The sequence below is a fragment of the Phyllostomus hastatus genome, unplaced genomic scaffold (assembly GCF_019186645.2).
Source record: "Phyllostomus hastatus isolate PE091 unplaced genomic scaffold, TTU_PhHast_1.1 phas_scaffold_39, whole genome shotgun sequence".
In the NCBI taxonomy this organism is placed as follows: Eukaryota; Metazoa; Chordata; class Mammalia; order Chiroptera; family Phyllostomidae; genus Phyllostomus; species Phyllostomus hastatus.
In genome coordinates, this window is record NW_025334028.1 from 12,327,148 (window position 1) to 12,450,200 (window position 123,053).

A 123,053-nucleotide genomic window follows, 5' to 3' on the forward strand; every position below is an offset into this window, starting at 1 on the left:
CAGACAGTTTCACTTTAGTAGAACCCTTACTATATTCCCAGGTGAAAGTGTACCCATCCCCACCCCACTCTTGAGAATCCAGGAGCTCTAACACAGCAGAGCCTAAAGCTGTGGAGACAGGAAACACAAATTCAACAAATGGATTAGTAGGAGTAATTCTGAGGGGCCACTATCACTTGGTACATGAACCTGTGCATTCTAACTTTTGGGAAGAGATACTCTTGGTTTAATGCAGGGGCCTGCAAACTTTCTGAAGGATCAGATAGTAAATAATTTAGGCTTTATGAACCATAATGATCTCTGTCACAGTTACTTTACCATAATAGTGCAAAAGCAGCTATAGACAATACAAATATGAATGACTGTGACCATATTCCAATAAAGTTTTACTTATAAAAATAGGCAGTGGAGCTGTATCTTCAGGCCATAGTTTACCACTTTTGGTTTAGTGCACAGAAGACATCCTGGAAGATGGCACTCCAGTCTCTGCTGAGTGTGTCATTCATGAACTGACACTAGCATGATGCTAATAACCAGTGGGGTGTCCTGAGTGCATCCTATGAGCCAGGTATGTCTGGACACTTTACATGATTACCTTAGTTAATCTTTGGAACTCCACAGAGGAAGAGACTGCTAATATCCCTATTTTATGGATAAGAAAGATACAGACCAAGCTAAGCAAGTTAATCAAGTCCACAGACCTGGTAAATGGAGGATGATGAAGTGGGTGGAGTAGGAAAAAGCCTGAGTGACTAGAGATGAACAACTCTTTCAACACTTCTTTTAAGTTAGGTCCCTAACTTCCAGTGAAGCCCACTGTCCCCATCCTGTACGTTTGCAGAACTGACCCACCAGAGGTAATTTGTCAAGTTATCCTAGTAATGCTGCAGTACATCCCAAATCTTAGCAAGGAAATAATCTGTGACCTCAAGCTGGTCACAGTCTCTGAAACTCAGCTTTCCTCATTTGTAAAATAAAAAATATAGAACAGCTTGAGGATTTCCAAATAGTATACTGCCAAGCTGTTGATTATATTTTTATATTTTTTATTTTTAAATTACAGTTAACAAACAATATTAGTTTCAGGTATACACACCAATAAATCTAGTACCCATCTGACACCATATATAGTTATTACAGTACTATTGACTATATTCCCTACAGTGTACTTTACATACCTGTAACTATCCTGTAACTACCAATCTGTACTTCTAAATCTCTTCACCATTCTCACCCATCCCCTCAACCCCCATTCCATCTGGCAACCATCAAAATATTCTCTGTATATATAAGTCTGTTTCTGTTCTGCTTGTTCCTTTATTTTGTTTTTTAAAGTTTCCACATATAAGTGAACTCATCTGGCATTTGTCTTTCTGTGGTTTATTTCACTTGGCACAATACCCTTTACATCCACTGATGATGATGTAGATGGCAAGATTTCATTCAATTTTATGGCTGAGTCATATTGCACTGTATATATGCACTTTTTATCTATTCATTTATTGGTGGACATGGGTGGCTCCCATACCTGGCTATTGTAAATAATGCTGCAGTAAACATAGGTATGGTTATAGCTTTTCATTTAGTGTTTGGGGTTTCTTCAGATAAATACCCAGAAGTATAACCTATGGGTCCTTCTTTGTCTTTTGTCACAATAACCTTTGTTTTAGAATCTATTTTGTCTGGTGTATTACTACCCTAGTTTTTTGTTTGCTTGTTTCCATTTTCCTGAAATATCTCTTTCCATCCCTTTACTTTCAGTCTGAGTGTGTCTTTCTATCTGGAGTCTCTTGTAGTCAGTGTGTGTAAAGGTCTTGTTTTGTTATCCATTCAGACACTATTATGTCATTCAATTGGAGTATTTAACCATTTTGCATTTAAAATAATTGTTGATAGACATTACTGGTGTAGCTCAGTTGGTTGGGTATCATTCCACTAAGTGAAATGTTGCCAGTTTGATTCCCCATCAGGGCACAAGCTTGGGTTGCAGGTTTGGACCCCTCTCTCTCACATGTGATGTTTCTCTCTCACATCAATGTTTCTTTCCCTTCTCTCTCCAAAAATAAAGAAATAAATTTTTTAAAAAATAAAGTAATTGTTGATAGATATGTATTTGTTGCCTTTTCATTATTCATATTTCATCTTTCTTCTTCTTCTTTAAGAAGACCCTTTAACATTTTTAACAGTACTGGTATGGTGATGATGAGGTCCTTTAGCTTTTTCTTGTCTGGAAAGCTCTTTATCTGCCTTTCAGTTCTAAATGATAGCTTAGCTGGGTAGAGTACTCTTGTTTGTAGGTCCTCACTTTTCATCAATGAGCATTTCTTGACAATTCTTCTGGCCTGCAATGTTCCCATTGAGAAATCAGCTGACAGTCTTATGGGAACTCCTTTGTAGGTAGCTAACTGCTTTTCTCTGGCTACCTTTAAGAATCTCTCTTTGTTTTAACCTTTTGCATTTTAATTATAATGTGCCTTGGTGTGGGTATGTTTGAGTTCATCTTGTTTGAGACTCTTTATGCTTCCTGGACATGTATGTCTATTTCCTTCACCAGGTTAAAGAAGTTTTCCATCATTATTTTTTCAAATAGGTTTTCAGTTTCTTGCTCTCTCTGTTCTCCTTCTAGTACCCCCATGATGCAAATGTTGGCACACTTAAAGCTGTCCCAAAGGCTCATTATTTGGATTATTTTTTTTCTTTTTGCTGTTCTGATTGGATGTTTTCTGCCTCAATATCTTACAAATTGCTTATTTGATCCTTTGTTTCATCTATTCTACTAATGATTCCCTGTAATGTATTTTTCATTTCAGTTAATGTGTTCATCATCTCAGACTGGTCCTCTTTTGTGTTCTCTATCCTCATTTTTGTTTCCCATCTCTTTGTTGAAGTTCTCAATAAGTTCCTCCACTTCTCCTAAGTTCATTGAGTATCCGTATGTCCAGTGTTTTGAACTCTAAATCTGGTAGATTGCCTAGCTCCATTTTGTTTAGTTCTTTTTCTGGAGTTTTGTTCTGTTCTTTCATTCGGGATATATTTCTTTGTTTCCTCATTTTGGCTGCCTCTCTGTTTGTTTCTTCCATGTATTTGATAGAGCTATTGTATCTCCCAGGACTGGTAGAGTGGATGATTATGTAGTAGGTGTCCTGTAGGGTCCAGTGGCACAGCCTTCAAAGTCACCTGATCTGGGCACTTTAGGTGCAACTCTGTGTGAGCTGTGTGCACCTTCCTATTGTACTTAAGCCTTGATTGATATTGGCATTTCAATGGGAGGAATTTACCCCCAGGCTGATCAACTTCAAGGACTGCAACCACCCTGGAGAATCTGCTATGCAGGGGCCCACCCTATAGAGTAGAACTTACTTATGCAGGGTTCACAAACTTCTCAAGTCCACCTCTTGAGTATGTTACTTGTGTAGGTGATTAGGTGGTACTTCAGCCTGCTCTAAAGCTGTCCTCTGGGTGTACTGGCTTTGGGGCCTCATGGGAAGTGTAGGCCAAGATCAGTCGTCACCTCTACCCTGCCTAGGACCATGCAGCATGAGCTACAAATCAATTTTCAGATGGCTGTTACTTGTGCTGGGCTTAGAGGTGCCCAGGAGAAACAAAGCTGCAAACCAAGGCTGGGGTCACTTAGCAAGTGGAAGGGAACACATTGAGGCCAGATGCTGCTTGCTTGAGAGATTTTAGGAAAGTCTGAAGCATGTGCCCAGACAGGCTGGTATTAAGAAAAAGTCACTGGAAAGGGCTTGGGTGCCCCACAGATTGGGTGGGACAGGGCCCCTAGGGAATCACTAAGGCAGGGAAAACAGTGTTAGCCAGGTAAATGGAGTCTCAGATATGTCACCTGCCTGTTGACTCTGTGAGAGAAGGGCTCAGAAAAGGAACAATGGATTCTGCCAGTACTTTTTTCCAGAAGAAACCTGCCCCTCCAGCTCTCCTCTTGATGCCAGACAATTACTGTTCCTCCCCATGTGTCCCTGGTGCATTTTAAGATGCTATCCCAGCACTGGAGCTCAGAAGCAGTGAGTCCAAGTCTGTGGAGGCCCTTTAAAAGAAACGGCCTGGGATTGCAAAAGCCCTTTGTCTCACTCAGCCACAGTCTCCACTGATTTTTACACCTAGAAGTTATAGGAATAGCTCCTTTTAGCACTGGTACCCTGGACTGCGGGTCTGGTATGGGGCTGGGAACCCTGGTTCCCCAGGGAGACACCCACAGCCAAGAAATCCCTCCCATTTTTTTTATTTGCCACATGTACGGTGGGACCAGCCCATTTCATGTCTCTGACCCTCCTACCAGTTTCCATGTGGTTTCTTCTTTATTTGCTTAGTTGTAGGACTTCTGATCAGCAAGACTTAAGATGGTTCTGAGTATTAGTTTCCTGTAGTTTAGTTGTAATTTTGATGTAGTCATGGAAGGTTCTGAGTACAGCATTTAGCTATGTGGCCATCTTGACTGGAAGTCCCCAAGCCCTTGATTATTGAAATGGGGACTCAGGTTTTGCTGCTTTGCAAACAAAGGAGGCCAAAATGAGAGGCCACATCCTCCCTTGGAGACATACAGTTTGGTAGAGCTTTGCCACCTGCTTTACACCCCAGATATGCTGTTCAATGGGGTTGCCAGGTGAAAGAATGATTCTACAGGAGTACTGCTGCTTCACAAATATAAGTAGATGGTACTGAGGGTTTAAATTCAAATCTAAAGACCATGAAGGGTGTCTTCAAAGATGGGAAAACAGATGAGCACGTCCACTCGCTCTTCAACCTCCAGAGTTGTCCTTCCCTGTCTTACTGCCTCATTCAACATTCTAAGAAACCTCAATGGCTCAACTTCCTGCACCCTTCTTTGAAAGTCCTCCAAGAGCAGCAGAAGGAGTACAAAATAGCGGCAAATGTTCATTTATTCCTGAGGTGTTTTTTAATCATTATAAACCAAAGTAATTTATCCTCTCCATTAGAGATTAGTTCTTCTGACATCCAAGAGAAACAAAATTCAAAAGAAAATAAACATATCATAAAGTAAATGTCTATAAACTAATATTTTCCTGTCTACATTATAGAACTTATGCTTTTACTTATACGTTTTGAAATGTTCCTTAACCTACAAATGGTTAAAATAGAAAATTTTGTGTAGGTGTTTCTTAACATAATAATTAAAAACCGAATATTAAAAGATAATTGTAATACAAAGGAAGAATAGATAGGATATATTTAAGTTCTCACTAATATTAAAAGTAGGGTACTATTAATATTTTTGGCAGTTTTGCTTCTTAAGGATATATTTCTTCCTGTGTTAGGAGCAGTGCATACAGAGAACCAGGGATAAGCCTGGGTTATGTAAAAAGAAAGAACTACCAAGAACTGAAAAAATGATTAATCCTGATGTTAATAATCAGATAAAAAGAGAGTGTGATAATGTTATAACATGATGCTTAAGATAAAGATCATAAAAAATGACAAAAATGCTCCTTAAAGCCGAAAGATAAAAATATAATGCCATGTCCCTAGCAGTGTTGCTCAGGTGGTTGGAGCTTCGTGTCAGTAAGCCATGGTTGGCAGGTTTGATCCCTGGTCAGGGTGCATACAAGAAGCAACCAGTGAATGAATAAACAAGTGGAGCAACAAATCAGTCTCCCCTTCCTGACTCTCTCAAATCAATAAATAAATTGTTTTATTTTATACACACACACACACACACACACACATATATATATATAAAGGTACAGGGAATTTTATATATATATATATACACATATATATACACATTTATGTATATATACATATATATAAAGGCAGGAAATATGGATTTATATGTATAAAATAGATATATATAAAATATATATGTTGCTGTGACACTTGACTGATGAGGGCACATGCTGATGCTAAATGATTCTCCAAAATGACCAGTCACTGGGGTCTTCACTCTGGTGAACCTCAGCACACTTCATTCCTATAATTCTTAAAAGTATTTACTTTTAAAGCAGGGACTAAATACAGTGTAATCTCCTGAACTGGATCCTAAAACAATAAAAGAGTATTAATAGAAAAGTGGTGAAATCTGATTAAAGTTCATGATTTAATTTACAGTAATGCACCAGTGTTAATTTCTTAGTTTTGACATGTAACATGGTATATAAAATGCTAACATCAGGAGAAACTTGGCAAAGTGTATATGGGAACTTCCCACACTGCCTGTGTGACTCTTCTGAGTTTACTCAGAGTTTATTACAAGGAGGAGGGGGAACTTCACTAAAGATATACCTATGCACACAGGACACAAAGCTGAGCTGCAATAATGGCCTGACGATAACAACAGAGGGGAGTATCTGAGACACAACATCCCAGAGAGAAGTGGGGAAGGAGTGACTGGGAGAGAGGCTCGAGGGGCTTCCCTGTGCTGTAATGTCTACTTGGGTGGGTGCACACGGTGTTACTTTTATTACAACCCTCTGAACTATACTTTTCCCTACATAGCCCTTCAATAAGAAAGAAGTTAAAAAGCACTTCCCTATTACTGGTAAAGGTTAGAATGAAGAGAAAATGTGAATAAATGAGATATGTATGAGGGAAGAAGAAAACCTGGATAGTATCAGTTATAACAGTTATTACATCAAAGTCTATTTTCGGAGCTGGGAAGCATATTGGGAATTACCAAATCCTGGCATGGACCGTTCTTTATGGAGTGCCCTGGAGATACCGATGCATGAGGGCTGGCAGGGCGCAAAGGCACCAGGTGATCTCATGCACGTAAACACTGAACAGCCCCAGGGAGGGTCAGTCACCAGGTCCTGGCTCCCTGCAGCTACAGACCAAAGGCCCAGCCTAGACCCCTGAGACATTCTGATTCCACTACAGAGAAACCTCAGTAAGTTCTACTGACCCTACAAGGCTTATCAGAGCTTTGTCTGTCATAATGGCTTTTTTACACATGACACTGGATTTTTCCAACATAGTCCAGATTTCATACTTCCAATATAGAATCAATAAATTTGTAATCTTATTATTAAATAATGCCAAATCATAGATTAATATCACATTGAAGCTGGAGGGCACTGGCACACCTATGCAGTTTACAGATGAAGAAACTGCTAACAGGTATTAGTGGCTTGTCACGAGATTCTAGAATTCAATTTTTTTAGGTCAGTTAATTAACTAGATTTCTTCTTCGTGGTTACTGTCTGACTACTTGAACTAATAAGTGTTATACAATATCACTAGATAATAACTTGGGTTCTTTCATGTATAATTCAATTCCTTTTGAATTCTATGATGGTTTCTCTTGGAAATAATTTTAGCTGAACAATAATATGATCATAAATGAAAAGACAACAAAAAATTTCATGAATACATAAATCAAGATACTCCTTTTTAATGAATAGAGATCACATAAATTAGAAAGAAATTTATGTAAATTTTTTAAGAAATAGTAACTTTAGGTAAGCAATTGTAAGGAAGATGACAATCATACATGCCAAGGCTACATGATTCTGCCACAGGCCCCAAGATGAGAGGTCGATGCCCTGATTTATCAAGAATTCTTCTCCAGTACATCTGAAATGAAACAAAAAAAGAATATAACTGCATTTTCCACATCTGTCCAGTTTTACTCATTGTTTTTGCTGTTCCTCAGCAAAGTCTTAAATAACTATCCCTTCATACATAATAGGTAACAGTGAAAGAGTGTGTACAATTCTACTAGATACTGTGCTAAGCAACCTGCTTATAACAGTTTAGTTAATCCTCAAAGCAACTCAATAGGGTGGATATTATACACATTTAAGAGATAAAGAGACTAAGGTTTAAGGAACTTGGCCAAGTTCACAGACTCACACTTTGAACCAAGGTGCTGTCCTCTCCAGATTCATTTGTTTACAAATCTATGATGCTGCTCCCTTCAAAAGGCAGAGACATTTAGCAGTAATTTTTCACTTACTCCCAAAGAGAAAAACCTCAGCTTTGACAGGTGACACCTAAGGCCCTTACCAACTCCATCAAAGCTCTTAACAGAACTCATTACCCACGAATTAGCCATACAAAAGAAATGCAAGCTAAGAAATCTAAACCTAGAAAATCAGGTGAGGAAGGGCTTCCTGATAGCTGCTCTCTGTCAGCTCTTCAGCCAAGACTGGGAGGAGCAGGCCCATTGTGAGGGGGAGGCCTTGGTGGAAGCTGGAGTAGAGCAGGGTGGAGGAGCCCGGCCTCGGGTTAGGTCGGCACCTGGTACTGAAAATAACTGGCACAGCCAAAATGAGTGTCTGGTACCATTTTCATACGACTCATGGAATTTAGCAGCTCCAGAAAAATGTCATACTCAAATCAAAATTAAAGGGAGTGGGCAGAATTAAAAACCTTCTCCTCCTACCCTAGAGGTTTCCTGGCAAAATAATTGACCCTTGAAAAATGTGGGGTTGGGGTGCTAAGTTGCATGCACAGTCAAAAATCCATGTGTAACTTCTGACTCATCCAAAATTTAATTACCAATAGCCTACTGTTCATGGAAGCCTACTAATAACATAGTCAATTAACACATATTTTATATGTTATATGTATTATATGCTGTATTCTTACAATAAGGTAAGCTAAAAAAGAATATGGTAAGACTATAAAAAAGAGAAAATAGATTTACAGTATTTACTGAAAAAAAAATCCCCGTATAAGCAGATCCACGCCGTTCTAACCTGTGTTGTTCAAAATCCATCCACACTTCAGAACAGCAATTTGTGCCATTATTCAGAATTATTTCTGTTCTATTTGAATGATCATGTGATTTAGAATACCAGCCTCTTTTCTCTCATTAATTAATGTATCAAAATCAAACCATTAATAATCATCAGAAAAAAATTTTCATTTAGATTCTGAAGATGGCAGCCAGGTAGGTGGGAGATAAGTCCACTTGCTCTTGCACCCAACTTGGACACTTAGCTGATCTTCCAAAAAATAAAGTGGACAGTCAGTGGAACCTTAGCCTATATGAAGTCTGGAAGCCAAAGAGTACAGAAGATGCTTCAAAACGAGTAGTAAAGAGGTTTTATAGATGGATAGAGAAAGCCCTTGGGCATGGCGCCAACAGCCATAGTGCCAGCATCCATGGCACTTGCATCTGCAGCGCTTGCATCCATAGAGAGCCTGCCCAGAGATAGCATCCTAGCAGCTCTCTCCCCTCCCAGGGTAGAGAATCCCCAGACCCAGGCTAAGAGCTACTTGGATACTCAAAGTCATCAGGGAGAACAATGCTATACACACACACGGCTAGAGGCATACATGTAGCTGTAGTGGCGGATGACAACCAGGAGAGTTCCAGAGTGAGATATACTGTCTGCACCTGGATCTGGTGTGGGAGGAGGGCCACAGTTGTCTGTGATTGCAATAGACTCTTGACTTTCTGGAGATGTGGAGTAGTGGGAGCACACAGAGAGACTTTATTAAAAGAGGAGCTGAGGCATGCTGGGCAGGGACCCCATGCTTGTAGCTGCCCTGCCAACAAGGAGGGAGGACAGTGGGCACAATTTGCTCCCACTCAACAGAGCTGGGTGGATTGATCAAAGAGGTACAAAGCAAGATGGTTTCTCAGCGCCAGCCTGGCACAGCTGTACAGAGTGGAGAGAGTGAGCCCCTGTGTGCTGTGAGGGCGTTGGGCTGGGAACTGCACCTGAGATTATCTGAAGCCAGACTGGAACCCCTTCCTTGGCAGAACCTCTGGTAATGGAAGGTTGAACCCAGCCTCCACCTCTTGCAGGGGGCATTTCCACAGGAGAAAGACAACAAGATGAATGCCTAAAATGGCCCATTTTGAACTCCTCCCAGAGAGACAAAATACAATGGGTCCTAGGGCCCTATTTCACTGAGGCCAACAATTCAGTAAGTTCAGAAAGTGGTACGGCAAGGGAGATTCAGGGATCTGCCCAGCCATGGCTCACACACAGAGCTACTGTCTACACCAAGCAGGGGAGAGCTGGCACTTAGACAGGTTGTTCCCACCCCCACCCCCCACTGATGAGACAGACAGTTATTTAATCAGAAACTATACATTACTGGAAATAAACTGGGAGGTGTAGGGGCATGGGGAATGCACCCACAATATTTCCAGATGAATGAACAGTGCTTCCCAGGGGAGACACAGATGCCCCACCCTCTCAATTGAGACAGAAGCTCCCTCTAAGGGCAGGTGAAGAAGACACAGGTGATGTCAGAAGTTGGACGGCCCATTCTGGGGGCCTGAGCTGATAAAAAAACAGAGACAAATCCAGAAAGAAATCCGAAGGTGAACACCAACAGCTGAGAACTTGCATGTTCTTCCTCAGAACTTGCATGTTTTTTTCTTCCCTTCCTTTTTTAATTTCACATAGTCGTTTAATATTTCTTCTTTTGCTTCAATTGTATTCCAACTGACTCACTACTCTTGGTCTTTCAGTTTTTATTCTTTTTTATTCAGATTATATGTTTTTTCATATTATTATGTCAAATCCCACATAGCACCCTTCCCTGGTCTTATTCCATTTTGCCTTCTGTAGGGGACTAGTTTGTGTTAGTCTGGCAAATGTGACTCAGCTCTGTATGGAAAACCGACAGAAGCGAAGTGGTGGGCAGGAGCCAGACTTTCAAACCGAGTTTTCCCATGGGAATCAGGCCTAGAAAATGCATACTGACTGTTATGGCTTGCTCTTGCTAAGACTCCATCACCCTGGTCTAAAATAACAAATGCTATCGTCTATCTTCAGGGTAGTTTCCAAAGCCTGTGTGAATTCACCCAAGGACAGAGCTAATCAGCTTGCCACCATTCCCCTCTGTATGTTATTTTCATTTCCTTGACTGTACCTAAAACGTAGACAACAATATTCTATGTAATAGATAATAAATCTTTCTCTGAGGTAAGCCCCAAGAAAAACAATAAAAGCTTGTCTAGGCAAGGGTAGAGGCACTCTCCTCTTGAGGGAGTGGCCGAGGCATTCATTAACACTCTCTCCTTGAGAGAGTAGCCCTGTCATTCCCTTTTTCTCCCCAGGATTGCTGTCGTTTGTGCATTTATTCTCGTGCATTTATTCTCATCTCCAGCCACAACAAGGCAGAACTCTGCTGGCTGGAGTCCGCCACATCTGGTGCCCGAACAGGGACATAGAGGCTATCAGCCATCATGGTGGCCAACACACCAACGTGGTTGGAATGCACACAACAGCCCAGGAAAGGGCCAATGACCCCAAGTGCTTTTCAGCAAGGTCGTAGGGTGTGTTGTACTTTAGGGAAAAAGGGGTATTTTTCCAAGGTCGCCCTCTCTTGCAACCGCACTCTCTTTAGTAAGCAGAAGCCTTTCTCTCTCTCTCTGGTAATTGCTGCACCCAGCAGGCTTGGGTCAAGCATTTAAAAGCCACAAGGGTGCTCACCACAACAAAGCCACCTGTGACAGGATGAGTTGGATGTGGGTCAGGGAAAAACACTAGGTTTCCTGCCAACTGCAAGCAGAAGTCCACACAATGAGAGGCACACTGCAGAAAAACACTCACAAGCCCATCCCCTCAGCACAATCCCCAATCAGGTTTTAGGCTTGGGAGAGAGAGCAATGAATTTTCAATTAGCTTTTTTTTCTTAACAAGCGCCTCTGCTCATTCTTTCTTTAAAAGCTGTCTTTTGCAGCCCTGGATTCTGCCTTTTCCCTTCACCTGCCTGTAAACAGAAAAGGAGATAGTAAATGAGTGTTTCGGTTTCAACCAGACTCCGAAGATTGCTTTGAGAACTCAGTGTTAGTTATAGGATTGTTTATGAGTGTCTCAGCTTCTTACTGAAGCACCGAAGATAAGTGGCATTCCTCCCTCCGGCTTGAGATCTCAAGCGTTCTTACGTGAGTAGGGGCCTCGCAGAGATGTCTGGAGTCAATCCCCGAGACATGCAGGGGCCTCACAGGGAATTTCAATCACAGTAATTTAACTTTTGGCTCGGTCAGGGAGTGCGATATAAAGGTTGGTCACCTGGCACTTCGAACCCCACCTTACAGTCTTAGATGTGTGGGAAAAACCTGAAACCCATAAGCAGGGTTAGGGTACCCTGGATACTAGGCAGCCCTCCTTGACTGTCTCCCACCAACAGTACATTTTTGACCCACCACACTATACTCCCCAATACCTGATTAGCTGGGGTTTAGTACTGCCTGCAGAGTCTGAAAGGGCAGAAATCGAAAGTAAAAACAGAACTTTTTAACAAGAATGGGCTCTCTAAAGAACAAGAGCAATGTTTTATGCTAATTTAGCAGTTTTTTAAAGCTGCTAAATATCTCCCTGATAAGGGATCTTTAGACTTAGTCTTTTGGACAGAAGTTGAAACAGCATCAGGTGGTGAGATAACGGATAGTGTCTCACTCCCTCCTTTAGAGGATTTAATTTGAAAGTACTGGTTTGCTTGAGTTTTATTTTTATTTCTGTTTTAAAAGTAACATCTCAGTCTCAAAAGGTTTGGGTAAATAGAATGAGATCTCTAATGTTGTTACATTATAAGGATTCTACTCAGAATTTAAATTGATTATTTTAAAAAAAGAAAAAGATGTCACTTCCCTCAGACAGTAAAAAACGCAGGAAAAAAAAACAATAAAAAATGTGTCTTTTAACCATTCTGAATCCTCTTTCTGAAGACCCAGGGACTGCTTCAGTCCTGGGAACAAGCTGTGTCGAGCTTAGCATCCTCCCTCCGTCTTCTCCAGTCTCTCTAAAATTTTCAAGGGCAGTAGATAATGAAACAGCTCACTTTTGAGCACATTCCAGAATACAGTAATCACCATATTTTTTTTTCAAAAAGTAAATGTATTTGCCAGTAGAGAAAAAAACTGTTTCTAAAAGTTATGAATGTGTTCATAAATTTGTCAATCTAAAGATGCTATAAGTGGGATGGGAGGTATGACGTGTTAAAGAAATATTAAGAATCTTCCTTTTTTATGCCGGAGCCATGACCTTTTATTGTAAAAATAAAATATAAGTGTACCATCTCTTGGGGAGAACTAGCCCTTCTCCGTGGAAGACTAAGTATTATTTCTTAACTCAGTACCTGTAAACACTGATCGTTTCCTTGGGGAAGAACTGGCTATTCTCCCTGAGGGAATGGTTAGTCAGTTGAGTCACCAAAGGCCCTTGGCATGTAACCACTTTTGTCTAAAACATATTTGAGTAGAATATCCCCTCTTCATTACTCATATTCGATCTCACTCAGGCCTGCCTGGCCCCTTAGTAGGTGGTAACAATAAGGCAGATGCCTTAGTTAGCATCTTTACTGCTTTCCAGCAAGGAGTAGCTTCTCACCAGTTTTTTCATCAAAACAGCCAGGCACTTCAAAGACAATTTGATATTCCCTGGTCTCAAGCTAAGTAAATTAATAAAGAATGCCCTGATTGTCAAGCCCTTACTAAGGCACCTCCATCCATGGGAGTTAACCCTCGAGGACTAAGTTCTCAGATGATTTGGCGAACAGATCTCACTCATTACTCTCCCTTTAGGAAATTCAAATACATTCATATTTCTATTAATATTTATTCTGATGCCCTACATGCATCCACTTTAACAGGAGAATCTGCTAAAAATATGCAAGCCCATTGGCTTGAGGCCTTTAGTCATTTAGGATGGCCTCAGCAAATTAAAACTGATAATGGCCCGGGATATCTTGCCCATTCTACTCAAGCCTTCCTTCAGCATTGGAATATTCAACATAAAACAGGAATATCTTACAATCCAACCAGCCAGGCAGTTGTTGAATGGATGCGTCATACCTTTAAAAATCTTTTTAAAAAACAAAAAAGGGGAGTCAAGAGTCTACCCCCCAAATTTTTATTATTTTAGGAAAATTTGATTATGTTAGCTATGTTTACCTATAATTTTCTAAACTGTGATGAATCACTCCATACTCCAATTGGGAGACATTTTCAGAAGAAAGAACTAAAGTCATCTTATCCTCAGGTTCTATACAGAGATCCTCTGGGAGATGGTACTTGGCAGGGCCTTATAGACCTCTTAACTTGGGGAAGAGGGTATGTGTGTGTTTCCATCCCTACAGGTCCTGTCTGGCTTCCAGTTAAAAGGGTTAGCCTTATCAGGAACAAAACAGACATCAAGCTCCACTACCTGGAGATGAAAGCCGATCAGCTGACAGACCAGATAGCCCAGCTGACACTAAACAACCAGCAGGAACACATCGCACCCACAGCATCGCACATGGGTTTGTATTCACCAACAAAGGGGGATACAGACCACCTCAATAATGGGGGCCAAGGTTCAGATGCCTCCAGCAGAGAGTAATAATCTCCCAATGCCTCATAATGTCCCCTTTTTCTCCACAGAATTGCTGCATCCTGTGCATTTATTTTCTCTTTCAGCCAAAATAGTCAGACTCTGCTGCCCAGAGTCTGCCACAGCTTTCTCCTGACCTTTCCTATTGTTGTTGTAAACTATATTTTCTCCCACATTATGCCATGTTCCTATTCCTTACTATTTCTCCTCCATCTATCCTCACAAAAGCATTCTTCCTTCCTTAAGTCAGCTCACATTCTTCCCCCCTCCACCCCTATAAATAGTCTTATTTCCTTTTCACCTTTATAAATTGTGGCTAGGTGGGTGAGGACATCACGATTATTGCTGTTCTTCTCCAATGGTATTCCTACTTTTTCACTATCTGTTTGTACTTCAAATCCCATAGGATGCTATCCCCCTGCATTTGATCAGATGAATTAGGAATTTTATTTTATTTTCGCCCTATCTTAGATCCCTGGTTCTATTCCTTACTTTTATTAGTTTTCCTCTCCTATCCTCTCAAAATAATTTTTCTTTATTATAGACATCTCATATTCAACTGTTTTCTTTTGTATAATATTCTTATTCCCTTTCCACCTTTATTAATCTTCACTCAGCTGTTGTTGTTATTGAGCCTGTTGTGGTTTTTCTACAATTTTGTCCCCATTGCTTCAATACCTTTTTAATTTTACTTCAAACCTCATAGTATACTCTTCCCTTTTATTACTCCATTTTTGCCATTGCCCTTCCCTAAATTACTTATGTTTAAAATTTTATTCTCTTCCTTTCTTTGCCTGGTTTCTATTACTTATTCTTATTATTTCTTCTCCCTATTCATACTCAAAATCACTTTTCCTTCCTTCTGTCATCTTATATTCCCTTATTCCTATGCTATAATATTCTTAATCTCTCTCCAACTTTATTAATTTTTGCTCAATTGTTGTTGATATTGCTGACATGGTAGGATATTTTTTTTCTGGACTGGGTTTGGTTTTCTGATAATATTGCTTTGTTAACTAACACCTGTACAATAGCATACAAGATGCAGTGGGAGTTGTGACTACCAGTCAGCCAGCAGGAGGGAAGAACCCACCAACAAATGAGCCACCAATAAGCAAAGCCCAAGTAAATAAAAGAAGCCACACAAATTGAATAAAGGGAAACACTAGAGCATCCACTTTAGGAGATCAAAGAGATTTCACTACTGAGTCCCATAGAACTCCTACCACAGAAGCCTACCCTACAAAGACAAGCAGGCAAAGCAGAGCATCCTGAGATGCAGATGCAAACAAAAGGAGTTACCTAAAATGGAGAGACAAAGAAAGAAGCCCCAGTCAAAAGGAATGGAAGAATCCCCAGGAAAAGAGCAAATGAAATTGGGGCAAGAAGCCTGTCAGACTTAGAATTCAAAAAAAACAATGTTATAAGGGTGCTCAAGGAACTCAGACACAACTACAAGGAACTGAGTGGGAACTACACCAGCATGAAAAAGAAAATAGAAATTATGAAGAAGAACCAGGAGAAATGAAGAATACAATACCTGATTAAAAGTACACTAAAGGAATTAAAAGAAGGCTGGGTGAAGCATGATGATACTGAATCTGCAAGCTGGAAGACAAGTTAGAAAGAAATACCCAGGTAGGGCAACAAATCGGAAAAGATTAAAAAAGAATGAGGACAGTTTAAGGAAACTCAGGACAACATGAAATGTAACAACATTTGAATCACAGGAAGATCAGAAGAAGAAGAAATGGAACAAAGGATAGAAAACCCGTTTGAAAAAATAATGACAAAAAATTGCCTAACTTGGTGAAGAGAAAAGTCACGCCAAGTTCAGGAAGCACAAAGGGTCTCAACAAATTGAAGAAACTTCAAGGAAATTGAAATTGTATCAAGCATTTCTCTGACCACAAGGGACTCAAACTAGAAACCGACCTCAAGGAAAAAGCCCAAAAACAGTCAAACTCATGAAAATTGAATAGCATGCTATTAAACAATGAATAGGTCAATAGTGAGATTCAGGAAGAAATCAAAAAGTTTCTGGAAACAAATGAAAGTGAACTCACAACAATCCAAAACTTATAGGACACAGCAAAGGCAGTCCAGAGAGGGAAGTTCATGATAATAGAGGCCTACCTAAAAAAGAAACATTTCAAATAGATGACCTAACCCGACACCTACAAGAACTAGAAGAACAACAATAAAGACATCCCAGAGCAAGTAGAAGGAAGGAAATAACCAAGATCAGAACAAAATTAAATGACATAGAGACTAAAAGCACAATTCTAAGGATCAATAAATCCAAGAGCTGGTTCTTTGAAAAGATAAACAAAATTGACAAGCCTTGAAGCAGGCTCATCAAGAAAAAAAGAGAAAGGACCCAAATAAACACAATCAGAAATGAAAGAGGAGAGATTGCAACTGATACCACAGAAATACAAAGGATTGTAAGAAAGCACTACAAAGAATTATATGCCAAGAAATTTGAAAACCTAGGTGAAATGGACAAATTTCTAGAAAAATATAATCTTCCAAAATTGAATGAAGAAGAAGCAGAAAGCCTGAATAGACCAATAACAGCTGATGAAATTGATGCAGTTATCAAAAAACTCCCAATACACAAAAGCCCTGGACCAGATGGTTTCACAGAACTTTACAAAGCATTTAAGGAAGAGCTAAGCTCTATCCTTCACAGATTATTCCAAAAAATACAAGAAGATGGAAGACTCCCAAACTCTTTTTATGAAGCCAGCATCATCCTAATCCCAAAACCAGATAAAGACATAACAAAGGAAGAGAACTTCAGGCCAATATCACTGATGATCATAGATGCTAAAATCCTCAACAAAATATTGGCAGACTACATTCAGCAATATATTAAAAAGATCATACACCATGATCAAGTGGGATTCATCCCAGGGATGCAAGGATGGAACAATATTCACAAAACAATAAATGCAATACATCACATAAAATGAAAAACAAAAATCACATGATCATATCAATAGATGCAGAAAAACATTTGATAAGGTACAATACACATTTATGATTTATGATTTACAGTACACATTCAGCAAAGTGAGAATAGAGGGAGCATTCCTCAACATAATAAAGGCTATATATGAGAGACCTACAGCCAACATCATACTTAATGGGCAAAAACTTAGAGCTTTCCCACAAAGATCAGGAACAAGACAAGGATGCCCACTTTTGCCACTCCTATTCAAAATAGTATTGGAAGTCCTAGCCACAGCAATCAGACAATAAAAAGAAATAAAAGGCATCCAAATTGGAAAGGAGGAAGAAAAACTGTCATTGTTTGCAGATGACATGATAGTGTACATAGAAAATCCTATAGACACCACCAAAAAACTACTCGACCTAATAAGTGAATTTGGCAAAACAGCAGGATACAAAGTCAATATTCAAAATTCAAAGGCACTTTTGTACACCAACAATTAAATATCAGAAACAGAAATCAGGAAAAGAATCCCATTTGATATAGCAACAAGAAAAATAAAATACCTAGGAATAAACCTAACTAAGGAGGTAAAATACTTATACTCAGAAAACTACACAAAAACGAAGAAAGAAATTAAGGAAGACACAAATAATTGGAAGTATATACCATGTTCAGGGACAGGAAGAATTAATATCATTAAAATGTCCATACTACCCAAGCAATCTATAGATTCAATACAATTCCTATTAAAATACCAATGACATATTTCACAGATATAGAACATTACAAAAATTTATATGGAACCATAAATGACCCTGAATAGCCTCAGCAATTTTGAGAAGGAAGAAGAAAGTAGGAGGGATCACAGTACCTGATATCAAATTATATTACAAGGCCACTGTAATCAAAATAGTCTGGTACTGACATAAGGACAGATACTTATAGATCAGTGGAACAGAATAGAGAAGCCCAGACATAAGCCATGTCTCTATGGTCAATCAATATTTGACAAAGTGGGCAGGAGCATAAAATGGAGTAAAAATAGCCTCTTCAACAAATGGTGCTGTGAGAGTTGGACATGAAAAAAAATTAAACTACTTCCGGCAAGATGGAGGCATAGGTGGATGCACCGTACCTCCACGCACAACCAAGATTAGAACAATAACAATTTAGAGCCAGAATAACACCCAGAAATGATAGAAAATTTATCTGAATGGAAGTCGGACAGCCAAGAAGTTGAAGTAGACCTGTTCATCCAGACCGGTAGGAGGGGCCTCAAGGAGAGCAGAGAGAGTTGGGTGCATAAGGCAACTGGGGGCACGTAAGGCATCTGGGGTGTGCAAGATCACAGCAGGTGGACCCTGAGTACGCAAGCAGTAGCTGGCAGACCCAGTGAGGCAGCGATTGTGGATCAGGGCAGAGCGCGCAACCCAGGATCCCAGAGAAGGGACTGAGGTCCCAGGAGAACAGAGCTACTGCCATTGTTCCCCCCTGCCCCCGCCCCCACATACAGCATCACAATCTAGCAACTGGGTGCCCAGCCCTGGTGAACACCTAAGGCTCCACCCCTCACCATAACAGGAGTGACCAGACCCCAAAAAAAAAAAAGAGAGAGAGAGAGAGAGAGACATGTCTCAAACAGAAGAACAGATCAATGCCCCAGGACTCATCATTTTAAGCAACCAAGAGAGCCAATCTATCAGATGCACAGTTCAAAACACTGGCGATCAGGAAGCTCACAGAATTGGTTGATTTGGGGCACCAATTACATGAAAAAATGCAGGTTACCATAAAAGAAATGAAGGAAAATGCACAGAGAACCAATAGTGATGGGAAGGAAACTGGGACTCAAAACAATAGAGTGGACCAGAAGGAAGAAAAAAACAACCAAACAGGAAAGAATGGAGAAATAAGAATTCAAAAAAACGAGGAGAAGCTTAGGAACCTCCAGGACATCTTTAAACGTTCCAACATCCAAATTGCAGGGGTACCAGAAGGGAAAAAGGAACAGCAACAGATTAAACACATATTTGAACAAATAATAAAGGAGAACTTCCCCATTCTGGCAAAGGAAATAGACTTCCAGGAAGTCCAGGAAGCTCAGAGTCCCAAAGAAGTTGGACCCAAGAAGAAACACACCAAGGCACATCATAATTACATTAGCCAAGGTAAAAACAAAGGAGAGAATCCTAGAAGCAGCAAAAGATAAGGGGACAGTAACCTACAAAGGAGTTCCCATCAGACTGTCAGCTGATTTCTCAAAAGAGACCTTACAGGCAAGAAGGGACTGGAAAGAAATATTACAAGTCATGAAAGACAAGGACCTATATCCCAGATTACTCTATCCAGCAAAGCTTTCATTTAGAATGGAAGGGGCCGATAAAGTGCTTCTCAGATAAGGTCAAGTTAAAGGAGTTCATCATCACCAAGCCTTTATTATATGAAATGTTAAAGGGACTTATCTAAGAAAAGAAGATTAAAAAAAAACTTGTATAGTAAAAGGACAGCAAACTCACAATTATTAACAACTACACCTAAAGCAAAACCAAAAGAAAGTAAGCAAACAACTAGAACAGGAACAGAACCACAGAAATGGAGATCACATGGAGGGTTAGCAACAGGGGAGTTAACTGAGGAGAGAGGGGAAAAGGTTCAGAGAATAAGTAGCATAGATGGTAGGTAGAAAATAGACGGGGAAGGCAAGAATAGTATGGGAAATGTAGAAGCTAAAGAACTTATAAGTATGACACATGGACATAACTAAAGGGTGGGATTTGGGTGAGAGGGGGTGTACAGGGTGGAGGGGAGTGAAGGGGGAAATGGGACAACTGTAATAGCATAATCAATAAAATATATTTTTTTAAAAAAACACAAAAAAACACCAGAAACAACATCCAACTAACTAGAAAATTAAGCCCCCACCATATACCTTTTTGTCTGCAATTCAGCATCAGTTAAAAAGAGAGAACTAAAAGCAGTTAATTACATCTATTTTGAGGTCAATTTTCAACAGCTTAAACCTCCATGGTAAACAAAACACAATATTGAAAGCTTTTTTGAAAACTCAATAAATAGCCTTTATACTAAAAAATAAATAAATAAATAAACTAGACCATCAACTTACGCCATGTGCCAAAATAAATTCAAAAGGGATAAAAGACTTAATATCTACATTGTGGCACCATAAAAGTCCTAGAGGAAAACATAGGCAGTAAAATGTCAGATATCCCATGCAGCAATGTTTTTGCCGATATATCCCCTGGGGCATGGGATATAAAGGAAGGAACAAACAAATGGGACTACTACAAAGTAAAAGCTTCTGCATGACTAAAGAAAATATCAACGAAATGGAAAGGAAACCAACCGTATGCAAAAATGTATTTGCCAATGATACCTCAGACAAGGGTTTGATCTCCAAAATATGTAAAGAACTCACATGACTCCACACCAGGAAGACAAACAGTCCAATTAAAAATGGGCAAAGGGCCTGAGCAGACACTTCTCCAAGGAGGACATACAGAGGGCCCAGAGACATATAAAAGTATGCTCAGCATCACTAGCCAACAAAGACAAGGAAATTGAAACCAGAATGAGATAACACTTCACACTAGTCAGAATGGCCATCATTAACAAATCAACAAACTACAGGTACTGGCAAGGATGTGAAGAAAAGGGAACCCTACTGCACTGTTGGTGGGAATGCAGACTGGTGAGCCACTGTGGAAAACAGTATGAAATTTCCTTAAAAAACTAAAAATGGAACTGCCTTTTGATCCAGTGATCCCACAGCTGGGATTATACCCTAAGAATCCTGAAACACCAATTTAGAAGAGCCTAAGTACATCAATGTTCATAGCAACATTATTTACAATAGCCAAGGGCTGGGAACAGCATAAGTGCCTATCAGTAATTGAGTGTATCAAAAAGCTGTGGTGCATTTACACAATGGAATACTATGCAACAGAAAGAAAGAAGGAGAAACTCCTATCCTTTGTGACAACATGGGTAGAACTTGAGAGTATTATGCTAAGTGAAATAAGCCAGGAGGTGAAATACAAATACCATATGATCTCACCTATAAGTGGAACTTAATCAGCAGAACAAACAAGTGAGTAAAATGAACCAGAGACATGGAAATAATGAACAATCTGACAGTGACCAGAGGGGCAGGGGCATAGTAGGGGAAAGAAGGGGAAGGGGCAAGTCAAGGAACATGTATAAAGGACTCATGGACATGGACAACAGGGTGGACATTGACTGTGGGAATTGGACAGGGGTGGGCAAAGCAGGGGAGAGCAACAGGGAAAATATTGGGACCACTATAACTGAACAACAATTTAAAAAGGGAAAAAAGGAGAAAGTGTCATTTAATATTTAAAAAGGATTATCTAATTTTATTAAAATCTGCATTTCTGTTTTATTGACATAATGCCAAAAAGGGGATTTCTTTTAAGCTTACTAAAACATGTGTTAATTTCTGTGGAGGATACTTCTTCCATTGGTGGCAGTAGTTCAAGTCATTTTAAGAAACAAAACCAAAACCTATGCATACTTTGATTTCATGATGTCTCTTAAGTGCAGGAGCAAGAAACAAGTGCCATGATGGTGGCAGGAAAATATTCACTGTCTTCCCAATTCTGCTGCCCTCTGGCCCTTACTCCTGGCCATGGGTTGGGCTCACAGGAAGCCATAAATTGATGGACCCATACACTTCACATAATCCCCCAATGTAGATACTGTATGCCTTGATAAAATATCAAGGCAACTAATCACAAAAGCAAATGTTCTGAAAATGAAATCTCATACTCACAAGCAAAACAGCAAAAAGATCTTTTAAAAGTCCCTAAACAAACAGCATATAAGAAATATTTTTCCCACTTAAATACAATTTTGACCATAGTAGACTAGGTGTTGTACTTTCACATGCCTCAGTGCACAACTCACTTTACAGATAAGACCCTTTAGGCTCAGAGAAGTCAGTGTCCCTGAAAGGACTCATTAGGTTAAGCCCAGTGGCATTTCTCTGTCTGGCCACACATTAAGCAAATCCATACTGACGCTGAAAGCAAACTTACATTGCAAAGCTGCAGGTATTGTTTGCTGTTACATTGAGTCCCGGGCAGAAGTTTTGTCCCAAAAATTCATTATGCTGCAAAGCCTATAACACAAGGGGGAAAAGGCAAGGTAAACAGTTTAAATTTGAAAAACTTTCTAAAGAATTATCACAATTGTATTCTCATAGTTTAATCTTTATAGTTATTTCTGAAAACAATACAATTTTGACATTCACAGTCTTCGTCACACCAGAGCAATTAAAATGATTGTTCCTGGCACTCAAGAGGCTTTGGTTGGAATTTTGTTTCTAATACACAGGAAATAACGTATTTCTCAAGGAGGGAAGACCTCTGGCTACCTTACCCCATAGCACCTTCATCCTCTCTTCCCAATGTTACAACCCCAAACACTATAATTAAAATGATACAATGGCAATCAATGACTATTGTTAATTTATGGTAACATCTTTTGTATTGTTCTTCATTGTTTTAATCAAAACCAATTATAATTCTTGGGAGTTGAAACTCACTTATACTACACTAAGATACAGTTTGCACTGGAGTTGACTGGATTCTAAAGCCAATAATGGCTGTGAACATGAAGTGGTCTTGGTTTATCTAATTCCCTTCGCAATATAAAATATGTAGTGTAGAAAAAATACGTAATTTAGATGCCCATCTTCTCATGTATTTTCTTACTGCACTGAAACCAACTACATTTTTTACATCAATTCATCAATCTTCCTTAACTGTGTCTCCCCACCCTTCACCTCCCTCACAAAACAGTGTGACTGGAAAGCCAAGTTCACCCAAGGCTTAACAGGAAACTGTCCTTTTTCACTGCTCCTGAAAGGAAATTCCTGGGAGACCTCCACAGCTCATGTCTGGGGACATGAGACAGTCAGGCTTTACTCTGATTGCTCCTAGTGTGGGAACAGTAGCCTAGTCACAGGGACAGGAGAGGAGAACTTACTGCATAGCCGTATCGAGGAATGCTCAGGTACTGAAGCCACGAGAGCCAAGGCACAATGGTCCGGAGGTTGACCAACAGCCCTGAAAAAATCTACAGAGAGCAAATGCAACATCAGAACTGGTGGAGTGATTTCATGAAGAATTCTCGAGGTTCCCCTCTTTAAGTCCCTACAACCTTATAAACATTTCTGCTAAGGCCAACTCTTTCTTGAAATTCCTCCCACTACTCCGAAGACTTACCACATCCTCTCTGCATATGTATTCCTCTCTATAGCTGACACTATTTGTGGTTTAAAAGGAATGACAATATATCCATATTTCATTTAATCAAAAGATCCTTAATTGTCGAGGCTTTTCCTTTGTCTGTAACAGCACCCAGTGGAAGGTCCATAGTCCTGACTGTTCTAACGCTGCAAGCACTACACGTTCCCACCAACAGACACGCAGAATGCATCCTGAGCACCCCACACCCCTCTATACTTCCATAACACGGTAGGTGGTATTACTGACAAGGGTTTGTGTTCTATCTCCGCATGACTGTAGGAATAACTTGGGGTTCATGCTTAAAATGACCCAAAGCCTAGACATAATGTGGCAAACTGCAGCATAACATGTGGACGATACCTCAATTTAAAGTGACTAAAAGCAGCATTGCCATGGAGAGCCCAGGAAGGACCGCTCCAGCAAGAGGAGGCTATGTGAGAGGAGGTTCCTACAAAATGCCCCCTATCTGGCCCTCAGGATACTAGGGTGGGCATAGCAATGACAATGATGCTGGTGTGACTACATATTTTTTAACTTGATCAGACCAAGTGTTAACCATATAACATCTTTCAGGAAAATATGGTTTTATGTCTGGTTTTAAAACCAAGTAATAATAACAAATCAGTGCATCTAAAATACCAAACAAAACATTTTATGTATTGAAGGACATTTAATTTATAGGATGACATTATATGAAATTCATATAAGATTTATCAGTTTTTCAATAACGTTTACAGATTGTTAGTTTCCAATAGCGAAAGTATGCTATTCACAGCCCTGCTGAGTAGCTCAGTTGGTTAAAATGTCATCCTGATACACCAAGATTAAGTTCAGTCTCTGGTCAGGACACATACAACAAGGAACCAATGAATACATATACAAGTGAAACAAGTCAGTGTTTCTCTCTCTTCCTTCCTCTCCCTCTAGAGTCAATAAATTTAAAAAGAATAAAAATAAAATAGTGTGCTATTTAAAACCTTTAAGACATCTATGGAAACAACATGTATATTAAGTAAATAGGCTGAGTTCCAGTATACTTGATGCAGAATGAGAAATGTGCTAACTCAGTGACTTTTAACCTTTTTCAGTTCATGGCACACATAAACTAATTACTAAAATTCTGTAGCATATCACAATATATATTTTTTGTCAGTCTGACAAAAATAGGTATAATTTTGATACATTCACAACACACAATAATTGTTATATTAGCAGTTGTCATTTTCTTATTTGACAATTTAAGGGAAAAGAGGTCAGTCCCTTAACTAAATAGTCCAGTACTACACGCTTTAAAATTTCTTGCAGCACCCCAGTTGAAAATCACAGTGCTAACTGCTTTCCTTCACCTGTTAATCTACGTGTGTGCAAAAGTTAGGGACATGTAAGATTAGTACTAAGTAACTGTAAAAAAAAAAGGTAATTGGAAATACATTGATATAAGCAAATGTCAAGAACCCAGAAAGGAGGGGACCTAGTGCTGTGTGGACTTTGGAATATTTCACTATTTTTAAAACAGTTCATTTCATAATATAGGAGGAACCAAGATAGTCACCCAAGCCACATACTGTTCTGCCTCCTGTGGAGCTCAGCCTTTCCCTCGGAAAGTATTTGATCAAAACAAACCATCTCACCTGCTGGGTAAATGAGCCAGCGGTTCTCCAACCCCAGCATGGAAGTCAGGCAACTAACCTGTCATTTCCATGAGGGAATCTTTCAGTTGAAATATTTCTGATTTTGAAGTTCCCAGTCACCAAGGTTTCACTGTAGGCTACCAAGAAGCATCTTTGAAACACTCACATGTAACAAGATGTTAACTAAAGTTATAGTAATCAATCATATTAGAACAGTAGCAAAAAAAGGCTGGGTAAGGTAGAGAAGAAGCTGGTACACTCTCTAATATAAGCCATCTTTTAATAGATGGCTTCCTTAAAGCTAAGAGTCCCATTGAAAGGATCCTCAAAGCAAGTTTTACCTCACAGGTGAACTTGCTGGGATGAAAGAGGGGAAATAACTTTTCAGAGAAGCACAGTTCCCACTCACCATCATAAACACAAAGGAGATGGTCATGAGAAGTGATGCTACAGACACCACACTGTGACCTGCTGCTATGGCCAGAGCCATAGAACTGGCCGCATAAGCCACCATCATAAGGGTAAACATCATGATGAAGAAGGACTCCACCACTGGCTTCAATCCTTAGGAAGAAAAGAGGGGGTTAATCCAACCACCTAGGTCACTGTGTATCTGGGATTCATTGTTTATTGTGCAAATATTTTAAGAAACAATCACCAGAATGAAAAATCCACCCTTTATCCAACCACCCCAAGTCACGGATTCCATTGTCCCCTCGTATGACTGCATAGAGTTATCATTCAGTTTTCTTTTTTACACTACTGCATGAGCACTTTTTCACGTAACACCTGTGCTCCTTATTGTGCGATTACTAACAATTGCTGAGTGCCTGGGATGAGGGCTGGAGGCAACACATTGGCCAGACTTCTGCTGCCTTCTCCCTGAGAAGGGAACTTGTCAAGAGCACATTCTTTTCACCCAGACAGCCCCACATTACTCACTGTTTGCTCTAACTGTGGGAGAGAGGAAATTGGGAATATCAGGATGATGCAACCTCCCAGCAGTTCCACTGTCTGAGGGAGGGTTGCAGAACGCAGGTCTCTCAGACAAAGTACCACAGACCTGGGGATTCAGGAAACACCTTCTAAACTATAGTGGGCACCATTCCGGGTCACACACTCTGAAGAGTTTGGGACAGACATAGGGACACTAGTCAGGAGCCTGAGGATCCGAGCTGTGTGCCTAATTCTTTAAGACACATCCGTCATTTGTAAAATGGAAGTTGAAACTCAATCAGTGTGCCTTCTCCTATGGTGCTTTCTCAAAAATATGTATATTACTAGTGTCCATGTATGTGTACACAGTGAAATATATGTAAATTCCAAGGCAGAGAGCCTGGGGAGAATCCTTAACACAATGCACCCATGAATCTGTCTTCATGCTCTAAAAAAGTATTCTTACTAAAACAATAAACCCCCAAAGTTGCTATCTTTCAGTTTATATATGTGTGTGTATACATACACACATAAGAACATAAATACATAGGTAATAAATATCACAGCTCCAGCTCCTCCAGCAAAGTCTCAATTACTTATGAATTCTTTGCATGTCTGTATATGACACAAACCATCACTGAGTAACATATCATTTTATAAAAGGTATAAACATTAGTGTGGGAAAAGTCTTGCTATAAATGTACTCAGAGAATAGTTATTTCAGAGTATACACAATAGACAGACACTTCCTTATCTCATGGTTTGTTTTATAGTTTCGAGAACCAAAACCATTCTTGCTAAAAGAAATCCACTTCCCCTCACATCCAACATTACAGACAGGTACTTACTTTCTTATTGCTTACCTAACAAGAAGTAGGTTATACAAGTAAATATAATACTTGGTAACATCCTCATGGGTAGTAAATCAGATAACAGTTTCCCAAAGAAATAAGATGACACTCTGTAGTATCCACTGATATATTCATGCCTAAAAGACAAAAATTCACACCACAAATCCCACATGAGTTTAGGAAGGCACAGACCCAGTGATTAAGCCACTTGCTCCATAGATCTGCTGCCACCAGGGGTCTAACAACTACAGCTTCCACATCCCCCAGGTTAACTCACCACCCTCACCCAGTCAGCATCAGGCACCATCTCAGGGCCTCGCCTCCCCTGGCACATCATTCCCAACCTGCTCTGTGCGATGACCCCTCTTCTCATTGTAGAATTCCCTCCTAAGGCCGCCCACTTTGCCCTCAGAACCTCCACTCCAGGTGAACACATTCTAAATCTCCTCCCTCCCCTCCAACACTGGATTTCCCTGAAAGAGAGCACCTCTGTAGCTGATCTCAGTGGTCACCAGGGACTTTGCTTTCTCCCACTTCTGATTATGAAGGTGGTGCTATTCCCAACATCCCCCAGTGCAGCCCCGGAACACTAAGCCCCTTTCACTTCTTCCATTCTCGTGATGGAAAAACAACGTGGCACGTCTTCCCTCAGTGGTCCTGCCTCCCAACTGTAGACCCTGTCAGCTATCACATCCTGTTTGCTCCCCATTGAGGACCTAGATCCCTCCTCTTCCTGATATCCTCCTCCTGCGACTCCAAACTCCTGCACCAATGTCTTCGTCCTCTCCCTCTGTAATGATGCCTTCCCTCAAGCATGTACATATGGGAAAATCCCTTCCAACTTTGAAAAACACAGAAACCAAACCAGCCTGCACTTTATTTCACGCTTCCTTCTGGCTCCTTCCATTCTCCCTTCCATTGAGGGATAAGCTTGCTCTATATTCTCTGTCACCTGTACGTCTTCACTTTCAGTTTAGTGTTTAACCTGGTACTTTTTCTCTACCAAGTCCCAAAACCTTTTCATGTGAAGACCATCACGATTTCTTAGTTGCTACAACAAAAGGTGCTCTTCAGCCTCTATTGCTTCCATTCTCTGTACCATTAGTATTTGAGGCTATGCCTTAATCTTGAAACTCCTTTTGCCTGGGTCACAGACCCCTTATGCTCATGATTCCCCTCCCAGACCCTAGCTGCTTTTACTCGATGATCCCTAGTAATCCCCAGGAACCAATCTGTGGGCCATTTCAGTATGTGACTGGTCTGACCAATAACCCTGACACTGGACAGCCCCATTCCCGGAACAGAGACACGCTCACATAAAGAGCTTCTTCTCAACCACAAAGAGCTCCACAGATGACACACTGGTGAAGCACTGGTTGGTTGTCAGGAAGAAGAGCACCCCAGCTCTGCAATGAGAGAAGAGAACAAAAGCACTACAATCAATCAAGCATTCTTAGATCAGTCTTCTACCTGCAAAACTCTTTCCTCAAGTGATATCTCATGACATTGAACAAGGGTTCATGTTAAAACAGTGAGGGGAGGGAAGTACAAGTCCTCTCAGGTCTCTCCCCAGAGTCTCCCCAATGGGGTCCCAGACTCCATATGACACAGGTTGAAATTAACAGCCCTGCATTGCCATGGATTGAACTGTCTCCTATAGGGATGTTGAAGCCCTACCACCACTCAATGTGAAGATATTTACTGGTAGCATCTTTGGAAGGAAGTTAAGTTTAGATAAGGTCATGGGAGTGGGGCCCTCATGATGGAAGAGATGTCAGGGCTCTCTCTGGGCCATGTGAGGACTCAGCAGGGAGCAGAAAGCCAGAGGAGGGCCTCTTCAGAACCCAGCATGGTGGCGCCCACATCTTCTGAATTGTAAGAAATCGATATCTGTTGTTTAAGCCATCCTGTCTGGGGTGGTTATGGCAGCCAAAGTGATGATTACAAAGGTCATAAAAATGCCACCACCTTTCATTTTAACTAATGAAAACACAAGTACCATCCTAATGCATGAACAGAGAAATAGTCAAAACCTGCAAAGGTTAGAAACCTCTCTTAGCCAGTTTGTCACAGTTGAGTGAAGAAGGAACTAAGACACGAGGAGACCAAGTGAAAGACAGTGGAGGGAAAGCTCTGTTGACACATCATACACATTCATCTCACAGTCATGAGAAGGACCTGTGTTGTCCTTGACAACCCACTGCCAACATGGCTGCCTGTATGCTCAAAAAGAAAGCAAATCACACTCGTAAAGGAAAATTATCTTGTGCATACATACAAAGAGGAAGACTATTAATGCTTCCCTGTCAGTAAAATAAGGTCTAAAAAGAAAGTACTCAGTTCATCTACACTTTGATGGAACTATAAATTTTATGAAAGAATGCCCAGATCCCAAAACAGTGTTGCACTTCCCTGCACAACTATACAATTTAATTGACATTAAGGATGCAAACTGAAACTAAGAGAGTAAGTGGCACATTATGTAAATCTGAGTGTACAACCCCCAAAACAAAGAGTTCATAGATACTTAATAATTATTTTTACCACAAATAATAATGATATAATAAAGAACAGAACTTGGGTAACAGCCTGATTTAAAAGTAGATATTTACACAATAATAAGTGGAATGTAGCCAGGCCCAGTACAGAAGCAGCTATGCAATGTTTTATAATTTTTTTTAAAAAGCCTAATATCAAAGGAATTGCCTATATCAGAAATAGGGGACATGGCAACATTCAGCCCAATTTGTTAAGTCTTTCTTCTAACAGTACAATAATGTTCATAATGATTTGAACTAGTAGATCCGGAAATTCCTTATAAATCATAGGATCATTTATTTTATGGTAAAACAGCTTTTATTGTTAAAGAATTTAATGTGTTGTAATTCCTTTTAAGGTGGTAATCCACGTCATTAACATCAACTTATGGATCCAGATACACTTTTAAAGACCTTTTCTCTTCATACACGTTATTTGTTTAGCTATCACCACAACCCTGCACAGTAACCACTAGGTAAAAGAGGCTCATACTCTGCACATGATTAGAACCCAGCTTGTCCCCCATTTGAGGAACACATCTTGGGAGTGGTTTGCAAAATGGCACTTGTTTTAAGGTGTGCAATAACCACCTGCAGATTTCCCAGCCCACTGTTCTACCTGAGCTCCTGAACAGTAACTGCAGCCATCAATGATGACTGAGTTTTACTTCAGTCCCTAGTTTAGCTCTGCCACAGAATGTGTAGACAAGTCATAATTGCTTTCTACTTCACAATTACAAAAATTTATTTTATAGTAAATGCTTTTTGTTAAATAATTTAATATATTCTAAATCTTTTCTGGTAATATCCCATGTTATGGTTATGAAAAACTGAGTGCCGTTCACATCACCACATCAAACACATAAAAAAATAAAATGGAAATTAGCTCACAGGCAAAAAAACAAAAAAAAATTAGATAAACTGGATTGTGAAAAAATTTAAAACTCTATTTATTAAAGGATACTATCAATAGACTGAAAGACAACCCATAGAATAGCAGAATATATTCACAAGTTTATGTGCAATAAGGGGTTAGTAACCAGAATAGATAAAGAGCTTTTATAGTTCAACAATAAAAATGTCCACTTAAAGAAAAGAGCAAATGACTTGAATAAACATTTCTCCAAAGAAGATATACAAAAGGCCTGTGATCACATGAGAAAACGCTTAGCACCACTAATCAGTAGGGAAATGCAAATCAAAACCATAATGAGATACCAATTTATACCAATTAGGGTGGCTGTTATAAAGAAAAACAGTAAGTGTTACCCAGGCTGGGGAGAAACTGAACCTTTGTGCCTTACTGGTAGAAACACAAAATGAAGCAACTGCTGTATGAAAACAGGATGGAACTTCCTCAAAAAAAAAATAATAGAATTACTAAATGATCCAATAACTCCACTTCTGGGTATATATCCAAAAAAATTTAAAGTGAGACTCAAACACATATTCATTTGTACAGTCATGTTCACAGCAGCAGTATTCACAACAGCCAAAGGTGGAAATAATCCATGGGCACATAAATGAATAAACAAAATGTGGTAAATAAAATAAACAAAATATCACAAAGGAATGTTACTCAGCCTTTAAAAGGAAGAAATTATGACACATTACAACACAGATTAACCTTGAAGATACTATGCTGAGATAAATAAGCCAGTCACCTAAGGACAAATACTATATGATTCCATTTATATGAGGTACCTACAGTGGTCAAATTCAGAGACAGAAAGTATAATGGTGTTTCCAGGGGCTGGGGAAAGAGGGAATGGGGACTTAGTGTTCAGTGGGTACAGAGATTCACTTTGGAAATGTGAAAAAATGTTCTAGAGCTGGATGGTTGTGACAGTTGCGTTGGCAGCAATGTTGACTATTCGGTTCTTGAGTTCGCTGGCAAAAAAAGAATTCAGAGCCAAGAACTCTTGTGCAAGAGGAAATTTATTTAGTGGGCAAAGCAAAAGTACACTGGAAGAAAAGATTCCAGTTTGCTGCTCAGAGAACTGCCTTGGCCTTTTAGAAATAAAGTTAGATAGGCAGAATAAGTGAGCCAGCTGGATTGCGTGGACTCAGGAAACAAGTTACAGAAGCAAAAGAAAGGCCCCAAAGACAGGTTCAAGGGGTTAGCCCGAGACAAGCTGCCCTTGCCCACTACACTTCTGGTTACAAGTCTTGTGGGGACCTTCAATGCTTAGGACAAGGAAAGCAGAATTACACACCTGAAAAAAGAGGCCGCGGGCTTGCTCTAGGGAGACAGTGCCTGCTGTATCCTTTGTCATCAGGGTTTTTATAGGTTTTCTAAAAGGAGGAATTTTAAGGGATGTCTCAGGGGAGAATCTTATCAGCTTTCCAGGTCTGTCTTTTAATAACTGATGCATCAAAATGAGCATATAGGGTCAGGATCATGGTCTGTACTAGAGTAGGGGTCATTGATCATTGCAGCTGGCCCTGATGCCAGCTATGGTGTTGCTTCATCTCATTTTTCTGCCTTTCTGGGTCCAACACTGAAACACACTGAGGCCTAGATGTTATCTCCAGCTTGACCAAAACTCTTTCTCTGTGATCAACAACAGACTGGAGGTTTTTCTCCTAAGATTATCTGATGCTGACAAGAAGCTTGCTGTCCTGAGGGCTTAGTTTTTAAGGGAGTGGTCATTCAAGGGAGATGGAAGCAGGTGAATTAGGGTGCTTGATGAGCCCAGTATGAATCGCTGTCTCAGTTTCCCCATTGCACTTGCTAAGGAATTTTCTTAGCTTCTAACTATCCTACTTCGGTTGCAAAACAATGTGAATGTAATTGATGCCACTGAATTGCCCAGCTAATTGCCACTGGATTGGAGGGTAAACTTTATGTTCTATATATTTTACCACTATATGAGGCCTGTCCAGAAAGTATCCATCCATGCACTATGAAAAATAGAGACATTGAAGAAATACAAGATACAAGAAATATTGTACATAGGACAATGACACTCAGTCCCCTTCAGAGTAGGCACCTTGGGACCTCACATAGTTCTCCCAGCATCTCTTCCCCTGTTCAAAACACTCTGCAAAATCCTTTGTTGGAATCACTATCAGCTGCCTGAATCTCATCAATGATCTGAAATCTCTTCCCTTTCAAAGGGGATTTTTGTTTGGGCAAAAGCCAGAAGTTGTAAGGGTAACAAATCTGGGCTGTAGGGGGTTTGGGTCACCTGAGCGATTTGATGTTTCACCAAAAAACTCTGCACCAGACACGATGCATGAGCAGGCGCACTGTCGTGATGAAGCTGCCATAGCTGGGACCATTTTCATTGTATTGCATTTCTGATCCAAGAAAGAACATTGAGGTGGTACTCCTTATTAATTGTTTGGCCTGAAAGAGCTTATACTTGTGATGGACAACACCTTCCCAATCAAAAAACACAGTTAACATGGTCTTGATCTTACTGTGACTTTGTTGTGCCTTCTTCAGCCATGGAAAATCAGGAGACTTCCATTGGGATGACTGGGACTTTGTTTCTGGATCAGAGCCATAGGCCCATGATTAATCTCCAGTTATAACCTTCTTGAGGAAATCTGGTTCATTGGTTGTGGTTTGAATCAAGTCATTAGCGATTGTAGCACAATATTCCTTCTGCTCTAATAGCAGGAGATGCGGGACAAATTTTGCCACAACACATTTCATGCCAAAACCCTGCATCAAAATCTCAGACACAGTAGTTTTTGGAATCCCCAGATCAGCTTCTAGTCCTCACACTGTCAGTCACAGATCTTTGTTGATTGCAGCCCATACACATTCAATATTCTCAGGTGCTCTGTTTTCTGCAGGCCTTCCAGAACATGGATCACTTTCAACAGCTTCTCAACCAGCTTTGAAGTGTTTGCATCACATTTTCATTTGTGCTGCACTAATTGCATCATCCCTGAAAGCCTTCTGAATCATCCAAATAGTTTCCACAGAGAAATGTTCAAACTTAATGCAAAATTTTATGGAGATTCATTGCTCTACTTGCTCAGTCATTTTGAATGCAATGGCCACACAGCATACATTCTCACTCAACAGCGTCTACCACCCCCACTGACTAGTACAGTGAAATCATCATTGTTCATGCATGCACATCCCCATCCACTCTCCCTGGCTGCCAGATTACATCAATGTAGTGTAAACCTTTTTTGTTATGTTAACAATGGCTGGACTTTTTCTGACCATATAAGAAGATTACCCCCTCTATGCATCTTTCAATTTACTAACTTATTCTACTTTTCAATCTATCCTGTACTTCTCTGAAATTGAAATTCTTAACGGACTTTTAAAACCTTAGAAAAATTAACAGCTCTTTTTCAAACTCAAGATCCAAATGCACTTACCTATTCTGCATTCCTGTATAGTCACTTTTCAGATCATAGAAAATGGCACCTATAACCAGTCCCAGGATGACTGTTACAATTATCTTTTCAAATAGAAGAAAAAAAGGAGTTTCAATTAAAGGTAAAAACTTTATACACCATTTATTGTTACAATAAGCAAATCACTCCATTGAGATAGATACTTTAAATGACTTGGCCAAAGTCCTTGGGAAAATATAAAACAGTGCATGTTATTAGACTGCCCTCTAAATTAAAATAAAAATTAATTTATCTGTGTGTTGGGGAGACTGAAGGAGAATCATGTAGACTACTAGTGAACATGCATAGTTATATAGTATTTCAAGAGGTTCAAGCAATAACAGAATATTAAAAATTAACATTAAAAACAAATACAGTTTTTAAAGCACACAAAAATTAATACAATTTATAAAGCACACATAACAAAATTTCTAACAATAGAATTTTGCACTATAAGGAAGTAGCAGTAACCAGGGGCCCATCTATGAGGTGGGGGTGTGGGGAGTCTCCATGCCTGCATGGAAAAGTGCATTGTCACTGTCACCAAAGCACTTAGTCAGCTTTATCTGAGGGCACCCAAGTGCTTCTGTTACCCATTCCCCTGTCACTGCTTGTCCAGCAACCTCAGCCTGTAGGGCCTACAGCCCACATCAGAAGTAAGCTGCTGATTCTTTCCCACTCTTACAACCTTCACTTAGTCTGTTTGATGAGTCCAAGGAAGACTAAATAAACATCACTTTTGTTCTGAAGATTGATAAACTATCTCTTAAGAACACTTTCATAAGCAAAGGGTTCAGTTATATTATCATATAATTTATTTAAGGAAATTCTATTTATTGTACTTGTATGTGATATTAAATGTAAAATATAAAAAACAGTAATCAAAAGGATATATACCACTATGTATCTTGGAACCTTCAAAATTAAAAACAAATCTCAGTATTACAATAGTGCAATGGTATCCAGACTTTAAGTAACTTTTTAAGCACACATTAGACATGAAGCAAACCAAACTGAAAAACAGAACCATGATTTGTGAAGGCTAATTTGTGAGGACCACTGTCTGGAAAAAAAATGATTAGAGATGGCCTTTAAAAATTCCATTGTTAATAAGACATAAGAAATTTGAAAAAAAAAACTCTTACCCTTATATATTTTAATTACCCTCAGAAAACATTGTAGTTCATGTCAACAGATCAAGTTTCCAAAACAAGTGACAATGACTCACTCCATCAACATGTGTGCATGAGCATGTACACAAATCCGTAATTTCACAAAGTATAACTGTAGGAATATTATGACTTTTTACATTGGACACTCCACATGCTCTGTTTCTTTTGCATTCAGACTTGGTATTTTAGACCACCCGATTATTAGTGTTAACATTAGGAGGTCACCTAAAAGTTTCAAAGCTCTAAAAGTATTTCCAAAGTCAGCTTTCAAATATATTGACAAAATGACTGATCCAGCAATACTGTCATACTTTTACCAGGTGTGTCTATGTTATTCATTCTTGTATTAAAAAGAAAATAGACAAAGTAAATCTTGCACAACAAAACACACCAAGAAACCCTGTCTGTGTATCTGTGTATCAGGCCTCCATTTTGTACAGAAAAAAATCCCCTAGATATGTGATTTTATCTTTGTTCTAATGTATTTACCAACATTTCTCAAGGTGAGCTCTAAGGAATGTTTATAACCAAAACTACAAAATTTAACCCATACTTAAATGTTTAACATGCTTATAGAAATGATAAATCTCCAAGAGATATGATCATTTTTCCAAATGGATTTGATCAGAAGACACATTAAATGAACATTTAATCTTCGTATATAGACAACCTAATTGATCCAAGATCTTCCAAATACAACCTCAGGATAAATGCATTATCAGAAGCAAAGTGTGAATTGTGTATAGGACAAGTTCAAACTGAAGTATAGCTGTAAGACTACAGGTATATGATTTATCAGCAAGAAGCCATAAAATGTTTTTACAGTTAAACATGCAAATGTTTAGAGAAGCAAATGACACACATGCCAGTTTAAAAACCTAAAACCAGGGGTCAGAGAACTATGACTTGCTCCACTGATTTCTGTCCAGTCCATGAGATAACAGTTTTTACCAATTTTTAATCACTGAAAAAAAAAGACAGAAATATTTCTTGCCACATGAAATAGTTATAAAATTCAAATTTTAGCATCTATGAATAGTTTAATTGGAGCACAGCCATACTCATTTGTTTCTGTGTTATTCTAGCTGCTTTCGCATTGAAATGGCAGAGTTGACAACCTGACACAAAGACCTCATAGCACACAAAGCCTAAAACACTTACTATTTGGTCCTTATATAAAAGGTCTGCCTACTCTTGCTGAAAACTAATATTTCAGTATTTAAACATCTAAACAAGAGCCATACCACCTCTACATTCAGATGCTCAGAGATGCAAGCTTCTATCCTTATTCTATGAGATTTCCAGGGCTCTGAGAATTGCTGGAATTCCTTCAATGGAATTGAGTTCACTGAAGAGGCAAGTCAGCTGAACATGCAACCTGGAGGTACTAGGCCTGGGGTTCACAGCTGAAGGAAGCCTAGCACCAAAAGGTGCAGAACTGTGGTGTATTAGAAAGAGTTCCATATTCTAATCGCACCTTGACCAGAACTACAATATATGTGACTTTGACATGACACTTATAAGCCACTTTTAGAGACAAGAGAAATTGGAGTTCTTCTCCAAGTCAAAAGCATGATGCATAAATCATACTACAGAATGAAGTCCACTACACCATCTCACTGGTGACCAGTGGGCAATCAGATTGACCTGATTCACTAGACTTGTTTCCAAATGACATCAAATCCACTCTAAAAGTATAAAAATTTACCCTGGATAGATGGTACACAAAACTACTCATGCTCTGACAGAAGTTCCAAACTACAATTACCAAAAATATCTAAAGCAATTAGCAGTAAATCTTATAGAAGGATCCAGGCTCTCAGTATTAACACTTAGAAGGCAACACTACTTAAGTATGAAAACTATGGGACACATAGTAAGATATCAGTAATGGTTCATTAGAGCCAACTATGGGGCACCTTTTAGTAGTCAACAGAAATTCAATGACTGGTAATAAAATTAACAAAAATAACTGTCTAAATTTGTTTTCTTAGAAATGATGGACTAATGAACTGAAAATACCAAAGTTCTGTATGACAGGGGACTTGAGGAAAACAAAACCCGTGAAGGAGTAATAGTCAACAACTCAACAGCTCCAGCCCAAAAAAGAAAAGCACATGATTTCATCTTAATGAAGAGAAATTTAACCTGAAAGTGAACAGCAGCCTTACTGAACACAAGTCAAGCTTGCTCACCACCTTTGTGTTCCTTGCAAACTGACCGAGGTGCCTGGTGTCTCCCAGATCAGAACCCCTAAATGCAGAAGGTCAGAGATAAGGAACAGCCTTTGCACACAGGCTCTTCCCTCAGACAGCGGCGGCCCCTCCCATGCTCAGGTGCACTCACTGACATCCAGGTGAAGGCTTCCCTGACCACCTGACTTAGAATGCAAACCAACCCCTTTCCCTCTCTCGCGCTTTCCCCTCTCATTTCCTTCCTTCTCTCTCTCTTCCTTTCTCCACCTTCCTACTGAAAGTTTCCCCATAGTCCAGTTTCCCTGCTGCCACACTATACATTTTATTTCTGGAGGAATTTATCAGCTGTCTCTCCTCATAAGAAAGTTTGTTCCAGGAGAGCGGGGAATTTTGTTTTTACTCATTTTGTTCACTGCTGTGTACAAGCTCCCCAATGTGCTAACAGCGCATGCTCAACAGGGACTTGTTGACTGAGTCAGGAAATGAACACGTGCAGCTACCAGAAAACCACAAATGGGGCTAAATAATTCATTCCTTTACTTTGTTCCTGAAAAAAAATCTGTACAATCATGATCTATTACAGCTTGTCTAAATCAATAAAAATTCTGAATTAGGTAGTCCAAAACACCCACTAAAAACATTATGCATAGTTAAAAGATTGTGTTTTATTTGTTCTATTGACTATTTCTGTGTCCCAAATGAAGTGAGATAGAAGTGTTGGCAGAGGATATGTATAATGATATAATAGTTTATATTGGAATCTAATGTTCACGTGAACATTTCACAGCACGATCAGAAGAATCTGTCAGGTTACCTGAGCTATGGAGGCCTGGGGATTACCCAGCAAGTTTTTGAATGAACGCTTGGAGATCCATCTGACTTGATGACAGAAGGAGGTGGCATAGGTGATCTCCTTGATGGCCACACTCTTCTTCTTTTTCTGAACTTCTGAGAGTTGATCTAATTCAAGTTTTGTTTCCCTGAAGAAGGCAGAGTTGACATAAAACTCAGCTAATTTTTCTATGAGTGGCTTATCTCTCTTGGAAGGTTCTTCAGTCCCCTTGGCTTTGGAATAAAAGTAGACAGAGGAAAATATTAATAAAATAACAGATTTAGCTATTTTTCTGGAACCCCTTTATTAAATTCTTCCCTAAAACTTAATTCTAACTTGAATATAAAAATTATTAGATCTGTCATTACTTTACACATTAGAAAAATGTAGTTAATTGTCCTGACTACTTCCATATGCTGAAGATGCAGCAAACACACTCACCATTTCCTAGCTATTATATTTGTACCCTGAGCCTTTTAAAATAAAAATCTTCCCATAGAGAGTTATATTTCTTAATATAAAATCTAGTCCTTGCTTTCTACTATGTACAAATGCATAAATGGCTCAGTTTCTTATATCAAAACACTGTATAAATATGAGCATATTTTTAATGAAAACTCCCCTTAGAACTGACTCTATCATATAAATTCTCAATTATAAATTGAATCAAAAACACAGCACTCATGGACAACAAAACCTATGTTGACTGATGCTAAAGACAAAATGTTTTGAGTCCGCCCAAAATTCATATGCTGAAATCCAATCCCCAAATGTGATGGTATTTGAAGGTGGTGAATTTGAGGAGTGATTAGGTCATGAGGGTGGAACCCTTATGAATGAGATTAGTGCCCTTATGAAAGTAACCCCACAGAGCTCCCACCCCGTGGCCACCATGTGAGGCCACAAGGAGAATATGGTAGTCCATCTATGAACCAGGTGTTGGGGCCCCAAAAGACAACAAATCTCCTGGCAATTGATGATGGACTGCTCAGGCTCAAGAACACTGAGAAATAAGGGATTGTTGTTGAAGCCACTTAGCCTATGGTATTCTTGTTACCTCAAATGGACTAAGACAACTGGTATCAGAGAGCACCATTAGTAATACAAACTCACAAAGCCACATTTCCATGAGCTACCAGGAAACTCAATGAGGCAATAATTTGTGACTGTTGACAGATGTGCATACCTTTCTCATCAATGTTCTCTCTGTTTAACACCACAGCAGAGGAGTCTCCATTAATGACATCGAGGAAGAAGTCTGCAGGGTTATTATAGGGTTCACAGTGGTGACCTTCAAAAGAAGGTAAATCAGATACATAAGAAAAACAACATACATGTGGAAAAAGAAAAAAAAAGCCACAATTTGGACTAATGCTCTTAAAAGCAAGGTATCATGCCAAAGGCAGCTAAGGCACAACAGGATGGTGTTTGGGAGAAGCCCAGAGTGTTCCATTCTCTGGGTTCCACCAGCAACTACCACAATGCCAATATCCACTTTAGCGATGGTTGCTTCTATACCTACTAAATTCAGGTCCAAACTATCACCTCCCATGCTACTATAATTCCAATAGAAAACCAATCACCAGAGCAGCATCCTCAAGAGGATGTGATCTGCATGGCATACCTGAACACTTTACCTTCACTTCTTGTGCCTGATTATCTGAACTAAATGTGGCCAGTACTCTGACTTTTAGATTCCTCTCCCCTATATTCCCTGTACCCAAGTGTCCTGGATTATTTTTAAGTGGCAGAGATTATACAAAAACAAATTTTAAAAAATAGCTAGGGAACATTTAAAACTATAGTTAGAGTCATGGAGCATCATCTATAGTAATGTCCAAATACCTATAAAATGAAGCAGACTACATGAACCATAAAATAAATTACAGCATTCCACCTCAAATAAACCAGGTTGCCCAGAACTGTCAGAAATGTTGCTGTGCCAAAGTCAGACTCAGCAGTAGCCATTCTAATGCCTGGTAAGTCATTTATGTCCCTCAAGAACTAAATCTGCAATCTAATGCTACTACAACATTAAGCAGCATCTCCATGAACCTTCATCAAGGCAGACTGACATTCCACGCAGGGGATAAAAATGATATAACCTGATCAGTTATTTGGTCAAGAAGACAAATATTTGGGGGGGATGGGTAGTATGAGGCCTTTCCAAAAATGTTCAACTGACAGGTAACTGCCTATGAGGCCAATTATTGAACTGTTAGGAAAAGGGCACCAGAACTGGGAAGCAGAACTGATATGGGCCCAACAGAAATAGTCCTAAGCATACACAGAGAATGTGTGCATCCTGAAATAGTACAAGAAACAGTCTTAAACAACAAGCCAGGGGTGCAAAATGAAGACAAATTCCAGCACCAAACTGATCAAGGGTGTTCTGGAGTGATGGAACCCAAACACGTCTATGCGAAGCTCAAACTACACTCCCATCCACTTCCTCAGCTCTCTTTCAGGACCCTGCTAAATGAAGGATCTCACTGCACAAAAAGGCAGCCTCACCAGCTGACGCAAAGTACTCCAAGGCCTCCTGAGCAGGCCCATGGAACATTAGTCTTCCTGAGGCCAACAATGTGAGACTATCAAACAATTTGAAGATGGAAAAACGAGGCTGATGAATGGAGAAGATGATGGTTCGTCCTCCTTTAGACATCCTAAGGTAAAGGTGAGAAAGTAACAAGTAGTTAGACATCTGATACTTGCACTTCTTAGTAAAACACCATATTCCTGCTTTTACCTCACTTGTTCATGGTTCCATTTGATTTTCTCTTACTAACATCATACCTTACATCATCTCTCTGATAGTTAAGCATTGTCCTTCAATGTTGTTATGAAAGACAAGTTTCTTTTCCTTTTACTTTTTTTTTCAATTTAAGCCACCATGTATTTGAGTTACTTTTAAAATTGGTCTTTTATTAGTGCATTTTGGCCATTTACTTTTTTTAAGTATATTTTATTGATTGTGCTATTACAGTTGTCCCTAATTTTCTCCTGCCCTTTCTCCCCCTTCTCCCTACACCCCCCTCCCTCCAGCAGTACCTGCCCCCCTTTAGTTCATGTCCATGGGTCATACATATAAGCTCTTTGGCTTCTCCATTTCCTATACAATTCTTAACCTTCTCCTGTCTATTTTGTGCCTGCCAATTTTGCTTCTTATTCCCTGTACCTTTTCCTCTATTATCCCCCTTTTCCCTTCCCACCAGTATTGCTCCAAGTGATCTCCATTTCTGTGATTTTGTCCCTGTTCTAGTTGTTTGCTTAGTTTGCTTTTGTTTTTGTTTTTTGTTTTAGGTTCGGGTGTTGATAATTCTGAGTTTGTTGTCATTTTACTGCTCATAATTTTGATCTTCTTTTTCTTAGATAAATCCCTTTGACATTTATTATTATTATTATTATAAGGACTTAGTGATGATGAACTTCATGAATTTGACCTTATCTGGGAAGCACTTTATCTGCCCTTCCATTCTAAAGGATAGCTTTGCTGGGTAGAAAAATGCAGGTTGTAGGTCCTTGCTTTTCATGACTTTGAATACTTCTTTCCAGCCCTTTCTTGCCAGCAAGATTTATTTTGAGAAATCAGCTGATAGCCTAATGGGAACTCCTTCATAGGTAACTGACTCCTTTTCTCTTGCTACTTTTAAAATTCTCTCCTTATCTTTACTCTTAGGTAATTTATTTTTTAAATATATTTTATTGATTATGCTATTATAGTTGTCCCATCCTCCCTTAACCCCCCACCCCACACCCCACTTCCCACCAGTTTTCCCTCCCCTTATTTCATGCCCATGGATCATACATATAACTTCTTTGGCTTCTACATTTCCTATACTATTCTTAACCCCCCCTTTCTATTTTGTACCTGCCATTTATGCTTCTTATTCCCTGTGCCTTTTCCCCCATTCTCCCCTTCTCCCAGCCGACTGACCCCTCCATGTGATCTCCATTTCTGTGATTCTGTCCCTCTTCTAGTTGTTTGCTTAGTGTATTAGTGTGTTTTTGTTTTTGTTTCTGTTTTTTGGTTTCGTTGTTGATAGCTATGAATTTGTTGTCATTTTACTGTTCTTTTGATCTTCTTTTTCTTAGATCAGTCCCTTTAATATTTCATATAATAAGGGCTGGGTAATGATGAACTCCTTTAACTTGACCTTATGTGGGAAGTACTTTATCTGCTCTTCCATTCTAAATGAAAGCTTTGCTGGATAAGAGTAATCTTAAATGAAGGTCCTTGCCTTTCATGACTTTAAACACTTCTTTCCAGCCCCTTCTTGCCTGTAAGGTTTCTTTTTGAAAAATCAGCTGATTGCCTTATAGGAATATCTTCATAGGTAACTCTCTCCTTTTCTCTTGCTGCTTTTAAGATTCTCTCCTTATCTTTAATCTTGGCTAATGTAACTGTGATGTGCCTTGGTGTGTGCTTCCTTGGGTCCAACTTCTTTGGGACTCTCTGAGCTTTCTGGACTTCCTGAAAGTCTATTTCCTTTGCCAGGTTGGGGAAGGTCTCCTTCATTATGTTTCCAAATAAGTTTTCAATTTATTGCTCTTCCTCTTCTCCTTCTGGCACCCTTATGATTTGCATGTTAAAATGTTTAAACTTGTCCAAGTGGTTCCTAAGCCTCTCCTCATTTTTTTGAATTCTTGTTTCTTCATTCTGTTCTGGTTGAATGTTTATTTCTTCCTTTTGTTCCAAATTGTTGATTTGAGTCCTGGTTTCCTTCCCTTCACTGTTGGTTCCCTATACATTTTCCTCTATTTCACTTTGCATAGCTTTCACTTTTTCCTCTATTTTGTGACCATACCAACCATCTCTGTGAGCATCCTGATTACCAGTGTTTTAAACTTTGCATCTGATAGGTTGGCTATCTCTTCATTGCTTAGTTGTACTTTTTCTGGAGCTTTGACTTGTTCTTTCGTTTAGGCCATTTTTTTCCCCTTGGTGTGCCTGTTAGATAGTAAGGGGTGGAGTCTTAGGTATTAGCCAGGGTGGGGCAACCCTTGTTGCTGCATTGTGACACTGTATGTGGAGGAGGGTTCTGAGAGGGAACAATTATGCTTGCTTGGCTCTTGGCCAGCTTTCAGTCACTTCCTCAGTTACCCACAAGCAAATTGGGCCCTTCTGGTGCTGATTCCCAGGTCGGTGGGTTTGTGCATGTTCTAGGACACTGTGGGTCTCTCCATTGAACTATCCTGTGAAGCTAGGAGTTTCTCCTGCCACCTCAACCCCCACAAGATTTTTCAGTCAGAGGTTTTGATGCTTTATTTCCCCGCACTGGAAACCTGGGTTATGTGGTCTGTCTCACTCCCCAGTTGTTCCTCCCAGTTTATACCCACACAAATGTGGGACCTCCCAGTCCACCAGCCACCACCTGGCCAGCCCTGGTCCTCCAGCCACCACTGTGCCATGAGTCCTCTCCACCCTGGCTGCCTGTCTCTGCCCCTCCTACCAGTCTGGATGAATGTTTCTTCTTTAATTCCTTGGTTGTTAGACTTCCATAGAGTTAGATTTTATGGGAGTTTTGGTTGATTTTTGCTTTTAAATTTGTTATCCTTCTTTTCATTGTGCAAGGAGGCACAGTATATCTACCTAAGTCTTCATCTTGCCCAGAAGTCTCTAATCTTGGGTAATTTAATTATGATGTATTTTGGTATGTTTCTCCTTGGATCCAACTTCTTTGGGACTCTCTGAGCTTCCTGGATTTGCGTGTCTAGTTCCTTTGCCATTGGGGAAGTTTTCCTTCATTATTTTTTCAAATATTTCTTGCTATCCTCATCTCCTTCTGGCACTCCTATGATTCCTATGTTGGAAAATTGAAAGCTGCCCCAGAGGTTCCTAAGCCTCTCCTCATTTTTTTTTTGAATTTTTATTTCTTCATTCTGTTCTCATTGAATGTTTGTTTCTTCCTTTTGTTCCAAATTGATTGATTTGAGTCCCGGTTTCCTTCCCTTCACTCTTGGTGCCCTGTATATTTTTCTTTATTTCACTTTTCATAGCCTTCACTTCTTCATTTATTTTGTATCTGTACTCAGTCATTTCTGTGAGCATCCTGATTACCAGTGTGTTGATTCTGCATCTGATAGGTTGGCTATCTGCTTGTTGCTTAATTTTTTCTGCAGTTTTGATCTGTTCTTTCATTTGGGCCATATTTCATTTTCTCAGTGCACCTGTTATTTTGTAAGGGGCAGAGCCTTAGGTATTCACAAGGGCTGGGCAACCCATTTTGCTGACTTGTGGTGCTGTATGTGGGGGAGGGGTCAGAAAGGGAGCAATGCCGCTTGCTTGGCTCTAGCCCCACTTTCAGTCACTTTCCTCTCTTCCCACAAGCAGATTATACCTTTCAGGTGCTGATTCCCAAGTCAGTGGGCTTGTATACATTCTAGGATCCTGTGGGTCCCTTCAGTGGACTCTCCTGTGAGACTGGGAGTTTCTCTCGCCACTATAACCCCCACAGGTTTTTACAGCCAGAGATTTTGAGGCTTTAGGTTCCCATGTTGGAACCCTGGGTTGTGATACACGTCACTCCCAGTTGTTCCTCCCACTTACCCACATGCAAACTTGGGATACTGTGGTCCACCAGCTGCCTCCTCACCCACCCCAGTCCACCAGCCACCGCCTTGTCACACATCCTTGCCACCCCCATTTCCTATCTCCACCCCTCCTACCAGGCTGGATGAATGTTTCTTTAACTCCTTGTTTGTAAGACCCCCATACAGTTCAATTTTCTGGCAGTTCTGGTTGTTTTTTGTTTTTAAATTGATTGTTATCCTTCTTTTGGTTGTGTGAGGAAGAAAAGCATATCTACCTACACCTCCATCTTCCCAGAAACAGACAAAGGTTTCTTAAAATGTGTCCCATGAATGGTCCTGAACCCACTAGAACATTAATTAAAAACTGCAGATCCTTGGACAGTCTTCTCACACCTACTGTGTTTATGGAATTCATGTTTTTCCTCTTTTTTTGCAATGCCCACCTGAGTATATGTTTATTGCTTTTAGAGAGAGAGGAAGTGAGAGAGAGAGAAGGACAGAAAGGGAGAAAGAAAGAGAGAGAAATATCAATGTGAGAATCATCAATTGGTTGCCTCTCATATCTGCCCTGACCAAGAATCAAACCCACTGCCTTTTGGAGTATGGGACGATGCTCCAACTAAGCCACCCAATCAGGACTAGGGAATCCATATCTTTAACAGGCACCTAGGTAACTTGAAAGTACACTCAAGAATTTATTATGGACTAAATATTAACACAACAGTTGTACGTCCCATTCTCATTGATCACTGAAGTCTCCTGGTTCTATAGAAATTGGTGTTCATTCTTCTGTCCTTAAGGTAAAATTAACATTACTAAATACTTACCATGACTTTGTTAAATACTTTCCAGATAATCGCATCTGAATTTTCACAATATTGTTATCGGACAATATTGGCAATACTGACAGTAGCAACAGTACTAAACTTTCATTTTAAAGAAAAGGCTTATAAGGGTAAACAGCTGGCCAAAGATGTCACAGAAGGGGCAGGGCTGCGACAGCAGGACCCATGGCCAAAACATTCCTAAACTACCTTTACACAGGATTTGTTCCTTATAGGTCAAAGAAACAAAGACCAAAAGCACTATCGACAAACTGTTTGATTTAACCTATTTTATTAATAGAATCACTTCAATTGAAGCATTTTTCAAAGCACTGAATATATGCTAGCAGTGTGTACAAGTTTGTTCTGCCTCAAAGAGGAATCAGGCCAGTAAATCAATCATTCCAATACAATGTGGAATAGAATGAGGATGTTTTGTAAGCAAAAATGGGAGACTATATTCCCAGTCTAAAGAAGATATGAAATAGTATGGCAAGGGGGCCAACAGGAATAAGCCACGAAGAAAGAGAAAGAGTAGTCAAGGTGAGGGAACATGGAGAACAAAGTGTGTGATGACAAGATGTGTTCAGGAAGCTGCAGTAGCTCAGTTTCATCACAGAGTTGGGTTGAGGGATGAAAAGAAGAGAAGTTAACAAAAGAGACTGCCTCAGAAAATCAGCTTGTGGGAGGGCTTGTCTTGGAGTGCACATGTGCCCTTCTCTCCAGCAGGTACTAATTTTTTTAAACTTTGAGGGCTCCCATAAGACATGCAACCAGGGGAAGAGAGGGTAACAAAACCCCTGAACCTGTCTCTAAGGCCCTTTTTCTCTGATTTTTCGGTGAGCCAATAGCAGCCTCACCTTGGCTCATTTCTTTCCTATAACATTTCCAGAGAGCCAAAGGGGCCCTGTCTAGGCCTCTCTCCTATTGCTTCTTTTATCTTAAGCCCTTCCTTATTTTGCTGTCCCCAGCTTTTATAAATATAACCTCAGAAAAATTTTTTTTAAATAAGCCCATGATGAATCCCTTTATTGAGAAGCTGGAACTTCAGTCAGTGGGCAATAGTAGAGGACTAGAAGAAGGGAAGGGGACTGTTGTGAGAGTCGTGCTGCTCTAAGCCTGGACCGAGCACCAATGGCATCAGCATCAGTATCTCCCATCGAAATGGAGAAACGTGGCCTCCTATGCAGAGCTGCAGAAGAAGAATATGCATTTTCAACAAGACCTCAGGTGATTAGTATGCATGGTGGAATGTGAAAAAGATTGGGTCAGAGCTTTCCAGCATGAAGAATGGTGCTTGTGTCCTATAAAATGTACTCTCAATGACAGGTCAGGACATGAGACACAAGGAAGACTGAGAAACCAATTAGACTTTGAAAAGATGATTTCTGCAGAGGAATCTAAGACAGAAAGGAAGATGAGACACTTCTCAGGAAGATGCTGAAGTCTGGTTGTAGTCTATGGATTGAGTGGCAGCAATGGTATAAATGACTTCCTGGCTGGGAAGGGTACAAGGTGGTAATGGATGACTGTCCTTGTTTTATGGAGTATACTCCAGAGTATTTAGGGGTGACAGGTGTTAAAAAAAAGACGGAGGTATGGAGGAGGACGAGTACAGAGGAAGAGCAAAAGCAGTTGAATGCTAAGAGCTGGGGAATCTACATAAGAACACACAAGTTTTTTTTGTATAATTTTGATAACTTTTCTCTAAGATAGAAACATAAAAAAATTAATGTAAAAATGTTAACAACTTAAATATGGAAATTTCTCCTATTAATATGATCCACAGTCTTCTTTCTTGATAAAAGGAAATGCCCTTCCTTTTACTCCATTCTTCCATTGTTGGGGCCCTAAATCTTTAAAGTCATTCTCAATAATCACACCCTACGTTCACTTCATAAGCTAATCCTATTGGTCCTATCTACAAAATAAATCGATAATCTACCCACTTCTTACCACTAACCCCTACCATCCTACTCAAAGCCATAATAATATCTCAACTGAGCTACTACAGCCTCCTAACTGGTTTCCTTATACTCACCCTTGCGCAATGTATAGTCTTTTCTCCACACGGCTGCCATAACCCCCTTCTAAAACTCTCTAAAAGCTTCCCATGTCACCTAGGGACAGTAAAAGCCAGAGTTCTTACAGTGGCCTACAAAAGCCCATATAATATGATGCCCACTCAATTCCACTGCATGTCTTATTCTTTTTTTTTAAAGATTTTATTTATTTATGACAGAGAAAGAGGAAGATGGGGAGGAAAAGAGTGAGAGAGAAACATTGATGTATGAGAGAAACACTGACTGGTGGCTTATTGCAAGCCCCAAAGGGAGACTTGGCCTGCAACCCAGGCATGTACCCTGACCAGGAATTGAACCTGTGACCTTTCAGCTTGTGGGACAACACCCAACCCATGAGCCACTCTAGCCAGGGCTCATGTCCTATTCTAACTGTTAAGAACTGAATTGTGCCACACACACACACCCCCCAAAAAATTCATATGTTGACTTCCTAAGCCCCATTATCTCTCTGATAATGTAAATGTGAATGTATTTGCAGGTAGAATTTTTAAAGAAGTAATTAAGGCTAAAGAAGGTCATATGGGTGAGCCTTAGTCCAATAATAACTAGTGTTTTTACAAGAAGAGGTAATTAAGACACACATACTGAGAGAATATGAAGTGAAGACATAGGGAGAAGACAACTACAAGCCTAAGAGAAAGGCCTAAAAAAAATAATCCTTGATCTTCAACTTTCAAGATCTAGTCTCCAAGATGGTGAATAAACTAATTTCTGTTGTTTCAGTCACCCGCTTTGTGCTACACCATTATGGCACCAAGAGCAAACTAATTCACTAACCAACATGCCACTCACCTTAGGTCACTGGGTTCTAGTCTCTCTGGCCTCCTCAGTTCCAAACACACTAGGCGCGGTCAGCTTTAGGGCCACTGGCTGTTCCCTCCAACTGGAACTCTCTTCCCCCAGGAACCCAGGTCTCACTCAAAGCTCAAATGGTACATCACTGAGGTCTTCCCTGACCATCCTACAATGCAATACAGGACCTTCCACCCCACCACATCAGTCTTCCCTATACTCGTATCCTGCTTCATTCTTCTTCAAACACTTATACTTGTCAATTGATGTTCTTCTCCAAAATGAGAAGGAAGAAATGTGTAAGTGTTGTGATCACTGAGGAATGCACTGAGCCAAGATTAATACCTGGCAATATAGCAAGCCACAAGACATTGCATGAATGCAAGAATAAGTTCCCATAGCATTTACCTCTTCAGGAGTGACAGGACAGCATTTGCTGTGCTTGAGTCTAAGCCAGTTGTGGGCTCATCCAGGAACAAGATGGATGGATTGGTAATAAGCTCCATTCCAATACTCGTCCTTTTTCTTTCTCCTCCAGACACACCACGGGTAAACTGAGTTCCAACCTAACACACAAATGGTCTCATTATTAACAATAACAAACACAGCCACTGTTGTTTGTTGAGCTCCTGACATGTGCTAACCCTGTAAGAGGCATTTTATCTCACCTCCTCATTTATTCTGAACAACAAAGAAGTGAGTATCTGGGAGAAGAGGTGGGTCTCTTAAATTAAACTGAGGCTCAGTTTAGAGCTGGTATGTGGCTAAGCCTGATATGACACCCACACTTTAAACAGTTCTGTATGTTCCTCATCATGTCAAATACTTAGTTTTAAGTCAGAAGTTACAACTTAAAGACATGGCTCTGAAATCATGGTCCAAAAAGGGAGATAAAGACAGGAGAGGAATAGGTGAAAGCATCTATAATGTGTTCACCTTCTACACCCTCATCTTCCTCCCCCACCAAAATAAGCCCTGAAGGAAACTCAAGAACTGGGCCTTGGCACCAAAGAAAGCCCACGTTCTCCCATCTAAAAAGAAGTGGTAAATGATAGCAGTTCAGACTTCTTCTTCCAAATAAAATACAGCAAAACACACTTTACATAAAAGACTGTCAGAAAGCATCATATGAAGCAGCCCCCAAGAACACCCCCATTTTCATTACCCCTAAGTAAGGGATGTTGCAGGGGGGTTAAACTAGAGCCGTGGCCATCTGAAAAGCTCATCTTTACCCAAAGCTTCAAATGTCTTCCCAGCCAATCTTTCATGTCTGTTCACAACTCTAAATCATTCACTCACTCATCTCATTTCTTCTTCCTGATCCTACACGACCCACTTGGTGAGCTACTTTGCCTCTCTTGCCCACAGTTGTTATCTATACAACCTAAGGGAGCCCAGCACAAGCCAGTCTGTAAGTAGCATTGGCAGAAGGAAGGGAGGAAACAAAAGAGGGAGGGAGGATGGGAGGGAGGGGTGGGAGACAAAGTGCCATTAGGAAAGCTACAGGAAAACAATGTGGATGCTACACAAATTTAAAAAACAAACACTAATTTCACTGAGGATAATTTTGGAAGCCAAAGTACAGCAAAATGAGCATATAGAGCAAAAGCCCTGGGATTTTCATTGTTTATGAATTCCAGAAATATACCTCCAAAGCAACAGAGTGAAGTCCCCTGGAAAGACAGGAAGAAAAGCTAAAAAGGAAAGAAGAAAAACAGAAAGCAAGAAAGTTAGTGAACAGATTTGAATGAGACACCTAGTGTGGGGGAGGGGCACGAGCTGCAACCACATGGAAGGAGCACCTGGCCTTTGCAGAGAACACGTGTTTATGGGAGCCCACACTGTCATTCTTCACTTCCAGGATTCCATTGTTTTTCATTTCCTTTTCCTGGTTGACGTTCACCTTTCTATTATGTAACTAGTTACTGTTTTCATCATTACAGAAAGCAGCCACTTTTGACCACACACATTATGGAAAACTTCTGAATAAGAGTAACGCTGGCCTCACAGGGGAGGTCCTATCAGCTGGTGATGGTACCACCTGTTCTTTCCGCATTACCTTGGAATCCGCCACTTTGGCCAGACCCAACTCCTGAATGACCACGTTTATCCGTTCATTTTTTTCATGATTGGACATAGTTGATGGAAGGCGAAGAGCTGCTGAGAACTGTAGATTTTCTCTCACTGTCAGAGTTCCCATCACAACATCATCCTTAAGGCAAATGGATTTTAACAAGACATATCAGGTCTTTTCTAGTAATATCACTCTTTAGAATATATAACTTAATCCAAAAAAATAACATAGCCAAGGAAACAGTCTGGCTAATGTATAATTATATGAATTATACAAAAAACTCCAATTTGGATAGCTACAAAGCCTGATAAAAGAATTTTCATTCCCTATCTATACACCTGGTGAAACACTGATAGTTATACTTCTATTAGCAGACATCACCGAACTCATGTACACAAAGATTTGCCAAATACTTGGTTAAGCTAAATGAAGGGAATGTTAAGGTAGAAAACAGTATCTTTCAGAACTATGATAAGTAGATTTGATATCATTGTCTTTACAAGGGTCATATTCTAGTATCTTCCTTCCTTTTCATTTAACACTATTTTATATCTTATGTGAGATTAGAAAAAGCTAGAGAAAATTAAGTTGGTTCAAAGCTCATATTGCATAATCAGTGGAGAGCACACTGAACAGTAGGGTTTGAAAAATGGCCAAGGCACGTTCCCAGACAGAAGAGGAAAAATCTAAAACGGAAATCAGGAACACTTACCTGCACCACATAACCAGAGTTACACTTGAAGTTGGCAGGTCGAGGCTCTCCATTTATCAAAACATCTCCAGATAATCCCTGTGGATCTTTCCTTGCAGCTAAGATATCTAACAACCTATAACAAAACAAATATGTTTGTTTTTTTTTCTCCAACTGAGACTATACCTCTAAGCTACTCTGAATCCAAACTCTGCTCAAGTAAAAAATTAACTGATCAAGAAATTCCATGCCTCAACTACAATGACATACTTTAATTCTCAACTTCCTTTTGTTAACTCTACACTATAATAAAGGTCCAAAGAGTGAAAACAAAGCTCTGTCGGCAGAGCCAGCACTGGCCTCCCAACCAGCTTCTGAAGCTCTCTGGCCTCTGGGCTCCCAACAGCTAATGTGCTGCTTTAGGTGAGACTCAAGACTTCCCTTATTCCTTTGGCTCCTTCTCCCCACTTTCAATGTCATCCCTGTCCTTTTCCACCATTAGCTGAAATCAATGCTGACAGGTATATGGCAATCACCTATCATGGCCACTGTCAGTAAAGCTGACCTGATAAGACTTCCTAGTCCTGAGGACAGAACCACAGCTGGCCTAAGTACACATGGCCATGGCACCTAGAACAAGACTAGACGTGCAGCAAACATTCAACTAACACCTGCCCTCATGAAAGCAATCTTTTAAAGCACATGAAAACTGCAAGGGAAAGCTCCCTGATCCTCTCTGTGATACTCACGAAGATTTGCCTCCACCTGTGGGTCCCAGGATGGCGTTCAGGCCCGGTCTCATGATCCCACTGTCAATGCAGAAAATAGCCAGTTTACCAGTTCAGCTGAAAACTGCTTCTAAAAATGTAGGGTCTGCATTTAAGACACTCAATGAAAGTTGATGAAGTGAGAGAGAAAACCAGCACAAACTAACTTCTAAAGGAAAAAAGGAACCAACTTGACAATAAATGTCTAGTGTACAAATGTCATCACTCTTTAGACCCCATTTGAAAAATGGCTCAGGTCCCTCTATATTCCTTTCAGCTATTCTCTAAGCCACTTACACTTGTTGGGAAAGGACACACAAACTTGCGAGTTTATGGGAAGTAAAAGATTCTGGTAAAACATCTGTTACAGTAATTTCTCCTTTCACGATGTAGAGTGCACAACATGTCTTGAGTAGTGCTTCTTGATAACTAGTCACCTCTTTTGATACCTACTCAGGTCCTACATAATTTAGTAGTCAAAGGAGTTCTAGAATCATCAGCATTAATGCTCTCACTGCTCAAACCCAGTCAGACCAAGAAACAATGTAACTGAAGTGAAATTTAGTGGCTGGAAAAAAGCACCTCAGATACTAAAATGAAACCCTCACTAGTTCTTAAACCCTGACAAAATTCTTAATTCACCTGTAAAAGTAAAACACATTCCCTAAAATACATCACATTCTTTCTTCTAAAGGTTTGGATAGACTGGAAAATTGTTGGTTTAGAAGTGGGAGACGCCATGTTCCATTGGGCAAGACATTTAAGGACGTACAGATGTGATGTAGACACTGCATGTTCCAAAGAAATTATGTGGATGTTTGAGGGTAGAGGGTATTCAGACACAGAGCAAGAAGGTATAAAAAATAAGTCACAGTTGACTGTGCTGAGACTGAAGAAGAACACAAAAAAAGTAGTGTGAGTTTTACCATGAAGACAACCAGAAGAATGGTAAGGAGAGCACACTGGACTAAGGGGAATGAATGTCAGGTCCACCGCAGTTGCACAGGCTTGATGACGGAATGGAGGGCTGACGAAGCCCTCTTGGGACCCTGGTGCCTAAGCCACTCTCTGGGGAATTGGTAGGTAAATCCAATTTATTCTCCAGGGAACACAGTATTATTCCAGTGGAAGGTGCAAAGCAGAAGGCTATTTCATTCCCAGATAATGACTATCACTGAGGCAAATTCTATGATACACAACAGTCATGAGTGATCAACCTCACGGTGCAGCTGTGTACAGTGCTTCCATCTAGGAGGACACAGCATTTACTGCCTATTGTGCTGCAGCTGGCACAGTGTAAAATGCCACTCAGTGGCCATGGGGAAAGGCAACTTCTACTTTGCTCACTAACTGAGGCGTCTCTCACTGAAACACTCGACAAATACAATGAGTTATGTGAATCAGGCACAAGCTATAAAAGAGAGAAGTATCTTATTCTTTCACTGGCCTTTTCCCCTGATGCAATAAGACATGCTAATGGTTGGGTGAACTTTCAAGGTGCATTTATCTATAGTTCTTAATGTACCTTCTGCAGTAATAGCTACCTAGTAACTGTTTCTAAAATAACCAGAGATAAGCTTGTTGTTCACTGAGACTTCATTGCCAGAAAACCTTTCCAGGTTTTTTAAATACCTACTCAGAAAAAGAGTTACCACCCCTAAAAGATTAATCCAAAAGTGAATGTGAAAAGCTGGTGCAAGGAAAAGAATTCTAAGACAAAGAATTTTACAGGTCCCTGAGCTGGGCTTCCTTTGGCACTGAACTCTAGCATTACAGAAAACAGTAATGGATAATCATAACTGCAAGAGTTCCAGTGTGGAGCCGTGGCTAATTCCCCCTCCACTCACTCAACACAGTTATTCAGTGTCTACTGTGTGTGTACATGGGTCAGAGCTGAGAATTAAAGTGGTAGCCCTTGTGGACTTTGCATTCAAGTCCAGGGATCAGCAAACCACAGGGGTCAAGTTTTCTGTTTTGAAAAACAAAGTACTTTCACGCTACATGACAGAGATAAGTAGTTAATACACAAATGAAAATATTTATTATCAGGGCCTTTGCTGACCTCTGTCATAATCCAAAGTCTACAATCCCCTTGTTGTCCCACCCACCCCTCGCTCAAAACACAGTCCACACCTCTATTTATTGCTTTATAGCATTTACATGCATGAAAGTCTCCCTCACTCTATTGTCAAACCTTACCAACAAGAACAATGCCATCTTCTTCAACCCCCACCCCCTGGAGCATGCAGCACATGCTCTATAATGAAAACTAAATACATGAAATGAAAACTAGCTACAGGATTCTTCTCTTGTCTATTACATTCTCATGAACAATGGTAAACCTCATTTAATACTGAGAAGGCAATGTCACCCCCAGAGCCTGGAGCATTGTCTTTCCCCACCCTGTCCTGAGCACACACACCGGCTTTCCTTTCTCCCTCCCCCACTCCTGGTGCTCCAGTTTAGGGTTAGGGTGGTCCATGTCTTCCAGCCCCTCAGTCACAGTAGAACAACACAGTGGAGTCTTCGAGTTGTCTGAATCTTCCATTGGACTAGGAGATCGCTAAGAACCTCTGTCACTAGAATCAGGCGCAATGTCAGGCTCCTAGTAGACATTCAAATTTGGTGAATAAATGAATCCCTACATCTTAATAAATGACAACTACTTATAGGAAAGTTAAATGTTTTCAATAAAAACAAGTATCAAGAAGTACAGAAACCTTATGGAAAATAGGCATAGCCTGACTGGAAAGAACACTTAGTTACACTCCTACATAAATCATGTTCAGATAATATATCAGTCATCTCTTTTAGACTTTCCTTTCTTTCCTTCTTTGTGTGAAGGTGGTGGATGTGCTGGGTGGAGGAGCGGTGATGGCCAGCACACAAGGTCACAGGCTGCAAAGGGAGGTGGGGGAAGAGAGGACACAGCTGGAGGGTGGGCAGGCTGCCTATATTAAAGAATAAGAAAATTGATTGGGCAAACCAGTAATAATGTTAGAATAATGAGAGCCAGGATTTTCACTTTTTGAGGTATTTTACAAACATGGAAACATAGAAATAATCCTGGAATATCAGATCAAAATTGGAACTCATGGGTTTTAATCTCCGTACACAAACATAAAAAGGTTTAGAGATGAAAAGGTGTATATGTGTATGCGTATGTATGTTCCCTGTGTCTGTCCCCTGAGCAGGCCTAGGAGCTCTGACATCCCAACAGCCGGAACATTCCAAACACCCAGATCTTGCTTTGTAACACAACACCCCACAAAAAGGAACATCAGCTCATTCCAGGTCTGAGGCAGGGTAAGCACACAGTGAGTCTGGATCCTCTGCTATGCCAACAAAATACCCAAGAAATGAAAGAATGAGTTGAATAAAATAACAAACCTCCCTTGAAAGGTCTCCCAGTGACCAAATCAGGAACAATAGGAGTATCAAAATAAATAATGATAATAATGCATTAGTATTGAGTGCTACTAGATAAAATGTGAATCGATGAGTCTATGCTGATATAAATAAATGAATGAAAGTGACAAATGAAGCTTTTTCCTCTTAGTAGAAAAATGCAAACCAGTCCATATGAAAAAGAGCAATGAAAACAGAAATCACATTTTGGCAACAATCACAATGACATTTATTCCTGATTAAGGTAGGAGACCCCAATGGGGGCTGAAGTAGGTGGGTTCCTGTGTTATGAAGAATAAGGTTTGGAGTGATTTCAGGGTAACTCCCCTCATAATACTTATTAATTACAAAGGGGAAAATGGTGACACTGTGGTGAAGGCTGGCAGACACCAGCATGACAGGGTAATGAAGATGAACATCACCTAGGGTGAGACGGGAAAGGACCTGGTTGGATGAGACAGGAGACATGATGTGATGGTCAGTCTACTACGTGAAGAGTATGGTGACCAACGGCCCCTTAGCACCCACCACTGCACCTGTTATGAGGCTTTGCATCCCCTGGGCTGCTTCCAGACAATGACTGAGTGGTTATAGAGGAGAAGGGCCTTGTTTCTGAAAAATACACACTGAAAAACTTAGGAATGTTAGAGTACCATATGAATAGCTTACTCTCAAGTGGTGCAGAAAAATACTAATGATAATGGATTCACTAAAGAGATAAAATGACTGGCAGTTACAGTGAAATGTAAACAGTTGGGGAATTTGGGTAAAATGGTTATGTTCCCACAAGAGGTAAGTTTGAAATTATTTCAAATAAATTATTAACTTAAAAAATCTCTGAATAGTACAATCAATTTCCCTGAGGATTATATGATATACATACCTACTGGAATGGACCATTTTGTCCATAGATCTTTAGGGTTAATGAGGAAATACTGATATGCTAGGTTTGGGCACAAACTAAGCATAATAGCATAATTTTCCATAAGATAGTATAATCTCACCTTTTTCAGTTCTCATTGTCAGATTTTATCTTCTTGCCACCACAGAGCACATCACGTTCTAGCTACTTAGTTATAAAAATGAAATTACAAAATGTCCACAGGAAAAACAAAATCGAGCTGCTCATCTGCTTTCTTTAAATACGGTGACTATTGTGAACGGTGGCAGTGCTATCAAAAGCAAGTCTAAAGAGAGATGAATGAAAACAACCTTTCTCTCATCTCAGTACCTTCCTTTAGTTGAAGCTAGCAAATAGAAGAAAAATTAGAAATGCTACATTGAATAAAAGGGGTGACCTTTGTCACAGATGCCTAAACCAGAAATGTGAGTAATAAGACAGCACTGGAAAGTCTCCTCCAAGACTTACTGGGCGATGACTTCTTAAGGTATATAAATGTCTAATTGCTATGTTTTAAACCTTGACCTAACAGAATACTGTGTATCAACAGTAATTAAAAAATAAAGAGATTATATAAATACGTTGACTGAGTTTTTATGGATGCAGGAATGCACATAAAGCTAACTCATCTATTGCTGCAATGGATACCATTGAACCCTAAAAACAGTATGAAGCCTTGAGCATATGACAATGTTAGTGTACTGAATTACTAATCCACTAGCTTTAAAATGTAGGCAAAATACACTTGCCCACTATGCATTTTAAATCTATACCTGCCCATATTCAAATCATTATTACTTCCACTTAGCACAAGATCTGACGTAACCAACATTTTCCTGACTATTACTTTCCACAAAAAACCTTGTCAGCTTTCAAAATGGATGCCTAAACCAGAAATGGATAACTTCTATCTAGGGATTTAGCAAGACATAAAAGCTGTGTATCTACCAACTCTCTTCTTCTTTTCCCTGTCAGAGTATCTTAACCAGTACAAGACAGCAAGAAGAAAGTAGGTATGACAAAAGGTGTGGTTACAGAAAGCAAATTCTATCTAATTCCACACAGTCTCTGACCTCACCACCACTCAAACAATCTCAAAGCCCCGTTTTTCCTTCCCCACCCACATGCAAAAAATTTCTCCACTATTTGTCAGTTCCTAGCCTTCTGGGAGCAGTTGGCTGCTAGTAACATAAAAGATCACAGTCCCACAGAACGTACCAAGAAAACATGAGAAACATCTGATTGAATATAGGTTAGAGGCAATACCTGGTGAAAACTTTTATAACTACCCCTCCAGTCTCAGAGAGTTAGAAAAAGTGCTTGTTTTATCTAGGAATAGTTACTTCTCCTATCAAACAAACTAACCGGACAAAACAGATAGACCATGGTGCCTGAGCAAACCTAAATGCACTCCCCCCCTCCACAGTGAGGGAGAATCACGCTCAGTTTTCTAGATACCAGGAAAACATGAACAGTCCTAATGACCAGCATCTGTGAAAGAATAGAGAGACATGGCTCCCAAGTAGGTTCTGTTCTCATTTCCTTCCTCACTCTACGGCCCACTCCACCACCACGTGATGAATTTGTTGTTCAAGAAAGAAAATGATATTCATAGTTTTGCATTCATTTGGGTCCTAAATTCTATCATTGGGTTTTCAGTGCATAAACTTAAGCTTACACTAAAGTTTTCTTGTATTTAATTTGTTTCTGTCTGCCTGTATGTGAGGAAAAGCATTAGATAAATTGTTATAGGTGATAAACGAGTATATAAACTCACCACTCATTTGAAACAAGTCTATTTGAAAACCAAAGTACTCTCACAGTATATTACCATTTCAACCTCCTGACTCTTGCTTCTAGAACATAAAGTGCAGAAGTACCTAAAGTGTCTGGCTCATAACACACAGGACAGATTTTTTATTTCACAGATTAGACAACTGAAGCTCAGAGATTACAACTGTATTCCCACAATCAGGAAGTTGTAAATCACACAGCCAGGCCTCTCCACTAAACCACAGGGCTTACCCAGCAAAAGCTAAATAACACATCAGTGATTCGGATTCTCAAATAAAAGGTGATGCACTTGGTACAACCACTTTAAAAACAGTCTGGCCATCCTTTTACAAATTAAGCTTATACCTAACATGTGATCCAACCATTTCACTCCCAGCTGAGACAAAAGAAATGAAAGTATGTGTCTGAACAGACACGTACACAAATGTTCTCAGTGCCTTCACTTGTAAAATAGGCAAAACCTGTTAAGTTCACTGTATATCATTAGAGCTATTTAAACAAAATTCATGCACATACTTGACATTCGTCAGTATTTCTTTCTCAGTTGTTTTCCTTCCAAGCAGAAAGCCACTCTTCACTTTTACTCGATAGCAGATGTTATGAAAACTTAGCACAGCCCCATCAGTGAACGTCTTCAGGTCATTGGGGGTCATCCTGGGGTGGCCGCTGTTGTTTGCTTGTGACATCGGGATAAAAACTTGGTCATTCCTGGAAGACATCTGGAGAGCTTCTGCCCTTCTGTAGAGGGAAAAGCAACAGTAAGTTGATCATCCAGAAAATGAGATTGTATACACGAGCTAGCAGAACACTTAAAACAAGAATGTTTTGTTGCAGACCTCCAGTCATACAATAAGCAAGTCCTGAAATGTAATGTGCAGCATGGTAATTGTAGTTAGCAATACTGTATCATATATTTTAAAGTCGTTAAGAGTAGATGTTTTAAAGTTCTCAGCATGAGAAAAGAAAAACCTGTAACTGTGTGGTGGGGGATGTTAACTAGGTTTATGGTGGTGATCATTCCAGTGTATACAATTATTGATTCATTATGTTGTACACCTGAAACTACTGTTACATGACAATCATGCCCCAATTTAAAAATAATACAAAGAATAGCAATCCAAATCTTTTTTAAAAAATGCAAAGTACCTCATTACTCATTTTTATAGTGATTACATGTATAAGTAAAATTATTTTGAATGCATTGAGTTCAATAAGATATATTATTAACATAAAAATGTCCATTTTAAACTTCACTGCAATAAATAGATCAATTTCCAAGGAACAGCCTATGTCATTGTAATAAGAACAATCTTGGAGCCCATTTAGGGAGGCAAACACAACTATGAATGCATAAACTGCAGTTAGATTCAATTAAATATCTAACAAGTAAATAGGAAGAGCATGAAAATTACTCAAAACTCATGAAGCAGGAGTTAAACTTGTCTGTTTGAAAAGCATAACATGAAATGACTCAAAATCAGGGATAGACTATGTGATCGCTTTCCCCCCATTTTCTTGTTTTTGCTTTTTTTTTAATTTTGGAGTTCATATCCTAGTTATTACAGGCAGTCAGGGACTAGAGAAATGTCCCAAGTTTACAGCTCTAGGCTTTATGTCCCTGGTCCTTATGCTCCTTCAATCAGCTAAGAAGAAGAACTCCAAACCTGTTTGGGATAACAAAGTAATTTCCTTAATAGGTGAACATATTTAAATTCCAGAAAGATGCAGAATTAGTTATAAAAATAACTAATTGAGAAATGAAACAAATAGTTAAGCAGTTAAAGAGTTTAAAACAAAAACTGAGTAAAGTTTAAAATGTTTCATTGAAGGGGTTACAAAAAGCTCTTTATTTTATTTATTTATTTATTTATTTTTAGAGAGAAGGGAAGGGACAGAGAAAGAGAAACATCAATATGTGGTGGCCTCTCTTGTGTCCCCTGCTGGGGACATAGCCTACAACCCAGGCATGTGCCCCGACTGGGAATCAAACTAGCAACTCTTTGATTCACAGACCGGCACTCAGTCCACTGAGCCACACCAGCCGGGTCCGAAAAGCCCCTTTAAAACATTAATTAGGGTAAAAAGTAAGGTGAGTTTAACAGCTTTTGAATAAGTTTGAAATGTAAAAGTTCAATCAACATAGTTTTATTTTTAAGTATATATTCTTGATTTTGCTATTGTAGTTGTCCCATATCTTTTCTCCTTTATTCCCCTCCACCCTGAACCCCCTCCTACCAACATCCCCCCTCCTTAGTTCATGTCCATGGGTCATACATATAAGTTCTTTAGCTTCTCCATTTTCTATACTATTCTTAACTTCCTCCTGTCTATTTTTTAACCTACCATTTATGCTTCTTATACCCTGTACCTTTTTTCCCATTCTACCCCCACCCCCTCCCCAATGACAACCCTCCATGTGATCTCCATTTCTCTGATTCTGTTCCTCTTCTGCTTGTTTGCCTTGTTTGTTTTTGGTTTTGTTTTAGGTTCAGTTGCTGATAGTTGTGAGTTTGTTGTCATTTTACTGTTCATAGTTTTGATTATCTTCTTTTTCTTAGATAAGTCCCTTTAACATTTCATACAATAAGGGCTTGGTGATGATGAACTCCTTTAATTTGACCTTACCTGGGAAGCACTTTAACTGCCCTTCCATTCTAAATGATAGCTTTTTGGGATAGAGTAATCTTGGATGCAGGTCCTTGCCTTTCATAACTTGGAATACTTCTTTCCAGCCCCTTCTTGCCTTCAAGATTTCTTTTGAGAAATCAGCTGATAGTCTTATGGGAACTCCTTTGTAGGTAACTTTCTCCTTTTCTCTTGCTGCTTTTAAGATTCTCTCCTTGTTGTTAACTTTGGGTAATGTAACTGTGATGTGCCTTGGTGTGTGCTTCCTTGGGTCCAACTTCTTTGGGACTTTCTGAGCTTCCTGGACTTCCTGGAACTCTATTTTCTTTGCCAGGCTGGGGAAGGTCTCCATTATGTTTTCAAATAAGTTTTCAATTCATTGCTCTTCCTTTTCTCCTCAGGGCACCCCTATGATTCTCACGTTGAAACATTTAAAGTTGTCCCACAGGTACCTAAGCCTCTCCTCATTTTTTTTGAATTCTTGTTTCTTCATTCTGTTCTGGTTGAATGTTTATTTCTTCCTTTTGTTCCAAATTGTTGATTTGAGTCCTGGTTTCCTTCCCTTCACTGTTGGTTCCCAGTATATTTTTCTTTATTTCACTATGTATAGCCTTCACTTTTTCCTCTATTTTATGACCACACCAACCATCTCTATAAGCATTTTGAACTTTGAACTTTGAACTGTATTTTGAACTTTGCATCTGATAGGTTGGCTATCTGCTCATTGCTTAGTTCTTTTTCTGGAGTTTTGACCTGTTGTTTCACTTGGGCCATGTTTCTTTGTCTCTGTGCACCTGTTACATTGTAAGGGGAGGAACCTTAGGTATTCACCAGGGCAGGGCAACCCAGGTCACTACACTGTGGTGCTGTCTGTGGGGAATGGGTATGAGAGGAACAATGCCAATTGCTTGGCTCTGGGCCAGCTTTCAGTCACCTCCCCCACTGCCTACAAGCAAATTGGGCCCTTCTGGTGCTGATTCTGGGGTTGGTGGGTTTGTGTACATTCTAGGACTGTGCGGGTCTCTCCAATAAACTCTCCTGTGAGGCTGGGAGTTTCTCCCACCACCACAACCACCATGGGTTTTTACAGCCAGAGTTTTTAAGGCTTTGTTTTCCAGGGTTAGAACCCTGGGTTGTGCAGTCTGTCTTGCCCCCTAGTTGGTCCTCCTGGTTTATCCACACGCAAATGTGGGGCTGCCTGGTCCGCCAACTACCACCTTTGCCACACAACCTCTCCATCCAGCTGCCAGTCTCCGCCCCTCCTACCAGTCTGAAAGAATATTTCTTCTTTGACTCCTTGGTTGTCTGACTTTCATACTGTTCAATTTTCTGGCAGTTCTGGTTATTTTTTACTTTTAAATTTGTTGACCTTCTTTTGGTTGTGTGAGGAGGCAAAGTGTATCTACCTATGCCTCCATCTTGGCCAGAAGTCAAACATAGTTTAATTTAATTTTTAAAAATCAAAGAAATCATATTACTCAATGGACTATACAGATTTACTGTAATCCCCATCAAAGCCCCAATGATATTTTTTAAAGAAATAGAAAAAAATCATTAGATTTGTATGAAACCACAAAGACCCTGAATAACCAAAGCAATCTTTAGAAAAAAGAACAAATCCAGAGGTATCACACTACGTAAATTCAAATTTTACTACAGAGCAAAGATAATCAAAACAGCATGGTATTGGTAGGAAAACACACAGATCAATTCAACAGAATTGGGAGACCAGAAGAAAATCATGTATATTGGAAAATAATTTTTGACAAAGGATCCAAGAAAATACAATGGAAAAAAGAAAGCCTCTTCAATAAATGGTTCTGGAATCATTGGAAAGCCATATGCAAAAGAATAAAACTAGACTACATTTTGTCCCCATGTACAAAAATTAATTCAAAATGTATCAAAGACCTAAACATAAGACCTGAAACAATAAATTACACAGAAGAAAACAGGTTCTAAACCAATGGATCTTGGTCTTAGAGAAGATTTTATGAATTTGACCCCAAAGGCATGGGAAGTAAAGGCAAAAATAAATAAATTGGAGTATATGGAACTAAAAGGCTTCTGCAGAGCAAAACAAACTGACAACAAAACAAAAAGGCAATCAACAAAATGGGAGAACATATTCACTGATACATCTGATAAGGGGTTAATATACAAAATATATAAAGAACTCATACAACCCAACACCAAACAAACAGGCGGTAAAAGACAAACACCATGTGATTTCACCTGTAACAGGAATCTAATCAACAAAACAAACAAGCAGGCAAAATATAACCAAAGACAATGAAATTGAGAACAGGCTGACAGTGACAAGAGGGGTGAGGGGAGGGGATTATAGGGGAAAAAGGTAAAGGGTTTACAGGAACAATTATAAAGGACACATGGACAATAACAAGGTGGGGGTAGAAACAGGGGAGGGAGGTGGGGAGGGCTGGGGAGGGATGGAGTGAAAAGGCAGAAAACTGTACTTGAAAAACAATAAAAAAGTGTTTTAAAAAATGTACAAAGAACCTAAACAGACATTTCTCCCAAGACATACAAATGGCCAAAAGACATATGAAAAGATGTTCAGTTTCACTGACTGTTAGGGAAATCCAAACCAAAGCTATGAGATACCACCTCACACCTGTTAGAAGGGCTATTATCCACAAGATAAGTAATAACAAGTGTCGGAGAGGTTGTTGAGAAAAAGGAACTTGCATGTACTGCTGGTGGGCATGTAAACTGGATAGCCACTATGGAAAACAGTATGGTAGTTCCCCAAAAATTAAGAATAGAGTTACCATATGACCTAGCAATCCCTCTTCTGGGTAACTACCTGAAGAGATTGAAAACATTTATTTGAAAAGATATATGCACCCCTGTGTAGACTGCAGCATTGTTCACAGTGGCCAGGACATGGAAACAACTGAAATGTCCTTCAATAGATTGGATAAAGAATATGCAGTGCAATAGAATACTACTCAGCCATAACAAAAGATGAAATACTGCCATGTGTGACAACATGGATAAACCTTGAGATTATCATGCTAAGCAAAGGAAGTCAGATAGAAAAAGTTAAGAACCATATGATTTCACTCATATGTGGAATATAAAACAAACTCATAGACACAGACAATAGTATGTTGGTGGTCCAGAGAGAAGAGGAAGTGGAGAGTAGTAAAAGGTAAAGGGGGACATATATATAGTGATGGAAGATGACTTGACGTTGGGCGGTGGGCACAGGATGCAACATACAGATCATGATTCATGGAAATGTACACTTGATACCTATATAATCTTGTTAACCAATGTCACCCCAATAAATTCAATTTTAAAAATGTAAATAATAATAATTATAGAAATCAAAGTCATCTGTGAAAACTTTCTCTGGCTATAATAGAGTTGCTGTTTAAAAACAATTACCCTGCCCTGGCTAAGTTGCTCAGTTAAAGTCTCATCCCATGCACCAAAAGGCTGCAGGTTTGATTCCTGGTCAGGGCATATATCAAGGTTTGGGGTTCAATTCCCCATCGGACCATGTACAGGAAGTAACCAAATGATGTTTCTCTCTCATATTGGTGTTTTTTCTTTCTTTCTCTCCTCCCCCTTTCCTCTCTCTGTAAAATCAACAAACATATACTTAGGTGAGGATTTTTAAAAAGTCGTCCTTGTAAGGACAACTATAAAAGTAGATAAAACATAAAAAGCAACTGAAGAGTTATCTCTGATGAGAGCAACCAAAGCATCCAGGACTTGAGGAGTCAGAATCCTAGAGACAAGGAAACTACATAAAAGGAATCCCAGCATTCTGTGCTCTTTCCTCTCAAAGTAAATTGCACACACAGCAAAACTCAGAAAAACTAGGTAGAAAGAAGCTGCTGGAGGCTACAGATCTAAGTTTTATTTCAACAGTCTCTCAGTACTAGGCAAACAAAAATTGTAGTTGCAAGCCTACCAGAAAGGAGGGGCTCTAGAAATCCAGCTTTTGAGATCCCAGAAGGGCTTTGTCCCAGTAATATGGGAAACCCAGAAAAAGACCAACTCATCCTCAATCAAAGTAATCCACTCATACTTTGTCTACTAGAAGAAAGTTAAGGCCACACTCAAAAAAAACATAATCATCCAAACTTTCCCATCTAAATTATGAGTCATTCCAGAAAACAGAACCTAATATTCCAAGGACAAGAAAAAATAATAGACCCACAGGTAATAATGATTGAAATCTTCAGGCATTGACATTTTTAAAATGTGATTAATATGTTTAAGAAAATAAATAAAAAGACAAATTATTGCCAAAGAACAAGAACTAGTTTTTTTAAAATCAAACATGATTTCAACAGCAGGTTAGATTAAGATGAGCAAAGAGAATTAATGGTAGCTAAACTAGTATGTAAAAAAAATCCAGATTAAAGCATAAATGAAAATTATTACTATGAAAAAGAAAAAATTTCAGACTGAAAAGGATGAAAACTATATTTAGAAAGCTTAAGAAACATATGGGGCATGATAGAAAAAGTCTGGCACAGATGTAACAGAAGACCGAAAAGAGGGGGGAAAATAGGGCAGAATCAATATTTGAAGAAACTGGCCAACCATTTTTCAAAATTGATAATGGTATCAAGCCAAAGACAGAAGAAGTTCTAGGACCACCAAAGCAGGATAAACACACAAAACCAAACCTGGTTCAAGGACTCAGCTCCAACATGGTAAGTTTTAGACATCTGAGACATCCTAAGGAGGGATATCTATCATTAAAAACTGAGAACCATAAATAAGACTCTCATGAATGACAAACCATCCCATCTTGGGGTCTTCATTATGCAAAGATGTGTTGCTCTTCGATTTTTTAAAAAATGCTACAGACCCACATTCAGTGGACCCTTCTGAGGCATAGCCCCTGTCTTCCAGCTCTCAGACCCTTTACCATGCTGGGGTCACCTGGGTGGACAAGGGGGCTAGAAAGGAACAGGGAGACCCTGAGTCCTGTGCCCACACAGTTTTCCCTCATCCACATCCTGTGAAAGCTATGGCTGCAACCCTGTTGTGGGAATTTCCCTTTCTACTCCTACAACTAGGACAGAGCACACCGTGGGACATGACCTCATGTGGTCAGGATAGCTACTGTCTGAAACACATAGCACATAACACAGGTTAGCAAGGATGTGGGGAAAAGGGAACCCTCAGGCACTGTAAGTGGCAACAAAGATTGCTACAGCCACTGTGGAAAAAAGTATAAGGTGTCCTCAAAAAATTAAAAATGGAACTGCATTATGACCCAGTAATTCCACCTCTGGGAATTTATTCCATATGCGAAGGAAGAAAACAGGATCTCAAAAAGATGTCTGCACCCCATGTTCATTGCAGGATTATTTACAACAGCTAAGCCATGGAAACAACCTAAGGGTTCACCAATGGATGAATGGATAGAGAAGATGTTATTTATATATATTCTAGTTATGTATGCAATAGAATATGATTCATCCATGAGAAAGAAGGAATCTAAACAGCAAAATAAATGAACATGAAGGAAGTATAAATAATAAAATAAATGAAGCATTTCAAAATGGAGCAGGAGATCTCCTCCCTGAGGAACTGCCTTGCACGTCTTGCACCTCAAACCTCTGGAATGTTAAACCAGGACAAAATAACCTTTGCTCTGGGCCTGCAGCAACCTTGAGTCACAAAGAGCTATTTGCAAAGATGAAAAGAAAGCAGATACGATGACTAATGGATAGATGACTATAGGACTGAACATTAAAAACATTGTTTAGAATCAGTGTCACTCTCTCGTATTAATGCTTTTTGCTATGTCATATTAATGCCTTCCCATAAGGCTGTGGATGTCATTCCCCCTTTCCTTTTTCATAAATACCCATCCCTTTATCTCCTCACCAGGACACTATATGGGTTTCTGCCCTTCACTGCTTCCCAAATAGCTGTTCTTATTGATCTCAATAAAGGCTGTTGCCCCTCAAAAAAAAGTTTCCTAAAATCTTTTGGTAAATAGAAACTTAGAGTTTTGCTAACTAAATTAAATTATGGAAATTTACTGAATACTTAGATCATTTCTAAATAAGATAAAATACAGGAACATTATAAGTCTAAGCTTATATAATTTTGGCTTCTTACTACAGAAAAACTACAACATAAATTTGAGTTTGTTGGTAAACATTGTTTGTGTCATGTTTAAAAACTGTACTACTAAAAATAGCATGTTTCTATCAAAATTACAACTAAAATATAAGACATCCATCACTCAGAACCATTAGAAATCAAGTTGAATGGAAGTATGACAACTATGGATTTAAGGAAACTACATTCATCCAGACTGGTAGGAGGGGTGAAGACACAGAACAGGCTGGTCTCACATCCATATGTGTTGTACAAAAATTCAGGAGGGATATCTCGGGAATGAGGAGTCCCAGCTCCAGGGTTCCAGTGCCAGGAAAATAAGTCCCCATAACTTCTGGCTGCAAAAACCAGCAGGGTTTGAGTCAATGGAAGAAACTTCTGCAGCCCCAAGCAGTTCCCATTAAAGAACCCACACATGGACTTACTCAGACTCACTCTCTCTGGCCTTCAGCACCAGGGTAGTAGCTTGAAAGGCACCAGTGATATATAGGGAGGAAGAGAAATGTCTGGCATCAAGATGAGAGCTGGGAGACAGTTTTGTCTTAGACAGAAAGGCAGACAGAGGTCATTGTCCCTTTCTGAGCCCTCCTCCCACACAGCCACAGAGCTGGCATGCTGGCAGACTGGTACCATATCTGAGACTCCATCAACCTGGCTAACACTGTTTGCCCCACCTGAAGATCCCCTGAGACTCTGTCCCCCCCAATTTATGGGCCCACCCAAACTCTTAACTGAGACTTTTCCATGTGAATGGCTGATCTTGGCTCATGCTTCACAACTTCCTAAATCCTATTAAACAAGAAACAGCAAGCCTCAGCGAGCCCTCAGCCTCCTACCACTTGCTAAGTGGCCCCAGGCACAGCACTAGCAGCAACCAGCCTAGATTCACAATTTGGCTTTGCCTGGAAACCTCCGAGCCCAGCACAAGTAGCAGACATCTCAGACAGCTTTACAGCTCAGGCATCAGGGCCCTGGGCAGAACACAGACTGAGGCTGACCTTAGCCTGCACCACCTGGGAAACCTCAGAGCCTACACACCCAGTGGACAGCCACAAACCATGTCAGACCACCAGCACCCTGCCCCTACACAGCTGATCCTCCCCGGAGAGCAGAAGTTCATGGTCAGTGGTCACAACCAGTCCTTGCAGCTGACTGGCCTGGGTAAATCCCTCCCATTGACCTACCAACAGCAATCAAGGCTCAACTTATACATAGAAATCTGATCAGATCACTGCAAGAAGTAGGGAGGAGCCATAGGAGGAGTTTGCCAAGGCAATGGTAAGCAGTCTGGCACAGGACTGGCAAAGAGTTGAATGCCTCCTGAGTACATGGAAATAAAAAGAGAGCTGTCTCTCTGGCTCAAGGGCTCTCTAGCTTTGGAGCTCTTCTTCCTCAAAGATACTTGGATGATTGTGCTGCAGCTGCCTGCATTTCCCAATAGACAGTATTTTGGATGGGAAGGAACTCCAAGCACAGCCTAGGATCTGGCTGGCCTGGCAGAGGGTGGCAGGGTTATTCTTTGGGTGTTCTAAAGGGGACAAGCTCTAAAGCACAAGCCTGCCATTCTTCCAAAATTGTGTAGCTTTTGTATCTCATGTTGTTTTACTTTACCCTATAGAAGTAAAATAATTAAAACTATGGAGGGAATAGGAGAACTCAGGTGTTATAGTTTAGCCTTAATTGATAGGTTTAAGTGATAGCCTAAGTGATAACCTTTAAGTTGTGACATGATAGGCTTAAGTGATAACCTTTAAGTTGTGACATGATAGGCTTAAGTGACTCCTTTCTTTATCACAAAACCTTTGCCTCTGGAATTTTGCTAAGTGAGTGGCGGCAGGCAGCAGGACCCTAACTGCTAGTCAGTAACACAACTATAAGAGGAGGGTATACTCAGCCCACAAGGATGGTGCACCTTGAGTACCCAGGCTGGGTGACGGGAGAGGCTGTCCAACTGGACCTTACAGGACAAGTAGTATATTAGGCCATGCTACCAAGAGAGGGAGTCATAGCAGCTCTACCTAGTACATAGAAACAAACACAGGGAGGCTGCCAAAATGAGCAAAGAAACAGGGCTCAAATGATAAACCAGATCAAAACTCCAGAAAAAAAGAACTAAACAAAATGGAGATAAACAATCTATCAGATCCAGAGATCAAAGCACTGGTTATAAGGATGCTCAAGGAACTTAGTGAGGACCTCAGCTACATAAAAAAGATCCAGTCAGAAACAAAGGATACACTAATTGAAATAACAAACAATTTACAGGGAAACAGCAGTAGAGTGGATTAAGCCGAGAATCAAATCAATGATTTAGAATATAAGGAAGCAAAAATCAAACAATCAGAACAAGAAGAAACAAAAAATCCAAAAAAATGAAGATAGTGTAAGCAGTCTGTGGGACAACTTCAAGCATTCTAACATTCGCACCATAGGATGCCAGAAGGTGAAGAGAAAGAAGAAGAAATTGGAAATTTATTTGAAAAAATAATGAAAGAAAACTTCCCTAACTGGGTGAAGGAAATAGACTTGCAAGTCCAGGAAGCACAGAGGGTCCTAAACAAGATAGACCCAAAGAGGACCACAACAAGATACATCATAAATAAAATGCCAAAGGTTGCCCTGGCTGGTGTGGCTCAGTGGATTGAGCACCAACCTGAAAACCAAAAGGTCACTGGTTTGATTCCCAGTCAGGACACATGCCTGGGTTGTAGCCAGGTCCTCAGTTGGGGGCTTGTGAGAGGCAACTGATCAATGTTTCTCTCCCTTTCCTTCTCCTTCCCTTCCCCTTGCTCTGAAAACAAAATATTTTTTTAAATGCCAAAGGCTAAAGATAAAGAGAGAATCTTAAATGCAGCAAGAGAAAAGCAGAGTGTTACCTAAAAGGAGTTCCTATAAGACTGTCAGCTGATTTCTCAAAAGAAACTTTGCAGGCTAGAAGGGACTAGCAAAAAGTATTCAAAATGATGAAAAGCAAGGACCTACCACCTAGATTACTCTATCCAGCAAAGCTGTCCTTTAGAATTGAAGAGCAGATAAAGTGCTTCCCAGACAAGGTGAAACTAAAGGCGTCCATCATCACCAAGCCAATATTATATGAAATGTTAAGGGGAATTATATAAGGAAAAGATCAAAACTATGAACATCAAAAAGGCAAAAAATGCACAACTATCAACAACTGAATCTAAAAAAACAAACTAAGCAAATGAGCAGAACAGGAATAGAATCATAGATACAGAGATAATTTAGAGGGTTATCAGCTGGGAGAGGGAAAAGGAAGAATGGGGAAAAAGATGCAAGGATTAAGAAGTACAAATTGGTAGATACAAAATAGACAGGGGATGTTAAGAATAGTATAGGAAATGGAGAATCCAAAGAACTGATATGCATGACCAATGGACGTTAACTAAGGGAGTGTATGGCTGGAGGCAATGGGGGTGCCGGACAGAGGGGCAGAAAGGGAAAGAAATTGGGACAACTGTAATAGCAAAATCAATAAAATAAATTTAATTTTTTTTTGAAATATTTGTTCTAGTTCTGTGAGATATATCATTGGAAATTTAATAGGAATTGCATTGCATCTATTGATTACTTTGGGTAGTATGCACATTTTAATGATTTTAAATCTTCCTATCCATGAACACAGTATGTGCTTTCACTAATTTGTGTCTTTTTTAGTTTCTTTCTTCAGTGTGTTTTAAGTTTCCAAGTACAGGTCTTTTACCTCCTTGGTTGGGTTTATTCCTAGGTATTTTATTCTTTTTAAAGCAATTGTGAATGGGATTGTTTTCTTAATTTGCCTTTCTATTAGTTCTACTATTTGCCTTTCTGATGTTTTGCTACTTCATTTCCAATTTGGATGCCTCTTATTTCTTCTTTTTGTCTGGTTGCTATGGTTAGGACTTCCAGTACTGTGCTAAATAAGAGAGGTGGAAGGAGACATCCCTGTCTCGTTCCCAGTCTTAAGGGAAATGCTTGTAGTATGATGCTGACAGTGAGTTTATCATATATGACCTTTATTATTTTAGGTATGTTCCCTCTATTTCCACTTTGCTGAGAGTTTTGATCATAAACAGGTGCTGGATTTTATCAAATTCATTTTCTGCATGTATTGATATGATTGTGCGGTTTTTATCCTTCATTTTGTGTATGTGATGAATCACACTTTTTGATTTGGGAATGTTGTACCAATCTTGCATTCATTCCCACAATAAATCCCTCTTGATCATGGTATATGATTGTTTTGATGCGTTGCTGTATTTGGTTTGCTAATATTTGGTTGTGGATTTGAGCATCTACATTTATCAGGGATATTGGCCTATAATTTTATTTTGTTGTAGTATTTTTATCTGGTTTTGGGATTAGGATATGCTGGCCTCATAAAAATGAGTTTGGGAGCCTTCCCTCCTCTTGAATTTTATGAAATAGTTTGAGGAGAGGTGTTAATTCTTCTAGGAATGTTTGGTAAAATTTAACTGTGTGAGCCATTTGGTCCAGGGCTTTCGTTTGTTGGGAGTTTTTTATTACTGCTTCAATTTCACTAGGTGTAATCTGTCTATTCAGATTCTCTGATTCTTCCTGTGTTAGTTTTGGAAGATGATACATTTCTAGGAATTTATCCATTTCATCCAGGTTGTCCAGTTTATTGGCATATTGTTGTTCATAATATTTTCTTACAATGTTTTGTGTTTCTTCGGAGTTAGTTGTTATTTCTCCTCTTTCATTTATGATTTTATTTATTTGGGTCCTTTCTCTCTTTTTCTTGATCAGTCTGTTTCAAGGTTTGTCAATCTTGTTTATCTTTTCAAATAACCAGCTCTTGGATTCATTGATCTTTTGTATTGTTTTTTAGATTCTATTTCATTTATTTTCCCCTAACCTTTATTATTTCCTTCCTTATACTCACTTTGGGCTGTGTTGTTCTTTTTCAAGTCCCTTTAAGTGTAAAGTTAGATTGTTTATTTGAGCTTTTTCTTGTTTTTTTTTTTTTGAGATAGGTCTGTAATGCTATTAATTTCCCTCCTAGGAATGCTTCCCCAGTGTCCTACAGATTTTGGATTGTTATGTCCCCATTTTCATTTGCATCAAGCTATCTTTTCTTCATTGATCTTGTTGTTGACCCATTCACTGTTTAATAACACATTATTTAGTCCATGTCTTTGCATATCTTTCAGTGTTCTTCTTATGATTGATTTCTAGTTTCATAGCATTGTGGTCAAAGAAGACGCTTGATATGATTTCAATCTTCTTAGATTTATTGAGACTTGTTTTATGTCTAGCATGTAGTCTATCCTACAAAACATTCCATGTGCACTTGAAAAGTATGTATATTCTGCTGCTTTAGGATAAAATGTTCTGAAAATATCAAGTAAATCCATTTGATCTAGTCTGTCACTTAAGGCCACTGTCACATTGTTGATTTTCTTCCTGGAAGATCTAACCATTGAAGTCATTGGGTGTTAAAATCCCTGGGTATGATTGTGTTTCTGTCAATCTCTCCTTTTATGTCCATCAAGATTTGCTTTACAAATTTAAGTGCTCCTATGTTGGGAGAGTAAATGTTTACTATGATTATATCCTCTTGTTGGATTGTTCCCTTTATCATTATGCAGTGACCTTTGTCTCATTCTACATCCTTGGTTTTAAAGTCTATTTTGTCAGGTATAGGTACTGCTACTCCCACTTTTCTCTCTTTTCCATTTGCATGAAATACCTTTTTCCATTCCTTCACTTTTAGTGTCTGTGTATCTTTCAACCTAAGATGTGTCTCGGAGGCAGGATATATATGGGTCTTGTTTATTTATCTATTCAGCTACCCCATGTCTTTTGGTTGGAGCATTTAAGCCATTTACCTTTAAGGGGATTATTAATAAATTCAGGTGTAGTGCCATTTTATTGTTACACTGTTCCCCGCCCCTTTTTCTTCTATCTCTTTTTCTTCTTCTTCTTCTTAAAGCAAGCCTTTTAACATGTGTTGCAATACTGGTTTGGTGTTAACAAAATCGTTCAGTTTTTTCTTGCCTGGGTAGCTCTTCCTAACTCCTTCAATTTTAAGTAAATTAGCCTTGGGTGTAAATCATTGCTTTTCATCACCTTGAATATTGCACACGACTCCTTTCTGGCCTGAAATGTTTCTGATGAGTAATCAGATAGCAGTCTAATTGGCGCTCCCTTGAACATAACTACCTGCTTTTCTCTTGCAGCCTTTAGGATTCCCTCCTTGTCCTTTAGCCTTGTCATTTTAATTATATGTTTCATTGTAGGCCTCTGAAGGTTCAACTTGTTTGGGACTCTCTGAGTTTCCTGGACTTGTGCACCTTTCTCCTTCACCAGATTAGAGAAATTTTCATCAATATTTCTTCAAATAGATTCTCGATCCCTTGCTCGCTCCCTTCTCCTTTTAGTATTTCCATAATATGGATGTTGTTATGCTTCATGTTTTCCAAAATGTTTCTTCAGCTCCCCTCATTTTTTTAAATTCTTTTTTTTATTTGATGCTCTGCCTGAGTGTATTTTTTTCTTCCTTGTCTTCCAAATCACCAATTCAATCCTCTGCTTCATTTAACCTACCATTTATTGCTTCCGGTGTATTGCTTATTTCGGAAATTGCATTCTTTATTTTTGACTGGTTCTTTGTTATGGTTTCTATGTATTTTTTTACACTGTTGAGTATCCTTATTATCATTACTCTAAACTCTCCATTTGATAAACTGCTTGCCTCCATTTCATCTAGTTCTTCTGGGGTATTCTCTTGTTCTTTTATTTGATGTCTGTTTCTTTCTCTTCCCATTTTGGCTGCTTCTTTGTATTTTCAGCCTTAGTTGTTAAACTAAGCAAGCTGTAATCAGCAGCCTGGCTTGAGGTCCACAGAGTTAAGCAGGGTAATTTCTGTGGGCATGGCTATTGCTTCTCCTCAGGCTGATGCCACTTGGAGAGGTGTGCTCTGCCTGAGAAAGATGGCTTCTGCAGTATAGGAAATGACTCAGCACAGGGATGCTGGCTACTGTTCCTTGAGTTCTCTCCCCAGAGCCACCAACTCCAGACTCTCCTCAACTGTCACTAGTCTACTCTGCCCTCCATCTGCTGGAGCATTGGCCTTCTAAGAGGCTCTCTGTGTCTCTAGGTGTCTCTCTCTGGCAAACAGAAACCCTGCTGCTTTTCTTTATTATTATTATTATTGTTATTATTATTATTATTATATTTTATTGATTATGCTGTTACAGTCATCTCATTTGTTTTCTTCCCTTTATTCCCCTTTACTCTGCATCATCCCTCCCACCAGCATCCCCCCACCTTAATTTATGTCCATGGGTTCATACATATAAGTTCTTTGGCTTCTCCATTTCCCATACTATTCTTAACCTCCCCTGTCTATTTCCTACTTACCAATAAGGAGAGAATCTTAAAAGCAGCAAGAGAAAAGGAGACAGTTACCTACAAAGGAGTTCCCATAAGACTATCAGCTGATTTCTCAAAAGAAATCTTACAGGCAAGAGGAGCTGAAAAGAAGTATTCAAAGTCATGAAACCAAGGACCTACACCCAAGATTACTCTAAACTGCAAAGCTATCATTTAGAATGGGAGGGCAGATAAAGTGCTTCCTAGATAAGGTCAAGTTAAAGGAGTTCATCATCATCAAACCCTTATTATATGAATGTCAAAGGGACTTATCTAAGAAAAAGAAGATGATCAAAAATATGAACAGTAAAATGACAACAAACTCCAACTATCAACAACAAAACTAAAAACAAAAACAAACTAAGCAAACAACTGGAACAGAACAGAATCACCAAAATGGAGATCACATGGAGGGTTATCAGTGGGGAGAGTGAAGGGAGAGAATTGGGGAAAGGGTACAGGGAATAAGAAGCATAAATGGTAGGTACCCTGCTGCTTTTCACAAATGGTTGTTATCTGGTTTCCTTTCTAGCTCTGGTGCTGTAGGCTGGGGAGCTAGCTTGGGAATTAGACCCCACACTTCTCAGGAGAACCCCCCAGCTGCTGAAATATACCTCCAGAGCTTCAGCTGCTCTGTCCTTGGGAGCTCAGCCAGCCCTCTTGCACCTCCTCCTCACTCCCTACTAGTCTTGTCATGGTGGTTTCTTCTGCCTGTCCTTGGTTATAAGGCTTCTCTCCAGCTAGTGTTCAGTTGGTTATTCCAGATGATTTCTCCACAATTTAGTTGTAATTCCAAATTGGTCCTTGGAGGAGGTTAATGTAGCTTCCACTCACTTCTCTGTCATCTTGGATCTCATCAATACCATTAGGTTTTAAAGTAAAATTAGCCTACTGCTTAATGGTTTCTGAAGTACACACTTTATTTGAGGTAACTATCATATGAGGTATACTGGAAAGACATATAACAGCCTCCCCATGTTGTAAAACAGGGGAAATAAATCAGAAAGTTTGTAAATTCAAGTCAGATGGCAGGTTTGCAGAAATAAGAATTAATTCTGTAGACTTCTTTGTCCACAGTAAGTAGGTACTAAAATAATGGACAAATGTTATTTCCTAGATTCTTGCATTTTCTGTAATTTTATTTCTTCTCCATTGATTAAGAACAGTTAGAAATTAGAAACAAGTTGTAAGTTATTAAAAGCATGTGACACGGCCCTGGCTGGTGTAGCTCAGTGGATTGAGTGCGGGCTGTGAACCAAAGTGTTGCAGGTTCGATTCCCAGTCAGGGTACATGCCTGGGTTGCAGGCCATGACCCCCAGCAACCGCACATTGATGTTTCTCTCTCTCTTGTCTATCTCCCTCCCTTCCCTCTCTAAAAATATATAAATAAAATCTAAAAAAAATTTTTTTAAAAGGCACGTGACACATGTATAAATACATTATCTTCAGGATAAAAAAGACATAATCTAAACCAACTTCTATCACACAATTAATGCACCCAGACCTGTGCTGTGCAATGCTGCAGCCACTAGCCACATGTGCCTGTTGAGCACTTGAAATGCAGACAGACCTAATTAAGATGTGCAGTCCAGATTTTGAAGAATTAGTATGAATATAAGAAGACGAAATATCTCATTAATAATTTTGTATTGGTTGTATATTGAAATAGTATCCTTAATATATTATTTGTGTAGAAGAGATAAATATAGGTAATTTTTGTAGTTTCCAAACAATACTATGCTATTTGGTCTCTTTTGATCCTCACAACTCGTGCTGAGTCATTGCTTCTACTAAGCAGCTTGTATTTACAATTCAGGATCAGATCCTAAGTCCTTAGACTTTTACCTGATAATGACTCCACTGGCTGAACACTTACATAATAATATCACTTGAACACTGTTTATTAATAATAGGATAATAAATGAATACCTTTCACATTCCCAGTGATGGGTCAGATAAGAATACTGAGGATTCTCAGCACACTTAACATTCTGTACTACTATTCTAGCACTTTCAATTAAATAAAATACAGATTCTTAAATAAAATACAATCCCTTCCATCGAAACTTATGTTCACTTGTTCCATGAAGAAATTTCAATCCACAGATGAAGTGGACTCATCAAAGGTAGAAAACAAAGCAATGGCAGTTTATTAGATCCAAGTTAGGTCTGGGCCTCCCTACTCCCTATCAACTCATACATTCTTTTCTTCTCCCTGCATGCCTTCACAAGGTGCTGCTGTATGAACATGTAAGAAAAGTATGAAACAAATTACCAGGCTAGTTAAAAAAAAAGAAAGAAAGAAAGAAAGAAAAGCTTGGTGAACTTTAGTAAAGTACAATATGATCTTTTTGTCCCAGCTCTGAGTAATCCTGTGAACTCTCAGTCACCTCCTCTCTAAATAAAAGACTAAAATACCTCCCTGGAGCTGTGGTACATTTACACAATGGAATACTAGCAGTTGTGAAAAATAAAGAACTCTTACCTTTTGTGACAGTATGGATGGACTTGGAGAGTATTATGCTCAGTAAAATAAGCCAGTCAGAGAAAGAAAAATACCATATGATCTTACTTATATATGGAATATAATGAACAAAACAAACTGGCAAACAAAATAGAAACAGAGGCATGGATACATGGAACAGACTGACAGCTGGCGGGGGGTGGGGGGACTGGATGAAAGAAGGTAAAGGAATTAACCAAAGAATTTATGTGAGTAAACCACAGACACAGACAATAGTGTGGTGATGGCCTGAGGGGAGCCGGGTGAGGGGAGAGATGGAGACATCTGTAATAGTGTAAACAATAAAAGTAAAGTAAACAAAACAAAATATTCCTTGAATGTGTAGTGGTGTGAGCATAAAATAAGAATGAATGTAATAAATACATGCATGCAGTAAGCACTCAACCCACTCCCCCAACCCCCCTTCTTATTGGCCACTTTCTTTTATTATTCTGAGGACATACTGATCTTGTCTTAAGGCAGTGGTTTTCAACCTTTCTCATTTCATGGCACACATAAACCAAAATTTCTCAAATTTTGTAGGACACCAGAAAAAATTCCATTTTTTGCCAATCTGACAAAAAATAAGTATAATTTTGATTCATTCACATTGGGCAGCTATTGTTGTTGTCTTGCCTGCTGTCATTTTTTTTTTTTGACAGTCTAAAGAAAGAGAGATAAGTGTCCTTGATTAAATAGTCAGGTACTGCATGTTTTAAAAATTCTTGTGGCACACCGGTTGAAAAATTGCTGTCTTAAGGCATTCCAAACAATTATGGGATGGTCAAGGAAAAGGAGTAAAATGAATGTTTTGCCCTTCTTCCTAAGTATTCTGTTAGCCCTATAGTTTCTATCCCTTGAAGTTGAAAAAGGAGGTTCTATGAAAAGCAACCTCACAGGATGTTCTGATCAGAAATTCCTAACTGGGCAGTTCATGGTGGGTAGTCACATCGAAGGCATATGACTTTAGTGAGTTTTTAAACCAGCCTTGTCCATTGTTCTTGTGCATACAGGTTAATATATCTTTGAAATGCCAGAAGTAATGTCTGTCAAAATGATATTAACCCTCAAGGGAGCACACAATCTTGGTAACTGTCATCCAATCCCCACCTTGCTTTCTCCAATTATCCTTATGTCCTCTCCTGATTTCAAATGCATTAAAGCTGCAAAACTGTTATTCTCTGGAGCATTTGAGATTTTGTTCCTGGGCCTATGTCCTTTGTTTAGCTCAAATAAACTCTTGTAAAAATTCTCTACAAGTTTGGCCCTTTCTTCCATTGACACACTTTTCTCCCCAATCCCAGAGTCAAGGTGAGGCAAGGACAGAAAGCTGAAAGGGCAGACCTTCTGTGTGAAGTATACAAGGTGTGGTGCTTCTCAAGCAGGCTCAAGTGGCTTCAGAAAGAGATCATAGGGCTTGTTGCTTTTTAGAGACTTACATTTTTTCCCTTCCAGATAATAAAGAACTTAATGCTGGTGAAAAGACAGCTACCTAGTGCTCCTTAAGTAGTCCAAAGGGATTGGGCTAATGATCAGTAGAAAAGTTCAGAACAAGTCACACCAAGATATGCCTCTATGTGGTTTGTTTTGATCTAAAAGCAACTTTAACCTTAGGCTGAAGAGAAAGTTCTGCCCCTTCATGAACTACCTACAGGAACTTGAATGACCCTTGGACATGGACAACAGCTGGGGATTAACTGTGGGAGCCAGGGGCAGGTTGGGTGGGGGAGGGCAAAGGGAGAAAAATTGGGACAACTGTAGTAGAACAACAATAAAATTTTTCTTTTAATTTAAAGATTTTTTTAAAAAGGAACTTGAATAGTTAGGGGCGTTGCCCACATTGAATAATAGATTATCAAAGGTAACCTCTTTTTGACCTGTCTATAGGGTAAGACAAACTTATATTTACTAAATATCCACTGTTCCTACAATGACCGTTTAAAGATCCCAAGGCTCCTTACCTCTAGGATTTAATCTCAGAATGTCTTTTTAAAAATATTTTATTTATTTATTTTTAGAGAGAGGAGAAGGGAAGGAGAAAGAGAGGGAGAGAAACATCAATGCGTTGTTCCCTCTCATGTGGCCCCTACTGGGAACCTGGCCCTCAACCCACACATGTGACCTGACCGGCAATCAACCCAGCAACCCTTTGGTTCACACGCTGGCACTCAATCCACTGAGCCACTCCAGCCAGGGCTCAGAATGTCTTATACTAATATATCCATGTTAACTTTCTGTCTTTGACTCTCTTCTATATATGAGGTTCCCATACATATGTATGTATTAAATTTGGTTATTTTCTCTTGCTAATCTGTTTCAGGTCAATTTGATTAGACCAAATGAAAGAATCTTGAGGGTGAAGTTTTTTCCTCACACATACCAGAAAAGTACAGGAAACTCTATTCAAAGAGGTTTCTACCTTGCTAACATTTTATTCTACCTTCTCACCAAAAACATAACTTCTTTATTGAAATCAACATGGGAGCAGCAATTTTGCTTTAAATTCACCTATCCACCCCTGGTTTAAACTACTAACTTTCAAAGCTACAATTCTCTGAATATTTTATTTATCTCTATATATAAACTATGTGACTCAAAAATTAGATATATGTTTTTTTAAAAAGATTTTATTTATTTATTTTTAGAGAGAAGGGAAGGGAGTGAGAAAGAGAGGGAGAGAAACATCAATATGTGACTGCCTCTCACGTACCCCCTACCAGGGACCTGGCCTGCAACCCAGTCATGTGCCCTGACAGGGAATCAAACCAGTGACCCTTTGGTTCACAGGCAGGCACTCAATCCACTGGGCCACAACAGCCAGGGATGTAGATCCACTTTTAAACATTCTCCCAGTGAAACAGAATACCTACTTCAAAAAATGATGGGGTGCAGCCCTGGCCAGGTGACCCAGTTAGTTGGAGCATCCTCCAGTACACCAAAAGGTTACAGGTTCCATACGCACTCAGGGCACATACATAGGTTGTGGGTTTGATCCCCTGTTCAGGAGCATATGAGAGGCAACCAATTAATGTTTCTCTCTCTCTAACATTAAAAAAAACATATTTTCAGGTGAATATTTAGGGAAAAAAAGACATGATGGGGTAGAGTGAACAATCAAGAGGAGGAAGAGTTACTGCTAATGAATATTTATTTTTCTTTATTTTTATTTCTTTATTATATTTTAAAATCCTCACTTGATGATATGTTTATTGATTTTAGAGATAAAGGAAGGGAGAGACAGAGAGAGAGAAACAACAGTTGCTTGCCTCTTCTAAGCATCCCTACCAGGGGTCCAACCCACAACCTAAGTGTGTGCCCTGATCAGGGATGGAACCTGAGACCTTTTGGTATAGGGGACAATGCTCTAACCAACTGAGCCACCCAGCAGGGCCTGCTAATGGATTTCTAAAGGGAAAGATGATGAAAATTTGATGGTTGAACAAATTGTGTAGTTTAAGTAGGTGATTCATATCATTACTGAATTACATCTCATAAAACTGTTGTTAAATAACTGAGGCAGCCCTGACCAGTGTGGCTCAGTTGGTTGGGCATCATCCCATGAGACAAAAGGTTGCCAGTTCAATTCCAGGTTGGGCACATGCTTGGGCTGCAACACCCAGCTGGAGCCGGTGGGCATATGAGAGAGGCAACTGATCTAATCAATAATTCTCTCATGTATAATGTTTCTGTCTCTCTATTTCTCCCTCCATTTCCCCTCTATCAGAATAAATAAATTAAATCTTTGAAAAAACCTATGAGGCCAAAGTCATCTAGACACTTTATCAATTACTGAATCACATCCTGGAGTAAACAAGGAACTTATTTCTTAAGGGATACATTTTAGCTTCCTGTAGACCTGTATATCCTATATATTATAGGATATGATCATTCAGGTTCATTAATTTTTAGTAAAAGTTCTCATAACCCATAACCTCAGTGAGCAACACAGAATAAACTTTCCCACTTGATGAGAATTTGAAGCACATTGAGGTCTACCTATCCCTCTACAAAATCTAGATTTATCCCCAAAGAAGCCCCAAACCATTAAACAGCAGCATGTGTGAGCACAGGGTTTTAGCATCCAACAAGTGTTTTTCATAACACATAGAGTGAGGAAAATTACAACTATAAGCAGTCCTAGAAAACGCACCACCACATGTACTGCCAGATAGGCATGCAGGATGCTTCCCCACTGCCATGGTTAGTCTCCTCTGCATCTTTCTGAGATATAAGACATTCCTTCAGAAGTTAATGCCAGGAAAAGCTTCTCTAAGGACTGGGTAGTTTCCCCACATTATCCTCATTGAATTGTGAGACTGATGGCCTCCAAGATGCAACTTAATCTGCGTATGGTCCTTCCATCTGTCCATGTCGTTTCTAATATGCTCCCCACATTGATTGTATTTATATGTTTGTAACACTTATGCTTGCCTCAACTGCTTAACAGATGCTTAATAAAGAAAAGCACAGTGGAGGCTGAGTGCTCACACCTGCAGCCTGCCCCGGGGAAAGAGCACTCCTGACCCCACTGCCCAGAGGCACCTGGCACCCAGCCCTACGGCCCTGGGAGCAGTAGCAGAGGAGTCACCACACCCAAATCCACCAGCAGCAGCCACAGCCACCGTGGCGCCCCCACCCCGCAGGGCCGACTGGCTCTCTAAGAGGAAGGCAGATACACCCCCACAGAAGAGAGCCATAAGGCTTAGGCAGTCAGCAATCCCCAGAAAGACTTAACTCAGTGGGGCTGCTGAACTACACTGAAGGGGCACTAAGAGTCCCTAGCATCAGGGACAGCAAAGAGCGAGAAGGTGGTGTGTGAGTTGCCCCTAACTGGTGCTCCTCAAGGACAGCACAACTGGTGGACTAAAGGCATAGGCTGGGCACAGAAGGGCACTGGGGGCCTGGCAGCAAACTGAGGAACTGGGCTGGAGGCTGGGAAACTACGAAGAGTGGAGCTCAGGAAGGGAGAAAAGTGAAACTAATCCCCCCTCAGCCTGCTGCAGCCAGGAAGCCCAGCAGAACGGGCTTGACCAGTTATAGCCAGCAGGAGGCTTCTTCTTTTTTAAAAAATTCCTTCTTCTTTTCCTTCTTTCCTTTTTTTCATTCCTTCTTTCTTCCTTTCTTTCTTTCTTTTTGTTCCTGCTTCCTTCCTTCCTTTTTTTAAATTTTATTTTTTTAATTCCCACAATTGAGACAATAAAACCTGGAGCTGTGAAAAGCCCAGAGTTAAACCCAAAGAGGGGTCATCCCAACAACTGAGACAGTGAGACAAATTTTACTTTGCTACTCCAGAGAACTTCCAAGTTATTATATATTTGTATTACCATTATTTTTTCATTATTTTTACATCTTTTATTTTATTAGTATTTTTTTATTTCTCTTCTTTCTGTTTAGTCTTCTTTGCTTGGTTTGTTAAGTTGCATTGTTTGACTGGTTTCCTTTGTTCTCTCCTTCATAATGTACTTTTTTTCCTTTTCTCTCTCCATTTTTTTATTATTACTATAAAATTTTTTTAAATTTTATTTTAATAATTATTTATAGTGTATTTTTAGTGCACCATCTTTCACCTCACTTGAGTTCCATTAGCACACTACTCTAGGTCCTATACATCCTATTCTTGTTATTCAGATCACATAGATTCTGTCATATGATTATTGCTCCATTACTATTATAAACAATTGCTGTTCCATACAATTGTAAATACTACACAGCACCCCTCCTGGATGTTAGCTCACTTCACTGTTTCTGGAACTTTATTACTGTTGTGGTTAATTCTATTCTCTCACACACTACACCTATTTCCTATCCTTTACTCTCATTTTACTTCATAATCTGACCTCCCATAAGCTCACTGCTTTCCAGATCCAACTCACAATTCTTCCCCTGCTAACAAGAGTCTTATCTTTTGTCACCCTTTCTAAAAAGTGGCCAGTTGGGTGAAATATCATGGTTGACACTATACATATCCAAAGGATCTCCTATCTCTTCTCTACAGGTTGGTACTTTAAATACCATAGAATACACTCCTGCTGTCTTAAACCATTTTGCCTTCCCCCTCCAACTGATCACAAAAAAGAGTAGGTGGGAGCTGTGAACACCAGGATACCTGCTGGAAGAGTAAATCCATCAACAATGGAACTGCCAACAGATAGCAACAGAAGAAAGTGAAGGAGGGAGTGGAAGCCACACTAACCTCATCCCAGGACCAATTTGAAAATACAACTAAATGGTGGAGAAATTACCCAGAACAAACAACTGGACAAGCGTGAGAGAGAAGCCTCAAAACCCTGTACACACAGAAGAACCAGCTTCAACACAACCTGTCCACACCTGCACAACAAAATACAAGACACAGTGGATGGAGTGACCCTCAGTTAACCAGCTGGAGGGAAGGACCCACCAAAGAAAGACCCAACAACAATCAAAACCCAAAAACATACAGAGAGCCAACATAAATGACAGCCCAAGACCAGTAAGCTCAGGAGATCGAGGAGACTGTGCACTGAATCTCACAGGTCTTCTACCATAGAAGTTTACACCATAAACCCAGGGAGTCAGAATAGATCAATTTAAGAAGAAGAGGCTAACAAGAAGAGTCTCACAAACAATGGGAAGACAAAGAAATAATCCCCAAATGAAAGGAAAGGAGAAGGCCTCAGAAAGAATGCTAAATGAAATAGAGGCAAGTCAACTATCAGATATTGAGTTCAAAGCAATGGTTATAAGGAAGCTCAATGAGCTCACTGAGAATTACCAAACACTACATGGAAACTATGATGAACTCACTGCAAACTATATCAACATGAAAAAGGAAATAGAAACTATCAACAAGGGCTAAGTGGAAATGAAGAATACAATTTCTGAGCTAAAGAACACAGTAGAAGGAATCAAAAACAGGCTAGATGAAGCAGAGGATTGGATCAGCGAGCTGGAGGACAAAGTAGAAAGAAACACCCAGAAAGAGCAAGAAGAGGAAAAGAGACTCAGAAAGAGCGAAGAGGGGTTAAAGGAAATGCAGGACCACATGCAATGTAATAATAACCATACAATAGGGACACCAGAAGGAGAAGAAGAGCAAGGGATAGAAAACCTGTATGAAAAGTAATGTTGGAAAACTTCCCTAATTTGATGAGAGAAAAAGTCACACAAATCCAGGAAACACAGAGTACCAATCAAGAGGAACCCAAGGAGGCCCACTTCAAGACACATTAAATTAAAATGGCAAAATTCCAAGACAAAGAGAGAATCTTAAAGGCAGCAAGGAAGAAACGGGAAGCAATGTACAAGGTAGCCCTGATAAGGCTAGCAGCTGACTTCTCAGTGGAAACTCTCCAAGCGAGAAGGGAATGGCAAGAAATATTTCAAGTAATGAAAACCAAAGGCCTGCAACCAAGACTATTTATCCAGCAAAACTCTCAATTAAAATGAAAGACCAAATAAGGAGCTTCCCAGACATAAGCCTCAAAGAATATACCTCCTCCAAACCAGCTCTGCAAGAGATGCCAAAGGGTGTGCCATAAGAACAGGAAGAAAAACAGTAAGAGAGAGGGGAACACAGGTATGAAAAAAATGGCAATGAATAAGTACCTATTAATAATAACCTTGAACGTAAATGGATTAAATGCCCCAATCAAAAGACATAGAATAGCTGAATAGATATGAAAATATGACCCACACATATGCTGCCTACAAGAGATCCACCTCAGAACAAAAGACCTACAGAGACTGAAAGTGAAGGGCTGGAAACAAATATTCCAAACAAATGGACAGGGGAAAAAAACAGGGTAGAAATACTCATATAAGACAAAATAGACTTCAAAAAAGGGCCATAAAGAAAGACCCAGAAAGTCACTTCATAATGCTCAAGGGAAGAACACATCAAGAAAACATAAACATTGTAAATACAGAGGCACCCAACATAGAAGCACCCAAATACATAAAGAAAATCTTGAGGGCTTCAAGAAGATATTGACAGCAACATAATAATAGTAGGAGATCTTAACACCCCACTGTCAAAAATGTGCAGATCTTCCAAACAAAATATCAACAAAGATATTGTGGCATTGAACAATGCCCTAGACCAAATGAACTTAACTGATATATAGAGAGCTTTCCATCCCAAAGAAGCAAAATACACATTCTTTTCAAATGCACATGGAACATTTTCAAAGATGGACCACATGATAGGACACAAAAAAAGTCTCAACAAATTCAGGAAAACTGAAATCATATCAAGCATTTTCTCTGACTACAAGGCACTGAAACTAGAAACCAACCTCAAGGAAAAAAAACCAAGACACTCAAACTCATAGAAATTGAATAGCATGCTATTAAGCAATGTATTGGTCAAGAATGAAATCAAGGAAGAAATCAAAAAGTTTCTGGAAACAAATGAACTCACAATAATCCAAAACTTATGGAACACAGCAAAGGCAGTCCTGAGAGGGAAGTTCATGATAATAGAGGCCTACCTAAAAAATATAGAAACATTTCAAATAAACGACCTAACCCTATACCTACAAGATCTAGAAGAACAACAATAAAGACAGCCCAGAGCAAGTAGAAGGAAGGAAATAACCAAGATCAGAGCTGAATTAAATGACACAGACACTAAAAGCACAGTTCTAAGGATCAATAAATCCAAGAGCTGGTTCTCTGAAAAGATAAACAAAATTGACAAGCCTTGAAGCAGACTCATCAAGAAAAAAAGAGAAAGGACCCAAATAAACACAATCAGAAATGAAAGAGGAGAGATTACAACAGATACCACAGAAATACAAAGGATTCTAAGAAATTACTACAAAGAACTATATGCCAAGAAATTTGAAAACCTAGGTGAAATGGACAAATTTCTAGAAAAATATAATCTTCCAAACTGAATGAAGAAGAAGCAGAAAGCCTGAACAGACCAATAACAGCTGATGAAATTGAAGCAGTAATCAAAAGGCTTCTGACACACAAAAGCCCTGGACCACAAAGTTTCACATGAGAATTCTACAAAGCATTTAAGGAAGAACTAACCCCTATCCTTCACAGACTATTCCAAAAAATCCAAGAAGATGGAAGACTCCCAAACTCTTTTTATGAAGCCAGCATCATCCTAATCCTAAAACCAGATAAAGACACAACAGAGAAAGAAAACTTCAGGCCAATATCACTGATCATCATAGATGCTAAAATCCTCAACAAAATAGTGGCAAACCACATCCAGCAACATGTTAAAAAGATCATACACCATGATCAAGTGGGATTCATTCCAGGGATGAAAGAATGGTACAATGTTCACAAATCAATAAACGTAATACATCACATAAACAAAATGAAAAAAATGACATGATCAATAGATGCAGTAAAAGCATTTGATAAGGTACAGCACACATTTATGATAAAAACACTCAGCAACGTGGGAATAGAGGGAGCATTCCTCAACATAATAAAGACCATATATGAGAGACCTACAGCCAACATCATACTCAATGGGCAAAAACTTAGAGCTTTCCCACAAAGATTAGGAACAAGACAAGGATGCCCGCTTTCACTATTCCTATTCAACTTAGTACTGAAAGTCCTAGCCACAGCAATCACACAAGAAAAAGAAATAAAAGGCATCCAAGTTGGAAAGGAGGAAGAAAAACTGTCATTGTTTGCAGATGACATGATAGTGTACATAGAAAATCCTACAGACACCACCAAAAAACTACTCGACCTAATATGTGAATTCAGCAAAACAGCGGGATACAAAGTCAATATTCAGAAATCAAAGGCATTTTTGCACACCAACAATGAAATATCAGAAAAATAAATTGGGAAGAAAACCCCATTTGATATAGCAACAAGAAAAATAAAATACCTAGGAATAAACCTAACCAAGGATGTAAAAGACCCATACTCAGAAAACTACACAACACTGAAGAAAGAAATTAGGGAAGACACAAACAAATGGAAGCATGTACCATGCTCATGGATTGGAAGAATTAACATCATCAAAATGTCCATACTACCCAAAGCAATTCATAGATCCAATGCAATCCATATTAAAGTACCAATGACAAATTTCACAGATATAGAACATTTCAGAAATTTATATGGAATCATATATGACCCCAAATAGCTGCAGCAATTTTCAGAAAGAAGAACAAAGTAGGAGGGATCACAATACCTGATATCAAACTGTATTACAAGGCCACTGTAATCAAAAGAGCCTGGTACTGGCATAAGAACAGATACATAGACCAATGGAACAGAAAACAGAGAGTCCAGAAGTAAATCCAAGTCTCTATCATCAATTAATATTTGACAAAGAGGGAAGAAGCATAAAATGGAGTAAAAATAGCCTCTTCAACAAATAGCACTGGGAGATCTGGACAGTTACATGCAAAAAAAAATGAAATTTGATCACCAACTTACACCATACACAAAAATAAATTCAAAGTGGATAAAAGACTTAAACATAACTCCTGACACCATAAAAGTCCTAGAGGAAAACATCGACAGGAAAATCTCAGACATTCCACGCAGCAACATCTTCACTGATATGTCCCCTAAAGCAAGGGACATAAAGGAAAAAATAAACAAATAGGACCTCATCAAATTAAAAAGTTTCTGCATGGCTAAAGAAAACAGCATTAAAATGAAAAGAGAACCAATCATATGGGAAAACATATTTGCCAATGATACCTCAGACAAGGGTTTGATCTTCAAAATACATAAAGGACTCACAGGACTCCACTCCAGGAAGACAAAAAACCCAATTAAACAATGGGCAAAAGGCTTGAACAGACACTTCTCCAAGGAGGACAAACAGAGGGCCCAGAGATATATGAAAGGATGCTCAGCATCACTAGCCATCAGAGAGATGCAAATTAAAACCACAGTGAGATACTACTTCACATTGGTCAAAATGGCCATCATAAACAAAGCAACAAACAAGTGTTGAAGAGGATGTGGAGAAAAGGGAACCCTAGTGCACTGTTGATGGGAATGCAGACTGGTGCAGCCACTGTGGAAAACAGTATGGAATTTCTTCAGAAAACTGAAAATGAAACTGCCTTTTGACCCAGCAATTCCACTGCTGGGATTATATCCTAAGAACCCTGAAACACCAATCCAAAAGAATCTATGCACCCCAATGTTCATAGAAGCACAATTTACAATAGTCAAGTGCTGGAAGCAACCTAACTGCCCATCAGTAAATGAGTGGATCAAAAAACTATGGTACATTTACACAATGGAATACCACACAGCATAGAGAAAGAAGGAGCTCCTACCCTTTGCAATAGCATGGATAGAACTGGAAAGCATTATGCTAAGTGAAATAAGCCAGGCGGTGAGGGACAAATACCATATGATCTCACCTTTAACTGAAACATAATCAACAAAAGAAAAAAGCAAGCAAAATATAACCAGAGACATTGAAATTAAGAACAATCTGACAGTAACCAGAGGGGAGGTGGAAGGGGATAATGACGGAAGGGTTTTCAGGAACTACTATAAAGGGCACAGGGACAAAACCAAGGGGGAGGGTGGAAGCAAGGAAGGGATGTGGGTTTGGCTGGCATAGAGGGGAGGGGGAAAATGCAGACAACTATAATTGAACAACAATAAAATAATTTTTAAAAAAAGAAATGCAGAAAGAGATTTAGGGTATAAGTATATTTTAATACCATCTTGCTGCAAGAGAATGTGTTGCCTAAGGGAGCTCTTGCTGAATGCCCAGTGAGGTGCAGAACAAAGATGACCAATAAACATTTGTTACTATGAATCTATTTTATTTCCTTAAGTGAAATGAGTTTTTACATGAACACTATTAGCCAAGAAAAGAAACCTAGGCAACACTATGTGTATTTTAACTGTTTGCTAGATTTGCAACCTAACTTGTTTGGTCTTCTATTTTTCTGTTTAGTTCTAAATTTTTCAGTTTTCATCAATACTGTAATAAACTGGTTAACTCTTTGAAGTTAAATAATTAAACTGTCCACAGAAAAATTACAAGGGAGCTCAATAACTCTTTAGCAAATCATACAAAGTTCTGAACAAACTCTGTATTCTGGAAATTGAAAAAAAGAATATCTTTGTTAATCTTTGTTAAGGCACCAATATTAACAAACTTTTCTTCCACCTTGTAGTAACTTTCATGTTCAATAAGTTTTTATCTACCCAGTATCAACTCTAGCTGCACACATTTGGAGAAAGGCAAGAGATTTAAGAACTGACACAATCAGTTGCCCTAACACATCGTTTTCTGAAAAAGTGGTGAGAATTTTCAGTTTGCATTTCATACTCACTATCAAATGAAACTGGGTGGGACAAATTAAAACCTAGACATCACAACTGAGCAGGGTTTTTTTTCCCCCTACCAAATGTACTCCCACCACTGACCTCTCTTTCAAGCCACTGACATCCCAAGGGCTGTTCAAGGGCTCTGATCTCACAGTCCCTGCACTCAGAGGCAGGGCTCTAACAACCATCTACACACACACATGGAGAGGAGTCCGCCAGACATTCTCACAAATCCCCTCGCTATTATTGTCACATGTTAATTGTTACCTATTAACTATGCCATACCCACCTATGTAAAAGTATATGGCTAGCATTTTACGTTTTATCCAATGTGAGGTTTCCCTCTTTTGCTTCCTCCCGCCTCCCTAATTTATCACCAAAGGATTTCTTGTAACCCCCTTCCGCCAACTCCTTTGATTGTAATGTATAAAATAAGGTGCTAAACTGCCATTCTCTGGACTATTTCTCAATCCACTGAGATTTTGCTTCCCATCAATTGTCATTGGTTTGGCTCAAATAAACTCACCAAAAATTCACTACAGGTTCAAATGTTTCTGACATTGACAATATGTATGGTCCTGATGTGCACAGTTTTGATGTAATATGTATTCATCTGTATATTATGTGTACTGTGTTTTTGTTTTTCCTGCCTCCAGATAGCATTACAAGGGTGTAATGTTTTTTGACCTAAAGAAATTAAATACTTATATAAATTAAACAGGATCCTGTGGTCTACTCAAAGTATTTAATATTAATGTGGTTTAAGATTGATTGATGTTTTAGCCCTGGCTGGCATAGCTCAGTGGATTGAGCGTGGGCTGCGAACCAAAGAGTCACAGGTTTGATTCCCAGTCAGGGTACATGCCTGGGTTGCAGGCCATGACCCCCAGCAAACGCACATTGATGTTTTTCTCTCTCTCCCTTTCTCCCTTCCTTCCCTCTCTAGAAATGAATAAATAAAGTCTTTTAAAAAAAGATTGATTGATGTTTTAAAGTTATTACCATAAAATGTTTTATTTTATTTAGACTTACAAAAAAAGGTTTATGTTACGGGCTTTTGGATAAGTTTGTTTTATAAACCTTCCCAAACTTTAAACTTTAAGAGACTTTTTAACTGAGAAATGACTTTGAGTTGTTCCAATAGGCTCTGGAATATTTCAAGGATTTTTCTCTCTCTTTATAAAAGTTTGTTTTTAACTAATTAGGCCTATTTGAGATGTTTGACATTACATGGGAGGCTTTAGCAAAATAATAATAGGAAGAAGAACAACTACATTCTTTTTGTATACCTCTTTGCTTTCCCCTGGGAAGATTACAAGTTTACTTGGACAATAACATCCCAGGTATATACAGGGGGCTTCCACCTACTGTCTTAGATAATAAAAACTGACTTAGATTATGTTAAATTTCCTAGAGATTGCCCTCTAAACCAGTATGTGAGTAACTCAGTTTATATTCTAGGAAATCACTAGAATCCCAAAAGAACACGATAGAATATCAAAGGAAAAGCTCTGATTCTGTTTACCCCAGGTAAAATATTTTGGTTATCTGATGTATAAGGATGAGCTACTAATTAACCCCAAGAGACTCAAAGGAATCCTATTTTTCCTCTTCCAAAAATAAAAAAGCAACTTAGAGGATTCCTGGGTTTGACTGGACATTGTCACAACTGGATTCCAAATTTTTATTAATGGCCCAGCCTCTAATGTTAAAATCAAATTGACCTGACCACTTCCTTGTTCCTAGGAATGATTTATAGGAAACTCCTTGATAATGCTGACTTAACTTGGTTTACAGGAGGATCTTTGAAAAATAAACAGGAATGCTACCAAGCTGTATATGCAATAACTTCCATGGTGCACATAACAAGTTCTTATTTATCTGTCCACTTCCTTTAGACCCAAATATGATAATTGGATTTTATTCAGATGCCACCATCTCAAAAATACAAAAAAAATGTATTAGTTATGATTTTGCCTTCCCTTGCAGGAGAGCTACAGCTTTAGGTAAATTAATAAAAAAAATTAATTCTCAAATTGGAGAATTCCCTCTGAGTCAATGATTGAGGGACTCCTTTACTAGACAAACAATGCAATCCATTTGTAATATTTGGCCTGTTCTACAGTGTTCTCATTGTGTCTATAACCCCTAATTCTCTGGATTGGTAGAACATACAAATGATACAATTAAATCTCAACTAGGTAGATTTCCAGAAGCTTTTAATCTCCCTTGGCCTATGTAAAGCTCCCCTTACAGTACTCCTCAACCTGAAACCTATAGTAAACAGAGCCTTGCTCCTTATGAAATAATCACCAGCCACCCTATAAATCTAGATGAAGGAACATATGAATCAACTGTACTAAAAGAAGACAGTCTGCATTATTATTACAGGCTCATTAACTAGCTTATAGGAACTAATAAATTAGTAACATTTCAGCATGCTCCTGGAAGATCAAGACTTCAAAGACCACAATGTACAACCAGGAGATTTTTGTCCATTAGAAAACACATTAAAGACTCTCCAACATTGTTGGAAAGGACCTTATCAGGGGCCTAAATGCCAATGAACATTTGCCCCTGTCCCTGATACTGGCCTCCATGAAAGACTTTTCAAGGATGAAAAGCCACCAACCACAAAGGCAGACAGCTATTCCAAGACATCAACAGGACTGTATGTTCCCAAATTGATGCTGCTATTGAATGAATGTACATAAAATGATTTTATATTGTTATTATCCTCCTTATGGCTTCCTAATGGAAATAATATCTATCTCCCCCAAACCCCTCTCTTATTAGATATGAAAACATTTAACTTGGGTACCTGCTAATCTTTCCCATCTACTAGACAATGATATTCTGATTATTAGTTATGATAATGAAGTTAATGCTTTGTTGGCCACACAATGGTCTTCTATCAATATAAGCTTTGGTACATTTTTTTCTGGCTATACCTATTATAAAAAACCCATCTTGGGCAAATACCTCCAAGAACATCTCCCTGATAATTCTCCTAGTAGAACTATATATAGGTCCAATGGAGAGGAGTATTGTATAGCTATAGCAATGGATGATGAAAAGCTAAAAAAAATACCTGGATATGATGGGAAAGGGCGACCTGCCCTATCTGTCACAGTATATCTTGTCCTCAGACTCGTCAGCCATGCTCTTGTGACTGGCTGTCCATGAAACAAGAAAAAAGTCAATGGATCCCCTCTTTAAAAATTATTGGGATTACTTGGTGGGTAGATATGTCTATCAATACCCCACCCTCCTTGTATCCAGGACACTTGTGGGAAGCTCTATGTAATACTCAAACTTTAGCTAATTTGGGGGTTACCTCTACCCATTTAACTATGCACAGGAAACTCAACATTTTGAGTTCATGCAGTATCTAGCCATAGCTACCCAATGGCAACAACATTCCTGGTGGACCCAACAATATTGGCCCTCTAAAAGAAATAAAAGGAGGATACTTGGAGGACTTGGGGCTGGCCTTGGTGTTCTGAGACAGGCTGAACTTACAGTTAATGAAGAACATCATTCATTAGAAAAAGACTTGATCTAAAATAGGCCATGTAGAGGAAATGCTGTTTCAAGAGGAAGGAAGCAGGTGGGAAGCAGCATGGGAAAACAATAAGGCCTTAGCTCAATGGATAGAACAGACTCGACAGACTATAAAAACTCATGCACAAACCCAACAATAAAAACATGCCTGTACCCTAACTCAACAGGGCCTACGGTCTATGTTAATGCAAATGGAATCTGAAGTAGCTGTGAAATGGTGTCCAACTATAATGGGTGCAGAAGCCCAGGCCAGACATTTGTGGGATTCATATGGTTCCCTTGGATTTTGAAAGATTTTGGATGGGAAATGCTATCTACAACATTGTGTCTTAAAACCCAGGCACCTCAGTTAGATCCTAAGCATAAATTCTTAGTAGTCCAACTGGCTGGAATAGGGACCGTGCTCAACAAAACTAAAATACTTCCAATGGCAAGTGGATGGACCATATTTAAAAATAATAAACAATAGGAACCCATCTGACTATCTAATTGTGAAAATCAAAAAGGTGAATGGTTATGCCCCCAGTCTATCCTGGCCTATCATATATACCCCAACAAATAGCAATATATGTTATATGGGAAAGGGGCATTTTTGTTGGGAAGGGTTAGAGAATTCTTCAGTTATACTAAGTGACCTGTATTGTAAAAACACCAAGTTTACATTAAATGCCACTGGAATATGGTATAATACTGAAATTACAGGCAAAATAACTTTGCCTGAGGTTAATAAAACCTTTGATACTATTAATACTAGATATCCAATATATTGGGAAATTGAACTTAATCCTCCCCATGAAGTCATTTCTACAGAAACTAACCGGCCAGAAGAAAAATTAGAGCTTCTAGATGAAATAGTAGAAAGTCTTAATTCATCTGACCAAATGTATCATACAGTACAAATAACAGTGAATGAAGAAGGAAAACATGTTATTAGCTTAATAAAAAATTATGATGATACATGTAAACAGTTTTTTGTTTGGCTGGGATGCTTGTTCCCCTCAGACTCTTCCTTGTCTGGTATTAAACATTTTCTGGTCCTAATCGATGTTACTGGTTTAATACTGTTACTCCTGTTCCTAGTATGTACATGTTATACTAGATGCAGAAAAACAAAACTTCAGGCAAATGGCAAAAAGACCCAGATTACGGTAGCTCAAAAAAAAATGAGAAATGATCCAGAATATTTTTAACAAGGACATATAGGATCTGACTGCCTCCCATTCACCTGCTTTTTTTTTTTTAAATAACTGCAATTTAACCTTAAATGTCATCTAAGGTTATGGTCTTGCCCCATTCCCAGCAGTTCACCCTGTTCAGCAAAACGCATGCTGACTCTGAGACTTCCTAGGAATGAGCAAGCCTTCCTAGCACGGGGGACAAGCCAAACCACTGGACATCAATGCATTCATCCTTTGGATTGAGTTATGACCAAAAGGGGGCTATGTGGAAGGAAAGAGGCCACATATTAACCTGACAAGCTCAGGGGAAGCCAGTGAGGCAACTTACAAACTCAAAGTCCTAAAGTAACCACAAAGGATGGTCTGAAATTATATTTGTAACTAAAATCACTTTATGGTGAGTAGTCTTGTCCTAGGACTGTATTTTTCCCTAAAGAAGGTCAGTCTTTACCTTAACTGAACCTGTCTACTGTCTTTTTGCAGCTACGGATAATATAACTTTGAAATGTCAAGGTAATGTCCGTTTTTCCACACCTCTTGGACACAACCACTGCACCAGAGCTAAGACCACAAATCCCCTCATTATTATTGTTATTGTGTTAATTGCTGACTGTTAACTTTCCTTTACCCACTTCTGAAAAATAAAATGTCTACCATTTTACCTTTTATCCAGTCTAAGCGGTCTCTCCATCTTTGCTTTCTCCCACCTCCCTAATCCATCACCAATGGATTTCATGTAACCTCCCCCCCCCCCCCACTTTATGGCTCCTCCTTTGATTGTAATGTATAAAATAAGGTGCTAAACTGCTCGTCTCTGGAGCATTTCTCAATCCGTTGAGATAGTGCTTCCTAGCAATTGTCGTCAGTTTGGCTCAAATAAACTCACCAAAAATTCTCTACATGTTCAAATGTCTCTTAGTTGATAGTACTGCGCTTTTGAAACCAGAACTTCTTCCAAAATCTCCGTGGTTCCTTTCCAGGTGACTCTTTCCAGCGTCTCCCCATTCCCTAGCAGAGGATCCCGGACTCTCTCTCTCCTCCTGCAACCAGGTCTCGGTCTATAACCCCGGACCCAGGACACATTCCCTCCCGCGAAAAAGCATGGTAGGAGGCAACTTTCCGGAATCCACGTCTACAGCCCCACCCTCAGCCACGCGCTCTGGGCCAGCCCAGCACTCACGCGAGGAGAGAACACCCGGGAAGGCGCCGGCCTGAGGTCGCAGTCACCGTCGCGGTCCGCAGCGTTGGGCACTGGAGGGCGAGCTGCGGCTGCGAGGAAGCCAGCACAGGCCGCGAGCTGACACCGCTTCCTATAGCAGGCCTCGGGCTGCGGGCGGGGATAGCGCGGGGCGGCAGCCCCTCCCTCTCGCCCTGGCCGTCTAGGGTCCGCGGAGGGCGGAAGGCGTTGCGGGATCCTCCGGACTGAGATAAGCGCCCGGGCGGAGCCCTAGCTACAGTGGTGCAGATACCGAGTACCTCACTGGACACGCCGCCACTCTCCCGTGGGCCTGGGTCGCGGATACGACTGTCCCAGAGTTTCCAGGGACACACCAGAAACTCTATGTCTAGGGCTTGTAGAAATGGACAGTTGGCAATGAGCCCTGGTAATGACAGGACGCCAACCCCGAGGATCAATACCTCCTCTGGCCTGGATGGATTTTGTCACCGCTGGAGACCCCAAGCACCAGGGGACGCTGACACCTAGGCTTTTTTCAGTTTTACACGTTGCCCATCCAAAGCAAGTAGACAGTCTCTTTCCACACCTCTTGGACACAAAAAAAAAAAGGACAATAGAAGCTCTCTACTGATGAGCTTCTGAAAAATTAGGTTCATGATGCCCAGGGCCAAGGAAACCAGGAACTAAATCTTGGGCAGTGGGGCGGGGTAGGGTGGATGGAGACAAAACATTTTGAATGAAAATATCACTGGGAACACTTTAAATGCATTCTTCACATTCCTGTAATAAACACAACGTGTTTATATGGAAAACTTGGAAAGAGATTGTGCAATTTCAGGAAAGGCTGCTGGTTTTCAGGCTTTTTGAGTGTGTATGGCTATACCAAAATTCACCTGCTGCATCTGCTCTCAGAAATTAGTACTTGCATCTAGATAGTTTCTGGTTTGCATTTACAAACAAAAATTACATCAGTTAAATTATTTAATGAAGCACAAAAAATTACTGTTAATTCTTCACCTCATACAAAAAAGTTTTAGCCAGGAGACTTAGATAGGAAAATGGATTACACATAATTTTTTCAAATGTTAAAAACACCATACTGTATACTTAAAAAAAAAAAAGACTTAAAAGTATATATCTATGAAGTACCCAAACCCTTGGGTGAAATTGTTTTAGGGTTTGTTTTTTTTTAGGATTAATCTTCTAAGTCAGTTTAAAGACACTGAAAACCCATACACAAAGTTTGTCATTTTAAGCCAAAGTGGGGAAAAATTCTTCAGAGCTGGCTCTTAATAACTTAGCAAAATTGAAAAACTCCCTCTAAAGAATAAAACTTAATTGGTATCAGTAAAGATGAAAAAAATCCCAGCAAACTCTGAAGGTAATTCCAAAAGTTGACATAAAAATGGAGAAAACACACATGAAATTAATTTTTTAAAAAGCACATAAAGAAATAACAGAATAGTAAGCTGACTATAGCACTCTACAATTATCTAAAATTTTTTTAAAAAAACCTGTACAAAGAAAATTCCTGGAAATACAAGAAAATATTTGGTGTCTGGATGGGAACATTATTGATTCTTTTTTTTCTAGTTTAGTGTCATTTTATAAATTTTATATGACATAATGCAGATATACAACTTTTATAATGGGAAAATGAATTTTGCTTAAAAGTAAATTAATAAAATGTCAATGTTTGTTTTTAGTCAGTAAAATGTATATATAAAGATATGTAAGAATACTTATAGTCTCACCCAAAATACTGCTAAAATCACTAAAACAAACAAGAAAAAGCCATTGGCCTTGTTCTGAGTCTAATTTTATATTTAATTTGTTAATTTTTTCATCTAAGTATTTTAGTTTATTTGCTAGCTAAAGTATAATTGATCCTAATCCCACCCTAACACTTTTTCAAGCTGATCATTGCCATCAAATTCTGTTTGACAAATTTACTTAAAGCCTGTATATTATAAATGTATTACATTGCAAAGCAGTGAGTCATTTTAACTTATATGTTAGTGTTTTACTTTGGACTAATTATTTCAAATGCTCTGTTTTAGCTTTTAGTGTCTGGGCAATTTAAGTCACAGAATATTAGGAAGGGAAGAACCTAAAAATAACCTCCCTAATTTTACAGATTAGTCACCCAGTCCAAAGGAAACCAATTTGCACAAGGTCAAAAGTTAGGAGGATAAATGGGTGACAGATTTACTTGGACCAGAGCCTTCCACCTTCCACCTAATGACCTCTCTGTTATTTTACTGACCAGAGTAACTGCCCAGTATTTACAGAGCCTGGTATTGAAAATTCCACTTTTTTTCTTTTCCATTTAACTAAGCTTTTCTCTCCTTCATATTAAGCAAGAAAACAAAAATCACCTGTAACCATCAGCTACATACCATTCGCTTTTAGTCTTTCTGTGTGAATACATATTTTCTTAAAAAACAAAAATGGACTTATATACAAAGAACAGGGATGAAGGGCATCATCTCTGGAGTCACAAAGCCCATGTCTGAACCCTGGCTTTCCCACAGTCTGGAGATTTGAACTTGAACTACTTACTTAGTCTTTAGGTGGTTATTGGTGATCAGGGGAAACAATCTCTCAAGGTAGTTACAGAGGTGAATGAGATGATGTGTGTGTAAAGCACTGAACAGTCATTCTCACTGGTTAGCACTCAATAAATGGTAGCTATTATTATTTTATAAACCATGCAAACATGGTTTCCTGTTATTCAATATCTTGCTACAACTTTATATGTAATGGTTACATAGTATTCAATTGTTGATATGCTATAATTAATTTAACCAATCCTCCTATTATTCACAAAACACCCTTGTAGCTATGACATTGCACACACCCAGATAAATTCAGAAAGAGAATTGCTCAGAAAAAAAGGTTATGCCCATTAAAAATATTTTAATACACATATCCAATTGTTTGTGGAAAATATAAACTTTGTGCTTAACATTCAATGCCTAATGTGGGGTTAAACTTTGGAGAAGCAACAGGGATGCTGCTCTGTCAGGTCCAAGTGTGACACCTACATAATCCTCCTGAGGCTCATCACACTCTTTCAGTCCCTCCAAAGCCTTGGATCTTGGGAACGCTTGCAAGCCCAGGGTTTTTATTGTGCCTGAGAGTATTCCTTCAGGAAAGTTAGGCGGCAGCCCAGAAGGTAGTGAAGGATTTCCCCTTCCACTTTTGTGTTGGGACCACTGTGGCATGGCAAATGCGAAGGAGAGAACCACCAGTCCTTTGTCTGACTGGTGATTTTTTTGAGCAGACGCCTTCAATTTTAATGCACCCATTTTTTTTTCTTTGTCTGAGGTAATTGAACTCATGTTGACATCTGGTGGCCATTTCATGTAACTAGTTTGGGGTTTTGCTCCAGACTGTTATTAGCTTAGTTTTGGAAGTTACATAAGGGTTGGCTTTCCACTCTGAAGATTAAGAGAATAGTGACCCATTGGGAATGGGAACTCATGAAGTAGTACTCTACCAACCAGAAACTTCTCAGCTTTGATTGGTTGAAAGCAGTTTAAATTATGGGAAATCAAACTCCAAAATTCTCCTGCTCCTCCCCCCAAATACCAATTGTTATTAAGAGAACAATGTGGAGCTGATTTGTGCATTTAAAAAAAATCTAAATGGATCACCCTTACTAAAAATGACAACTTATAAATAATGAAAATTATTTTCTCTCTTCTAAATTTAGATTGGCAGGAGAAAATATTTGTGAAGCCAGCTTCTTGGGCTTAGGTACTCTTGGGTTTTCTTTATTGAATCTTCCTTCCCAGAGAAGGTAATTTCTTTCTGCATCTATGTCAGTGTCATTTGTCATAAGAAGGAAATGCCATAGGGATGGAACACAGGCACAAACAGTCTGTTGGAGCTGCCTGGAATCTGCCGGTCTGCGACAGGAAGCGGCGCACATTTGGAGGAAAGCCAAAGACACTGTATGCACTACCTCATTCTGACTGTCGGTTCTTTCTCTGACTTTGAGGGTGATCTTTTGGCTGAGAGTTGCATGTTTGCTCTCTTGTGGAAGCCTTTCGCTTCTTTGGTCAAGCAGTAGGGTGTTATTGGTTTGAGTTACTGTAAATCCTACCATCAATGCCTAGACAATAGATCCTTTGAATTGGAAAAACTTCCAAATTGAATTTTTTTTTTCTAGAGAACTCTCAAATTAGTATAATGGCTTGCAGTTAAGACTCCCTTAAAAAAGATCAAAGGACAAAAGTAGAACAAAAATCAAAGTTCACTCAGACCCATTCTTAACTACTTTCAGATACTTGCAAATATTGTAAGAAACTAGGAAATCAGAAGTACAATTTTCTAGCACTGAAGAAGGAAAAAAAACACAATTGGACACTAACAATACAAATTTTAAGCCACCTTAATTTGCTATCCTTCTTAGTTGGTACTTAAAGATTCTAACACAAACATTAAATTAATTAACAAGAGATTAAAAGGGACAAGAAGGAAAACCCAGAGATCTCCCAACAAGGTGGAAATTTTGCAAAGATCATTGTGATAGAAGATGATAAAAACTGGTATATTTGCCCTGGCTGGCATAGCTCAGTGGATTGAGCACGGGCTGGGAACCAAAGTGTCCCAGGTTCGATTCCCAGCCAGGGTATATGCTTGGGTTGCAGGCCATAGCCCCCAGCAACCGCACATTGATATCTCTCTTCCTCTCTCTCGCTCTCTCTCTATCTCCCTCCCTTCCCTCTCTAAAAATAAATAAATAAAATCTTAAAAAAAAAAACTGGTATATTTGAACAGAATTTATAAGGGACCAGGCTGGGATTCTAACCGAGGTGTCTCCCTTTAAAAAAAAGAGATTTGATTTTATTTCTTTTTAGAGAGAGGAAAACAGAGGGAGAAAGAAGGAGAGAAACATCGATGTATGGGTTGTCCCTCATACAGGGACAGAGTCCATAACGCAGGCAGGTACCCTGACTGCGAATTGAACCAATGGCCTTTTGCTTTGTGGGACATGGCCCAACAGACTGAGCCACACTGGTAAAGGACACTTGAGCAGAATTTAAAGGTTTTAATAAGTGATCAGAAGTCTGGCCAAATTGGATGCTGACTTTTCAAAGCCTAATAGGAACATTTTGAAAGTCTCAGTTGATCTTCCTGATGAATAACCAGAAATGCAAACCCAGCCCACACTGAATGAGGCTGAAAAATCAAAGGAAAACAATTGAGAAAGGTGTACTTTTGAAACACAGGCGGCTGAAGTCTCCAATGCCTGACCCCCACCATTCCCCTGCCTCCTTAAAAATGTGAAGGGAAAATAAAATATCTGTGTCTTCTCTATGATTATTAGTAATTGTGTTTATGTTCTGATCTCTTTGTAATCTGTTTTTGTCTCTGTATTTTATATGTGGTATAGTGATTTTAATATTGTTAATTTTAATACTTAATTGGTTTATATAAGTTAAGAAATATATGAAAACTAACCAATTATTTTCAGGATCATATGATCTAGGAAAATATTTAATATTAAATCTAGTTTGGTTTGTATAGGCAGGTCTTTTAAAGCTGTTAACTTTAAATATAATGTTTTTGTACTACCTGGGTTTACAAAAATAAGTTCATATTATCTCTGTAACAAAATTTATCAAGAAAATAGCTTGGATTATAACTGAGTTTAAAATCCCATAGAGTTGTTAAGAGCTAATAAATTAAATAGATATAAATAAAAGGTTTTAAATAAAAAATATATATATATATACACACACACACATAGTTTCCCAGAAATCATTTGGTAACTTGGAACTTTAGTTTTACTAAGTTAAACACTAAAATTATCAAATATCAAAAGTAAGTTTACCTACTTTCAGCTTTTTATTACAGAGAATCTAAAAGGTAAACTTGCATCTGTTAATGGACATGCCTTGTACTTTATTAAAAAACATGTTTCCATAGAGAATTGTGAATGTTTGCCAATATAAGAGCCTATGTTTCTAAAGGTTATGAAATATATTCATTAATTTAAAGAATACTAATTGCTTACTTTTTGGTTACACTAGAAACTAAGGCTTCTAAGGGTTAAGAATTCTAATTAAGATGGAAAGAAATATATGGTTTTAATAATAGAAGTTATAACATATAGAGATACATTTTGAGAGGATTAAAAGTTGTTTGTCCTAAACTGGTTATTTCTGAGTAAAAACAAAGACTCTCCAATGGGTTGAGGAAAGTTATAGAAGTTTATAAAAAGAAATCTTGAGAAAGAAAATTTTATACATAGTTATGAAATGGAGAAAGAAAATTTTATACATAGTTATGAAATGTAGTTATACATCAGTCCTGAACTGATGTATGATTTTGGCTCAATATGCAGTCCAACAATCTACCAGATGGAATTCAAAACACTGCTTATAAGAATACTCACTGAACTTCAGGGAAAAGTATGTGAACCCAGTAAAAAATTGCACAAAAACATAGAAAGCATAAAAAAGAACCCTTTAGAAATGAAGATTACAATAACTGAAATTAAAAATACATAACATGGAATCAAAAATAGATTAGATGTAGCAGATGGTCAAATCAGCAATTTGAAAGACAAGGTAGCAGAAAGCACCCAAAGACAGCAAAAGGAACAGTTTAAAAAAATGAGGATAGTTTAAGGGACCTCTGGGACAAAGTCAAGAGTAACAATGATGGAAACCTAAAGGTACCATAGGAGAAGATTGAGAGCAAGGGATTGACAACATATCAAGAAAATAATGACTGATAACTTTCCTAAGCTGTCAAAGAAAATACAGATGTAAATTCAGGAAGTGTAGAAGTCCAAAAAAAGATGAACTCAAAGAGGTCCATACCAAGACACATCATAATTTTTTAAATTTTGTTTTTCAATTATACTTCACATTCAATATATTATTTGGTATTAGTTTCAAGTTTCAGGTGGTTAGACAATCATGTACTTTATAAAGTGTTCCCCTGATGTTACCAGTATCCACCTGACACATGGTTACTACATTATTACTGACCATATTCCCTATGCTGCACTTTATATGCCCGTGACTGTTTTATAACTACCAATTTGTACTTCTTGTTTTCTTAAGAGTATGCTTATTAAAGCTGGGGACAGTGAAACAAAGAAGGTACAGGAGGGTAGCCTGCCATGAGCAGCCATGCCCATTGCTCACCTGGTTGCAATCTTGTGGGGATCCTGAGAGTTTAAGAGATGTATACCTCAGAGGGACAAATGGTGTGTGCATGCTCCTAGAAGGGAGAGCGCCTAAACTTCTCATCCCCCCCTACCCTCCCTGTAGTACTCATCAGTCTGTTCCCTGTATCTATGAGTCTGTTTTAAATTTGTATATTCTTTTATATTGTTCCTTAGATTCCACATATAAGTGAAGTCATATGGTATTTGTCTTCCTCTGACTGATTTATTTCACCTAGCATAATATCCTCTAAGTCTGTTCATACTGTTGCAAATGATAGACTTCATGCCTTTTCTATGGTCAAGTAACACTCCATTGTATGCTTGAAGGGGGAACCCTCAAGAACCCAGAATTTATTTGCAAAAAATTATGCATGTATTCTGACATGTTTAAACTTTTGTCACCTTCAAAGTACTCTCCATTTGATGCAATACATTTCTTGAGACTTTTTTTCACTGCTCAAAAGAGTTTTGGACTTGTTGATTTTGATTCCTTTTAGTGTTTCTGCCATTTTTTATTTCACTTCTTCCACATCAGCAAAATGTTTCCCTTTGACAACATTTTTCACCTGGTGGGGAAAAAACGTCCCTCAGAACAAGACTGGTTCAATAGGGAAGGTGGGGAATGCAGGGTCATACCAATTTTGGTCAAAAACTGCTGAACACTCAGCGTAGTGTGGGCAGGTGCACTCATAAATCACCCATCATAAAATTGGCAAACATGTTGGAAGAGTCTTCAAAAAATATTCATTGAAGCTGAATGCAGGCTCTCACAACAATGCCAGCTGGTACTCTGATGCAGATGGGTTCCTGAAACACACATGTAGTGGAGGAAGCCTGTACTGCAAGGGACCCACCCTCCAGAAGGTAATTCCATGTTGTGGGAGCCCCCCTCATATGTACCACCACTTCTTTATCTACTCATCTATTGATGGGCACTTGGGATTTTCTCCGTATCTTAGCTATTGTACATTACATTGAAATGAACGTAGGGGTGCATGCATTCTTTCAAATTAGTGTTTTTGGGTTCTTTTCCTTTTTTCTTCCCCTCTCTCTCTCTCTCTCTTCCACCTCCCTCCCTCCCTCCCTCTCTTTCTCTCTCTTTTTAGGAACATCCATACTGTTTTCCAAAGTTGCTTGATTAATTTGCACTCCAACCGGGAAGATGGCGGCTTTACTCTAGGCAGCGTTTTTCTCGGCTTCTGTGAAGAGGGGGGAATCTCGCGGATCAGTGGAGAAACAGAGCAAGTGGGCTAGGTTACCGAATCACTTTTGAAAGCAGGACATCAAAAATTATTGCACTCACTGAAAAACCAGACGGTAAGGACACTGCTACAGGACAAAAGGGGCCCAGGGATCAGCACGGGGTCTAGGGGTTTGCAGACCCCAGGCCCGCCCGGTGCTCTGGGGTCTGACCCAGGGCTCCTGGGAGAGGGAAGTTGCTGCTCCCTCCCCTGAATACGGGGGGTGAGCAACTCCAGGGGAGAACGTGTTGCTAGAAGGAACAGATTGGCCAGTTGGACTGGGAAAAAATCGCCCAGGGACTATGAACACCCGCCCAGAGACCTGGGAGAAGTGAGGGCCTCTAGCCGACAGGGCCAGGGGCAGCCTGGAAGAGCACCCACACCCCTAGCCTGGTGGAAGTGCAGATCGGTGGAGAGCACAGAGCTGGGCCACGCTCTGCTCGCACCCAATAGGGAGGCCTGAATTGGAGGCCTGAATTGCGTGCTGCGATCCCGGGAGGGACGTGGCGCTTGGTGCATTCCTACTGTAGTGGCTCAGAAATTTCCACCCAGCCTGACCAGGGGAGCCGGGAAAGGTGCCTACACCTGGTCGGAGTGCAGTTCGGCGGGGAACACGGAGCTGGAAAGGGCTTGGCTCGTACACCATCCAGAAGACTGACTCTCGCGCTCCCTGTGAACCCGGAAGGGTCGCAGCGAGGCGCTTAGGGCGATCCTAGACCCCGAATCTCAAAAGTTTGGGGGAGGGGTGCACCCTTTTACGATCCCCAGGGAGGGCGCAGTGAATCCCAAAATGTCGCCGGTGCCTCCTGAGATCATAGAGCTGGAACCCTGCAGGACCCCGGAGTCCAGAAGAACGTGGAAGTGAGTTCCAGAGAGCCAGTGTGTTCGGGAGCGCCCAGGGTACCTGACAGACTTGCTGAGATCTGGCTGGGAGAGAGAGAAGCATTTCAAAGGTCCATCAGCCAGCCGAAGCCAGCAAAATCAGAAAAACTGGTCTGGCCAGTTAGAAACCAAGAAGAGGTTTTTTGTTTGTTTCTTTGTTTGTTTGTTTGTTTTTTGCTTTTGTTTGGTTTTGTTTGGTTTCTCTGGCTGTTCTTGGTTGATTGATTTTATCTTGTGTTTTATGTGGCATTTTATTTTTCAATTCTTATTATTTTTATCTCGCAATCCCTTATGTTTCTCTTCCATTCATCCTAATATTATTCTTTCCACTCCAAATTTATCTCTCCTGCACTACATCTTCTGCTTTTCTTTCCTTTTTTTTTAAATCTTGCAAGTTACTGTAAATTTGTATTATATTTTTCTCACTTTTCCGACATTTTTTTATTTTAATAATACTTTGGTATTCTTTTTCTTTCTGTATAATCTTCTTTGCTTGCCTGGTTATACTGTCATTTGACAGGTTCCCCCTGGTATCTCAGTCACAAGGTGTTGATAAGTTACTATCCTTCATCTGTGTTCCATTAATACACCTCTCAAGGTTCTATACTCTTTATTCTTGTTATATAGACCTCATCGATTCTGCCACAAGACTGTCACTTTACTATTACTGCTAGTAAGATCTAGTCTATACAATTGTAAATGCTTCTCAATACCCCTACCTGATCTCAGCCCACTCTGCAATTTTCTGAAATATACTATTGTGGGGGTTGTCTCTATTCTTGTACTCACTACTCCTATATACTAATCTTTAGTCCAACCCTACCTTAGAATCTGACCTCCCACAGCCTCACAGCTTTCTAGATCCAACTAACAATCCTCTCATCCCCAATAAGAGTCTTACCTTCTTTCCATCCTTTCTAAAACATGGATAGTGGGGTGGAGGATCACGGTTAACACTATAAGGAGCCAAAGGATAACCCATTTCTTCTCTACTGGCTGCTAATGTAAATATCATAGTATACTGTCTTGCTGTCTTAAACCATTTTGCCTTACTCCTCCAACTGATCCCAAAAAAGAGTAGGGGGAAGCTGTGAACACCAGGATACACGAAGGAGATTGCACCACTGAATCTCACAAATATTCTACCACAGAAGTTCACACCATAATTACAGGGAATCAGAACAGATCAAATTAACAAACAAGAAGAAAAAAGAAGAAACCCATGAACAATGAGAAAACAAAGAAACAACCCCCAATTGAAGGGAAACGAGGAAGCCTCAGGAAAAATGCTAAATGAAATAGAGGCAACTCAACTATCAAGTACTGAGTTCAAAAACAATGATTATCAGGAAGTTCAATGAACTCAAAATGAGCTATCAGAAATTAGAGGGAAACTACATCAATCTCACTGAAAACTATATAAACATGAAAAAGGAAATAGAAACTTTCAACAAAGGCCAAGAGGAAATGAAGAATACAATTTCTGAACTGAAGAACACAGTAGAAGGAATGAAAAGCAGGATTGATGAAGCAGAAGATCAGATTAGCGAGCTGGAGGACAAAGTAGAAAACAGCATCCAGAAAGAGCAAGAAAAGGAAAAGAGGCTCAGAAAGAATGAAGAGGGATTAAGAGAAGTGCAAGACAATAAGAAACGTAATAATATCCGTATAATAGGGATACCAGAAGGAGAAGAAGAGCAAGGGATCGAAAACCTAGTTGAACAAGTAATGAAGGAGAACTTCCCTAATTTGATGAGAGAAAAAGTCACACAAATCCAGGAAACACAGAGAGTCCCAATCAAGAGGAACCCAAAGAGACTCACCCCAAGACACACCATAATTAAAATGACAAAATTTCAAGACAAAGAGAGAATCTTAAAGGCAGCAAGGGAGAAAAAGGAAGTAACATACAAGGGAGCCCCAATAAGGCTAACAGCTGACTTCTCAATGGAAACACTCCAAGCCAGAAGAGAATGGCAAGAAATACTCCAGGTAATGAGAACCAGAGGTCTGCAACCAAGGCTACTATATCCAGCAAGGCTCTCAATCAAGATAGAAGGCCAAATAAGAAGCTTCCCAGACAAAAGAAGTCTAAAAGAATACACCTCCACCAAACCAGTTCTGCAAGAGATTCTAAAAGGACTGCTTTAAGGAAGGGAGGGAAAAGAGAGAGAAAGAGAGAGAGAGGAACACACGTACATAAAAAACAATGAATAAGTACCTATCAATAATAACCTTAAACATAAATGGATTAAATGCTCCAATCAAAAGACATAGAATGGCTGAATGGATAAGAAAAAATGACCCACATATCTGCTGTCTACAAGAGACCCACCTCAGGATAAAAGACCTACACAGGCTGAAAGTGAAGGGCTGGAAACAAATCTTCCAAGCAAATGGACAGGAAAAGAAAAGCTGGGGTAGCAATACTCATATCAGACAAAATAGACTTACAAAAAAGGGCCATATGGAGAGACCCAGAAGGTCACTTCATAATACTCAAGGGAAGAATCCATCAAGAAGACATAAATATTGTAAATATATATGCACCCAACATAGGAGCACCGAAAATACATAAAGAAAATCTTAGAGGACTTCAAGAAAGATATGGACAGCAACACAATTATAGTGGGAGATTTTAACACCCCACTATCAAAAATGGACAGATCTTCTAAACAAAATATCAACAAAGATATTGTGGCATTGAACAATACCCTTGATGAAATGGACTTTACTGATATATACAGAGCCCTCCATCCAAAAGAAGCTAAATATACATTCTTTTCAAATGTACACAGGACATTCTCAAAGATAGACCACATGATAGGACACAAAACAAGCCTCAAGAATTTCAAGAAAATTGAAATCATACCAAGCATTTTCTCAGACCACAAGGGACTGAAGCTAGAAACCAACCCCAAGGAAAAAAAAACAAAAACACTCAAAATCATGGAGATTAAATAGCATGCTATTAAACAATGAATGGGTCAAGAATGATATTAGGGAAGAAATCAAAAGGTTTCTGGAAACAAATGAAAACAAACTCACAACCCAAAACTTATGGGACAAACTCACAACCCAAAACTTATGGGACACAGCCAAGGCAGTCCTGAGAGGGAAGTTCATAGCAAATCAGGCCCACCTAAAAAGGTTAGAAACATTCCAAACAAACAACCTAACCCTACGTCTACAAGAACTCGAGGAACAACAACAAAAGCAGCCCAGAGCAAGCAGAAGGAAGGAAATAACCAAGATCAGAGCAGAATTAAATGACATAGAGACTAAAAGCACAATTCTAAGGATCAATGAATCCAAGAGCTGGTTCTTTGAAAAGATAAACAAAATCGACAAGCCTTTAAGCAGACTCATCAAGAAAAAAAGAGAAAGGACCCAAATAAACACAATCAGAAATGAAAGAAGAGAGATTATAACTAACACCACAGAAATACAAAGGATTGTAAGAAATTACTACAAAGAGCTGTATGCCAAGAAATTTGAAAACCTAGGTGAAATGGACAACTTTCTAGAAAAATATAATCTTCCAAAACTCAATGAAAAAGAAGCAGAAAGTCTGAACAGACCAATAACAACAAAAGAAATTGAAGCAGTAATCAAAAAACTCCCAACACACAAAAGCCCGGGACCAGATGGTTTCACAGGAGAATTCTACAAAGCATTTAAGGAAGAGCTAACCCCTATCCTTCACAGACTATTCCAAAAAATCCAAAAAGATGGGAGTCTCCCAAACTCTTTTTATGAGGCCAACATCATCCTAATTCCAAAACCAAATAAAGACACAACAAAGAAAGAAAACTTCAGGCCAATATCACTGATGAACATTGACACTAAAATCCTCAACAAAATACTGGCAAACCGCATCCAACAATACATTCAAAAGATCATACACCATGACCAAGTGGGATTCATTCCAGGGATGCAAGGATGGTTCAATATTCGCAAGTCAGTAAATGTAATACATCACATAAACAAAAACAAAGACAAAAACCACATGATCATATCAACTGATGCAGAAAAAGCATTTGATAAGGTACAGCACACATTTATGATAAAAACACTGTGCAAAGTGGGAATAGAGGAAGCATTCCTCAACATAATAAAGGCCATATATGAGAGACCTACAGCCAACATCATTCTCAATGGACAAAAATTAAAACCTTTTCCACTAAGATCAGGAACAAGACAAGGCTGTCCACTTTCACCACTTCTATTCAATATAGTACTGGAAGTTTTAGCCACAGCAATCAGACAAGAAAAAGAAATAAAAGGCATCCAAATCGGAAAGGAGGAAACAAAACTGTCATTGTTTGCAGATCACATGATAGTATACATAGAAAATCCTATAGATTCTACCAAATAACTGCTTGACCTAATAAGTGAATTTGGCAAAACAGCAGGATACAAAGTCAATATCCAGAAATCAAAGGCATTTCTGTACACCAACAATGAAACAGCAGAAACAGAGATCAAGGAAAAAATCCCATTTGAAATAGCAAAAAGAAAAAATAAAATATCTAAGAATAAACCTAACCAAAGAGGTAAAAGACCTGTATTCAGAAAACTACACAACACTGAAAAAAGAAATCAAGGAAGACACAAACAAATGGAAACATATACTGTGTTCATGGATTGGAAGAATTAATATCATCAAAATGTCCATACTACCCAAAGCAATTTACACATTCAATGCAATTCCTATTAAAGTACCAATGGCATATTTCACAGACATAGAAAAAGCACTTCAAAAATTTATATGGAGTTATAAATGACCCTGAATAGCTGCTGCAATTTTGAGAAAGAAGAGTAAAGTAGGAGGGATCACAATACCCGACACTAAACTATACTACAAGGCCACTGTAATCAAAACAGCCTGGTACTGGCATAAAAACAGGCACATGGACCAATGGAACAGAACAGAGCCCAGAAATAAGCCCAAGTCTCTATGGTCAATTAATATTTGACAAAGGAGGCAGCAACATAAAATGGAGTAAAAATAGCCTCTTCAACAAATGGTGTTGGGAGAACTGGACAGCTACGTGCAAAAAAATGAAACTTGAGCACCAGCTTACACCATATACAAAAATAAATTCAAGGCCGATAAAAGACTTAAATATAAAACGTGACACCATTAAAGTCCTAGAGGAGGACGTAGGTAGGAAAATCTCAGATGTTTCACAAAGAAACTTTTTTACTGACGTGTCCCCTAGAGCAAGGGACATAAAGGAAAGAATAAACAAATGGGACCTCATCAAAATTAAAAAGCTTCTGCACAGCTAAAGAAAACAGTATCAAAATTAAAAGAGAACCAACTGTATGGGAAAACATATTTGCCAATGATACCTCAGACAAGGGTTTAATCTCCAAAATATATAAAGAACTTACAAGACTGCACTCTAAGAAGACAAGTAACCCAATTAAAAAATGGGCAAAGGACTTGAACAGACACTTCTCCAAGGAGGACATACAGAAAATCCAAAGACACATGAAACGATGTTCAATATCGCTAGCTATCAGAGAGATGCAGATTAAAACCACAATGAGATACCACTTCACACAAGACAGAATGGCCATCATAAACAAAGCAACAAACAACAAGTGTTGGAGAGGTTGTGGAGAAAAGAGGACCCCAGTGCACTGATGATGGGACTGCAGACTGGTACAACCACTATGGAAAGCAGTATTGAACTTCCTCAGAAAACTAAAAATGGATCTGCCTTTTGACCCTGCAATTCCACTGCTGGGACTCTATCCTAAGAATACTAAAACACCAATTCAAAAGAACCTATGCATCCCAATGTTCATAGCAGCACAATTTACAATAGCTAGATGCTGGACACAACCAAGATGCCCATCAGTAAATGAATGGTTCAAAAAACTATGGTACATTTACACAATGGAATTCTATGCATCAGAAAGAAAGAAGGAGCTCCTACCCTTTGCAACAGCGTGGATGGAGCTGGAAAACATTATGCTTAGCAAAACAAGCCAGGCAGTGAAAGACAAATCCCATATGGTCTCACCTTTAACAGGAACCTAAATAACAAAACAAAGAAACAAGCAAAATATAACCAAAGACACTGAATTAGAGGCCAGGCCGACAGTGCCCACAGAAGAGAGTAGAGGGAATTTAAGGGGACAGTGGGAAGGGCTCACAGGAACAAACTTAAAGGACACATGGTCATAAACTAAGGGGAGGGTGGTAATGGGAGGGAAGTGGGGAGGGTGGGAGCGGGGACTGGATTGGGAGTAAAAAGGAGAAAACTGTATTTGAACAATGATTAAAATAAAAAAAATTTTGCACTGCAACCAACTATGCATGAGGGTTCCCATTTCTCCACATCCTCACCAACACTTTTTTGTTGACTTATTGACGATGGTCATTGTGACAAGCATGAGGTGATATCTCATTGTGCTTTTAATTTGCATCTCTCCGATGATTAGAGATATTGAACACATTTTCATATATCTATTAGCCATCAGTGTGTGCTCTTCAAAAGTGAATATATGGGTCCTCTGCCCATGTTTAAATTGAATTGTTTGGTATATTTGGTGTTGGGTTCTATGAGTTCTTTATAAATTTTGGATATTAACACATTATGGGATATATTATTGGGGAATATGTTCTACCATTCAGTAGGCTGTGTTTTCATTTTGTTAATGGTTTCCTTTGCTGTACAAAACTTTTTAGTTTGAGGTAGTCTCATTTGTTTGTTTTTTCTTTGTTTCCTGGCTCAAAGAGATATATCAGAGAAAAATATTGCTATGAGAAATGTTATAGATTTTACTTCTTAGGTTTGCTTCTAAGAATTTTATGTTTTTGAGGCTTACATTTAAGTTTTACATTTTGAATTCATTCTTTTATATATTTAAAAAAGTGCTCTAGTTTCTTTTTTGCGTGTAACTGCCCAATTTTCCTAACACTATTTATTCAAGAGATTGTCTTTACCCCATTGTATGTTCTTGCATACTTTGTGAAATATTAATTGACCAGAAAAATGTGGGCTTATTTCTGGGTTCTCTATTCTACTTCATTTATCATTATGTCTGCTGTTATACCAACACCATACTTTTTTATTACTATAGCCTTATATTTTAGTTTGATATCAGGTGGCATAAAATCTCCAACTTTGTTTTTCTTTCCCAAGATTGCTATGGCTATTTGGGATCACATGTGATTCCATATTAATTTTTAGAATGTTTGTTCTAGTTCTGTGAAAAATGCCATTGGTATTTTGATAAGAATTGCATTGAATCTATAAATTGCTTTGGTAGTATGGACATTTAGATTATATAAATTCTTTCTATACACTAGCATGGTACATGCTTCTATATACTTGTATCTTCTTGAATTTCTTTCTTCAGTGCCTTATAATTCTCCAAGTTCGAGTCTTTTACATCCTTGGTTAAATTTATTCCTAGATATTTTTGAAGCAATTATAAATGGGATTGTTTTTTAGTTTCCCTTTCTGATAGTTTATTATTGGTGTATGAATTGCAACCAGTTTTGAATATTTATTTTGTGTACTGCTACTTTCCTGAATTCATTGATCATTTCTAGCAGTTTTTAGGTAGAATATTTAGAGCTCTATACTATAAGGAACTGGTCCACATGGCAGTGGCAAATGTAGCTCAGTCTTGGTTTGGAAAACTGACAAGTGCAAGGCGGCACATGGGAGACAGACCCACAGATTGGTTTTCCCATAGGGAACCAGGTGTACATTATATCTAGGCTGCTTCGAAGCTTGCTTTTGCTAAAACTCTCTCACCCTGAGTTGAAGCAGCAAACTTTTACTGCATATCTTTAAAGTAACTTCCTAATGTCTGTGCTAATCCTCCCAAGGACAGAGTGTAACCAGTTCAACCACTTTTATCCCCTTGCATTTGCAAGGGAAACATTCTTTCCTTTGTTATCTGTAAAAGGTAATCACCTAAAGCAAACCTGGGCATAATGAATGAGGACCTTCCTTGATGTAATGCTCCCAGAAAAGCAACAAAACCCTGTCCAGGCAAGGGTCAGGCACTCTCTCACTCAGGGAGTGGCCATGCCATCCCTTTTCTCCACAGAACTTCTATAGTCCACGTGAATTTATTCATTACATCCACAATATCACGAACACCACTGGTCGGAGTCTGCATCACTATATATAGTATCTTCTCATCTTTAAATAATAACAAGCAGTCTTACTTCTTCTTTTCCCATTTGGATATCCTTTATTCATTTTTTTGACCGATTGCTATGGATAGGAATTCCAATCCTATGTTGAGTAAGAGTGGTGAAAGGCTTATAAGACAGTGGCAATCCCTGTGTGATTCCTGATCTTAAGGAAAAGGCTTTTAGTGTTTTGTGTTATTATGATGTTAGCTGTGGGTTTGCTACATATGGCCTTTATTATGTTGAGGTATGTTCCCTCTATTCCAACTTTGCTGAGAGTTTTTACCATAAATGGGTGCTGTATTTTGTCAAATGTGTTTTCTGTATATGCTGATATAATTACATGATTAATATTCTTTATTTTGTTTATGTGGTGTATCACATTAATTGATTTTCAGATATTGTACCAAACTTGCTTCCCAGAAATAAGTTCCAGTTGATCATGTTGTGACATGGATCCCAGCTCATGGGGTCCGCAACATTGTGGATGAGACACAACACATTCACATGGACTACTGAGTCTTGTGAAGGAAAAGGGACAGTGCGCCTTCTCTCTCGAGGAGAAAAAACCTCAGCCCTTGCCTTGACAAGTTTTTATTGCTTTTCTGGGCACATTACATTGAGGATGGTCCTCATTTACTAGCACAGATTCATTGTAGGTGATTACCTTTTACAGATAACAAAGGAAAGAATGCTAATTATTTCAAAGAGAAGGATGTTGCAGACCAAGAAGAAAAGTGGTTGAACTGGTTACACTTCATACTTGGGAGGTTTAGCACAGACTTTAGGAAGTTACAGTAAGCACTTGCTGCCTCAATTCAGGGTGAGGGAGTTTTAGCAAAAGCAAATCTCATAGCAGTCTATGTACAATGCAGGCCTGATTCCCCACAGAAGAACCTATCCATGGGCGTGGGTCCTGTGCATCTCCCAGTGGGAGCTGGGCCCATACAGAATGGTCTCCTATAATGTTGTATGATATTTTTAACATATGGCTGAATTCAATCTGCTAATATTTTGTTGAGAATTTTTGCATCTATGTTGATCAGGAATATAAGCCTATAATTTTCTTTCTCTGTAGTGTTTTTATTTGGTTTTGTAAGTAAGATAATGCTGGTCTTGTAAACTTAGCTTGGAAGTTATTCCTTCTCTTGAATTTTTTGAAATAGTTTGAAAAAAGTAAGTGCTAGTTCTTCTTTAAATATTTGATAAAATTCACCTGTGAAGCCATCTGGGCCAGGACTTCTGTTTATTGGTTTTGATCACTGATTCAACTTTGTTGGTCATAATTGTTTCATTTAGATTTTCTGTTTCTTTTTAATTTAGTTTTAGTAGTTTGTGTGTTTCTAGGTCTCCCACATTGTTCAATTTGTTGTCATATAATTGTTCATAATGTTTTCTTATAATCCTTTGTATTTTTGTGGAGTCAGTAATTACTTTTCTTTCATTCTGATTTTATTTATTTGGATCCTCTCTTTTTTTTCTTAATGAATCTGGGTGAAGGTTTATCGATCTTGTTTCTATTCTCAAAGAAACAGCTCTTGATTTCATTGTATTGCTTTTTTTAGACACTATTTCAGTTATTTCCACTCTGATCTTTATTGTTTCCTTTTTCCTACACTTTGAGCTTTGTTTCTTATTGTTGTCTATTACCTTCAGGTGTAAAGTTAGATATTTTATTTGTGATTCTTTGTTCATTGTTTCTTGAGGTAGGTCTGAATTTCCATGCACTTCTCTCTTAGGACTGATTTCACCGTGTCCTGTAGACCTGGGGCCCTTGTGTCTTCATTTTCATTCGTCTCAAGGTGTCTGTTGATTTCTTTCTTGACATCGTTGTTAACCCATTCATTGTCAAGTCACATGGTATTTAGCTTCCATGTGTTTTTCATTTTTTTTCTTGTAATTAATTTCTGGTTTCTTACAATTGTGGTCAAAGATGTTTGATACAATTTCACTTTTCTTAAATTTACTGAGACTTTTTTTGCCTTTAAAATGTAGTCTAGCCTGGGAAACATTCCCTGTGCACTGTAAAAGAATGTCTATTTTGCTGCTTTGAGATGAAATGCTGTGAAAACATCAAGTAGATCCATCTATTCTAATGTATCCTTTAAGGCTGCATTTTCCTTGTTCATTTTCTGTCTGGATGATCTGTCCATTGATCTCAATGGGGTTTTGGGGTCTCCTCCTATGACCGTATTACTATCAATCTCTCCCTTTCTAGCCATCAATATTTAGTTTATATATGTAAGTGCTCCTATGTTGGGGACATAAATGTTTACAAGACTTATGTCCTCTTGTTGAATTGATCCCTTATTCATTAGGAAATGCCCTATTTTGTCTCTTGTTACAGGCCCTGTTTTCAAGTATTGCTACCCCAGCTATCTTTTTCCTATTTGCATGAACTATCTTTTTATAGCCTTTTTTACTCTCAGTCTCTGAGTGCCCTTTGGTCTGAAGTGTCTCAGTTGTAGACAGCACTCACAGTGGCGCAGAAGTAAATGTATAGTGTTGGGCACCTGAAACAACATTTATTCTTGTATTATTATTTCTTACTATATTATTTTCCCTATAAATAACCATAAACCTACTTTTCCCCCATCCTGCATATGTGAGTCTGGCTTTCTTATCCATTTAGCTACCCTAGGCTTTTGATTGGATTATTTGATCCATCTACATTTAAAGTCATTACTGATAGGTATGTATTTGTTGCCATTTTATTCTTTATATTTGTTCCTCTTTTTTTCTGATTCCTCTTAAAGAAGTCATTTTCACACTTCTTGTTATACCAGTTTGGTTGTAATGAACTCCTTTAGCCTTTTCTTCTCTCCAGGAAGCCCTTTATTTCTCCTTCAATTTTAAATGATAGCCTTGCTGGGTAAAGTAGTCTTCAGAGTAGATCCTTACTTTTCATCACTTTGAATATTTCCTACCAATCTCTTCTGGCCTATAGTATTCCTGTAGAGAAATAAGCTGACAGTCTTATGGAAGCTTCCTTGTTGGTAACTAACTCTTGCTGCTTTTAAGATTCTCTCTTTGTCTTTATCCTTTGCTATTTTAATTATTATGTGTCTTGGTGCAGGCCTCTGGGTTTATCTTGTTTGGGACTCTACGAACTTTCTGAACTTGTATCTTTTTTCTTCACCAGGTTAAGGAAGTTTTCAGTCATTATTTATTCAAATAGGTTCCCAATCCCTTACTCTTTCTTCTCCTCTTCTTCCTATGATATAGATATTGTTACATTTAATGTTGTCTCAGAGGTCCCTAAACTATCCTCATTTATTTAAAAAAAAATTTCTGGCTGTTCTTGTTAGGTGTTTTCTGCCACCTTGTCTTCTAAATTGTTAATTCATTCCTCTTCCTCTAATCTTCTGTTGATTTCTTCTAGTGTGTTGTTCATTTCCAAATGGTTCTTTTTATGGTTTCTAAGTCCTTTTTTATGTTTACTATTTATATTCTTGTTGAAGTACTCACTGAGTTCATCTATTCTTTCCCAAAGTAGATATGCTGTGGGGCTCAGTCTACCTGATTACCTGAGCTAGGTGCTCCAGAAATATCCCTTGTGTGGGTTATGTGAGCCTTCCTGTTGTAGTTGCATCTTGATTGCTTTGGCCTGTCCATAGCTGACCCTCAGGCTGACTACCTATGAGAATTGACCCTGACTACAGTGTACAAGCTGCTGTGCAGGAAATGGTCCCACAAAACTGAATTCACTCCGGCAGGGTACGGTGCCTCCTGATATTTCCTTTGGATGTGCCACTCGTGGAGTTATTTGGGCCATGTTCTGATGTGGTCTGAAGCTCACCACCACATTGTTTTGGTTCTGGGGCCTCTTGGAAAGACTCCAATTCAAGTCAATGTCAACACTGCCTGTGACATGTTGACAGGATCTCTGGATTACCTATTTTGAGCTTCAAAGCAATCCACCTTTGTTGGGCCTGCATGCATGTGAGAAGAGCCAAACTGCATACCTAAGTGAGCTTCCATTAGCACCGAGGCCAGGGCACATCAGCAAAAAGCCCAAGGCACCCCAAGATCTGTGCCAGCCTGCCAGGTCTGCCTGCTAGGCCAAGTCACCAAAAGAGCTTGTGGCAATATGTGAGTTGTATGAAGCATGTTCTCAGTGAGTTGCCAGGTACTGAGATTCAGTACCTTTGAATGCAGGGATTCAGGGGAAGGACCTTTCCAGACAGGCTGTAAAGAATTCTTGCGGAAATGTATTTCCCAGTATACAAAGTCTCCATAGTGAATCTCAGGATATAGGAGGTCACTCTCCCTGACATTGTAAAAAAGATAGTTTTACTAAAGATTGATTTTTATTAATGGCTTTAATATATGTAAGAATTCCCCATAGAGTTAAAGAGTCTAGTGTTGCAGGGGAGACATGCATGTCTCCCTGTTAAAATTTCAAAAGGGAAAATTTGTTTCCCAAAAGCTATGGACTTCAGATTTGGGAACTATAGGTAAAGCTTTTGGCCAAGGAACTTTTGAGATATTCATGTATTTATCTAACTGAGTTTTTTTTTAAGTCCTTTTGTTCTTACCACTAATCCAGAGGATTGAGGGTGGTAGGCACAGTGAAAATGTAGTACCGGCCAGGTGGCACACACCTGCTGGGCAATTTGACTACTAAGACGAGTTTCTCTGTCTCTATGAACAGCAGAAGGGGTCCCCCAGGTTGCTATAACTCTCAGATATCTCAGCTACAGATGTGGCAGTGGTATGGTAGAAGCTTTGATCCAATGAGAAAACATACAAAACATTGTAAACATGTACTGGTAGCCAGTACAAGCAGGTAATTGCAGAAAATCTATTTGCCATACATCTAATGAATTTGCAGGTAATTCAAATTTCCCAAGTGGGAGTCTCTGTAGATTTTCGTGGATTATCTGTCAGAAAAATAGGGCACCTGGTATGTTAGAGTAGCAGCTGAAGAAAATTGTTGGCCCCACCAATACTACCAGCTGAACTCTAACGTTTTCTTCGTAGACCTTTCTCATCATAGAGTCTGGTACACATGGAGTCTGTTAGGTCCATACCAAAGGTGTTTTTTTGGTATCTAGAAAATCTCCTTGAATTTGAAAATAATGTCTCTCTTCATTAGGGCCACTGAACTGAGTCACAGACACAGATTTAGTGAGTTCTCATCATACATGCTGGTTCTTAGATGCTTTTGGGTATGAAACAACAGAGTAAGAATTCTATTTTCGATAGTACCTTTATTTTGGGCTGCCTGTTTTGCAGCAGCACAGCTAATTGATTCCCCTTAGTGTGTTCATTTTGTAATTGAGAATATCCTTCACCTTGGTAATAGCTAACTCACTAGGGTGTGCCATCCCTTTCACGCACAAATAGACACCTAAGAGCAAGTCATAGATTGGATGATCCAGAGATGGTAGATTGCTCAAAGTGTCCTTTAAAGTCTTAAAAGCCCATAGTTGTTCTACTGAGGAGCAAATGAATGGTTCTCATATGCAGGTATGCAACATTTCAGATAATGGCTCAGGAAGCAAAAACAAATTAGTCACCCAATTGCAAGAGTACCCTTCAGTCCCAAAACACCTTTTAATTGTTTCTTCGTGGTTGGCTACCAGCCAACTGAAGTCCTTCAGAAGATAGAACATGCCCCAGATACTTAACAGACTGACCAACACACTGATGTTTCTCATTAGATGCTTCATGTCCTTCATTAGCCAGAGCTTGGGGGTAGTTTGTAGCTGTCTTTTTTGCAGGACTTGAAAGAATTAGCACAGAATAGTAAGTCATCAACATACTATAGTAAAACTGTTCCTTCAGACAATGTGTAGTCATTTAAATCTCACTTCAAAGTTTGAGAAAAGTAAATTGGACTTGGAGTAAATCCCTACGGTTTAGCAGTCCAGGTGAATTTCTGATTGTTCAGGTAAAGGCAAATTAGAATTGACTTTCTGGAATTGACATCTATACGAATGCTAAAGAAAGCACTGAATCTATCAACAACAGTAAAAAATCTTACTTCCTGGTGGAATATCCGTGAGGGGAATGTGTGCATTTGGGACAGTAGGATGTCTTGGAATTACTTTGGGATTTATCACTCGCAAGTCCTGAACAAACCTCCAACTTCTTTTGTGAGGTTTCTTGGCCGGGGCGGGGGTGGGGGGGGGGGCGGCGGCGGGGTGCAGAGGTTCAGTGAACTTTATTGATGGTGCATAACAAGACAGGGCTCCCTAAGCCCCTCCCCTCTTCAGAGGGTCTAGGATGGAAACTGGAGGTCAGGAGACTCTCAGTGTTGGGGGATCAATTTGGGGCAAGGACTCCCCAGCAGCTGAAGGTCTCTCTTCCTATTGCTGGGGCTGGTGGTCTACTGTGAGGTTTCTTAACAGGCAATAGTGAGGCATTACATGAAATTGTGTAATTAATTAGGGAATAATTAGTTCTTTCTTTATATATTCTTCAATTACTGGCTTTATCCTTCCTATTGTCTGTGTGCCTAGAGGACACTGGTTAATTCGAGGTGGGGTTTGGCTTGTCAGTGGTGACTGCCCCAGGGCTGCTGCTGTGAGTTTGCCCCCAGGCAGTGTTGGGAGAGGCCTGGGAAACTTCAGGAAGATCTTTGAGCTCAGGGTAAGAGGGCTTAGCTATTTTGGCTTAATCTTAAGAATAAAAATAAAGGAAAGTACTGTTTTCTTCATCATGTCCTTCATGTTCCCCATCCATTTCATTTGAGCAAGAGCCTTCTCCATTTGAGGAAGTATAATCCAACATAAAGATTGTCTTGCAGTCATTCAAGGCTGGGCAGGTTCGCATGGCTTTTGGGTAGACGGAGGAGCATATGCAGAACTGTTGGGGTGTCTGACATGCCTTTATTCCGGGGTGGGGCAATCCACGCACTTCACATGCCAAGCATCACACTTCAAGAAGCCCCAACTCCTTTATATACTAAACGCACATAAAGCCAGCAGGGTGCCAAACTATTGTGTAACAGAGCTCGCATCTGCACACGCGGGCCCATACTCAAGGTTATAGGAATACTGCTAAGTCATAGTTGCCAGACACCTGGGTGAGCGAGTCTGACTGACTCGTTTCCCTACAAAGATATATCCCCCTTGGGAGAAAAACTTATTGAGGTCTCATGTTGTTATAGAAAGTCTCAACCTAATATATTTACGGGGATAGAGGGATTGATTAGAAAGCAGTGAGTATCCATTAATGGTCCCAAAGAAAAAGTTTGGAAGAAATAATGCTTGTGATAGTTCTCAATCACTATTACTTCAATTTTGTAAGTGCTCTGAGGGAGGGGTTGCTAGATCCACAGAGGGTTTAAGGCACAAATGGTGGCAACAATTGGTGTCCATCAGCAAAGATGAAAGTCATTTCCAATCTGAACAGATGTTTCTCCTAAAGAATACAGGGGAGGAGAGGAAGCTGCCTCTTTGTGTCCTTTTCCTTTAGTGAATTTATTTTGTTTTATTTTTTAAATTTTTAAAAATAACCCAAATTCCTGGCTGGCGTAGCTCAGTGGATTGAGCGCGGGCTGGGAACCAAAGTGTCCCAGGTTCGATTCCCAGCCAGGGTACATGCCTGGGTTGCAGGCCATAACCCCCAGCAACCGCACATTGATGTTTCTCTCTCTCTATCTCCTTCCCTTCCCTCTCTAAAAATAAATAAATAAAAAATCTTTAAAAAAAAATAACCCAAATTTATTATCTCCCAGTTCTATAGGTCAGAAATCCAAGTGTGTGGGCTCGGTCTCTCGCTCTGGGTGTCATTAGATCAAAGTCAGGCATTGGTTCCATTTGGCTTTTTTTGGGAGGGAGAATCCACTTCCAGGATCATTCAGTTCCAAGTGGTTGTAGGACTGAGGTTCCTGCTCCCTTGCTGGCTCAGCCGGGATTGTTGGAACTGCTATAGAGCTGCTCACGGTCCCTGGCTCCTGCCCTCCTCACCCAGAAAGCCAGCAGTGGGGGGTCAGGTCCTTCTCAGGCCTCAGATCTCTTTGATTTTTTCTTCTGTCTCTTCTCTCCTCCCTTTAGTGAGCTTACAGCTAATGGGAGTAGTTTGTCTTTGTACATTCTTGAATTCTGAGCAGTTTCTTGCCAATGTCCAGGCTTTTTACAGTGATGACAAACACCTTCAGGTTTGGGTTTAGATGTGCAATTGGCCTTTGCCTCCAATGGTTGGAGCAGTAGATTCATTATCTGATTTGTTTTCTTTTCTCTGGCTTCATTGAAAGTTTGGGCTAGGTGATCAGCATTGAAATCACCGCACATCGGGCAGTGGGAAGAACTTCCCAGTCTCTTTTAGTTCTTTTAGTCACAGAAGACACTTCTCTGCCTAATCCATTAAGAAAAACTGAATTTAAGGCAGTTTTTGTCCTTTTAGCGTCAATAGATAAGCCACAGTTTTCCTGAAAGAGAGCTCGAAGCTGGTCAAAATAGTTATAAATGGATTCTCCTTTAAGCCTTTTACACCCTTGAATTTTAAACCAGTCTGGGTTTTGGAAAGGCTTAAGGAATAGAGTCCGGCAGCCATTCAGCAATGTGGTTGGTTCTTCAAAGGCTTATAGAGAAGTTTCAGGTTCTCACTGGTCTGAGAGCTGTACCCAGTGTTGTGCCCCCCGGGGCCCCACCAGCATGTTAACTGACTGATGTAACTCAGGGGATCCCAGGCTATAGGGCTATAGGATGACATTGAACTCTCGTTTAAATTGGTGGGGGTATTGATGTGGATCTAGGAAGCCCTTAGTTATAGGTCTTAACACTGCCTTGGATCAGGGCCATAAGTCCTAACCAGCTTGTGTTGGGGGTGCGGGTGTGGGATGTTCTGGGCTGGCCTGTGCCGACTTCGGAGACTTCTGTCCCGGCTTTAGGGGCAGCTTCTCACCCACAAGTGGAGGTTCTGGGAGCTTGAGTCTGGTGCTTGTGTTTTAATTTTTAAAAGATGCGTTAATATGGGCTCAGGTGAGCGAGGATATGGCCATGGGGAATTAGGGAGTGGGTCAGGAGAAGAAAAGTGTTCTAGGGCAAAGGGGAGGGTTGGCTAAATAAGTTTAAGGTGGGGGGAGGGGGGCTAGCATAAGAAAAAATTTTGGGGAGTGTTAAAGGTTTCTTTTCCTGTTTTAATTTATTACAGGTTTCAATCATTTCTTTTAAAAAAGATTTTATGTATTTATTTTTAGAGAGAGGGGGAAGGAAGAGAGAGAGAAACATTGATGTGAGATAGAAACATCCATCAGTTGCCTCTCATTCCCACAGTGCCCAGACCCCAGACACATGCCCTGACCAGGAACAGAACCAGCCAGGTTTGCTTTGCAGGATGAGATCCAACCACTGAGCCACACCAGTCAGGGCCCCAGTTTCCATCATTTTAGAAAGAGAATCTTGTAGGGAAGATATTTTAGGATCTGAAATATCCTGCTAGTTTCAGAGTACCAATTAAAATAAACTTCCATTCTAATTTCTATTTTTGATCATAAAAAAACTAATTTTTCCAAATCAAAAGTGCCTAATTCACAGAAATATGTCATTTTTACCAGTGTTAATCCACTTAGATATAAATGTGTAGGGTTCAGCCCAATATTTCTTATTCACAGCACAAGCTAGTGTTTTGCAAAGAGGGGCAGGGAAAATGTGAGTTTTTATTTCCCACAACTTAAATTTCTCTCAACCAATCAAAGGTAGGAAGTCGTGCCCCTTTACAGAATGCTGCTTCCTGAGTGCCCCTCCCCCACAGGTCTGTAACTGGTCTCTCACGTGCCTCAGAGTGACCTGAGCACCCAGCGGTCTTTAGACATCAGGGTGACCAAGCCCTTCCAGGCACCTTCCCCACAAGCCAGACCTGTGCCTTATGACCCAGGAACTGGGGGTATGTTCTCCTGTTGGGATCCTTGTGAGACAGGCTGCCCTTCACTGACTATGAGTCCAGACAATTGGGGAAAGGTTTCTAGTTGCCTAGAAACAACCCAAAGAGGGGCAGGAGCAGAGATTGTCTCTCAACTTCTCAGTGAAAAATTAACACTCAAAACTGACTACAATTTTGGTGCAGCCTCAGCAAGAAACCCAGGATGTAATTATAGGGAATAGCCACAAGGTAGCACCATGAGCTCAATTATCTCAGACAGAGGAAACACCAAATACAAATTCAAATTCAAGGCGTCCAGGCAAAGACAGGGGTCAGAAGAAGAAGGAAGAACTCCCCTTCACACTCGCGGTACCGACAATTCAGGAACAACCTCTCACCACATTCTGGGCTACCGCTTAAAAACACCTTCCTGAGAGAACGCCCCTTGCTGGCCCAATAAACTCCTGTGTTTCTGCCACAGGCATGGATTCCCAGAACCAAGGCTTTAAGTTCTGTAGCTGTATCCAGACACTTTTCACGGGGAACACAGTCCAGAATATATTACACAGACTCTAACACACCAGCTTCCAGGAGACCACCTGCTGTTCTCAGCTGGGAAGCCAGGAGACAAGGGGGAGGAGGTGCAGGGGGCACAAGTGGAGACAGTAAGCACAGGTTTGCAGGAAGCCTTTTGAGATGATAGAAAGGTTCTAAAACTGGACTAGTAATGGTCACACAACTCTAAACTTACCAAAATTCTTTGAATGGTGCAATTAAAACTTATGGTAAATAAACTTCAGTGAAGTACCTTTTAATAGCCAATAAACAATGTGTTCATTCTAAATATAAAAAGTACTTATTTATTTACAACATTTAAGAAACTGTACAAAAATATATTGTGCCCTTTCATGTACTGTCTACCAAAGTTTAACATATTGGAAGCCTAAGCTTCACTTGTGCCATTTTATACGTATCTCAGTATAAATCTTCTCTTGTCATCTTTCTCTTATTAGAG

General features: G+C 39.4%; 1 protein-coding gene across 4 annotated transcripts; it reads right to left on the reverse strand.

The window, feature by feature from the left end:
- Window positions 1-7,350: 7,350 nt before the first annotated feature.
- Window positions 7,351-95,070, reverse strand: LOC123806801 (broad substrate specificity ATP-binding cassette transporter ABCG2-like). 4 transcript variants are annotated; one of them, XM_045820147.1, is made up of 17 exons: window positions 94,744-94,859; window positions 91,913-91,997; window positions 58,412-58,633; window positions 51,775-51,834; window positions 51,047-51,161; window positions 50,320-50,472; window positions 48,669-48,826; window positions 40,541-40,692; window positions 39,213-39,317; window positions 38,009-38,259; window positions 33,810-33,892; window positions 28,242-28,331; window positions 26,938-27,062; window positions 25,548-25,702; window positions 23,245-23,334; window positions 22,293-22,375; window positions 7,351-7,548 (listed from the first exon to the last, which is right to left on the reverse strand). In XM_045820147.1, the coding sequence occupies exons 3-17, from the start codon at window positions 58,612-58,614 to the stop codon at window positions 7,401-7,403; spliced, it is 1,971 nt and encodes a 656-aa protein (XP_045676103.1). In that variant the 5' UTR covers window positions 58,615-58,633; window positions 91,913-91,997; window positions 94,744-94,859; the 3' UTR covers window positions 7,351-7,400. The 4 variants fall into 4 exon arrangements, with proteins under 4 accessions (XP_045676103.1, XP_045676102.1, XP_045676104.1 ...); XM_045820146.1 differs by lacking the exon at window positions 94,744-94,859 and adding an exon at window positions 94,450-94,668; XM_045820148.1 differs by lacking the exon at window positions 91,913-91,997 and having other exon boundaries at window positions 94,744-95,070.
- Window positions 95,071-123,053: the final 27,983 nt, after the last annotated feature.

Bases quoted from the DNA above. Each gene is read 5' to 3' on its own strand.
- LOC123806801 (XM_045820148.1), bottom strand. From the start codon at position 58,614: ATGTCTTCCAGGAATGACCAAGTTTTTATCCCGATGTCACAAGCAAAC. The intron at 48,827-50,319 runs GTAATGCGGAAA...TTTGTGTGTTAG, and splicing joins CCAAAGTGGCGGATTCCAAG to GTTGGAACTCAGTTTACCCG. The intron at 25,703-26,937 runs GTAAGCAATAAG...TTTCTTCCTAAG, and splicing joins TATAACCTACTTCTTGTTAG to GATTGAAGCCAGTGGTGGAG.